Below are 143618 nucleotides of genomic sequence, written 5' to 3' on the forward strand. Positions count from 1 at the left end.
TCTGGCTGTGCCGGGTAGAGATTATAACAGAACATGACCAAGATGTTCAAATGTTCATAAATGACCAGCATGGTCAAATAATAATAAGGCAGAACAGTTGAAACTGGAGCAGCAGCACAGTCAGGTGGACTGGGGACAGCAAGGAGCCATCATGTCAGGTAGTCCTGGGGCACGGTCCTAGGGCTCAGGTCCTCCGAGAGAGAGAAAGAAAGAGAGAATTAGAGAGAGCATATGTGGGGTGGCCAGTCCTCTTCTGGCTGTGCCGGGTGGAGATTATAACAGAACGTGGCCAAGATGTTCAAATGTTCATAAATGACCAGCATGGTTGAATAATATATGTTTTGATAAGGTTTATATCACAACTAAAGTGGCCAAAAAAAGGTCTTTAAATGAAGCACATTCATTTGCTTTACAAGGGGGGTTAGAGCCTAACTGGCAGACATAAACAGTGTGTGACTTTCAAGTTTAGGGAAGATCATTTTCACCATAAAAATGCACCTTTATAATAATCGCATTTGTAGTCACTTTTGACAATGGTGTTTTCCCGCTAATGGAACATTCATGTTTATAATAGCCTACTGCCATGTGCTTATAATGTGAAGAAATGGCCTAATAGCTTATTAACATTTGAAGCTAAAATAACGATTTCTTTGTTAACCGCTCAACACAGAATAGCTGCATGTGCGCACTCCCTCAAATCGTTTGGAGAAAGGATTTATATTTTATTCAGCTTTGTTCAATTGTATTCTTCATACTATTAAATAATATAAAATAATGCCACAGAATTCTAAACACATCTTGTCTGCTAAATGAGGACAACTCAGATTATGCTAACATAAGGACAACTCAGAGTATGCTATTCTGTTCTTCTGAAATAGTCTACATTTGCTTTATATCATGCTTCTTTAGACCTGTCTAAAATAAATCATGGATTTAATGTGATGGTGTAGACGATATTACATGGATTTATTAGACTTTTTAAAATTGAAATGTTCCAAAGGTCTGTATCAGCAGCTTGTAGGATATGTGTGGAAGCCAGGAGATGCTAAATATGTTTATGTTAATTAACGGTCAATTACCGTGAGACCGACAGTTATTTGCTTGACAATCACCGGCTGATGAAATTCTGTGACCGCCACAGCCCTCTTTTTTTGTATTTTATTCATTATGCAGACACATACTCATATCGTAGTTAGTCTACATCCCTTCCAGCTTTTACATCCGCTTTTTCCTGAAGCTCGGATATGGAAAATCATTTTGGAGATTGGTATTGGCGTTTTTATTGCTTATATTTATGGTTTTCATGGCAACAGGGTCCGGTCCTCATAGCTGGGCTCCTCCAATCTGTCACCTCTTTGGTTGGAATAAACGGATGGAGAGCTTATAGTGTGTCTGACAACCTTCTGCCTGGTCAGCAGTGCACACTGACCTATATTACAGATTGTAGATTAAACCAAGAGAAGGTTCCACAGGCTTACGGCCCACAGAGCCCATTCCAAACCCAGCTAGGATATACCCGTTGTTGAATGAGGAAGAATGAAATACTCTCAAAAGTGTTTCTCTAGGGGATGTGTATCTGGTGGACCTCACAGAGTCTTTGTATTATCTGTATTCATCGCAACGCTGAGCATTAATTGAATTAAAGCCTTATGGAATGAACACAGTGAGTTCAACGGCAGTTCATGGTGTGTTGCTGAGGGCATGTTTTTGTTCAAACAACTTAAGTGCGACTTTGACTTAGTTTCTGAGGGAGAAAGCAGTAAAGAACATAACTCTTAACTGGCCGTTACAGTAGTAGCTGATTGGGTGTGGTACATATTTGAACCCTGCATACTCTGACTGCCATGGGCCTTAGTGGCCACGTGTGGGTAGGGGTGTCATGGCACCTGTCTACGTGCGTGTGTGTGCATGCCTCAGCATGTTTACGTTTAATATGTCTGTGTGTTTGCCCATATTTTTGTGCATTAGTGTGTGTGTGTGTGTGTGTGTGTGTGTGTGTGTGTGTGTGTGTGTGTGTGTGTGTGTGTGTGTGTGTGTGTGTGTGTGTGTGTGTGTGTGTGTGTGTGTGTGTGTGTGTGTGTGTGTGTGTGTGTGTGTGTGTGTGCGCGCACATGTGTGTCTGTATGTGTGTGATACTGGAACCCCTGCACCATGTGTGTGGAGACCTGAAGGGGTAACTGAGCCCAGTCCCACGTTGTGGGTAAACACTGGTGATACAGTATAAATAGCCCTAAAGCTCTGACTACCCTGCCACAGCCTACTGTTTGTGTTTGTGTGTGTGTGTGTGTGTGTGTGTGTGTGTGTGTGTGTGTGTGTGTGTGTGTGTGTGTGTGTGTGTGTGTGTGTGTGTGTGTGTGTGTGTGTGTGTGTGTGTGTGTGTGTGTCCGCACATGTGTGTCTGTATGTGTGTGATACTGGAACCCCTGCACCATGTGTGTGGAGACCTGAAGGGGTAACTGAGCCCAGTCCCATGTTGTGGGTAAACACTGGTGATACAGTATAAATAGCCCTAAAGCTCTGACTACCCTGCCACAGCCTACTGTTTGTGTTGTTTGTGTGTGTGTGTGTGTGTGTGTGTGTGTGTGTGTGTGTGTGTGTGTGTGCGTGCGTGCGTGCGTGCGTGCGTGCGTGCGTGCGTGCGTGCGTGCGTGCGTGCGTGCGTGCGTGCGTGCGTGCGTGCGTGCGTGCGTGCGTGCGTGCGTGTGTGTGTGTGCGCGCGTGCGTGCGCGTGCGCGCGAAAGCCACACTTCCCCAGCCAAACACTTCCAGCTATGCTGGCTAAAGTTCACATACTAACATTGCCCTTTCCTTACTACTAAGATTTATTACAGATTCATTACAGCATGGATACATCTGACATTAATACATATTCATTGTGATTATTTTGGAATTAGCATGTGGGAATTATTAAATGGTAATAGGTTGTTTATAAGGTGTCAGGTGATAAGCGAATGAACTGTAATGGAGTGAAGAGTGTCGTTTTCTTTACAGAATAAAGACGCATTTGATATTTTTTACTGACTTTGTCCTTTCAGACAGCTGAATATATTGAAGTGGTTGTACCATTACAGTGTGTTCTCAGGGGAACCCATATAATATATGCCATTTAGCAGACGCTTTTATCCAAAGCGACTTACAGTCATGTGTGCATACATTCTACGTATGGGTGGTCCCGGGAATCGAACCCACTACCCTGGCGTTACAAGCGCCATGCTCTACCAACTGAGCTACAGAAGCACATATACATATACACAACATTATAAGTCCTTATGGTTTGTCAATGGAAAATGGGGCCATTATCATGCATATCAAAAATATAGTACTGTAAATTGTACTGCACTGTTGTAGTTACCAGTTACACCTTGATTCATTTAAATTTGAAAGACACTTGGTGGACTGTCACAATGAGACATTGAGGTATATCAATGCTGGGGCGAATGTGACGTGTCTCACAACTCGTCACTGATTTAATCTGAGTTGAATCACTGCTGTCTCAAGGAAGCTTATTATATAGAGAAGGACTGTAGTGTCACCTCTGTTTCAACCTTGAAGCTATGTAAAATACATTAGTAATCAAATCAATGTTGACTTTCACATTACAAGAGCTTCTTATCATGGCTGTTGTCCTAGATATGTTTGGTGTCGGCAGTGAGAAAGTGTACTTCATTGCTATACAGGTTATTCTTGATTGATCCCAGATTAACACATATATGGAGCTCTTCCTCAGATTGACGGTGTGGTGGTTGGAAATATGATTATGTCTGCATTGCAGAAAGTATTCAGGGTACATATTATTATAGCATTTAATTTTCAATTTGTTAGATTTCAGTTGTATCTAGAAATGTGGCCATGTATTAGGGCATGTGTTGCAACTGTTGTCTTGTGTTGAATTATTATTTTTTGTCTCAGTCAAAATTCTTCCATCTTCTTTTGTGTGTATTTATTTGCTGTGTTGTAGGGTGAATCGTCATGACGACAGAACCAAATTCAGAGTCCAGCGCGGACCAGCAGGAGGCAAGTGCGGTTCCACTCCTGGAGGCGGACTCTTTCCCCCCGGCTGCCGCCCACAGCACGCCTGTCAGGAAGAAGCAGGTTAGCCACACCCACAAAAAATAGCACCGTCACAGAGTTTCTAAGCCAAGTAGACACGGCCAGGGTTTGGGAAGTTAATGGGAGAAGTGAAAAACGATTCCTTATATGTTCATTTTCTCTAAATCTAAAGGCACAACCTAGATTCAAGTCAATGACTTAAGTAGTCAAACATGTTATTACTCCAACCTCATGAAAGTGACAATCCAAATCTAAAACATTTGCATTTTCATCAAAAACACTTTATATCGAAGGAGTGCCTTTGATTTAACTGCCTGCACATGCGCAGTCCGGCACAAGACGGCCGTTAGACCTGATGACCAGTTTCTGAGCTTGAGCTTAGCTAGCCAGCGTTGCTATGACATCGCCTACAAGCATGATCGTGTATTTCTATTGGAGAAACCTATCATACTGTACTGTCTTTGGCACCGTCATCCTCATTTACCTATACAGTAAATGATGTGGGAATAGGCTTTAAATGGCTGAATTTGAAACATTTGATACAATATCAAACAGCCACAGTAGTACTATTCAGGTTTATAATAAACAAGTGTCCAAATAACTTCTCCTTAAAGAGATACTTCTGGATTTTGGCAAAAAAAAAACGTTATCTACAGCATCATGACTGGTTGTGTTCAAGCCCCATTAAAAAGTCATTTATTTTTCCTATTTAAATAATGTATTTATTATTAGGATCATCAAAAAAATTGCCCCCCCTCCCGAATGTCATGATGTAATTCACACTCTGACGCAAAGACATAAAAATGGAAAGTTAATCTGAGTAGATACAGGGCTTCATTGCCAAAATCCAGAAGTATCCCTTTAACATTTCCATCACATTCATCCGGCCCACCAACTATTTATTCCACTTGACCAATCGTGTCACACCCTGTTGAGTCCAAAACAACACATTATCATAATCAACACACTTTAACATTCTCATCACAGTGCTATGTTAAAACCTGTGCCCCCCTTGTCCAGAAGGGCGAGAGAGCGGAGGGAGGCGTGGTCCCACAGGAGAATCAGCTTGAGCCATCGCAGGTGGAGGAGGACAGGACCTCACACAGGTCGTCCACCAGTAAGCTGTCCAGGTCCCCCGGTGGAGGCCGGAGCGTCCGCAGCTACAAGACCATGCAGTGCAAGGTCACCCTGCTTGATGGCTCCGACTACACCTGTGTGGTGGAGGTGGGTGGAGGGGGTCACCACTTGGGGTTGAGGGGAGTTTTGCAGGTAGGTGGGTTTCCGTGTGTGTAGGGATGGGTTGGTGTGTGTGTGTGCGTTTGCGTGTGTTGCAGAGTTCACCAGGGATCAGAGGGGGCAGGACATGTATTTATCAAAGTTAGTCTCACTGACTTATAATTTCTTTCTCAAGTCATACTTTGTGGGGTTTGCTCAAAGTTGTCTTGAAAAATTTTTTTTATCACGCTGAATTGATGACGTCTCATTCTACAAAGTCACCTCTGTCTACATGAATTGAGTGGACATTAATGGTCTTGTTCTACTGAAATACTAACGCTGACAATATAGGTTAGCAAGCTTATCTATATGCATGGCTGTTCCTTTATTTCCTGTATTATCTGATCTTAACATAATTAAAGACTATGGAAGCTTGCCCCAATGGAATTCACTCTGCTTTTAACATTATTGTAATAAACTCCCCTTAGACCTAATACTTGGCTGTATACATTGAAAAACACCCCATCCCCCACTGGCGCATAATCAGACAGTTTTTTGGCCAACATTGGTGTTTTCCCTCTAAGAAGACATCCATCACTCTGTATAAATCTGTCCATTCCTACACATTTACTGCTTTGTCTCCACAAAAAAACAGAGGTTCTGTTCTTCAGCTTCTAGCCAGCTCTCCAGCTCTGTCGACCATCTACTGGAGAGAAACCAATCTATTAGTGCAGTTTGAGCCCCAGGCTGGATATGGCCAGATTAGTCGGTACATTCAATGGAAAAAGATAAAGCATTGTGGCCGGTTGGCTCGATCGTTTGTTGGTCGCTCTGTGTAGGTGGCCATGGGAAAGCGACACTGCGAAGAGAGGGGTGTGGCCCCGGGCTAAACATGTTGCAGTGAATATTGACTGGCTCTTTCCCTGGCAGAGAGGACAGAGGAGAGATAGGGGGGAGAAAGGTGGATAAGAGAGGGGAGGAGAGCGATGAGGGAGGAGAGGACAGAAAAGGAAGAGAGGGGATAAGGCAGGGGAGGAGAGATATGGTAATGTTTTGGGGGGATAGAGGTTAGGAGAGAGGGGAAAGGAGAGGTAGAGAGGAGAGTGGAAAGGCTTGAGGGGAGAAGGGAGATGGATACACTTGGTAGAAAAAAGGGTTCCAAAATGGTTCTTTGGTTGTCCTTTTTGGTTCCACATAGAACAAATGTCGGTTCCATGTAGACCCCTCTGGGAAAAGTGTCTACATGAAACCCAAAAGGCTTCTACCTGGAACCAAAAGGGTTCTGCCTGGAACCAAAAAGGGTTCTTCAAAGGGTTCTCCTATGGGGACAACCGAATAACCCTTAGATTGTAGATAGTACCTTTAGGGAGAGGTGAGAGAGGGACAAGAAGTTTACTGAGGGGATAAAAAGAATGAAGCGGGTGATAGCGTGACATCCCCTCCTCTCTCGCAGTGACATGCACAGTGTCACGTCTGTCACAGGCCACTCCGCTTCTGGGTCACATGGTCTGAATCATCAATGTCGCTCTAACCTCCCAAGTCACCTCTACAACATTCCACTTAACTACCCATCAGCCCCATCAATGTCACAACAACACTCCTATAGTGAATCCAAGTCCCCCCCTCGCCCCTACCGACGTGCTCGGAGGGCCCTCCATTGTCACGTGTTGCTGACAGAACTCTGAGAACGACTTCCAGTGTGAGTGGCGATGGGATCAATAAACCCATCAACTTCAGGACACACTCGTTAAATAGTTTAAGTAAACAAATCCCCCCTGTTGTTTTACAAGATATAAACTCAGAAACAGTTCAACATTTAATTTGGGAGGTATTTCATCTGTTAGCTAATACATGTGGCGTATAATTAGGCACGCCTCTCCATTCTTTAGTAGCAAATTGCGCCAACTCCATAGATATTGCGGTGCGTGTCGGGATAGTACTTTACTCTGAAGCCTTGCTGGCTTGGCCGAAGCGGCTATCTGAAGATCTAATTAGCCCCTAAACCCTCGATCATTTTCGGTCCCTCAGCTTTGGGACACGTGTGCAATTGGCGGAGGCGCATGGGAGCGAGCAAATCGAGGGCCAAGGAGAAGGGAGTGATTTGAGATTGAGCCCTAGTAATGGATGTAGTGCGGTAGAGGAGCTAGGGAAGTGGAAACACCTTTATCTCTCCATCTCTGTTTGTCCTCATTGTTCAGGAGCTACATTCTTTGTTTGGATGTTGTTTGGGTCACTCAGACAGTGAGTGACATTGCTGAAGTGCTCCTTCTGGTGATTGGAAGGGGAAATTAAGGCTGCAGAGATTATCCTCTTTAGCGTTAGCTGTTAGCTGCCCATGGCTAATGCACATAGTTTCTATTGTTCCTATATTACTGGGTGTTTAATAAGGTTGTGGTGGTGAAGTGGTACCCCAAGTAGAGGTCGACCGATTAACATTTACATTTACATTTAAGTCATTTAGCAGACGCTCTTATCCAGAGCGACTTACAAATCGGTGCATTCACCTTATGACATCCAGTGGAACAGTCACTTTACAATAGTGCATCTAAATCTTAAAGGGGGGGGGTGAGAGGGATTACTTAACCTATCCTAGGTATTCCTTAAAGAGATGGGGTTTCAGGTGTCTCCGGAAGGTGGTGATTGATTCCGCTGTCCTGGCGTCGTGAGGGAGTTTGTTCCACCATTGGGGGGCCAGAGCAGCGAACAGTTTTGACTGGGCTGAGCGGGAGCTGTACTTCCTCAGTGGTAGGGAGGCGAGCAGGCCAGAGGTGGATGAACGCAGTGCCCTTGTTTGGGTGTAGGGCATGATCAGAGCCTGGAGGTACTGAGGTGCCGTTCCCCTCACAGCTCCGTAGGCAAGCACCATGGTCTTGTAGCGGATGCGAGCTTCAACTGGAAGCCAGTGGAGAGAACGGAGGAGCGGGGTGACGTGAGAGAACTTGGGAAGGTTGAACACCAGACGGGCTGCGGCGTTCTGGATGAGTTGAAGGGGTTTAATGGCACAGGCAGGGAGCCCAGCCAACAGCGAGTTGCAGTAATCCAGGCGGGAGATGACAAGTGCCTGGATTAGGACCTGCGCCGCTTCCTGTGTGAGGCTGGGTCGTACTCTGCGGATGTTGTAGAGCATGAACCTACAGGAACGGGCCACCGCCTTGATGTTGGTTGAGAACGACAGGGTGTTGTCCAGGATCACGCCAAGGTTCTTAGCGCTCTGGGAGGAGGACACAATGGAGTTGTCAACCGTGATGGCGAGATCATGGAACGGGCAGTCCTTCCCCGGGAGGAAGAGCAGCTCCGTCTTGCCGAGGTTCAGCTTGAGGTGGTGATCCGTCATCCACACTGATATGTCTGCCAGACATGCAGGGATGCGATTCGCCACCTGGTCATCAGAAGGGGGAAAGGAGACAATTAATTGTGTGTCGTCTGCATAGCAATGATAGGAGAGACCATGTGAGGTTATGACAGAGCCAAGTGACTTGGTGTATAGCGAGAATAGGAGAGGGCCTAGAACAGAGCCCTGGGGGACACCACTGGTGAGAGCGCGTGGTGAGGAGACAGATTCTCGCCACGCCACCTGGTAGGAGCGACCTGTCAGGTAGGACGCAATCCAAGCGTGGGCCGCGCCGGAGATGCCCAACTCGGAGAGGGTGGAGAGGAGGATCTGATGGTTCACAGTATCGAAGGCAGCCGATAGATCTAGAAGGATGAGAGCAGAGGAGAGAGAGTTAGCTTTAGCAGTGCGGAGCGCCTCCGTGATACAGAGGAGAGCAGTCTCAGTTGAATGACTAGTCTTGAAACCTGACTGATTTGGATCAAGAAGGTCATTCAGAGAGAGATAGCGGGAGAGCTGGCCAAGGACGGCACGTTCAAGAGTTTTGGAGAGAAAAGAAAGAAGGGATACTGGTCTGTAATTGTTGACATCGGAGGGATCGAGTGTAGGTTTTTTCAGAAGGGGTGCAACTCTCGCTCTCTTGAAGACGGAAGGGACGTAGCCAGCGGTCAGGGATGAGTTGATGAGCGAGGTGAGGTAAGGGAGAAGGTCTCCGGAAATGGTCTGGAGAAGAGAGGAGGGGATAGGGTCAAGCGGGCAGGTTGTTGGGCGGCCGGCCGTCACAAGACGCGAGATTTCATCTGGAGAGAGAGGGGAGAAAGAGGTCAGAGCACAGGGTAGGGCAGTGTGAGCAGAACCAGCGGTGTCGTTTGACTTAGCAAACGAGGATCGGATGTCGTCGACATTCTTTTCAAAATGGTTGACGAAGTCATCTGCAGAGAGGGAGGAGGGGGGGGGGAGGAGGATTCAGGAGGGAGGAGAAGGTGGCAAAGAGCTTCCTAGGGTTAGAGGCAGATGCTTGGAATTTAGAGTGGTAGAAAGTGGCTTTAGCAGCAGAGACAGAGGAGGAAAATGTAGAGAGGAGGGAGTGAAAGGATGCCAGGTCCGCAGGGAGGCGAGTTTTCCTCCATTTCCGCTCGGCTGCCCGGAGCCCTGTTCTGTGAGCTCGCAATGAGTCATCGAGCCACGGAGCGGGAGGGGAAGACCGAGCCGGCCTGGAGGATAGTGGACATAGAGAGTCAAAGGATGCAGAGAGGGAGGAGAGGAGGGTTGAGGAGGCAGAATCAGGAGATAGGTTGGAGAAGGTTTGAGCAGAGGGAAGAGATGATAGGATGGAAGAGGAGAGAGTAGCGGGGGAGAGAGAGTGAAGGTTGGGACGGCGCGATACCATCCGAGTAGGGGCAGTGTGGGAGGTGTTGGATGAGAGCGAGAGGGAAAAGGATAAAAGGTAGTGGTCGGAGACTTGGAGGGGAGTTGCAATGAGGTTAGTGGAAGAACAGCATCTAGTAAAGATGAGGTCGAGCGTATTGCCTGCCTTGTGAGTAGGGGGCGAAGGTGAGAGGGTGAGGTCAAAAGAGGAGAGGAGTGGAAAGAAGGAGGCAGAGAGGAATGAGTCAAAGGTAGACGTGGGGAGGTTAAAGTCGCCCAGAACTGTGAGAGGTGAGCCGTCCTCAGGAAAGGAGCTTCTCAAGGCATCAAGCTCATTGATGAACTCTCCGAGGGAACCTGGAGGGCGATAAATGATAAGGATGTTAAGCTTGAAAGGGCTGGTAACTGTGACAGCATGGAATTCAAAGGAGGCGATAGACAGATGGGTAAGGGGAGAAAGAGAGAATGACCACTTGGGAGAGATGAGGATCCCGGTGCCACCACCCCGCTGACCAGAAGCTCTCGGGGTGTGCGAGAACACGTGGGCGGACGAAGAGAGAGCAGTAGGAGTAGCAGTGTTGTCTGTGGTGATCCATGTTTCCGTCAGTGCCAAGATTAAGATTTTTCAACGGCGATACCGATACCGATTATTGGAGGACAAAAAAAGCCAATACCGAATAATCGGATGATTTTTTAACATTTATTTGTAATAATGACAATTACAACAATACTGAATGAACACTTATTTTAACTTAATATAATACATCAATGAAATCAATTTAGCCTCAAATAAATAATGAAACATGTTAAATTTGGTTTAAATAATGCAAAAACAAAGTGTTGGAGAAGAAAGTAAAAGTGCAATATGTGCCATGTAAGAAAGCTAACGTTTAAGTTCCTTGCTCAGAACATGAGAACATATGAAAGCTGGTGGTTCCTTTTAACATGAGTCTTCAATATTCCCAGGTAAGAAGTTTTAGGTTGTAGGTATTATAGGAATTATAGGACTATTTCTCTCTAAACCATTTGTATTTCATATACCTTTGACTATTGGATGTATTGCCAGTGTAATACTATAGCTTCCGTACCTCTCCTCGCTCCTACCTGGGCTCGGACCAGGAACACAACGACAGCCACCCTTGAAGCAGCGTTACCCATGCAGAGCAAGGGGAACAACTACTCCAAGTCTCAGAGAGAGTGACGTTTGAAACGCTATTAGCGCACACCCCGCTAACTAGCTAGCCATTTCACATCACATCATTACACCAGCCTAATCTCGGGAGTTGATAGGCTTGAAGTCATAAACAGCAGAGCTGCTGGCAAAATGCACAAAAGTGCTGTTTGAATGAATGCTTATGAGCCTGCTGGTGCCTACCATCGCTCAGTCAGACTGCTCTATCAAATCATAGACTTAATTATAACATAATAACACACAGAAATGCGAGCCTTAGTTCATTAATATAGTCGAATCCAGAAACTATCATCTCGAAAAAACAAGACGTTTATTCTTTCAGTGAAATACGGAACCGTTCCGTATTTTATCTAACGGGTGGCATCCATCAGTCTAAATATTCCTGTTACATTGCACAACCTTCAATGTTATGTCATAATTACGTAAAATTCTGGCAAATTAGTTCACAATGAGCCAGGCGGCCCAAACTGTTGCATATACCCTGACTCTGCGTGCAATGCACGCAAGAGAAGTGACACAATTTCACCTGGTTAATATTGCCTGCTAACCTGGATTTCTTTTTGCTAAATATGCAGGTTTAAAATATATAGTTCTGTGTATTGATTTTAAGAAAGGCATTGGTGTTTATGGTTAGGTACACGTTGGAGCAACGACAGTCCTTTTTTGCGACTGTGCACTGCATCGATTATATGCAACGCAGGACACACTAGATAAACTAGTAATATCATCAACCATGTGTAGTTATAACTAGTGATTTTGATTGATTAAGTTCAATTCTAGCTAGCAACGTACCTTGGCTTCTTACTGCATTCGCGTAACAGGCGGGCTCCTCGTGAGGCAGGGGGTTAGAGCGTTGGACTAGTTAACCGCAAGATTGAATCCCTGAGCTGACAAGGTAAAAATCTGTCGTTCTGCCCCTGAACAAGACAGTTAACCCACCGTTCCTAGGCCGTCATTGAAAATAAGGATGTGTTCTTAAGTGACTTGCCTAGTTAAATTAAGATTAAATAAATGTGTAAATAAATTAAATAAATAAAAAAAACGGCCAAATCGGTGTCCAAAAATACCGATTTCCGATTGTTATGAAAACTTGAAATTGGCCCTAATTAATCGGCCATTCCGATTAATCGGTCGACCTTTAACCCCAAGAGGTCGTATGACCTGGGAAATCGCTTGACTGCATTTCACAGTAAATCAAGGAGATGAGCATTTTCCTCATTTATACAGTACAGTCGGAAAGTATTCACAACCCTTTGTCTTTTTCCACATTTTGTTACGTTACAGACTTATTCTAAAATGGATTACATTGTTTGTCTTTTTCTCATCAATCGACACACAATACCCCATACTGACAGAGCAAAAACAGGTTTTTAGAAATGTTTGCAAAACCGGAAATATCACATTTACATAAGTATTCAGACCCTTTACTCAGTACTTTGTTGAAGTACCTTTGGCAGCGATTACAGCCTCAAGCCTTCTTGGGTATGACGCTACAAGCTTGGCACACCTGTATTTGGGGAGTTTCTCACATTCTTTTCTACAGATCCTCTCAAGCTCTGTCAGGTTGGATGGGGAGCGTTTGCTGCGCTGCTATTTTCAGGTCTCTCCAGAGATGTTCAATTGGGTTCAAGTCCGGGCTCTGGCTGGGCCACTCAAAGACTTTCAGAGACTTATCCCGAAGCCACTCCTGTGTTGTCTTGGCTTTGTGCTTAGGGTCATTGTCCTGTTGGAAGGTGAACCTTTTCCCCAGTCTGAGGTTCTCCGGAGCAGGTTTTCATCAAGGATCTCTCGGTACTTTGCTCCGTTCATCTTTCCCTTGATCCTGACTAGTCTCCCGGTTCCTGCCACTGAAAAACATCCACACAGCATGATGCTTTCCTCCAGACATGACGCTTGGCATTCAGGCCAAGGAGTTCGATCTTGGTTTCGTCAGACCAGAGAATCTGTCTGACCAGAGAATCTGTCTGACCAGAGAATCTTGTTTCTCACGGTTAGAGTTCTTTAGCTGCTTTTTCACAAATTCATTACCGGCTGTCATGTGCCTTTTACTGAGGAGTGGCTTCCGTCTGGTCGCTCTTCCATAAAAGCCTGGTTTGTGGAGTGCTGCTGAAATGGTTGTCCTTCTGAAAGGTTATCACATCTCCACAGAGGGACTCTAGAGCTCTGTCAGAGTGATCATCTGGTTCTTGATCACCTCCCTGGTCAAGGTCCTTCTCCCCTGATTTCTCAGTTTGGCCAGGCGGCCAGCTCTAGCAAGAGTCTTTGTGGTTACAAACTTCTTCCATTTAAAGATGATGGAGGCCACTATGTTCTTGGGGACCTTCAATGACACAATCTTGTCTCTGAGCTCTACGGACCATTCTTTCAACCTCATGGCTTGGTTTTTGCTCTGACATGCACTGGTGTGTGCCTTTCCAAATCATGTCTCATCAATTGAATTAACAAAGAGAGAAAAAATTGTATTATTTTAAAAAAAAATCCATTTTAGAATAAGGCTGTAACATAACAAAATGTGGAAAAGGGAAAGGGGTCTGAATACACTGTGAAAATATGTGAAAATATGGGATTTTCTTGTCTCTTGTGTGTTTTTTGCTGCACACACACAAACACACACGCACATACGCACACACACACACACATTCACGCACATACAGTACACACACAGTTATTTTGTACTTTGTTTAGCTTGGATGGGATAACTTCAGTGTAGCCCATGTCAAGTATTCATTCTGACACTTGGTTTGTTTTAACACACCTCGCTACTACAGAAACACTACAAAATAACCCAGTTTTAACACACCTCGTCCTCTACAAAAAAACGTTACAAAATATAACCCTTCAAATCTTTGTCCGTTTCAAGGTGACATATTTGGAAGTCTACTGTGTCAGCCCCCTTTAACCCTGGCTTAATTGGGCTATTTTTACAAAGCGTTAAGGCATGTTGCTAATTTAGAGCTAGCAATAGGAGCCTCACAGGTTCACGTATCGTGGTTCTGAAAGCCTTGGATCTCGCCCTGCTAGGGCCAGGCAAGGTAACAGCCATTAGTACAGGGATCAGGATGTGACACAACATGGTATGATGCTGGGAGATGGGAGTGGAGCCCTTTTGACAGGCAGCCCCCTCCCCCTGTAGAGAGTGGAGTTATGGTAGGAAGACTGGCACCCACAGAGGCAGACGTGTGTGTGTCTGAATACTCTTTCCAGTGCCTATCTTTCATTAAATGGCTCCTGACCCCGTTGGAGGAATACATCACAATTTAGCACAATGACACACCATTATCATTCAGGAGGGGTTAGATAATAGAAAAATGGTCTGCCGCAGTAATCTGTCCAATGTATGCTTGTAGCATTTCTAGAATAAGAGTTTTTCATGTGCTTTTCTGTGCAGAAACGGGAGAGAGGCCATGTGTTATTCCACAAAGTTTGTGAGCAGCTTAACCTCCTGGAAAAGGACTACTTTGGCATCACATTCCGGGATATCGAAAACCAAAAGGTGGAATTTCTCTTTTTGATTTTTCTGTGTAATTAGGGGTATTTTGGTTATTTTGTAGAGGTGAATTGACACTGACCTCTTGAATTCTCCCAGAACTGGTTAGACCCATCTAAAGAGATGAAGAAACAGATCAGAGGTGCGTGGAATATGGGTATTTGGATATTATTCTCTGCATGGTTTGAATGTTAGCCAGCATGCTAGTTACTCAGGCTGAAAGGATCTATCCTACTGTTCAATGGTCATTTGAATGACGCGCTTGTTTTTGTACGCTCCAGGAGTCGCCTGGAATTTTTCATTCAACGTGAAGTTTTACCCTCCAGACCCTGCCCAGCTGTCTGAGGATATTACAAGGTAACACTTTCTCTAGTTTCACCTTCGGGAAGCTGTCCACTAGGTCCTTTTTCAAGAGGTTTGCTATTTTTGTACCTTTGGGATGTCTACATTCACCAAATAGCTGTCTGAGTCACCTGGGATGTTTTTATTCTTCTGTCCTCAGGGTTTCACATTAGCATAATGACACATTTTTTAAATCAATTCATTACTGTGCTTTGTGCATTTGGCTGCCAATTAACTCTCTTGTTCTCTTTGTTTTCCTTTCTCTCACACTTCTTTTTCTCCGACAATCTCCCTTCCTCACTCCCCTTTCTCTTCCCCACCCCTCTTTCTCTGTCCCTCACCCTTCCTCCCCCTCTCACTCTCAGATATTACCTGTGCCTCCAGTTGAGAGATGACGTGGTGTCCGGGCGTCTGCCCTGCTCCTTTGCCACCCACACGGTGCTGGGATCCTACACAGTCCAATCAGAGCTGGGGGACTACGATCCAGAGGAGTCTGGGACAGACTACGTCAGCGAGTTCCGCTTTGCCCCCAACCAAACCAAGGAGCTGGAGGAGAAGGTCATGGACCTGCACAAGAACTACAAGTCAGTCTGTCTGTCTGTCTAGAACAGCAAGTCAGTCTGTCTGTCTAGAACTACAAGTCAGTCTCTGTCTGTCTGTCTAGAACTCCAAGTCAGTCTCTGTGTTTAGAACTACAACTCAGTCTGTTTGTCTGTCTGTCTACATTTTTCTGTCTTTCTGTCTATATAACCTATTGGAAGAGACGGTCATGGACTGAACAGTTACTGTATAAAAAAACATACAAAACCCTCTGTGTGTGTTTGTCTCTCTCTCCAGAGGAATGATGCCAGCTGAGGCTGAGATGCACTTCCTCGAGAACGTGAAGAAGCTGTCCATGTACGGAGTGGACCTTCACCATGCCAAGGTAAAGGGGCCGTATTCAACTTATACAAACACCTGTTATTGACCCCAACCCTGTTGTCGTTGTTTTTTCAAAATGTCTGCTCTGCCATGAATTGAAAAAGCCCTGTTATGACCTGCATGATTCTGCCTGGTTCCCTGTCCTTTGACCGCCAGCAGCTTGAATAGCCATTTGGATCTTTGTTGTTTGAATCCTTAGATCCAAACCATGGTGTTATGTACTGCCCTAAGTGACACATCAAACCCCACAAGTGCAGGGAATGAAGGATATCACTGACATAGGCTTTGAAATGAACTAATTTAACCTTGCTACCAAATTCATTATTTTAGCCTGTCAAAGGTGCGTACACTTTTTATGGTCTGCGTATCACTAGCTAATGTCCTCTCTGTTTTGTGTTCAATTTTGTTCTAGTTGTTACTGTGTGCCTCGGTTGGTTGTTAATGTTGTTTGCAATGTCAGCTGGGAATGACATTTTAGGACTAGCTAATCACCTATCTACACAACACTGTTATATAACCAAGCAAATCAAAAACTGGCCCAATTCACTGGCATAGATTTGAATGGACATGGCACGGTTAGATAAAAGAACATTGTCAGATTGAATATACTCAAGAAGCAATAGGAGAGGAGAAAGAGCTTATTTTAGATTTTAGCTGAACCTTTTACAAATATGGTTTATTTTTTGTCTTTAACGAAGAAACATTGTTTGGAAAATTGTATTTCTGTTGCCAGCCATGTAAATATAGCCTGACCCAGCTATGTAATGTGGGTTATATCATCTGACCTCATGTAACCTCAACGCACCATGAGGAAAAATCGTTCACCAAAAACCGTTTCACAACACCTCCTAGCACCAATTGCATCAGAGAGTAAACAGTGTTTTGTCATGAAAAAAAAACATGAAATAATGACATGCACTTATGATTTTAATTCATAACCAAATAAGAAGGGAATACATAAAAATACTCAAAACAGACTCACTGATGGCATGGAAACCTTCCCTCCGTTTGGTCAGATCAGACTGTTTTTATCTTTTCTTGTCTTATTCTTACTGAATGGCCTAGTTGGTAGGAAGCCTGTTTGAGTGCTTGTCTCCAGCTAAGGGCGAGGTAAGGCTTGCATTTTGTTTGTGTGTATGTAAAGTTACATGTATGTTACATGTGTTCCTGTCTGAAAACCCCTGTCTTCGTGCATGACCATGGACTGTTAGAGTCCATCGTTTAGGGCTGTGGGTTTGTCTCACCACATTGTGGATGATTGTAATTGTAATTTCTTAGGTGGCTGTTGTGAGGTGTAGGATATCACCCCCCCCCCCCCCCCCCCCATGGTATACTGCATCCCCTCATAGCCCCAGTGCTCATATCCCACACACAGGGAGTTGTGGACCACCCTTTGTCCCCCCATCTGCTCTGTGGCAGCCTGACTGTGCTCATCTGCAGACTTCAAGACCTTTTGGGGAAGGCCTCATCATTGTGATGTCATGTGACTAGTATTCTCCATTTGAACCCCACATTTAGGCTACATCCAATATCCACATTAACATGCCTCTTGAATGAAGCAACTAGGCATGGCCATTGGAACATAGAATTAGACTTTAGATAGAGTAGATGAAAATACCTCAGCTTTGCTCATTACTACCATAGAACTACTTTTAAATAGCTATGACACGTACATCACTGTGCTCTGTAAATTGGCTCTCAATTGCTTCCTCCCCTCATCTCCTTAACTTCATCTGCACTGATTGGAACGTGACAGGTAAAAACATTATGGTGCAAGATCATGATTAGGCTGGCTTTCACCTGCTCAGTTCTTTCAGCTGAGTGCAATGAAGGAGAGGAGGCAAGGAGAGGACAGACTTCTTAGACAATTGAGAAAGAGCCCAATACTTGCTCCTGGCTAAGCCAGACAGATAACTAGTGAAAGTAGGAGCTGTGAAAAGAGGCGATTTAGGATAAATAATTGGTTTCCGGTAATGTAGGTCATTTTCTTGTCTCTTGCGTTCTTGGTTTGGCGACGGTTTGTGAAATATGTTCATCAACATTACGACAGCACTCATTATGTTTTCATTTCAATGATCCTTTTTTTAGAAAGCTCATTTGAATCCTTCATTGAATAATGCATTGTATTTGGCTTGCCGTATCGCCAGTCATCTCAGGCTGCCTCACTTCTTTGTAGGAGAAAGTGGTGGTGTCTGATAATGTCAACCATTTTTGTTTTAAACAATCAGAAACTTTTTTTAGCCTGGTTGTCAATCTGTTTTGGCATTAGTCAACTACTCTGCTGTTATCATGTTTGGTAGAGTCTAGAAAAGGTTAGGAATAAGTCTATGGGCATATTGTAGACCAGGGCTATTAGAACTCCAGGCCTGGAGGAACGAAACACTTCTGGACTCTCTGGGCCAATCAGTGACATTCAATCAATCAATTAATTACTAGTTAGTAAACAAAACCAGGAGCCCTTTGGCCCTTCAGGCATGAAGTTGAATATCCCTGCAGACAGTAAACAAAGGACAACAACCAATAGGGAGCTGACTAAGACCAAAACTGACTGACACCTAGGCTTCCTCAATGTGAGATTAGTAACAAAATTCCACAAACTTGACCAAAGTTCCCAGGTTTTTTCAGAAATCCCACTTTGTGGAAGTTTCAGGAATTTTGCAACCCGGACTCTCATTTGAGTAGTGTCAGGTTGTTAACCACGCTTCCTGACATTCCTTCCCAGGATTCCGAGGGTGTTGAGATCATGTTGGGCGTGTGCTCCAGTGGTCTTCTGATCTACCGCGATCGCTTGCGCATCAACAGGTTCGCCTGGCCCAAGGTCCTCAAGATCTCCTACAAAAGGAATAATTTCTACATCAAAATACGCCCTGGAGAGGTAAGCATATCAGTATAAGGCCCTGCTGACATGAAAGCAATGTCCCGATCCTGTTTCATGTATGAAGGTAGTATGCACATCACATAGAATGGCATCACATAGAATAGCATCACATAGAACAGGGTTCCCCAACTGGTGGCCCGTGTGCCCGAATTTGGCCCACGGGTGGTTTTATTTGGCTCTCCAAGTATTCAGAGCAAAAATAAATACAACATTTATTGTTGGAAATAAAATACTGTAAAGACACCAGGAAATTAGCTCCAAGTGATTTTAATTTAAGAAATCTGTTCCTATGTATTCCCACGCATAAGAGAGAGACACATGATCATATAGAAATGTATGCAAGGTTTGAAATGATTATCTTTTAATCTAACATTATATCTGTGACTTGTTGCAGTCAACAAATGATATGTTCCGGCACCCCGACCATCCGCTCAAGAAAGAAATTGTCCCGCGGCTGAATCTAGTTGATGATCCCTGTGTTTGTGTTTTTTCTGTATGTTTTGTCATCAGTTTGAGCAGTTTGAAAGCACAATTGGGTTCAAGCTCCCCAACCATAGGGCGGCCAAGAGATTATGGAAGGTTTGCGTGGAGCACCACACCTTTTTCAGGTGAGACCTGGGCCACCACCTCAATGTGTAGACATCTGCCATTTCAGTGAAGGGTTTTGATGTAAATCCATAGTCATTGAACATTGTCTTGGTTAACTTCATGCTTGGTTGGAACAATTGCCTGCACACACTGCTTCCCTCCAGGACCATTTGCCCATCCCTGCTGTAATTGTGTGTCTTTCTTGACCTCTAGGTAGATTAATGTCTCCTCTTTGTTCTCCTGCCCTCAACATTCCTCTCTGTCCTCTAGGTTGGTCTCTCCAGAAACTCCCCCCAAGAAGTTCCTAAACCTGGGTTCTAAGTTCCGCTACAGCGGGAGAACCCAGGCCCAGACTCGACGAGCGAGCTCCCAGATCGTCCGCCCAGCGCCCTGCTTTGAGCGCTCCACCAGCAAGCGCTACATCATGTCTCGCAGCCTGGACGGAGGTTTGTAGTCCCATCAACCTTTCTCTTTGAAGTGGTTAGGAATGAAGGAGGATTGTATCACATTTCTCCCCATAGAGTTTGAGTTGGGGAAGCATACTACAGGACAAAGCAAGCTACGAGACATTATTAAACAACAAAACCTAAATCATCACACTTATGAAAATCATATGTTGCCCTTGTCCTCCGTGTTCATGTCCACACTTTTCTGAAGTATTTGATTCTAAGCTGTCCAAGTCAGAGGGATTTACAGTATCCAGAGATGTTTTTACATGCATCTCAGGCACCATTCAATCAATGCACCCATTTGTCATAATGGCCATACCACTGCACACCTTGTGACATCTGTCAATCAATCACACTTGATTTGGTTTTCACATTGAAATTCACTCAAGTCCTCCCAGACCTGTCATTGGCTTACAAGTGTCACTGGTGTGAATAGGGAATACTTTCCCTTAAATATCCCTAGAACGATAGTTGATATTCTCCACAGAACCATTTTGGTCGCCGTTTGTCTTGAAAGTGGTCGCTTGCTTGACAGCTTCAACATTTTCTATTCTAGATGAACGCTTAAGAGAACCTCCGTAAGCAGCCGTGCTGTGAAGGCTCAAATGCCTCAGTCCGCCGCTCAGACTAATTACAGTTTTTAGCCATTGTTATCTTCGCCGCTCTGCACTCACAATGCCTTTTCATCCCCTGGAAGCACCCAGGGCCGTCCCTCACTCCCCTGTCTTTATCAACCAGTCCCAAACCACGGGTAAAGTCCTTTATTTTTCAAGCCTGTTCACAGAGGAAGCCGCAGATAAATTGCTCGTAGTGACGACGGCTATGTATGAAGAGAGAATCGAAAATATTGTTTATTTTATATCCCCTTCTGAGGGAACGGATACTCGCCACAGGGATTTACCAGGCACCCCATTGTGTTGTTTTGTCATATTCGCTTGACGATGCACCCTCTGCTTTTGTTCTCCCCCGTTCGCTGAATAATTGGAGAATTTAGTTTTTTATTGTATTTATGCTGCCACCCCTCCCATGTCATATCTGAGCTGTGACGAAAACCTGTCCGTTTGAATGCAAATGTTGCTGTTTCATTTAGGAATAAAGAGCTTTTTTGGCGGGATTTCACTAGCTAACTGACTTGAAAGAGAGACTCGGCCAATTGGCTGTGATATCAATTGAATATGAGCCGCCCCGGGGCCCATATTAGTTTCAGACTCCATCAGTATCATTGGACCTAAAAGGCAACATTGATTTTTCTGTCTCAACTCTTCATTGATGGGAGAAAGTTTAGTGTCTGACTGTCTGTTCTCATCCCATCAGAAAGTGTAACCATTAAGTGTCTTAGTCTTAAGAGGCTTTCCATAATACTGTGAACCAGACAACTTACACATCCTTTAACGTTCATGTATTCAAATCCATAGTCAATAACTCTACAAAATTATTATATAAACAAACAATATTCTCTCCCAAGTGCTCAGCTGACTACCTAATGCTCAGCTTTGAATAATATTATGTGTTATGTTAATGTTGAATCTTCCCCCGTGATATTTCTATGCAATCCTCCTCAGCTCCGCAGAGTACACCCAAAAGGAGTTCACCCAAAAGGAATTCACCCAATAGGAGTTCACCCAAAAGGAGTTCACCCCAAAAAACTGTATCACCGAGAATTAAACCACCTGCTAGTTTAAACGGCACTAAACCAACAGGTAGATATTATGCACTGTGTCTCTCTGTACGTGCTAACAGTAGATGTAGCCCCTGAGCTAACTATGCCTGCTAGTTAATGATCCCATCTTTGCTTCTTTCCTTTGACTTTTTCCAACGGTAGCCATTTGGTTTTGTATTTTGGGCCCTGGTTACAGACACCCCTCGGTGCTGATCAGGCTTGCGCTGCATGCTCCCATGCTAATTGGGGGGGGGGGCTCGCCGAGCATGTGAACGCACCATGGCCCTCCCTTCATAGCTGTTCACTTGTAGTTGTTTGTTTGAAAGAAAATGGAGAAAAAAATCCCAGCCTTGTTCTGTTAGCTTGGCCGCTAATGGCTTATGTGGCCTGGATCTATAAAGAGACTCAACAATCCCTCGCTCATTCTCCCAGCTCCTTACATTGATTCAGAGTGCTTTTTGTGCTGTCAGTGACGTAGGGAGATGATATAAGTTAACATAGTTACAGTAGTCATTTTTCCCTGAATGATCAACAAAGCTAATAAGCTGTGTTCTAAGTTCACAACAGGGATGCAGTGCATGTTTTGTCTGAGCTGACTCATAGCAATGATGGAATATTAAATGTTTCTAATTTATCAGCACACCCAATACCATATCATCTGCCAACTGCATATTTTTCCCCCTTTCTCGTTTAGGTTCTGACGCAGTAGTTTTTATGTTGGTATTTAAGTGCATGCAGTTTGAGCCTTTCATTATCAGTCAATGGGAGGAATTCAAAAGCTGCAGTCAATTAGAGAATGTTTGTAAGTACGGCACATAGAGGAGCTGAAAAATGACAGCTTATCAGCGATTGCTGTCTAATGTTAATTGAAAATTGATGATGAGGGTAGTCACCCTAGCATTTAAACCTCTGCATGGAAACTGATATAGCAATTTATATATATACATATATATATATATATATATATATACATATATATATAGCCTTTTCTCATAAATCTGGAGCGTGGTATTTTGTTAGGTGCGTACTGTTGTGACTGAAACCCTTGATGATATCGATTTTAATATATAATACTGCTTATGAGATGCTTTTCATTTCAAACCACACAATGATTATGGAGTATTGGCTTTAATTACAGATCAAGGCTAATATCTGAATGAAAAGCTCTGACGTTGATAATAATAGTGTTATTATCAATGGGAATGGGATTTAATGCGTGTTTTTAGGTTTATCTTCCATGAGTCTATGGTTGTGATGACTATGCTGATACAACCTGCAGCTTATTACATTCACGCTCCAACCTGCTAACATGCAATGTTGCCTCAGTTAGAGGAAAATGACAATTCCTTAATGCAAAATGCTGTGTGTGTGTGTGTGTGTATGTGTGTGTGGGTATGTGCGTGCCTGTGTGCGTGCGTGTGCATGCATGTGCGTCTATGTGCATGCTTCAGAGATGGGCTCGGATCTATACGGAAGGGCGAAGGGCATTGCCGTGAGTGACCTCATCACCACAGTGACACCGGAGAAAAAGGTGGAAGAGAGGAAGGCAGAGGAAGAGGTGGAAGTAGAGGTGCAGGTGGAGGTGGAGGAGGAAGACGAGACCACGAAAGCCACCGAGATGTCTCAGCCAAGTCCAACCTCTCCCATTCGACATGACACCAAGGTATAGTTCTCCACACCCAATCAATTATCTCTGTCCTCAGTCCACCCCTGAGCTCTCTCTATAATACATTAAAACAAATTTCTCTGAGTGCCCAGATTCCACTCTGAAAACGAAAGCTGTTTAATGCCGGAGCCCAGAGTGTAACCTAGCTATGCCAGCCAGAGCTATTCTGTCAGACAGACTAGAGCCAGGTGGCCATCATTTTTCCAAGGTAGTGAAGCATTACAAATCTCATTGTCTGGGAATGCCGTCCTGTGCTTTCACGCTCTGCCACGCTCTCTATCAGGTAGGCAGGGCCCTGATAACTCACTAATGGATAACTCAGAGTCCCCGAACCTGAACTGTCTCTACTCTGCCTGAAAGGCGACTTCAGATCAGTGCCAGAAGACTCGGAAAAAGGCAGGGACAGACTATTTCAAATGTAGAAATTAAAAGTGCTTGTTTAGACGTGATGTTCATTCATTGTGAAAGTTGATGACGAGGAGCTTAAACTTAATTAACTTTGGCAGATGTAATGTCTATAGTTGCTCGTTACCTAGGAGAAGAGTTCTTAGTAGAGTCCTAATGCTTATTGTGAAAGGGCAAACTGCTAACTGTAATTTAATTTGTGATGAAAATTGATAAGGCAGGAGAACAACCTCTAGCTGGTGGAGTCATCTGTAATGTATTATAATGGATTGATGTTGACATGGGTCTTCTGAATATGTTTTAATGCATTTCCTGTTGCTTTTTTTTACCCCGAAAATGGTTTACAATCACTACTTTGTTGAACCACTTTGCTAATGGCTAATGTTTTGGTAAAAACGAGTTCTGGGAAATTGGTTCTCTTTCTCCTCACGCTTGTCCATTGGATGTTCTACTGTGTTACTACTAAACAGACGGAACTGACTGACACTTGTGTCGATGGTGAACTGACAGCTACTGAGGTTTGTACCACGGGAAGACACTTCACCTCAACTCTCATCTGTTCTTGTAGAAGTCTTACGTTCTTTAGTTCCATATTTCTATTTCAACAATATCGGACTGTCTGATTATCCATTCAATGCATTATTTGATAGTTTCTCTTATATTGCGGTTTTGATATCAAATTCCCTCTCTGTGCTTCCCATGCTGACAGTCGGACCAAGACGACGAGTCTGAGTTAAAGACACAGGTATATTAACTATTGTATGGTGCCTTAACTCTCATTTCATCCACAGCTCGTCAAACAACCATTTCATCCGCAACCTGTGAACCTGGGATTCAAAATCACTGTAGGCTTCACAATCAAGATCTGCAATCTATGAGGAGACGTGGATTTTATATGCAACAACATCTAAATGACTGTCATTTTCCTTCCAGAACAGTTTCATAAGGCGAATTAAAGGAGAGAATGTGTTTGTCAGACATAGTGTGCTGATGTTAGAGGTTGGTACAGTATGGAACGCCAGGCTAGTGCATGGAGATTGGTGACATTTTGGTCAAGGACTAGGTTTGGCCAGTAACAGTGGATTTCCCATTTTGACCACAATAACATATTGTTTTGAACTGTCCAATGTTGATTCACTAGCTAACATACTTAGTAAGCATGGGGTGTTTTTGGGGTGATTTAGTTTTTGCTGTAATACATTCATGTGATATGCCATATTGGGAGTTATTGCTTATAAATAGAGAATAAGATGAATTAAGGTTCAATTGATGTCTATGAATACTTCTTTACAAAGAGGTGAATCTTAACTTTCACTTCAGTTAAATTGGTACCTATTCATGCATTGATGTCTATGTGAGACTAAGTGAAAAATTGACCTTATGAATTATCCACATTTTGTGGTGAATCCTAGGTATACAAGAGAGGCAAATGAATTGCAGTGTTCTTTTGAATGCATGTTCTGCCTGTTTTGGATAGATTATGCCGTATATACAGCTCATTACACTGCACTGCACCTGTGAACATAATATAAACATACATCAAAGTAATGGACATTATGTTTGTCAATCTGTCACCAAGACGATACTTAGCCACGCTACTTCAATAGCAGCACACAAGCTGCACTCACAAAGATTCAGAATTGTAATTTCGTCTCATAGTACACCGTTGATTTCCTATTGCGTTTGCAGTGCAGAACTCATTCACTACCTCATTTTGTTTTTAAAGGATTGATTTGTAGCTTGCTGACTAGCGTCCAGTAGCATATTTCTTTCAATAGAATGTTATTTTCAGTATTGTTCAAAACATGGACATAAATGTTAAACAGCCTGAAAGAACAGGACACAATACTCCGACATTAAATTGATGTCCATACACGTTTCAAATCTAGAATTAGCAGTAGCATCAGTCAAATGACTTCTCTTTCTGTTCCCCAGGACACAGTGGGCACGCCAGAGGAGCTGTTGAAACACGCAACCAACATCAGCGAGCTCAAGAGGTCGTTCCTGGAGACGGGCGCCGACACGGCCGGCCTCACCGAGTGGGAGAAGAGGTTGTCCTCGTCCCCCCTGCGCTCGCTGCGTCTCGACGAAGCCCCTATGATCGAACCACTGGAGCTCGATGAAGTACCGGTAAATTCACTGTCAAATCGGAAAGGGACTGAATAGAGAGGGGGGAGGCATCCATACATCGTTTAGAGACCCCTGTGTTTTAATTACACATTTAGTAGAACCTCAGTGGGTGAAAACACGTAGAATAAAAATCCGGTAACATGTAATCCATGGGTGGACATTATGCTGCTTTTTGTTCCATCCTGCTCTAACACACCTGGTTCTACTAATCAGCTGCTCATTAGCTCCTTGATAAGCTGAATCAAGTTTAAACCTGCTGGAAGTACACACACTACTATCCTGACTTAAAGAGAAATAGCATCCTTGCTTTTGATAGGACATGATTTGAAGGTTGAGATGTGCCTTCTGCATTGTGAGTAGGTTGACATGTGCCTGCTGCAGTGTGAGAAGGTTGACATGTGCCTTCTGCAATGTGAGAAGGTTGACATGTGCCTGCTGCAGTGTGAGAAGGTTGACATGTGCCTTCTGCAATATGAGAAGGTTGACATGTGCCTTCTGCAATGTGAGAAGGTTGACATGTGCCTGATGCAGTGTGAGAAAGTTGACAGGTGCCTGCTGCAGTGTGAGAAAGTTGACATGTGCCTGCTGCAGTGTGAGAAGGTTGACATGTGCCTGCTGCAGTGTGAGAAGGTTGACAGGTGCCTGCTGCAGTGTGAGAAGGTTGACAGGTGCCTGCTGCAGTGTGAGAAGGTTGACATGTGCCTGCTGCAATGTGAGAAGGTTGACATGTGCCTGCTGCAATGTGAGAAGGTTGACATGTGCCTGCTGCAGTGTGAGAAGGTTGACATGTGCCTGCTGCAATGTGAGAAGGTTGACATGTGCCTGCTGCAGTGTGAGAAGGTTGACATGTGCCTGCTGCAATGTGAGAAGGTTGACATGTGCCTGCTGCAGTGTGAGAAGGTTGACATGTGCCTGCTGCAATGTGAGAAGGTTGACATGTGCCTGATGCAGTGTGAGAAGGTTGACATGTGCCTGCTGCAATGTGAGAAGGTTGACATGTGCCTGCTGCAATGTGAGAAGGTTGACATGTGCCTGCTGCAATGTGAGAAGGTTGACAGGTGCCTGCTGCAGTGTGAGATAGTTGACATGTGCCTTCTGCAGTGTGAGAAGGTTGAGATGTGCCTTCTGCAGTGTGTGAAGGTTGAGATGTGCCTTCTGCAGTGTGAGAAGGTTGAGATGTGCCTTCTGCAGTGTGAGAAGGTTGAGATGTGCCTTCTGCAGTGTGAGAAGGTTGAGATGTGCCTTCTGCAGTGTGAGAAGGTTGAGATGTGCCTTCTGCAGTGTGTGAAGGTTGAGATGTGCCTTCTGCAGTGTGAGAAGGTTGAGATGTGCCTTCTGCAGTGTGTGAAGGTTGAGATGTGCCTTCTGCAGTGTGAGAAGGTTGAGATGTGCCTTCTGCAGTGTGAGAAGGTTGAGATGTGCCTTCTGCAGTGTGAGAAGGTTGAGATGTGCCTTCTGCAGTGTGAGAAGGTTGAGATGTGCCTTCTGCAGTGTGAGAAGGTTGAGATGTGCCTTCTGCAGTGTGAGAAGGTTGAGATGTACCTGCTGCAATGAATGAGATCCCTCCTCTCCATGTCGAATCTCAGGAGACTGGGGCCTCTACCGTGTCTCCTTGAAAAGCTACTCAATAATCTATACAGGTGGAGGGAGGTGCTTAACACCCCGCTACTGGAGATAGAGGGACAGATGTTAGGAAATAATCGCTGCCTCATTATGACATGTGACACCTATACCCTTCCTTCTCCAGTGACGTGTTCAAGTAGCTACCAAGCATCAACGTGTTTTTCAAGTGAAGTTAAGCCACTGTGAAAGGAAGTGATTCAGAGGCAGCTCCTTGATGCAGACAAAAAGTGTAGGCTACAAAATCCAACCGCTGAAGCCAAAAGTAGATACAAGGAGCACCAGTTGAAAGTACCAGGGGACAATTTACAGTGTGACATCAATATAGGGCTGGATTGATTTTTAGCAGCCTGGCCTGTGAATGAGTAATAAATCCTTGTGCTATAACCTTGCCAAATGGAGGTGGGAGGGAGAGACTCAAGGAAGCAAACATCCTCTATGGCTAAGCATTTTAGCAGGACTAAGATCAACCACAGCCCTGCTATGGAAAAGCATGCATGGACTTCAAAAGGGAGGAAGAAACCCCCCATCCCTCTGCATGCTGTGTGTGTGTGTGTGTGTGTGTGTGTGTGTGTGTGTGTGTGTGTGTGTGTGTGTGTGTGTGTGTGTGTGTGTGTGTGTGTGTGTGTGTGTGTGTGTGTGTGTGTGTGTGTGTGTGTGTGTGTGTGTGTGTAAACATCAAGCAGTTTGGAGAACGGCAATGATGATGTAACCAAGGAAAGGGGATTTATTTATTTATTCATGTAGCAGCGACGATAGCATATTTCTGCCAGTATTTCTTTTTATGACTGTTTGTATGTGATTAAAGTAGGTGTGGAAAGGAGCCAGTTTACCCCTCAGCCAAGTCTTGCAACCTTGACCCATTCTTTATTTGTGAGATACTGGAAGAAGAGGGATTGTGTCTGCAGAGAATGTTCTCATTAATCCACACCCTTATCTCTGTTATCAACCTCATAGTGTGAGTATGTTTGGAGAGATACTTAAGTCCCATCGTTACACACTGTTGTGCCGTGTTTTATGGAAATCTCATATCCCACACACTCTTATCAAACAGAATGAGTAATGATATCCGTAATAGGATACAGCCCACACGCATACGCCTCAACGCTACTTTCCATTCTACTTCATTCATGCCGGGCTGTTTGTTTGTCTTGTTTTTCTTTTCTATTCATGTAGAGCAAAGAGGATGAGAGAGAGGATGAGAGAGTCATCGATGCAGGCGGTAGCATTGAGGAGGAGATCAACCACAGCCCTGTGGATACTAAGACTACTGTGGTAGGTAGCCAGGATGTATGCTGGTCCAGCTATCTCTGTGTGATTGGAACACCTTCATCTCTGCTGCTTGGTTAGATTAGAGACAGCTAAGACTATGGATTATTAACATGTCTTACTGTACATATTTAATCAAAGATCCATTTGGGAGTGTAGGACTAGCATCCTATGTTATTCATTGTCAGCAGTGGATGACAACATGACAAGAATTTGCTATACATAGAGACCGGTTTTAAATAGCCACTGAACATGCCGATTGGCACGTGTGTTTTTCTGTTGCTCATTAGAAAAACGAGATTTCAGTCTTGAAGGTGTGTTTCCTGACCGATTCAGCGTTTGGTTAATGATGTTTGTCCCCGATGAGACACTAGCCGCGGAAGCCTATTTCACTTGCTCAAAGGTTCACTCAAGAAATCTGTAATATATTTTTCAGTTTTTGCAGAGGATGCTTTAGTTTTAGTTTAACACATAACTAAGGTGTTTTGTGCAATATTTTTCAAGTAAAAGAATGGGCGACATGTTGTCTTATGTAAACAAAATCGAGCTGCTGGGCAGGTCTGTCTCATTGTCTATGCTATTGGATAGAGAGCGATCACCGCAGCTGTTCACCCCATGTTAGTTCCCCAATGGACATTGTCAAATCAACACTGTTTTAGACGAGACTGACTTTATGACCAAAATTATTCCTAATTACACTTTGTAGTCAATTTTGACACTAGAACTCTTTCTGACTCCATGCCACAAAGGCCGTTTTCAACGGGATTTGTTGCTTTTTAAAGGCCGTCACTCTTTAACAATACACTAACAACTAAGAACTGTGATCTATGTTGCTGTCTATGTTAATAGTGTCTATGATCTATGTTGCTTGCAAGTCTAAAGTTGCTGCTTTAAGAATTGCTCTTCTTGGGACTGCCACTGGAAGTCCTTCTCCCCCCATTGAACTGCAAGTTGCCATTTATTGTTATGAATATTTCCCAGGAGGCAGCAGTGCAGAGTGGTCATTATATGGCACAGCCACAAAGTCATAAAATATTGTTTAAACCTAACCACACTGCTAACCCTAATGCCTAACAGGCTGACAACACGTGAGCGTTGTGAAATAAATTTAGACAAATATGTTCAATTATTGCACCCCCACAGCTCGCGAGCGTCTGCGTTGCCAAGGGCTAAAATAGAGGTCAGTTCTATTTTTGACGCAGATCGTGCTGCAAGTCCTGCTTCTCCCATCTCCTCCTTGGTTTATAGAAACAGGTACCCACGTGCCATCTCCTCATTGGTTATACCCACGTGGGTGAGTGAAAGACGAAATAGGTCGGTGGCGGTAATGCACGTAATTTATGAAAGTTGCCAATCACAATATAAAGTCAAGAGAAGAAAAAGCCTGGAAGGAGGAGAGGTGACTAGAAACGATTCGGTTGATAGTTTTATGTGTGGATTAATTGGCGGAGTAGAGAACCTTGTGCATTTCAGGTAAAATAACAACTAATTGTTTATATCCCAGGACAAATTAGCTAGCAACAGCAAGCTAGCTAAATAGGACAAATTAGCTAGCAAGTGCAAGCTAGCTAGCTAAATTGCCATAAATGTCTAATGCTTTTCGACTTGTCTCCAAATTAATATTATCGGTGCAGAGTTTGTTTTGATATTTTAACCTGCGTGTCGTGATCGCATTTGGTGTGGGGGGACAAAATAAATGTATGCACGATGGTGCACGAGCGCAGCCGGTTTGGGTTCCGTGTAACCCTAACCTTAAATTATGCCTAACCCAAATTTTTGTTTTCATGATTTTTTACGTATAGACAATTTTGACTTTGCAGCTGGTCCATCAAGCGGAATGGCCTCCAGGGCAAGATTCATTACAATTAACGTCAATCTGCCGTTGAACTGGCTAACCCCAGTCTTTGTATGTATCTTGTATGTAGGATTCTGACGGATGGGTAATAGTAAGTAAAGTCCCTCCTAAGGTAACCGAAAAGAAAATCATTGTCAACTATAAAGTTATGACCGTCACTGACACTGTGGCCGAAGGAGCGCTCGCCGGCACCAGTGGTGGCATAGTCGGCAAGGAGTTGAAAGCATATGAGAGCTTCCGCAGCGAACTCCCCTCCAAAACCGAGGAGATAAGAGAGAAGAACTATACCCTGGGCAAGTCCTATGACACAATGTCAGGCAAGATTGTCACAATGACAAAGCGGGCCAAAGATGGTGGGGAGGCGGTGGCGGCTGCTCCGGCAGTGTTTGCCAGGGAGCTGAAGAGGGCAGCAGACCAATCCACCACCACAGTGAAGATCATCCCGGTGTCGACTGAGTATGAGATGCCGGTGTCTGTCCACATGGGTCTCCCACCCCAGGAAGGAATCGGACCCCCCATGATTACCATCAAGGAGGCCAGGACGCCCTCTCCATCCGAGCCCAGCAGTGGTGCCCTGGGCCTGGGCACCTTGCGGACCATGGTGTCCATCTGCTCCAGCCAGGACATCAGTGATGCAGCGAGAGCGGACAGCAGGAAGCAGCTGAGGGAGACTTTTCTCCTGGGAGACAGGAGCACCACCCCTGTTGCACCTCACACACCTCTCTCACCACGCTCCCCCATGGCCAAGTCACCTATGGCGAAGTCTCCCATGACAAAGCCCAAGCCTCCAATGGAGGATCTGCGTCTGAGCCCCGGCCCCGTGTCCTATCTATCCAGAACCCCATCGCCCTCCAAAGTGGTAGGATGATATGACGCCCTTCCCCCCAAATGCCTGAAGCCCCCCCCCTCTCCCTCCCTACTGTAGCCCCCCAAAACATTTTCAAGCTAATCCCGCCCCTGTCTGCCTGGTCTTCGTATCTACTGCAACAAGCCTGGACCCGGCGCGGTTTTGCACTCGACTGAATGTTTATAGGAATCGCTTGGGTATCTCTTTCTTTCTATCCTTTGCTCTTTTTAGTTGGACACAAATCCCTTAACCACGGTATTTGGTGTAATTTGTTTACTGCTTTCCTAAGCCAAACTTGCTGCCTCATGGGCACTGGCATTTGTTTACCCCTTTCATTTCAATGTAAATTAAATTGTGTTTCGTTTTATGCTTATTCCCCATGCTGCTAGCCACACCAAATTAATGCTTTACACTTTGGCCTATGGTACGGTATACTATGGTTTATATGCCACTGACTGCTTCAGCCCTACCACATTTACTTTTGACTTTCCTTGGTATGCCCTCTATGAACTCTTGGCTGCTTGATCTGAGATTATGATATGGGCCCTATTCATAAGAAGAGACATCCCGACTCACCAGACATACTTGTCTGTCTCATCTATTGCCTTTGATTGACATTCTCAATAGATGAAAGCCAAGTACTGAGCTGCCATAAGGTCTCCCTAGTAAAGTTGAATTGCTGATGATGCTCCACTCTTTTGTAGAAGTGCTATAAATGTATAAAAGCTCTAGTAAAGTGATTGATATGTCACAGGGTGGTGTTTCTATCAATTCCTTAGATTTGCGTAATATAGCATACAAACATAGATTTAAAAAACACATTTGAAAACACTCTAGATTCTTAAGAGTTCTTAAAGTATTCCATCTTCTCAAACCCAATCTTCTAAAATGACCCTTCTTAGCGATCAATCTTTACCTCAATGCTCTTATGAATAATCCCCACAAACCCCCATCCCCTGAGCTTGTGTCTGGGCATTGTGTCAAAGGCCTGTCTGTCTGTGTCTCTCCTCCTTTGTATGTACAGTATCTAACTGTGTGTGTGCGTGTCTCTCTCTTCTACTCCTGTGTGTGTACTCTCCCCATCTCTCTGTCTGCTCAGCCTAAGCCGACCTTTGAGGAGATGTCCCCGGAGCTCACCGCTCTCTTACATTCGGCCCGATATCAGACCAGCACGGGGGGTTGGACTGCCTCGCCTGCCCATAGTCAGGCCCTGCTCAAGGTGGCCTCTTATGCCCTATGGACAATATACAACTTAACAAATGGGATGACAGCAGTTATAATTTATTTGTTTTCAACTTATAATAATAATAATAATAAATGCCATTTAGCAGACGCTTTTATCCAAAGCGACTTACAGTCATGTGTGCATACATTCTACGTATGGGTGGTCCCGGGGATCGAACCCACTACCCTGGCGTTACAAGCGCCATGCTCTACCAACTGAGCTACAGAAGGACCACACATATACAGGTTATTCACATTGAGATTACATCTCTTTTGTAAGAGAACTGTTCAGTATCTATACTGTTTGTCCTTGTTGGTGAGGAAATGTCGCTCTAGCCACTGCTGTCTGTCAGGCATTTCTGTCATCGCCACTTGCCTGTTCCCTGTCAGTCCGTCCGTCCTTCCTCCCGATCATTAAAACAGAGGACAGGTTGATGAGGACATATGTTTTAGGACAGATTTATGAGGACACATGGTTAAGGACAGCTTTATGAGGACACATGGTTTGTCTAGACAGATGTACCACATGGTCCTATGACTGTATTGAGGAGGAATGTGAGAGCTTTATTAGATTTTTCCACCCTACTCACCTTTTAGAACATTTCGATACCTCAAAGTGGAAAACAAAGCAATCATGCAATGAAACCAATGTTAAATGACAACATGCATTCAGAAGATCACGTCGGTACTAACATAAAGTAACCCTTTCCTGCTGTATGGAAACACAATCATGCTATTTGTCTTTGTTTTAGCGTTTGATTCCATACTAGGCCTACAGTAATTGAAGTGCCCACACAGGATCAAGGAGACTGACTGTGACGTCTTGTTTGTTTCCTTTGCTAGACAACAGAGAAGGTGGAGCGGATCGTGCTGCAGACAGAGGTGGTATCATCACAGCAAACAGAAGAGGTTGAGGATCAGCCGAAAGAACAGCCGGCAGAGGACCATGAGCAGCCGGTGGAGAAACAGCCTGACGACCGGCATGACGGCATGGAGAAACAAGCTGGTCAGCAGCCTGAGCAGGTAGAGACAGATTCATTGGGAGGGATAAAGGATGATGGGCCTCAGTCCGTGCTTGGGTTTACAGGGACGCTCATGCATGATGACTCGGACACGCCCAGCGAGGCGAGTGACACTAGCGGCGCCGCTAGCATAGCCTCCGCGGGGCGTGCCCTGATTGCCGCGGCGCAGGCCGCTGTGGACGAGGCTGTAGAGGCAGCGGTGAATCAGACAGAGACTGAGGAGGAAACTCCAAACGCAGGCTCAGGTGGAGGCCTGGGGCTGGACAGTCCATCAGAGGGAGAGGTGTCCACAGGGTCAGTCTCAGAGGAGGAGGAGAAAGAGAACAGCCTGGACTGGAGAGGGCACTTTGTGTCCCACTCTCCTACAGGAGCATCCTGGCAGAGTCTCAGTGGAGAGGTAGCTGCTGCTAGAGCTCACTCAGAGGTAACCCCCCAAAGAGCCCCAACCTTTTCCCTAGTTGTCCCGTAAGTACCTCCTTAAATCTCCTTCCCACTCGCCTACATTAGCACTGGAAAAGCTAGCTGAAACTACCCTGGTCTCACATTCCTTTTTGTCCATGCTACTTAGAAAGTGCTCAATCTAGCCGAGTCTTACACTCACAATCGCCTGTAATATCAATCGAGCCTCCCAAAATGATCCCAATATTGGCCTCCCATTTGCCTGTAATAAGCAGTATTACCACTGGATAAGCCATCCAACTCTCCCAGTCCTGCCCCTCCTCTTCACCAATAACAGCAGTCAGCCATTACAGCCTGTGGAGCTGTGTGTGTAGTGATGTGCAGGTGGGGATGACAACGACCTTGTTTCCTGTCCCTGTTTCTGCACACTGGGGTTTCTATTGGAAATCAATATCCTGGCCAGGCAGGTTGTAAATACTGCAAGCTGCAGATACACGCTACTGTATATGTATTACCCAGGAGCAGTATTGAAAACTGTCGTGGAAGATTGCATAGAGGGAGGTGTGTGTGTGCCTGTTAGTGTTTGTTCTTGGAGCGACAATATAAACGTTCAATTTGAATATTTCGACCTGCACATGTACACACAGTTTCACAGTGGAAATGGTGCATATCCCTTCCTGGTAGTACTGCCTCATTTCCCCAATGTTCCCAAAGATTACCTTTGTGGTAATCATGAGTGGCAATGATTTAAATGTTTTATGGACACGCGTCTATGAGAAGCACAGCTTAAATAGATAGCAGTCTGTTGCTATCGATTAAGTTCGAAGTCCACAGCCAATTTCAATGATATGGACCGTTTCAGTGAAAGCAACAGGAATTGTTTACAAATATGTACAATCCTGCCAGGTAGACCAATTTGGCCTTCCAAATTGAATGAATAGGCTCCCACACATCCAGACAAATAAGACTTACTCAGTGGTGAACACTGTTGAGTTCTGTCATGCATGACTCAGACTGGCTGAAGTGAAAATCTCTTTGCGTTTGTTCTTTGGTCAGGGTCCAAAGGGACCTGGGTGATACACAACTCTTTCATCAGGAAAACAAATGTTGTTATTGTAAACATTTGACATTTTCTTACATTCTTTGTAACACAAAATTCTCCCTTATTCTGTGCTTCGGGATTTGATCATTTATGTTGATTCATTTATAGAAGTTTTTGTTTGTTTGTTTGTTTGTTTTTAATCAGAGAGAGCATGCATCTCATGAATAATCATTTAACATTACATTTAAGTCATTTAGCAGACGCTCTTATCCAGAGCGACTTACAAATTGGAATCAACAATTATTCAGACTTTCCTAAAAGGAAAAATCCACCCAAAACCACTCATTACTATAATTTACAGTGTTAAATAACACTAATATGTGAGAACAATTTTTTTTGTGAACAAATATTTTATTGTTATAAAAAGGTTGGTAGCAACGTGAAAATCGTTATGGAAATCTATTGCAGCTTAAGTCGACTACAAAACCTACAATGCAATGCCCTCTCTTAGGGCTGGCTGTCTAGCTAGCTAGCCAACGTAGCTACACACAATAATAGCAAAGTCAATATCAGCATGTGAAGTAGCTAGTTAGCTGTAAAATCGCTGAAACAAACTGCCCTATTCATTTAGGAGTTTACAACCTCACCATGTTCAACCTGCAGATCGATGTGCCTCAGAGTGGAGTCTGACATTCGCAATGGCCATGCAATGACACCATGCAAAGCACCCTGGACTGAAGAGGCAGACAAATAGGAGAAATGTGCTAGATCCTCCATTAAATTACACATTTCTTGAGGTAGGAATATCAAAAATATGATCAATGGCTAATTCAAGAGGAGACAACCTCCTGCGTTTGACATCGGCCAGTATTGAAATCTGACATGTATGACAGACGTGTTCACAATCTAAAAGTTGTATTCCGATTAACTTCCAGGTTAGTGAGAGTGACTTCATCGCAGTGCTATGTCATACCGGCAGAATTTCTGCCTGCCTGAACGGCAATAGCAAAAATACACATGAAACGTCCCAGGGAAGTGATAGAACATTGCTCAGAGATGCACAAAAACAATCATATTCAAAATGGGTGAATCTTTTCTTTAAGCTTTTTTCCCCCATTTTCTTCTCCTGCATTTTCTATAACCTTCCAATAAACAAATTGCTTGTGTATGTCCTGTAGACAGGTGGTGAAATTGTAATTGTGTGTGTGTGTGTGTGTCTGTGGTCAAGAAAATGTTTGTGCGTAGATGTACGCTAGCGTGTGACCATAAGGTATAAAGATCTAACTTTCTGCACCAGTCTCATTTTGTCTCTCTCCATTTCACCCTTCTTCCTCTCTTTCAGACATCTGCGCTGGAGTCTCCAGAGGTCCTGACCTTCAACAGGGCAGACGTGATGGAGGAGACAGAGATGCTGGTGCCCCAGGACGTACCTGTAATACACACGGAAATGAAAACCATCACATACCGGTCACTAGAGGTAAAGGTCCTCACAAAATGTCAGGGTTGTTCAGGCTCATGCTCTGTACTTGTTCTTCTCATTTAGTCCAATGTTTTCAACCTCATTCATTAGGGCACACAATATAAAAGCTGTAAAAGTTTTGCAACAGAAAACAAAAAAAGAGCCCAGGGAATTCCTCTGTTTCAGTCAGTTTTCTTCCGTTTGGTGCCAGATGAACACGACACTGTTCTTCAAATCAAATGCTACTGGTCACAAACACATGGTTAGCAGATGTTAATGAGAGTGTAGCAAAATGCTTGTGCTTCTAGTTCCTACAGTGCAGTAATATCTAACAAGTAATCTAACAATTCCCAAACAACTACCTAATACATACAAATCTAAAGGGTTGAATGAGAATATGTACATATAAGTATATGGGCAATGGCCGAGCGGCATAGGCATGGTGCAGTAGATGGTATAAAATACAGTATATACATGTGATGAGTAATGTAAAATATGTAAACATTATTAAAGTGGCATTGTTTAAAGTGACTAGAGATCCATTTAATAAAGTAGCCAGTGATTGGGTCTCAGTGTAGGCAGCAGCCACTCTGAGTTAGTGATTGCTGTTTAGCAGTCTAATGGCCTTGAGATAGAGGCTGTTTTTCAATCTCGTAGTAAGAGGAAGGGAAGCGCTACTAAGGTACACAATAGTACATTTTGGTAGACAGAAGGTGCTCTTTGATAAAAGGGGTGAATTGGTCATCAAAAAGAAAGGAGGACCAAGGCACTTTTCATATAAAAGTGTACCGCATGTTCAATAGAATGTTCAATAGAAACAAAGTAGGTTTTTTTTTAAATGAAAAACTTTGTTTCTATTGAACATGCCATACAAATAAAGGCATTTTAATTAATTATATGAAGAGTGCCTTGGTCTTCCTTTCTTTTTGATGACCTGTTTTTCAGTCTCAGTCCCAGCTTTGAAGCACTCAATGGAGAGGATGTATTGTGTCTGTTTTGTGCCAGGGTGACGCTGACACTGATCCAGAGGCGGGGGTGTTGATGAGCGCCCAGACCATCACCTCAGAGACCACCAGCACCACAACAACCACACATATCACCAAGGTAGGTACTACCTGACCCGGCCTCAGTGGGGTGCCATTCTCATTCACCATCAGCATGAATGAATAGGGGCTTGCGTGAAGAGAGCAGGGATCATCAACTAAACGCAACATGCAATAATTGCAAAGATTTTACTGAGTTACAGTTCATATAAAGAAATCAGTCAATTGAACTACATTCATTAGGCCCTAATCTATGGATTTCACATGACTGGGAATACAGATATGCATATGTTGGTCACAGATACATTAAAAAAAAGGTAGGGGCGTGGATCAGAAAACCAACCATTATCTGGTGTGACCACCATTGCATTATGCAGTGTGACATCTCCTTCGCTTAGAGGTGATCAGACTGTTGATTGTGGCCTGTGGAATGTTGTGCCACTCCTCTTCAATGGCTGTGCGAAGTTTCTGGATGTTGTCGGGAACTCTTAACACTCTGTCGTACACGTCGATCCAGAGCATTCCACACATGCTCAATGGGTGACATGTGTGATGAGTATACAGGCCATGGAAGAACTGGGATATTCTCAGCTTCCAGGAATTGTGTACAGATCCTTGCGACATGGGGCAGTGCATTATCATGATGAAACATAAGGTGATGGTGGCGGATGAATGGCACAACAATGGGCCTCAGGATCTTGTGACGGTATCTCTGTGCATTCAAATTGCCATCGATAAAAATAATGTATTTTTGTCCATAGCTTACGCCTGCACATACCATAACCCCACCACCACGGGGCACTCCGCAAACCGCTCGCCCACACAACGCCATACACGCCGTCTGCCATCTGACCGTTACAGTTGAAACTGTGATTCATCTGTGAAAAGCACACTTCTCCAGCATGCCAGTGGCCATCGAAGGTGAGCATTTGCCCACTGGAGTCAGTTACGACATCAAACAGTCAGGTCAAGACCCTGGTGAGGATGACGAGCATGCAGATGAGCTTCCGTGAATAGGATTCTGAAAGTTTGTGCAGAAATTCTTTGGTTGTGCAAACCCTCAGTTTCATCAGCTATCCAGGTGGCTGGTCTCAGACAACCCCACAGATGAAGAAGCTGGATATGGAGGTCCTGGGCTGACGTGGCTACACATGGTCTGCGGTTATGAGGGCGGTTGGACGTACTGCCAAATTCTCTAAAACACTGGAGGTGGCTTATTGTAAATAAATTAACATTCAATTCTCTGGCAACAGCTCTGGTGGACATTCCTGCAGTCAGCATTCCAATTGCATCTGTGGCATTGTGTTGTATGACAAAACTGCACATTTTAGAGTGGCCATTTATTGGCCCCAGCACAAGGTGCACCTGTGTATTGATCATACGGTTTAATCCGCTTTTTTATATGCCACACCTGTCAGGTGAAAGGAGAAATGGTCACTAACAGGGATGTAAACAAATTTGTGCACAAAATCTGAGAGAAATAAAGTTTGTGCGTGTGGAACATTTCTGGGATCATTATTTCAGCTCATGAAACATAGGAACAACACTTTACATGATGCGATTATATTTGTGTTCAGTATAAAAAAAAATCTTGAGTGGATGGTCAGGGGGGCAGAACAGAATTACAAATATTTGTAGATTGCAAATTGACCACAAGAAGCCCAAACAGATTAGTTTCAAACCTTGCCTACATTTGTATACAAATCACATGTATATCTCTATTATGCATGGGAATACTTTGGAACAGATTTTCAAAATTAAAAATCACTTGAAGCTGATTTGCTGGCGTTTTTACCATTTTTATTAATGTCCAACAAAACAAAAAACAAAATAATTGCTCAGTAAACCTGGGAACCAGTTGGGGAATCCTGGAATAGAGGATATGAATATTACTAGTCTGTTAGTGGTGTAGCTATAGAATTTAACCAAGGTGGTTCTTATGGCTCATTTGGTTTGAGCTTGGCGTTTGCTTCCCACTTCCCACATGCTGTTTACCAAATATATCTAAATATAGTTTGACTTAGCGGTTCCTTGAATGAAATGACACCTTAAATTACATTTGATTTTTTTTTACCAGACTGTGAAAGGAGGAATCTCGGAAACGAGGATCGAGAAGAGAATCGTCATCTCGGGGGATGCAGACATAGACCATGACGAGGTATGAAGACTCTTACACTGTGTCCTTTAGCATGCAAGCAGCGTTACAGCTATTAAATAGGCAGAGCTATTTTAACAACACAGGTGGTACCTGGATACAATGCTGATAATATTGGGTTCCTTACTCAGCGGGAAATAACATCATTATAGTGTCTTTTATGACGTCATGGTCAGGCTGTATACTAGTTGTCTTTTTAACAACCAGAAAAATAAGTCTTCATCTGGTTGTAATCTGACTAGATAACAAATTGACATCTTTTCTTTCATGTGTTAATGTTGTCATGAACAATAAGTCTTTACCTGGTTGCTACAGAAACCAGTTGGTTGCAATCTGGTTATATGGCCGCTTCTCAACCTGAATAACAGTTTACCACCAGAAAATGACATCAATTTGAAATAATTTTCCATATTATGCCTGCTGGATACTGTGTTGAGAGATGCTTTTTCCTTTAAGTGACTTAAAGCCCTGTTGTTCAACGGCTGAGGTCTGTGACCGGGAGGTGTACACACACAGTGACAAACGTGTATAAACAGAGTGACGAACGTGTACAAACACAGTGACTAAGGTGTACACAAACACATACTGTGACTAGTCCAACCCTTACACTTGTGATTCTGATCATACCCATTCCACCTTCCTCTCTGTTTCCCTCCATGGGGTGTTTGGCGTACTGTTTTTAGGCCCTGGCTCAGGCCATAAAAGAGGCCAAAGAGCAGCACCCTGACATGTCAGTGACCAAAGTAGTGGTCCACAAAGAGACTGAGATCACGCCCGAGGAGGGCGAAGAGTGACCGCAGGTAAGGGGCAAAGTTGGTCGGTCAGTGACGGCTGTGGCTGGCTGACAGGACACTGACCTCCCTCCATTCCTTCCTCATCCCTCCTCTGGCTCCTTGGTTGTCTACAGTCACCGCCTTCTCGATAGGGCTGCTTGACTCTCAGCTAGCTCAACGAACCTGAGGCTGCTTGACACACAGCTAGCTCGACTAACCTGAGGCTGCTTGACTCTCAGCTAGCTCGACTAACCTGAGGCTGCTTAACATACAGCTAGCTCTACTAACCTGAGACTGCTTGACTCTCAGCTAGCTCAACGAACCTGAGGCTGCTTAATATACAGCTAGCTCGACTAACCTGAGGCTGCTTTACACTCAGCTAGCTCGACTAACCTGAGGCTGCTTAATATACAGCTAGCTCGACTAACCTGAGGCTGCTTTACACTCAGCTAGCTCGACTAACCAGAGGCTGCTTAACACACAGCTAGCTCGACTAACCCGAGGCTGCTTTACACTCAGCTAGCTCGACTAACCTGAGGCGGCTTGACACACAGCTAGCTCTACTAACCTGAGGCGGCTTGCCACACAGCTAGCTCTACTAACCTGAGGCTGCTTGCCACTCAGCTAGCTCTACTAACTTGAGGCTGCTTGACTCTCAGCTAGCTCTACTAACCTGAGGCTGCTTTTAGCTTTTATGCTTTCAGCTTTCACTCCACATTCATCTGTGCCCCGCTCAGTATCGTGATTCCTTCTGTGTGGATGGAGTCTCTATATCCAGTATAGTCTTCAATGGCTGGCTTCTGTCGCTGAAATGCTTGCTCTAGAAATGTTTTAGTGCTAATGTTTGCTTTTTCCTTTCAGCTTCTAATACCGTTATTGACCATAAGCAATTAAAACATTGTGCATTTGCTCATTGGTGTGTGCATTTTCTTTTTACTCTCTTTTGTCAAAATGTAGAGGTGGGTTTTGATTGATGTCTATAGTGCTGTCTGCTGGACGTCTCTGGTACTGTTTAGTGTACTGGAAATACCGACAATACGGTTTTAAAATTGCCAGTTTGTCTCATTCCTATTAAATAAAGGGTTATTTCGAGAGTGTATTGAGCAACATTACCTGATTTGGTCATTCTTTTCTGGTTATTGTTATGGCATGATGCTGAGGAAAGAGACACCATTTTACATTTCTTTATCAAGGTTTCTGTACACTGTAGCAGAGGCATGTTACTGGACGGAGCTTGTTTGCTTTGCAAGGGCTGTATAGTCTTGTGCATTAACCCTTTTCATTTATGTCATGTCTTAGCATGCAGCCTGTATGATACTGTGTTTGTACGTGTCTCATAAGTGTTAGTTTAGATGGAAAAAGTTTTTTTTCTGCCGATAACAGACAAAGCATTGACTGTCTTTTACAGGACCCCTCTCATGCTCTGCTTTTAATCTCCAGCCATAACAGCTTCTTCCACTTACAGGAAAATCACATGATTTCACATGCGAAATCATGTGAATACATGCGTTTTTGGAAACACTGCACATGCGATCACATTTTCAAATGTGCAGTTAAATTTTGCATTACATGTTGTCACGTTATCACATTAACTTCACATTAAGATCACATGTGATAACATAAAAACACATGTTTTTGGAACACTTCACGTGTGTTCACGTAAAATTCATGTGGTTTTTCTATAAGGGTTTTCAGTCATAGTAGCTGCAGAAACAGAAAATATTTATTTCATTTCCATCCTTCTGAAAAAGATGTAAGAGAATGTGAATGCTCGGCATTCTGTTTCATCTAAGCATGTGCTCTATAAGGATAACCTTTCTGTTTTTCAGGATTGAAGGATCACTGGGTTCACCAATGTTTCAGGGGCATTCTGTTAACGTTACTTCACGCTCTTCAGAGTATGAGATGCAAGCCGGATAGTGACGTTGCCAACAGACAACACACCACTGTAGAGGACACTACTATACTACTCCGTCTGACTACTACTGGACTAACCTAACCCACACTCACCAACACTACTGGCAAACACAGACCAAAGCTGGCCAGACCTTCATTGGAACATGTATACTGCATGAAAAGGGATCATTTCTGCATTTTGTAAAGGAGAAAACAAATACATTGGAGGAAATATCAAATTATATACATGTTTTACTTGACCTGTGCACTCAGGCTCGAAGGGAGAAGAATGTATGTCATGAGAGTTGAGTTATGATAGTATACTCGGTTTTATTTATTATCGAACTACAATAATAGTAGCTAGGCTGAACGTGTATGATGGCACAATATTTATCCATGCAATAGATGTGACATTCATCTTGCCATAAGTCCCCTTATTTATCCCAATGCTGATTTTATTCCATTTTACATACAGTATTGCCTGGAAAAGGGCAAACATGTATGGTACGTACATTTGCTTAGTAGACCATATACCTTCAAAGATGATTTTGTTGTTTTTACTTTAATTGTAAATAAGTTCATTTGGTTTTCCTTCAATTACAAAGTAAAGATGAGTATAATGAGGAAAGATCTCGTAGAATTGTGTTAGAAGGGAATGTTAAACAGACTCCATTACTGTGACTTCCGAGTTGATAAAAAAAAATTATAATATATGTATTCACATGGTGGTCGGTGGATTGAACATTCTTGTTGGGTTGTATCTGAAATGACACCCTATTACCTATATAGTGGGCTTTGGTCAAAAGCAGTGCACTATGTAGAGAATAGAGAGCATTTTAGACAGTCTTGCTCATTCTTAAATCATACCCAGAATGCACCTCTTATCCCTGCGTGGCACATCCAAGCCTTAAAACTGTGAAGAACGGACAGACAACATCCACTACAACCCTGCAATGTGTGTTTTATTTCTCCAAGGTCGATGTGTCAGCGGCCATCCAACACAGGGGCATCATGCTCATTGAACCTGAGGTGACATGAATCATTAGTAGTGTCTTATATAAAAAAAATAAGACATATGTTTGGTCATCGGTTCCCCTCAGATATTAGGAGCATGATGCCTCTCATCCCACTCCCCTCAATAGCTGCAAAATCATCCATGTTGAATGTGTTTCCCACAAGATAAATAAAATGCTAAATTCATTGGGTTGGATTTTTGTCAATCACTGAAATGCTATCTCTGTTATGCTTTCATAAACTCATGGCAGGAACTCTACAGTGAAGCCATTTACAGTAAGGTAATGACTTTTACAAGTTTAAGTGACACTAGACCATAAATTCCACTTTCACTCCTCTCTTTTCTTCTAAAGTTTAGCTAATTATTGATGAAAGGAACCCTGCTGAAAGGAAAGGTGTGACAAAATGGGTGGTCAAGTGTTGCATGTGGTGTAAATCACTTTGGTTCTGTGTGACAGACAAATAATAATTACCAAGCCGAATGACCATTAGCAAGACAGTTACTTTGAATGACTCGTATGAGAAGCAGTAGTTGGTCATGTGATAATTCAGTTCCACAAACATTGTCTAAAGAGGAACCTAACCAGTCAGAAACCAGGGCCTGTATTCAGGCTTCCAGTCAGACTACTTTGTGATTGCCCTGCTCAAAGGATGCTGGACGTCACAAATCCAATTAGGCTTCTGAACAGTATGTGTTAGGTACAGTAGATAGAACATATATCTACCTTTTGATATTAGTGCTTGCCTGAAGCTACTGAAATGGAAATGGTTCTCAACCCAGTTAAGTAAGAGTTAATACACTCTTGTTCCTGTGGAAGTTATGCAATATAGAGATGTTTCAAATGTCTCTCTGGCTCTGCAAAATAGTTTTTGGTGTATCAAAAATCTATTCAGTGCCAACAATGTACTTTCCATTGCAGTGTTAGCTTTTTATGGCATATTGGATTTGACTTTGCTCCAATTCAGATGCAACATGAAGTCAACTGTGAAGCTGACTCCAATGCTTCCCACAGTTGTGTCAAGTTGGCTGGATGTCCTTTGGGTGGTGGACCATTCTTGATACACACAGGAAACTGTTGAGTGTGAAAACCCCAGCAGCGTTGCAATTCTTGACACTCAAACCGGTGTGTCTGGCACCTACTGCCATGCCCCACTCAAAGGCACTTACATATTTTGTCTGAATGGCACACATGCATGTCTCAATTGTCTCCAGGCCTAAAACTCCTTTAACCGGTCTGCTCCCCTTCATCTACACTGATTAAAGTGGATTTAACAGGTGACATCAATAAGGGATCATAGACAAACTAGGTGAATCCAGGTGAAGGCTATGTCATGTTTTGTACACTCAGTGTATGTCAATAGTGCAATCCAATGGTTTAAGAGATGTGCATCACACTAAATACATGAAACAGGTGGCGCCAAAGAAAATGGCTGACATTTTACATTCAATTGTGAAATTGTTTTTCCGTAACTTAATTTTTTAAGTTATTGTGTATATAATGTTGCTGCTACTGTCTCTTATGACCGAAAATAACTTATGGAAATCAGAAAAGCGAATTCTCACCACTGACTGGAAGAAACTTTTTCCTTTAACGAGTCAACGAGAAGGATATCCTGCTTTCACTGAAACAGGCCTTTTGCGTGAAGAAAAGACGCCGGAAAATGGGACGCAGATCAGGGATCCTTCTGAGAATCCCGAGGCAAGTGAGTAAACTCCCAATGCCTTCCTTTCTCCTTGCTAATGTGCAATCGATAGAAAATAACATTGATGACCTACTATTAAGATTATCCTACAAACGGGACATTAAAAACTGTAACATCTTATGTTTCACCGAAACGTGGCTGAACGAAGAAACGGACAATATAGAGCTGGCGGGATGTTCCATGCACCGGCAGAACAGAGATTCTACCTCTGGTAAACGAGGAGTGGGGGTGTATGTTTTTTTGTCAATAACAGCTGGTGTGCAATGTCTAATATTAAAGAAGTTTCGACACATTGCTCGCCTGAGGTAGAGTACCTTATGTTAAGCTGTGCCAAGAGTTCTCATCTGTATTACTCGTAACAGTCTATCTACCACCACAAAGCGAAGCTGGCACTAAGACCGCTTTAAACCAACTCTATAAGGTCATAAGCTAAGAAGAAAATGCTCACCCAGAAGCGGTGCTCCTAGTGGCCGGGGACTTTAATGCAGGCTAACTTAAATCAGTTTTAGCAAATTATTACCAGCATGTCACATGTGCAACCAGGGGGAATCCTAGACAACCTTTACTCCACACACAGAGATGCATACAAAGCTCTCCCCCACCCTCCATTTGGCTAATCTGTTTTGCTAGCAGACTGGAATATGTTCTGGGATTCATCCAATGGCATTGAGGAATACAACACTTCTGTCATCGGCTTCATCAATAAGTGCATCGATGAAATAATCCCCACAGTGACTGTACATACATATCCCAACCAGAAGCCATGGATTACAGGTAACATCCGCACTGAGCTAAAGGCTAGAGCTGCAGTTTTAAAGGAGCGGGAGACTAATCCGGACGCTTATAAGAATTCACGATATCCCCTCAGACGAACCATCAAACAAGCAAATTGTCAATACAGGAGTAAGATTGAATCCTTCTACACCAGCTCTGACGCTTGTCAGAAAACTATTATGGACAACAAAGGGAAACCCAGACGGGAGCTGCCCAGTGACGCGAGCCTAGCAGATGAGCTAAATGCCTTTTATGCTTGCTTCGAGGCAAGCATCACTGAAGCATGCACAAGAGCACCAGCTTTTCTGGATGACTGTGTGATAACGCTCTCGGTAGCCGATGTGAATACCTTTAAACAGGGCAACATTCAAAGCCGCTTGGCCAGACGGATTACCAGGACGTGTACTCAAAGCATGCGCAGACCAACTGTCAAGTGTCTTCACTGACATTTTCAACCTCTCCCTGTTTGAGTCTGTAATAGCTACATCTTCCAAGCAGACCACCATAGTCCCTGTGCCCAAGGAAGTGAAGGTAACCTGCCTAAATGATTACCGCCCCGTGGCACGTACGTCAGTAGCCATGAAGTGCTTTGAAAGGCTGGTCATGGCTCACATCAACAGCATCATCCCAGACACCCTAGACCCACTCCAATTTGCATACCGCCCCAACAGATCTACAGATGACGCAATCTCAATTGCACTCCACACCACCCTTTCTCACCTGTACAAAAGGAACACCTATGTGAGAATGCTGTTCATCAACTACAGCTCAGCATTCAACACCATAGTGCCCACGAAGCTCATCACTAAGCTAAGGACTGACTCTGGGACTAAACACCTCCCTCTGCAACTGGATCCTAGACTTCCTGACGAGCCGCCCCCGGTGGTAAGAGTAGGCAACAACACGTCCGCCATGCTGATCCTTAACATTGGGGCCCCTCAAGGGTGTGTACTTAGTCCCCTCCTGTAATTCCCTGTTCACCCACGACTGCGTGGCCAAACGACTCCAACGCCATCATTAAGTTTGCTGACGACACAACATTGGTAGGCCTGATCACCGACAACGATGAGACGGTCTATAGGGAGGAGGTCAAAAAACTGGCAATGTGGTGCCAGGACAACAACCTCTCCCTCAATGTGAGCAAGACAAAGGAGCTGATCGTGGACTACAGGAAAAGGCGGACAGAACAGGCGCCCATTAACATCGACGGGGCTGTAGTGGAGCGGGTCCTGAGTTTCAAGTTCCTTGGTGTCCACGTGACCAACGAACTATCACGGTCCAAACATACCAATACAGTCATGAAGAGGGCACGACAAAACCTTTTCCCCCTCAGGATACTGAAAAGATTTGGCATGGGTCCTCAGATCCTCAAAAGGTTCTACAGCTGCACCATTGAGAGCATCCTGACCGGTTGCATCACTGCCTGGTATGGCAACTGCTCGACATCTGACCATAAGGCACTACAGATGGTAGTGCGAACAGCCCAGTAAATCACTGGGGCCAAGCTTCCTGCCATCCAGGACCTATATAATAGGCAGTGTCAGAGGAAAGCCCATTCAAAAATAGTCAGAGACTCCAGTCACCAAAGTTATAGCCTGTTCTCTGCTACCACGTGGCAAGTGGTACCGGAGCGCCACGTCTAGGACCAAAAGGCTCCTCAAACAGCTTCTACCCCCAAGCCATTAGACTGCTGAACAATTCATAAAAATCACCACCTGACAATTTACATTGACACCCTGGAATTAATCTCACTTCCCTGGCATATACTACATTAGGAATCATTGTGCAATGGGGCATCTCTAATTAGCATTAATTACTGCATTGCAGTGGAGACAAAGAATATTGTTTTAATGTAATTTATGCATTTACATTTAGAATACCAATAGAATGCCACTGAAGGGAACCATGCCATCCAATTATCAATGTCAATTTATTTCTCCATTACAATTGAGGACCATCAGAAATTATTTAGGGGTACATCCATTGTGAAAATAGTTTCTCGATATGGATTTTATTATTAAAACAGTATTGTAATGTGAAATATATAATTAGAATAACGATAGATGTGATGGTAGAGTATACTCATTTAATTTAACCTACCTCGTGTGTTTGTCTGAAGCGCTGCGCTGTTTCCTTGTTGATGTGCTGGTGTGATATATGCATGAGGCAAATTAGTCTACGTGTCATCAAGGAATATTTATAATATGACAAGAATAACCAAAGTTATTCATTATCGCTGGGGTGAATTACGTCATGAATGTATATTGTGACTAAAAGTATAAGTTATGGCACAAGTTATTGAAGTGTGTGTGTTTATGTAAAACCGTTGTTTATGATATGTCAATGGGAAATTACGCATATCATGATGGAACATTCCTAGTTGAAGGAGGGTGGGTATAATTTGTGGAACGTTCCAACAGGAATCTGTTCCAAAAACATCGTAAAGTACAAGGAGGCCAACAAACAACGTATACAAAGTAGCATGATCAATTCACCTAGTTAACTAAATGCCGAATAGGCATCAACTCACGTAGCTTATTCTTAATGTTTGTCCATAGGCTACCAGAGTGAGGACAGACATTTTTCGGAATAAATGTGGTAAGTGAAAAACGAAATTAAATTGCCAACTCCCTACCCGGTATCTTAATCTGCCTCTTTACAATTTTGTATGCGTTGTTTGTTGGCAACCTTGTTAATTACGACGTTTCTGGAACAGATTCCTGTTGGAACGTTCCACAAATTATGCCCATCCGCTGAAGGGTGTTCCTGGAAAGAGTATTTAGGTGCTCAGTTGGCCTTTGCCTTGGAGAGCAGGTTGTCTAGAGTAGAACTACACCAGAGTTTTGTTATAGGCAAGGGTTGTTGCCTTTAGTTTATACTGATATGTTTGATTTATTCAAATCTTTGTCAACGTCCTGATTGTTATTTTCTGTACAAAGTTGATTGGCCAATTAGTCCTACACCTGTTAATATTGTAAATAATATTGTAAATATAATATTGTAAATAAAGGTGAGGTGAGCACCAGACCATTCTGTCTGTCAATTTCTGTCCGATCCGCTCTTTCGGTTACTGCTTCACAAAAATCAACTTTTGATGTGGCATTTGGGCGGCAGGTAGCCTAGTGGTTAGAGCGTTGGGCAGTAACCGAACGGTTGCTCGATCGAATCCCCGAGTTTACAAGGTAAAAATGTCGTTCTGCCCCTATTCAATGCAGTTAACCCACAGCCATTGTAAATAAGAATTTGTTCTTAACTGACTTGCCTAGTTAAAAGGTTTTAAAAATGTGAACCTTTTTAATCTAAATATGAGTGGTGCCATGTAGAACACTAGTTTGACACTCCGTGCGTGCACACCTGTACAACTCGAATTATTATCCAATTACTAGAATCTCAGTAAAAAGCGCTTCGCGACCCAAGTTTGGTCCCGTTTTCCTCGCGCTCCAGAGATTTTAATTCTCGTCAGTAATTTGCGCAAGCATGTTCAGTCATCAGTGTGGTTTCTACGTCTTTTGTTGCATTTACGTTTTGAACGTAGCCGCATCCATTTACAATTTACGTACGTACCATAGAGATGAGGTAAGATCTTTATCTGTGCTAATATAGCGTCTGTGACACTGGCATACATATAGATTTGTCCTGTTTGAACATTTTCAGATGTTAAATTAATTACAACTTTTTTAAGGCCACGTTATTTATAGAAATCTGTTAGCGGTATTTTGCGGAGAGGGCACATTAACTGTACCCCCCTTATTCTCCTTAAGTGATTCATTCCAAGGTGCACCATGGAGCAAAGTAGATTGATACACACAGTTTTTTTATTTTAGCTGGGCAGGACTCGCAGAAGTTGTTTGGAAATACATTTGATCAAGCTATGCACATTGATTCCTTTTTTTTCTCTGTAATACTAGCCACCTAGCAATTTTATGAAGTTGGCATTAGCTAGCCAGTTTCTGTTGATACCCATTCTCATAACTAGCTACCAAGCCATTTCATGCTATCAGTCAAGGTTGAGTAGCTTGTCTAACTATCTTAACTGGCAAGGTTGCTAGACTTTAAAAAAGCAAGCAATTACTAAAAATGTACTGAATAAGACTAATCTTTTACCCAGATTCTTTTTGCAGAGAAGCATATTTAGTTTCATAAAAAATATATAATTTAAAAGCCAGGAGGATGCAGACTGCTCTAGAGGTCAGCTTAGATAGGCATCCCACAAACTGCATGTAATATCCTAGGCATGTTTGTGAAGTAGATTGAGATGTGTGATTTACAGCAGTCACAGAATGAAGCAATTATTAAAATGACAATTGAACAGGTAAAGAGGTATGCTCAGTGGTGGGAAAAGTACTAAACTGTCATAGGAGTAAAAGTAAAGATATCTTAATAGAAAATGACTCAAGTAAAATTGAAAGTCACATAGCAAAATACTACTGAAGTGATTAGGCCTGGCCCGCAGCCAGCGTTCCAATTCATCCCAAAGGTGTTTGATGGGGTTGAGGTCAGGGCTCTGTGCAGGCCAGTCAAATTCTTTCACAACGATCTCGACAAACCATTTATGTATGGACCTCGGGTTTGTGCATGGGGGCATTGTCATGTTGAAACAGGAAAGGGCCTTTCCTAAACTGTTAACACAAAGTTGAAAGCACAGAATCGTCTAAAATGTCCCTTCACTGGAACTAAGGGGCCTAGCCTGAACCATAAAACAGCCCCAGACCATTATTCCTCCTACACCAAACTTTATAGTTGGCACGACGCAATGGGGCATATAGCGTTCTCCTGGTATCCACCAAACCCAGATTAATCTGTCGGATTCCCAGATGGTGAAGCGTGATTCATCACTCTAGAGAACGCGTTTCCACTGCTCCAGAGTCCAATGGCGGTGAGCTTTACACCACTCCAGCTGACGCTTGGCATTGCGCATGGTGACCTTAGGCTTGTGTGAGCCTGCTCCGCCATGGAAACCCATTTTATGAAGCTTCCAGAGGCAGTCAAGTGTAATGCAGTGGAGCACTCAGCGGTCCAGTTCTGTGAGCTTATGTGGCCTACCACTTCCTAGAAGTCTCCAAAATAAAAGCACTTACAGTTGACAGGGGCAGCTCTAGCAGGGCAGAAATTTGACTAAATTACTTGTTGAAAAGGTGGTGTCCTTTTTTTATGACAGTGCCACGCTGAAAGTCACTGAGCTCTTCAGTAAGGCCATTCTACTGCCAATGTTTGTCTATGGAGATTGCATGGCAGTGTGCTCGATTATATACCTGTCAGTAACGGTGTAGCTGAAATAGCCAAATCCACAAATTTTGTATATACAGTGCCTTTGGAAATGATTCAGACCTGGACTTTTCACATTTTGTTAGGTTACAGCCTTATTCTAAAATGTATTAAAAATCCCCAATCTACCCACAATTCCATATAACGACAAAGCGAAAACTTTTTTTTAAAAGCTAATTTATTACAAATAAACTGAAATAACATTTACTCTGTACTTTGTTGAAGCACCTTTGGCAGCAAATACAGCCTCAAGTCTTCTTGGGTATGATACTACAAGCTCACCTGTATTTGGAGAGTTTCTCCCATTCTTTTCAGCAGATCCTCTCAAGCTCTGTCAGGTTGGATGGGGAGCGTTGCTGCACAGCTATTTTCAGGTCTCTCCAGAGATGTTTAATCGGGTTCAAGTCCGGCCTCTGGCTGGGATACTCAAGAACATTCAGAGACTTGTCCCAAAGCTACTCCTGTGTTGACTTAGCTGTGTGCTTAGGGTTGTTGTCCTGTTGGAAGGTGAAACTTCACCCCAGTCTGATGTCCGAAGCACTCTGGAGCAGGTTTTCATTCAGTATCTCTGTACTTTGCTCTATTCATCTTTGCCTCAATCCTGACTCGTTTTCCAGTCCCTGCCGCTGAAAAACATCCCCACAGCATGATTCTGCCACCATGCTTCACTGTTGGGATGGTGCCAGGTTTCCTCCAGATGTGACGGTTGGCATTCAGGCCAAGGAGTTCAATCTTGGTTTCATCAGACCAGAGAATTGTGTTTCTCGTGGTCTGGGAGTCTTTAGGTGCGTTTTGGCAAACTACAAGCGGGCTGTCATGTGTCTTTTACTGAGGAGTGGCAGCAGTCTGGCCACTCTACCATAAAAGCCTGATTGGTTGAGTTCTGCAGAGATGGTTGTTCTTCTGGAAGATTCTCCAATCTCCACAGAGGAACTCTGGAGCTCTGTCAGAGTGACTATCGGGTTCTTTGTCACCTCCCTGACCAAGGCCCTTCTCCCCCAATTGCTCAGTTAGGCCAGGTGGCCAACTCTAGGAAGAGTCTTGGTGGTTCCAAACTGCTTCCCTTTAAGAATGGATGGCACTGTGTTCTTAGGGACCGTCAATGCTGCAGAAATTTTGGTACGCTTCCCCCAGATCTGTGCCTTAGCACAATCCTATCTCGGCGCTCTACGGACAATTCCATCAACGTCATGGCTTGATTTTTGCTCTGACATGCGCTGTCAACTGTGGGACATTATATAGACAGGTATGTGCCTGTCCATTGCATGACCAATCAATTGAATTTACCACAGGTGGACTCCAATCAAGTTGTCGAAACATCTAAAGGATGATCAATGGAAACAGGATGCACCTGATCTCAATTTTGAGTCTCATAGCAAAAGGTCTGAATACATATGTAAATAAATTATCTTAAAAAAAAATATATGAATTTTTAAAAATAAATCTAAAATCCTATTTCGCTTTGTCATTATGTGGTGATTTCTGAGGATTTTTAAAAATCTATTTAAATCCCCCCCTTGCCCTACACTTCGTGCCCTCTAAAATAATGGGTGCACGACACCCTTGTGTGACAGCAATAGCCAGCTCCATTTTAAAGTCGTCAATTGTATTCTTCATCATTGGCTGATTGCTCCCAACTCAGAAATTCCCACCCAGTTGACTACTTTAAAATGGTGGAAGGCGTCAATGGCAAGCTCTGTGCTAAACTGGGTTATATCCATGATGAGTCTTCTATCTATCTCTATGGTTCTTACGCGCATAGTCACTCAAATTCTGCAGTTCCGTGCTGGCGCAGCGCGTACTTCCGCTTATGCTCGTCCTCAGGCAAACGACACACAAAGTGTATTATTCTTTTTGCACTGCTTGACATTCATCGGAGACTTTCTCAAGGGACAACATATTCTACCACAGGTAAGAAACATATTTTTAGAGAATCAGATCCGTTTCCGAAATATTGCATAACGTTTAACCAAGATGCCTGCGCGCTCACGGTTTTAGCAAAAGCTCGAGTTCGTCATTTCAGGAGTGTTCATGGTTGCTCGGGCTTTTTCCGTGCTAGTGTGACAGGCGCTTCCTCGCGTGATTGTGGTTAGTCGGATAGGCACCCGTCTCCCCCTCCGTTCATAATGAGACGGATAGTGTTATTGTCATTTACATCGCCATAAATTACGATTTTTACGACCGTACTAAAACTAAGATAAACATCATAGTCATGCTCTGTTGTATACAATACGAATGTAAGCCCAGATGGATGCAAACAGTAGCCAACTAAAGGTTATCATCGAGGCTAGCTACCCTCCCCAAATCTAAAGCTATTTTGCTAGCTTTCTAATCTGTTTAACGTTACTGTATGTATGTAAGCTAGTTAGCTAGCTCGCAAATGGGATGTATTGCTATTCAATAAACTTGCATAATGTGACCTGTTTATCATGTGCAACGTTATAGAATAGTTTTTTTTCTCCTGGGTTAAATGATCAGTCATACAATTGCCCATCAATTGAATCTGCCTAGATGAAATGTACCCAAACAACATTCATCTACCACCTTGATTGATTTTGTTTCGTTAAAAAAGCGAAAACCATTCAATGAAATGATTCAACAATGTGCCTCGTATATTTCCCTCTGGTCATGTGATGCATGTCAGGAGGGGATATTAACAGCTTGCTAAGTGATAGCATAAATAGGCTACGATCGCAGTAATGCCCTCTTATCCCAGACATATGTACACAGATTACTACATTTATTAGGTCGATATGATAATAAATGCTGAAAAAAAAAGTATGGCCTTTTCAGTCATTATTCTGCCCGCAAGAGCAATTATGGTGTCATCCAAAGGAACAACATATCGGGCCATGGCACACAGTGCCTGAGTATAGGCCTACAGCAGTATACTTATTTTCAATGGTTCAGAGTGAAGTGTGTAAACGACATCTAATAACATTCTTTCTAATTTGTTCCAGAATATCAGTCCACAATGTCAGAAACCGTGAAGTACATGGATGACGAACACAAGACCATCTTCCTGAAAATACTAAATGAGCAACGGTTGGAGGGTGAACACTGCGACATTGCAGTGGTCGTTGAAGACGTAAAGTTCAGGGCCCACCGCTGCGTGTTAGCGGCGTGCAGCAACTACTTCAAAAAGCTGTTCAAGAAACATGAAGTCGACAACTCCTCAGTCATAGAAATTGACTTCATCCGCTCAGACATCTTCGAGGAGGTGTTGAACTACATGTACACAGCCAAGATTACTGTGAAGAAAAAGGATGTGAATTTGCTGATGTCTTCGGGCCAGATACTCGGAATCCGATTTCTGGACAAACTCTGTTCACAGAAGCGTGATATGTCCACTGAAGAAAATAATGTCCATAATGCCAAACCATTTCCCTATGATATTGTCAAAATGGCTCTCCCTACTGATGACCCTACATTGGGCCAGGAGAACGACGTGCAGGTGCTAGGTGACCATGATGACACTCCCACTGACGACCTTGTGGAAGAGCCGACGGCCAATCACGACTTGGACAAATCGCCAAACACGGTGTTGAGAGTGCAGGAGGCCATTCTCAAAGAGCTGGCCAATGAGGACGTGCACAAGGTGAGCTGCTACGACCAGGACGTGGAGCCCATGGACACGGAGCCAAAAGACCTGGCGGGTCACGCCACCACCACACTGACGTTCGCTGACAGCATCGGCGAGGTGAAGGACGAGCAGCCCCCTGGGTGGTCCACATCCACGACGGACATGAAGTTCGAGTACCTCCTCTACGGCCACCGCGAACAGCTCGCCTGCCAGATCTGTGGAAAGACCTTCATCGACGAGAACCGTTTGAGGAAACACGAAAAGCTGCACTCGGCAGAACGTCCATTCATCTGTGAGATCTGCAGCAAAGCCTTCACTACACAGGCCCACCTAAAGGAGCACCTGAAGATCCACACAGGCTTCAAGCCCTACCGCTGCGATGTATGTGGCAAGTCCTTCATTCGAGCACCCGACCTTAAAAAGCACGAACGAGTCCACAGTAACGAGCGTCCCTTCGGCTGCCAGATGTGCGACAAGGCCTTCAAGCACAAGTCCCACCTGAAGGACCACGAGAGGCGCCACAGGGGCGAGAAGCCCTTTGTCTGCGGCTCGTGCACCAAGGCCTTTGCCAAAGCCTCGGATCTAAAGAGACATGAGAACAACATGCACAGCGAGAGGAAGCAGATGCCGCCCAGCTCCCTGCAAACTGAGACTGAACAGCTGCAGGCAGCAGCAATGGCCGCTGAGGCCGAGCAACAACTGGAGTCCATAGCGTGCTCATAGCACACAACATTTGTATCTCACTTGTCATGGACAATATGAGAAGAATCTGAGTTTTTCGATTATGTTTCATTTGGTATTTTCTTTTGGGAGGCCTAAATACTCCAATAATTACATAGATTTGATGTTGAGAATTTTCCTTGAGGATATAGTGGAGTAAGATCGGATTTGAATGCGTTCATATATTTTCAGACTTATTTCATGTAATTTAGGTTTTCTTGCACTGTTCTGTGGTATGACATATTTTTCTTGATTATATTGTAAATGTTTAAAATATTTTGTTTTGGTAGGAATGATCATACCAAATGTGTTTGTGTAAATTTTATGGCAGCCTTATGGACAAAAATGCTCTGACTACTGCCTCTACCTGGTTTTGGTTGTCAATATATTAGTGCTGTTATACAGTACTGGTTTTATAATGAAAACTGGAAATAAAATGTTTGATTTGTAAAATGTATGAAAAAGAATGGTTACAAACTACTACATGTTTGACGGTTAAATATTCCATTGTGTTACACACACACACACACACAAACTCTTAGTGTAATTGACATGTACATTTAGCACATCAAAATATGTGTTGCTTTAATAAAAATGCTACCCTCAACTGCCAACAAATCATATCTTTGCATTATTTTTGTAAATAAATTGTAGCTGTGATTTGTGCAGACTATGCTTGCACCGATTGACATGCAAGCATACAGTCTCAGTTGGTAGAGCGCTTGCACCACCAGGGTTGTGGGTTCGATTCCCAGGACCAGCCAATAAGTTTGCTGTAAGTTGCTTTGGATAAAAGCATCTGCTGAATGGTATTATTATTATTATTATTATCCACTAAGTGTACAAAACATTATGAACACCTGCAGGACAACTCTGCTTACAGGTAAAGCATGCAAATACTTTATATGTTGGATAATGTTTGTCTACCGAAACAACTATTCTGACAATCTAATTAAACAGTTTATTCAGCGAATGTCAATCACTCCATCAGTCAATCAAAGCGTGATTTAATTTGTTTGATTTTTATTGATCTACAAGAACCATCCGTACGTAATTCGACATTGTGTTGATAATGGTCTGAATTAAACATGTCCCGAACAAACCAATATTTGTAATTGACTAATTGTCAACACCACATCTACATTTGTACAGTCTAACTTGAGTAATGAAACTGGAAGACAATGAAGGACATGGTCGAGCCAGAACATACAGCAGGAAAAGAACAGCATCATCATCCAAGAGGGATGGGTGTCCTCAACTTGGCCCTGCTTTACCCCTGGTCCTGGGTTAGAAATGCTCCGGTTGTCATGCTGATTGGGGCAGGTTCACATGATCCTAGATCTAATGGGTGTAACTTTGGTGATGTGTCATGGTGCTTATCTTTCTCAATGACAAGTTAGTAGAGTGTTGCTTATCCATTAGGTAGGTTTATTATTGTGAAAAGTCACACTTCCCAATGGTCCAATGCAGGAAGAGGAGTACGAATGGGGGAAAAGAGGAAGGAAAAAGGATACTGAGAGGAAGCACAAGGTAACATGGACCAGTCACTTCACACACACACACACACACACACACACACACACACACACACACACACACACACACACACACATCTGATGGTTATTTGATTTCATAGGCGAAGCACTCCAGTTCTTAACACCCTTGTAAACTTCTGCAGGAGCCGGAAATCACAAGGTGAGCAGATCAGTCTCTTCAGATACATTTACATACAGGGTTTATGTGGAAGCACCTTTAATTACAATCTCCAATTTACATGTCTTCATTCACAATGAAGGGTGTAGTATAATTTTTCAATGTGCTCTGTTTCATTATGTAAGTCAGTGGTCACCTTTTATACTTTGTGAGCGTGTGACTTATTCTGTCTATCCTTTATCAATCGGGGAGTTTCAAATCTGTCTTGGGGAGTGGCCATGCAGATGTGGAGACCAACGGTGTAGACATGGTATGATCAAAGACTATAGCATGATATACACAGGCCCAATTATTGCATATCCCTGTATTAGCAGAAAATAGTAGGTGTTTATTAATGGGGTTTCTCTGTCTTTCTCTCGCAGGATGCATCACCACCTTCTGGAAGGAGTACATTTTTCTTCTAATGCTGAAATTATTCACACCAAAAGTAAAGTCTAACTTCAATGTAAACAGAGAGTAAGATACAGTATGTTGGTGATGAGGTGTTCTTTATTTGCAATGACATTGACTTAAACAACAATATTTCTGCCAAGGAAAATGAATCCGATGGGAGAAAAGTGATACAGGAAATGTTTTAGCTTGAATATTTTGTGATTGGTGATGTGCTGCTTACCTCATGTCATTTCTCACCTGTTGCTATGTCAATGTAGTGCAAATCTAAAAGTAGCAAAAAGTGACACCACGGGATGGAAAAGGATACTTTTTTAAAAAATGTAATAAGTTTGTAAACTAACAGGTGAACCACATTAATTTTCATGTTCCACAGTAAAAAATGATTCATACTCTGTGTATGGTTGTTGCTATTCTCAAGTGCAGTGGTTCCCAAACTGTGGGGCGTGCCCCCTAGAGGGTGCACATTTATTTTAAGGATCTCAGTCCAGCTTTCAAACTCACTCTTGAATGTTGTAATATTAGAATGCACAAAGAGCAATTTCGAAATTGGTTAGTGCATCATCAGTTTTTCTCTTATCATGTAAGTCATTGCATACCTTAGAGCTATTTTTGCTTGTCAGAAATGTCCAGATCCATTAGCCCATGTCAGCTAAAGCTTTTTAGCCCATAGATTTTATTGTAGTGTTTGAGCCATTCAAATCACATGAATACGCATTAGACATGGCAAAATTAATAGAATCCAGGAAATATGCTTTAAACCTGCAAGAATGTCTCTCTACTAACAAGAGGGGTGTGATCAGTTTGTGTCATGAACAGTGCTTGTGTCCATAGGTATAGACGTGGAACTCTTTTTGAAAACATCTGTTGCTGTCCACTAAATACACCGAACAAAAATATAAATGAAACATGTAAAGTTTTGATCCCATGTTTCGTGAGCTGAAATCAAAGATCCCAGAAATTTGACATATGCACAAAAAGCATATATATCACACATTTTGTGCACAATTGTTTTACATTCCTTTTAGGGAGCGTTAATCCTTTGCCAAGGTAATCCATCCACTTGACAGGTGTGGTTAATCAAGAGGCTGATTAAACAGCATGCTTATTACACAGGTGCACCTTGTGCTGGGGACAAAAGGCCACTCTAAAATGTGCTGTTTTATTACACAACACAATGCAACAGATGTTTTGAGGGTGTGTGCAATTGACATGCTGACTGCAGGAATGTCCACCAGAGCTGTTTCCAGAGAATGAAATGTTCTTAAACAAAGCTGAAAATGTCCCAGTTCTTTTATGGCCTGCATACTCACCAGACATGTCACCCATTGAGCATATTTGGGATGCTCTGGATCGACGTGTACGACAGCGTGTTCCAGTTCCTGCCAATATCCAGAAACTTCGTACAGCCATTAAAGAGGAGTGGGACAACATTCCACAGGCCACAATCAACTCTATGTGAAGGAGGTGTCACGCTGCATGAGGCAAATGGTGGTCACACCAGATACTGACTGGTTTTATGATCCACACCACCACCTTTTTTTAAAGATATCTCTGACCAACAGATGCATATCTGTATTCCCAGTCATGTGAAATCCATAGATTAGGGCCTAATGAATTTATTTCAATTGACTGATTTCCTTATATCAACTGTAGCTCAATAAAATCTTTGAAATTGTTCAGTATTGTTCAGTAAAGTCATTCCAAAAGTCTATTTTATTTAATTTTCTCTGTAGTTACAAAAGCAACTCTAATATGGTATAATACAGATAACAATAAAACAAGAAACTGATGTGAAAAAGGGAAATACCAAAAATGTGAATAATTTTCTTCTGGCTAGTTAGTTAACTAGAAGAAGGATTCTTGCCAGCTAACTAGCCACACATTGTCAATGAACAGGGGTAACATGAGCTAGATAGCTACATTAGCTAGATCTGGCCTGGCATCTAGAGATGTGTTGTATTTGTCTTTATTGTGTCTATCTCTTGAGTTGGATTTAAACCTGCATAAACATTTTGTGGCTTTCTGTGCTGTAACCAAATTGTGATGTGCTTATTGTCCGATGGGAAGCAGGTCATTTCAACAATGGGAAGAAATTAACAACGTTGAAGCACAAAGGCCCACTCTTCCCACCAGAATACGAACCATTACCTAATAATGTGGCGTAAGCCTAGTTTTACGCCAAGATGCTGGACCATGAGTACACAACAAAGAGTGCCTTCCAAGATAACTTATTTACAGACTAGAGAGAGGTTAGTATCACTGATTTAAATTGAAAAAACAGCCTGAGACTGATTAAACAGGAAATGACAGCAGAGGAGAGGGAGCAGATGAAGAAGCTGTCAGTTTGATTTCACGCACATCAAGAAATCATTTCTGGAGAAGTCGGAGGAGAAGAAAGCCATGACTAAAGAACAAACAGGTAACATAGTCCCCAAACTTTAAATATATTCTTAGGGGGAGCAATAACATTGCAACCCTTGTGGAAACCTTTGTTTATATATAGAATAATTAACGGAGGCGTGCGGCTTCTGTGTGCTGGACGGCCACAGGGAGAAGATTGGTCACTTCCGGGTGGAGCCCACAGGGAGAAGATTGGTAACTTCCGGGTGGAGCCCAAAGGGCTTTTCCACTGGAGGGGAGAACATCCCAAGATGGACAAGCTGAAAGTGAGCATCTAGCCGGAGGACTTCACCATCAACTGCAGCAAGTGAGCAGTAGAGCATACAGAACAAACAATATTCCTATAAGTTTATGCTGCTCCCAAAACTGAATTAGCGATCTAAAGGCAATAAGCTTGAAATAAAGTGTTTTGGTTGCTTTTCCATAGGCGCTAAGATACCAGTGGCCCCTATGGATGACAATGGGAGGAAGGTGCAGCGTGACGACACAGTGACCTGGCTGGCCTCCTGGGTGGAGAACGTCCAGGGAAAATTCAAGTACATCATGTTCAAACCCAGCTCCAGACTTAAGGTACAAAGCTTTTCTCCCCACTTTCCTGAATAATTAAACATATCAGTGGTGTTTTATTGTGTACAAAAATGAACAATATTTAAAGACATGTAAACTCAAACTTTTGTGAAAGAAAATAATTATATATGGATATTGATAAACCCAGATATTTATGAATTAAATTATATTTGAAGGCTTAGAAACCCAAACTTTTGAGAAGAGCCTGAAGACTGAACCCAGTAAAAATCATACATTTCAAATTCTATTATATTTCTAGTTTATTATTTTAAGCCATAAACTCAGAAGTCTTTCTCTCTGTGCTCAGGGAGAGAAGGACTGGCAGAAGTACGGGGTGGCTTGTAAACGCAAGCCGAAGGTGACAACCATCAGGAGGCTGTACCGAGGACTGGAATCACCAGGAGATGAAGACCAGACAGAGAGGAGTGGCACTCTACTTTATAGTCAAGGTACAGACCTCACAACTATCCTCAGTGTGGTGAAAAAAAAGCACAAGCCTGTTCAGTTAACCTTAAACACATAATGGAGAACAGTCATATCTCCCTCACTAACGTGTGTGTCTTTCTGTGCATGTAGCTGGCCCTGCGAGTGGGGAATGAGAAGGAGGAGAATGAGATGGCCAACGCTGTGCGCTGCTGCTCTCTGAGAGTGGGACACATCACCCTGCACCAGCAGGATTGAGGCCAGGAGTTCATGGTGGAGTTGGACTTCCTGGGCGAAGACTCCATCTGCTACTATAATGACTCCATGATGCTACTATGCCTGTGGAGTGCAGGGTGAGCAGCACTGTCTAGCAACTGTTCTGTATCCATTCCCCTGTATTGTTAAGCTGGGCTTAAACATCCATCTAATGTTCACATACATATTATTTGTACACATGATTTCAAGAACCTGAAACTGTTCACGGAAAACAAGGAGTCTGACGACGACGTGTTCGATAGAATAAACATACGTTGAAGACCCAGTGTACCTGGTTCTTTCATGTTTAGGTCATGTTTAGGTCATGTTTAGGTCATGTTTAGGTCATGTTTAGGTCATGTTTAGGTCATGTTTAGGTCATGTTTAGGTCATGTTTAGCAAATGCTGGGAAATGAGTGTAACCAAAGAACGACTAGCTATGTGGTTCATTCAGTATCCTTATCTACCTCAGCAGATATGGCTAAATGTGGTTGTTGTTTGTTCTTAGACCACCTACTTGAACAAGCTTGTACCAGTCCATGCCGGGGCTAACAGCCAAGAACCTTCAACGCCTCCACCACTCTGCAAGAGCGGCTCAACAAGCTCACCACTGGTTAGTCCACTTTCTATTCCAACATCAATACACTCAGTGCAGGTTTTTGAAGATCTAGTTTACAATAGTTGACAAGAATTCTCAGCTCTTCTCTGTGACATACCTGACCCTCGTTGGTCTTACTCAAATGTTCTCCGTGTCATGACTACATGAATCTCTGAAACATGCAGATGTATAGTAAAGAGAGTACACCAATGAAAGATGTGCCTGTTGTTTTCCTCCTCAGCTGATATGAGTCTGCTGTGCTATAACCGAGCCAACAGAGCTGTGACCATTCGCTGTAACCACCAGAGGGCAGCACCCAATACCTTTGAGAAATCCATGCAAAACATGCAGGGCAAGGTAACTGGAATATTTCCGTTCTCAGATTTATGTAGTAGCTAGTAGTGCCATTCTTTGCCATTTTAAAATACTCTATGCAGCTTTTACAATATTGTGATTTATTTTTTATTTTTGTTGAAATACTTATTATGCATGTAAGGTAAAACACAGTCTAACATTGTCCCTTTATTGTTCAAGATTGCACAGAAGCAACAGCAATTGGATGTGACCAAGAAGGAGCTGAAAGAGGCATAAAATGAACACAAGAAGGAAGGAACTGATAGGACTTGAACGTGAGTGCACTTGACCCCTACAGTTCCTCGTTTACAGGAAAACATTGTAGAATAACAGCTAGTGGACATGACCTTTCATAATCCAGCTTTATGGCAGTTTACCCACAATTGATGTGGAAGGGTTGATCCAAACTGCTACTGAGATGCTTGTTTAGGCCTCCATTGTTTTACCACCAGCAGTGGTGGTTTGTCTGTTTTTTATTTTAACCTTTATTTAACTAGGCAAGTCAGTTAATAACAAATTCTTATTTTCAATGACGGCCTAGGAACAGTGGGTTAACTGCCTGTTCAGGGGCAGACCGACAGATTTGTACCTTTGTCAGCTCAGGGGTTTGAACTTGAAACTTTCCGGTTACTAGTCCAACGCTCTAACCACTAGGTTACCCTGCTCTAACCACTAGGTTACCCCGCTCTAACCACTAGGTTACCCTGCTCTAACCACTAGGTTACCCCGCTCTAACCACTAGGTTACCCCGCTCTAACCACTAGGTTACCCCGCTCTAACCACTAGGTTACCCTGCTCTAACCACTAGGTTACCCCGCTCTAACCACTAGGTTACCCTGCTCTAACCACTAGGTTACCCTGCTCTAACCACTAGGTTACCCTGCTCTAACCACTAGGTTACCCTGCTCTAACCACTAGGTTACCCTGCTCTAACCACTAGGTTACCCTGCTCTAACCACTAGGTTACCCTGCTCTAACCACTAGGTTACCCTGCTCTAACCACTAGGTTACCCCGCTCTAACCACTAGGTTACCCCGCTCTAACCACTAGGTTACCCTGCTCTAACTACTAGGTTACCCTGCTCTAACCACTGGGTTACCCTGCTCTAACCACTAGGTTACCCTGCTCTAACCACTAGGTTACCCTGCTCTAACCACTAGGTTACCCCGCTCTAACCACTAGGTTACCCTGCTCTAACCACTAGGTTACCCTGCTCTAACCACTAGGTTACCCTGCTCTAACCACTAGGTTACCCTGCCCTCTAACCACTAGGTTACCCTGCTCTAACCACTAGGTTACCCCGCTCTAACCACTAGGTTACCCCGCTCTAACCACTAGGTTACCCCGCTCTAACCACTAGGTTACCCCGCTCTAACCACTAGGTTACCCTGCTCTAACCACTAGGTTACCCTGCTCTAACCACTAGGTTACCCTGCTCTAACTGCCCTCTAACCACTAGGTTACCCTGCCCTCTAACCACTAGGTTACCCTGCTCTAACCACTAGGTTACCCCCCCGCTCTAACCACTAGGTTACCCCGCTCTAACCACTAGGTTACCCCGCTCTAACCACTAGGTTACCCCGCTCTAACCACTAGGTTACCCCGCTCTAACCACTAGGTTACCCCGCTCTAACCACTAGGTTACCCCGCTCTAACCACTAGGTTACCCCGCTCTAACCACTAGGTTACCCCGCTCTAACCACTAGGTTACCCCGCTCTAACCACTAGGTTACCCCGCTCTAACCACTAGGTTACCCCGCTCTAACCACTAGGTTACCCCGCTCCTAACCACTAGGTTACCCCGCTCTAACCACTAGGTTACCCCGCTCTAACCACTAGGTTACCCCGCTCTAACCACTAGGTTACCCCGCTCTAACCACTAGGTTACCCCGCTCTAACCACTAGGTTACCCCGCTCTAACCACTAGGTTACCCCGCTCTAACCACTAGGTTACCCCGCTCTAACCACTAGGTTACCCCGCTCTAACCACTAGGTTACCCCACTAGCTCTAACCACTAGGTTACCCCGCTCTAACCACTAGGTTACCCCGCTCTAACCACTAGGTTACCCCGCTCTAACCACTAGGTTACCCCGCCACTCCCTAACCACTAGGTTACCCCGCTCTAACCACTAGGTTACCCCGCTCTAACCACTAGGTTACCCTCTAACCACTAGCTCTAACCACTAGGTTACCCCGCTCTAACCACTAGGTTACCCCGCTCTAACCACTAGGTTACCCCGCTCTAACCACTAGGTTACCCCGCTCTAACCACTAGGTTACCCCTCTAACCACTAGGTTACCCCGCTCTAACCACTAGGTTACCCCGCTCTAACCACTAGGTTACCCCGCTCTAACGCTCTAACCACTAGGTTACCCCGCTCTAACCACTAGGTTACCCCCACTAGCTCTAACCACTAGGTTACCCCGCTCTAACCACTAGGTTACCCCGCTCTAACCACTAGGTTACCCCGCTCTAACCACTAGGTTACCCCGCTCTAACCACTAGGTTACCCCGCTCTAACCACTAGGTTACCCCGCTCTAACCACTAGGTTACCCCGCTCTAACCACTAGGTTACCCCGCTCTAACCACTAGGTTACCCCGCTCTAACCACTAGGTTACCCCGCTCTAACCACTAGGTTACCCCGCTCTAACCACTAGGTTACCCCGCTCTAACCACTAGGTTACCCCGCTCTAACCACTAGGTTACCCCCACTAGGTTACTCTAACCACTAGGTTACCCCGCTCTAACCACTAGGTTACCCCGCTCTAACCACTAGGTTACCCCGCTCTAACCACTAGGTTACCCCGCTCTAACCACTAGGTTACCCCGCTCTAACCACTAGGTTACCCTGCTCTAACCACTAGTTTACCCTTACCCTGCTCTAACCACTAGGTTACCCTGCTCTAACCACTAGGTTACCCCGCTCTAACCACTAGGTTACCCCGCTCTAACCACTAGGTTACCCCGCTCTAACCACTAGGCTACCCCGCTCTAACCACTAGGTTACCCCGCTCTAACCACTAGGCTACCCCGCTCTAACCACTAGGCTACCCCGCTCTAACCACTAGGTTACCCCGCTCTAACCACTAGGTTACCCCGCTCTAACCACTAGGTTACCCTGCTCTAACCACTAGGTTACCCCACTAGCTCTAACCACTAGGTTACCCTGCTCTAACCACTAGGTTACCCCGCTCTAACCACTAGGTTACCCCGCTCTAACCACTAGGTTACCCTGCTCTAACCACTAGGTTACCCTGCTCTAACCACTAGGTTACCCCGCTCTAACCACTAGGTTACCCCGCTCTAACCACTAGGTTACCCCGCTCTAACCACTAGGTTACCCTGCTCTAACCACTAGGTTACCCCGCACTAACCACTAGGCTACCCCGCTCTAACCACTAGGTTACCCTGCTCTAACCACTAGGTTACCCCGCTCTAACCACTAGGTTACCCCGCTCTAACCACTAGGTTACCCCGCTCTAACCACTAGGTTACCCCGCTCTAACCACTAGGTTACCCTGCTCTAACCACTAGGTTACCCCGCTCTAACCACTAGGTTACCCTGCTCTAACCACTAGGTTACCCTGCTCTAACCACTAGGTTACCCCGCTCTAACCACTAGGTTACCCCGCTCTAACCACTAGGTTACCCCGCTCTAACCACTAGGCTACTCCGCTCTAACCACTAGGTTACCCCGCTCTAACCACTAGGCTACCCCGCTCTAACCACTAGGTTACCCCGCTCTAACCACTAGGCTACCCCGCTCTAACCACTAGGTTACCCCGCTCTAACCACTAGGTTACCCTGCTCTAACCACTAGGTTACCCCGCTCTAACCACTAGGTTACCCCGCTCTAACCACTAGGTTACCCTCTAACCACTAGGTTACCCCCACTAGGTTACCCTGCTCTAACCACTAGGTTACCCTGCTCTAACCACTAGGTTACCCCGCTCTAACCACTAGGTTACCCTGCTCTAACCACTAGGTTACCCTGCTCTAACCACTAGGTTACCCCGCTCTAACCACTAGGCTACCCTGCTCTAACCACTAGGTTACCCCGCTCTAACCACTAGGTTACCCCGCTCTAACCACTAGGCTACCCCGCTCTAACCACTAGGCTACCCCGCTCTAACCACTAGGTTACCCCGCTCTAACCACTAGGTTACCCCGCTCTAACCACTAGGTTACCCCGCTCTAACCACTAGGTTACCCCGCTCTAACCACTAGGTTACCCCGCTCTAACCACTAGGTTACCCCGCTCTAACCACTAGGTTACCCCCCTGCTCTAACCACTAGGTTACCCCGCTCTAACCACTAGGTTACCCCGCTCTAACCACTAGGTTACCCCCCCGCTCTAACCACTAGGTTACCCCGCTCTAACCACTAGGCTACCCCGCTCTAACCACTAGGTTACCCCGCTCTAACCACTAGGTTACCCCGCTCTAACCACTAGGCTACCCAGCTCTAACCACTAGGTAACCCCGCTCTAACCACTAGGTTACCCCGCTCTAACCACTAGGTTACCCCGCTCTAACCACTAGGTTACCCCGCTCTAACCACTAGGCTACCCTGCTCTAACCACTAGGTAACCCCGCTCTAACCACTAGGTTACCCCGCTCTAACCACTAGGTTACCCTGTTCTCACCACTAGGTTACCCTGCTCTAACCACTAGGCTACCCTGCTCTCACCACTAGGTTACCCCGCTCTAACCACTAGGTTACCCCGCTCTAACCACTAGGTTACCCCGCTCTAACCACTAGGTTACCCTGCCGCCCCGTTTTGAGGCCATTCTCTTGGTCAAATTTAGTCAAGCAAGCTCAGTCAAGCACATATCAATCATTTGAAATGATTTCAAATAATATTTAAACATAGGTGTGGTCTCCTCTGCTCTGCTCAGGCTGGTTGAGAAGGAGGCTGTGGTGAAGAGGCTGGAGGAACAGCTAAAGAAGCTCGAGCTACAGATGACTGACAGGGAAATTCAATTCCAATCGACAAGATCTACAACAAAACGCAAGGGGGCAAGATTTTCAGTTCTGAACTGTGACAACTCATTGATTTTGTATTATCGTTAAAAAAAACAATTATGTGGCATTTTCTAATATTCATTATTCTATTTGCAACTTCATATTTCCTTATTTGTTATTGGTTACCAGCAGTGTTTGTTTTCTGACTGTGAGATTTGAGCAGCAATAGTAGACAAGGTACATTTTGTGTTTGATAAGATTTGTTTCCTTTGTCAACAAAAATATATGTGTGAAATTAACTACCTTTCATTGATGTGTTTAGTTTTTGTTGCTGCCTTACTCCAGAGCGAATTCCTACAGCCCTTCAAAGTATAAAGGAAAATCTATATATACAATCATATTAATATACCAACATAAATATAAAAGATGCAGGAATGTACCAGATTTGATATTGTCTTATGCAGTTTGAAGCTGTGATATGTTGGGCTGTGTTTAGCCTGGCATGTTGAATTCTCCAATCCTCTCAGAATGTAATCCTCAAAACCTGCCTCTGGTCATACTGGCTGGATTGCAGTCCCTCGTGTTTTACCAGCCTTTTTAGCATAGGTAAATGTCACCAGGCTAAAGAACATGCGTGGACTTCCAAAGTCCGCCTGTAGTGTACGATAACATAATTTTTCTGTTGTGCGCCACTGGCATGGAGACGTAATGTACACTGTCTCAGGAGATGTTTTAGAGCTGGAAGCAAATGTAGTACAACAATTGTTTTGTGGAGACGTTTTTGTACCTTTTCTTGTGAAGCATACAAACCATAGTGTTTTTACATTAGTGAATAGTGCTGATGTGACTGTTATTTCCCTTTTCATATGGATGAGCTGCTATAGCCCCAAGTGACGCCAGACTCATGTGGTTTCCCACAGGACTGTGGTCAGTAGACTGCAACGCGCCACATCAAAACTCTGTGTGCAGCTCCTCTGAAAAAGAGAGCCAGAAAATGTGGGACAAATTCCTCTAGACTGCACCGCGTCTGCTGCCTGCTGCCTGACTGCCTACCGCCCTGCACAAGTGGATCGTGAGCAACTTCTGTCATTGAGCAACTTATGTGATGTCTCTGAACGCAATCTCCTCACTCACTTTGTTGCTGCAACAGAGTTTACATTTCTTTAACCACCATGCCAGACATAGATGGTAAACTATTCACTGTAGTACACATGCTGCAGGCCAGGGCCACCAATGAATCAGACAACAGTCTTTTTATTTAACATGGCTGCAGTGCGTTGTATGGCCTAATACGCTGAAAATGTGAAAAAGAAAGCTTCTCAGCTCTTCACCAGGAGGGCCCTTGCAGTCTACACTTTTCCTCTACCTTTCAATTGCAATCTTGAGATCTGGCTGTAGCCTATTGGGCTCTGTCTCAGTACTAAGCTTTTGATCCCTACTTTGTGTTGCTGCAGTCTGATTCGATTCGCCGGTGTTCTTCACTAATCTAATCCAGACGGAGGGAGTTCTTTGGGACATGGATTTGGGATTTCCCTCTCGGTTTGTTTAGGGATTAGCAGCCGAAGGTACACAGTGGTAATGAGTTTAAACACAAAATGGGGAAAATATGCCAACGTAAGATAATAGGCATTCACAGAACCCAGTATGCTTCTAACGCCATGGTTTTAAAGAGCTTGTGAATTTTGAAACTAGAACCTGGGAGAAATTGTAGGATTATATGTAGCCAAGGCCTGGGATTTCTATCCTAGAGATATTGTAAAATTTGTGAAATCAAATTGATGGTGGTGTTTTTACAAGAAACTTTGTTGCTCAGTGTTTGAACAATTTTTCTCTGCGAGGGAGAGAGACACAAATCACATTCTGACCCGGATGGGTGATTTCATCACTGAGGAGCTTTCATTCGCTGTTGGTGTTGTGAACTTCACAAGCCCCGGAGGAAACAGGAAGCCCAGTCAGAATTCTCATTGTTCCAGGCCAGCGTTTGAAGTTTGGGCTTGCAGGAAGACATTGTAGAATAACCACCAGTGTACTTGACCTGTTAATGTTCTTGTTAATGGCAGTTTGCCATCTATGGTTCAAACTGCTACTGAGATGCTTGTTACTGATCTGCCATTGCTTTGACTCATTTTTCTCCTTTTCTGGGCTACATTTTTTTATTCGAGTTACTAATGACTCAATCACAGCCTACTTTATGGCAGTTTACCATTTATGGATGTGGAAGGGTTGTTTCCTCACAACTGCTACTGAGACTTTTATTACTAATCCAACATTGATCATCTGTGGTTTCTCTTTTTTTCTTTATCTGGGATACATTTCTTAAATTAGGGTTATTATTAATGACTGATGATAATTGCTTTGCACAGTGGGGGGAGATGCTCCAATTGAACATTTTTCGGAACCCCAGAGCCAGAACGACATTCCTTCTTCCCTTATACCTGGGTGTGTTTGTCTTCTCTTGTTGGTCGTCAATGCACCATATGTCCACCACATTGAGATGTTCAAGCAACAACCCCAGCCAACATGTCCAGGTGGGCCCCACCTGGGTTTTAAATTAGTTTCCACTGGGCAAGGGCTCTAATTGGTTTTCTTAGCAGGTACCCAATTGGGTTAACATTGAGGCTAATATAGATGCTGAGGATAACTTTGTGGGTCACTGTTGAGTTTCCCTCATGTGATCCATGGAACAGCCCTTCATTGACCCATATGAGCCCCACATGGAAATGTTCCCTGGGAAAACACTGCATATGTTTTCTTCTTCAAATATTTAGAGACACTTATCATTTCAAACTGTTTGCTTGAGGATGAAACATCAACTTTTTCTGGTTTTGTCTGACCAGCCAACAGAGACGACCTGTCTAAAAAAGAATTACTTGAGGCTTGTGGATATTTTCCTCTAAAGCATTGTCTTATTTGTTAAGAATAAATGATTTGTTACTCATCTGTCTTTCTACTCTAGGTCATAGAAGCTACAATATCTGCATGTATTGTTTGCGTTGATGTTTCTGGTGCCTAATACACCCCACTGGGCTCACGCCGTCATTTCAATGTGGAAATGTGGGTTATAATCGGTTGAGACGTTGCTCAATGAGATTTCAACCATTATTCACCCACTCAGAAAGACAGCCAGAAGTTTGTTGAATTCCCAATGTGTAATCACTATGCTTTCAACCATCTAAAAGCACAACAAAGTTCAAATGGGAATACAATGTCAGATATTTTGTATTTATACAATGAGTTAATGTGTTATCACTGTTTCATCTAATTGCACAACCAAATGACCTGGATTGCAGTTAAGATTCCATTAAAAGTACATAGTGCAAGTGATTAATGCTGTTCAAGATTCTGAACAGATTATTATAGCAACTGAAAATCTCTCCACAGACCTGGGACCTTTGCATGATATCTTGAACATGCACACTTTCTATGATTAGGCTACATATGAATATTTTTATAGTTACAGTAACCTGTGGCCATGGATGTGTTACTCATTTTAAGGTTGAATAAATACTGTTACGTTTTAAGATAGCCTCAACTTTAGACTATTTACAATGTTACAAAAGTCGTATTGAATTGTGTTTTGTTCACAATGTAACCAAATATCAACATTTAAAGCAGTTGTATCGAATGCTTGGATAGTTAAATCTGTGCCACTAGCTTAATCCTATTCTTTAACTTTTGGTTTAGTTGGAGACGTGAATCAAACATATAATTTGTTAATAGGCTATTTACTGTATTGCAAAGGGGATGTTGAATTGTGTTTGGTTGTCAACCCATCCAAATATCAACCTTTGAAGGAGATGTATCTTTTGTGCTACTGACTTTTAGTCTGCTTTAATTCCAGTTTTTCTAAAATGATGAATTGATATGTTGGATTCACATCTCCATCTCAACCAAAAATCTAAGATAATGAATAGGACTGAATCCAATTTTAAATGCACTTTAAAGTTTGATTTGATTTAGTCCTATTCTTTAACTTAGGTTTTGGCTTGAGATGGAGACATGAATCACCATATAAATTATTAACTTGAATATTTCATTTGAAATCAACCCAAGCTTGAGACCCTAGGCCTATATCCAGGCTGCATCACATCTGGCCGTGATTGGGAGTCCCATAGGGCGGCGCACAATTGGCCCAGCGTCTTTCGGGTTTGGCCGGGGTAGGTAGCTGTAGGTAGACCAACTCTCCAGTAGGAGGTGCTGCATAGCCTGTAGTTTTTTTCTGATAGTGGATAAAGATTGATATTATTTATTTAAGTGTCATACACCTCCCGGTGCCCAGCCCACACAGGCTTACAAGACACTAGTAAACACAGTAACATTTTCCTTGTACTCAAAATAAAATAACTTTTAACAAATGATATACATACAATAACCATGGCAAGTACAGATACCATCTAGCCACACTACACAAACAATACATTTCTCCTCCAGGCATTGTGAACAAACTAAGCAATCTCAAACACGCCCTGTCTGAAACAAAATTCAAGCCTCTGCTCGTCCCGTAACCAGAATTCTTCAAAAGGCTTCTTAACAGCTTCTACCCCCAAGCCATAAGACTCCTGAACAGCTAGTCAAAGGGCTACCCAGACCCCTCGTTTACGCTGCTGCTACTCTGTTTATTATCTATGCATAGTCACTTTAACTCTACCTACATGTACATATTACCTCAATTACCTCGACTAACCGGTGCCCCCCCACATTGACTCTGTACCGGTACCCCCTGCACATTGACTCTGTACCGGTACCCCCTGCACATTGGCTCTGTACCGGTACCCCCTGTATATAGCCTCGCTTGTTATTTTACTGCTGCTGTTTAATTATTTGTCACCTTTCTATCCTATTTTTTACTTCTCCATTTTTTACTTAACACTTATCCTTCTTAAAACTTCTTAAAACATTGTTGGTTAAGGGCTTGTAAGTAAGCATTTCACTGTAAGGTCTACATTCGGAGCATGTGACACATACAATTTGATTTGATCTCTGTCCATGAAACCGCTTACAGTTTTTTCCCCAAATTGTATTTTGGAGCATTCACGCATAGGCCTACTGCCTATGAGCTACTGAGCTGAAAAGGTGAGAAATGACAGTTTATAAAAATGTTAAACTAAACATTGCGATCTGTTCCATCAGCCCTATTAATTGATAGAGCGTATAGCTGCACTACACTACTTTGATACATATCAGTGGGGATTAAGAAGTGAGTATATGGAATGCTCACTGAAAAATGACTGGGTATACGGTGTATACCTGCATATACTCACCGCTGGGCAGGACAAAATATTTAGGTGCCTTTGAAGGGGATATGGGGTTTTCACCCTCAACAGTATCTCATGTGTATCAAGAATGGTTCACCACCCAACGGACATCCAGCCAACTTGACACAACTGTGGGAAGCATGTCAGCATCGGCCAGCATCCCTGTGGAACGCTTTTGACGCCTTGTACAGTCCATGTGCCCTGATGAATTGAGTCTGTTCTGAGGGCAAAATGGGGTGCAATGCAATAGTAGGTAGGTGTTCCTAATGTTTTGTACACTCAGTGTACACTGCAAATCAGTTTCACAACATTTATAAAAATGCTCTAGCCCACTGATATCTATGCGTAAGGTCCCAGTCAAACACTTTTTTTGTGATTCTGTGTTCTGGCATATTTATCAATCTGTTCTATAGACGTACCATGTCATCTTTTTGTCTAACCACACATGGTTACCAGCCCATATCTCCACTGAGGACCAGGTTTGGAGTCAGTTTGTGCACACCAAGAAGCAGCAGATTGCTCTGTTTTGAACATTGTCACAACTCCAGCAGCATGGTCCATCACTGGACCAAGATCCTCACATATTTTCATTTGGTTTAAAACGGACCCCAAGGCTCTACCTACAGCATCTGCTAGTGATCTAATGGGATCTTCAAAGGTCATGTGTTTATCCAGAGTGAAACCAAGGTATTTGTAGAGCCCAGTGTAGAATGATGAGGTTGTACCAAAATAAAAGTTGTGTGCACTTCTCTACACGTCCTTCTTTCTGAAATGAACAATCTGGGTCTTCTCTTGATTTATCACTAGTCTCCAAGCATTTCGCTACACTCGCATTAACATCTGCTAACCATGTGTATGTGACAAATCAAATTGGATTTGATTTATTTAGTACACCATAAATGAACAATAGTCAACATTTTCTGGAGGTCATCTTCTGTCTCATCAAAGATAATTATTTCATCAGCACACAACAAGATCTCAGAAATATGTCTGCAACTTCAACACCAAGTTTAGCATGTTTAATTTGTAGGGTTAAATCATTAACATTTAGTAAATAAACGTTGAAGATCTGACGTTGTTTCAAAGATACAAATCCATCATATTTTATACAAATGTTGTCTACGTTGAAAATTGGTTACAATGATGACATACTCCCGGTTGTTGAAATTTCATCCTCAAAACAACAGTTTACATTGTTTTTTGCAAATCGAATGTGTTTTCTACATACATTCCACGTCACAATAGTATGACAGATTTTGGGGCGGCAGGTAGCCTACTGGTTAGAGCATTGGGCCAGTAACTGAAAGGTTGCTAGATCAAATCCCTGAGCTGACAAGGTAAAAATCTGTCATTCTTCCCCTGAACAAGGCAGTTAAACCCACTGTTCCTAGGCCATCATTGTGAATAAGAATTTGATCTTAACTGACTTGACTAGTTAAATAAAAACAAATTATGTTGATTTAACCAGTTTGTGCCCAGTGGGACCTCAAATCACTTCAGATTGGGTTGCAATGTTCAACACCAGTGTGGTATATCTATATATCTGCCATCCATCCACAATGTCCAACTTCTAGAAGAGGAGGTCAACTGACTCCCATCTGTGAGGGCTGACTGACCCTTGATCTCTGGGTCCTGTCACCCCCAACGACAAAGGCCACAAGGATTCCATCTCTAATCGGCCTCCAGATCCCCCTGAGTGGAGAGGAGTCCTGTGGGGAACCACAGGCACAGCTGCTCTTTTCATCTCCTCACAGACACTCACTCACACTCTCTCTTGTCCTTCAGCGGAGTAAGTCCATGATTATTTTGTGTCCAGCGTTCAAGGAACCAGCCCAAAGTGCACCTAACAGTCAACATTATGAAATGGGTAGTGGTAATTCACAAATCCTTGTTTCATTGAAACATGTTGAAACATTGGTGTAGTGGATGGTCTACGTCGTACTTTTGCAAACTCCATCTCATGTGCTACAAAAACAACGCTAATCAAACAACAGTACTAGGTGCCTGCACACTTGAATTAAAGGGTAGCTACTCTAAAAAAGAATTGGACAAAATTAGAGTATACACACTTCTCCAGTCACCACTACATCACTGTATTGGTAAAAATGTATCAACATGTGGAAGGAAGGGATGGAGGATGGAGAAGATGTGGCTGGATGTCAGTCAGTGATTGGTGTGGGTTTAAATACTGGGACTTTATAGCTGGTTGACTAATCTTAATAGCTCTTTGTCCATTGAGGAAACATTTTTAACGCCTCAATTACACCACAAACTGAGTTTCGATATCAGAACCTTTCAATGCCTTCATCAATGCCAATACTCAGTGCTCAGTGCTCATTCAAGACATTCCCAGTCATGGACATGAAAGGTTATTTTTCTACTTTCTCGTGTTGCATTTCACCCCATTGAGCATCAAAGTGGCGTCCAACGCAAGCATGTTTTCATTTAGCAACACAAATGCCCATAGTAAGTATATTTTGGTCTTGTTAAATATGCTTAGGTTCCCTTAAGGGTTTGGGCGAGCCAGTGCTAGGCTGTGCTAGCAGGCTGGCAGGCGCCCAGTGAGCACAAGGAGCAGTCTCTTCCCACTACACACACGCACACTTAGGTGAGACCTTCTGCGACTTAAATTCAATTTATGCTTGATCCGAAAATGTGGCCGGAGGCGCAATATGGATGGTGTGGCGCAATTGCGGAGCCTCATGAGGCACGCAGAGGCCAAATTGATCTCCGTACCACATTGCAGTGTTCCTCTCAAATTTTGAAACAATGCGGAGGGCTCCATTTAGCTCTGCATTGACATGATTGGTTGAAGGTAGGTGAGAGTGGGAGGTCCTGTATAAGCACAGACTCACTTCCTTGACAACTTCCTTCACAACAGCTCTGGCAGAAGGCATGTTTGCTCTGACGTCTGTGAAGGCCGCATCACAATAAATGCTTGTATGGCCAATGCAGACATCGGAATGACCAGGCAGCACCTTTTAGAACATGAATATCACATTATAAAGCCTGATCTCATAGACAATGTAAATCCGGTGACACTCAAATTAGTATGGTCTGTTACGTTTGGTATGGTTATATAAGACAGATGGTTACTTAAGGCAAAAATGAGAGCGTGTTTGGTCAGCATGGATGGGTGGGCGTATACGGCGAACATCTAGCAACCCAAAGGATACGAGTTCATATCTCATCATGGAATACTTTAGCATTTTAGCTACATTGCAAGTACTTAACATGTTAGCTAACCCTAATGCTTTTAGCTAACCCTTCCCATAACCCTAACCTTAACCATTTTAGCTAACCCTAACCTTAACCCTTTAACCTAACTCCCAAACTTAACCTTAACCCTAACCCCTAACCCCAAGCCTAGCTAACATTAGCCAGCTAGTTAAAATTTGTAACATATCATACAAAATGTGTGATATGCATCCACAAATTAAGACATACCTTGGCTGGGCTCCCTGCCTGTGCCATTAAACCCCTTCAACTCATCCAGAACGCCGCAGCCCGTCTGGTGTTCAACCTTCCCAAGTTCTCTCACGTCACCCCGCTCCTCCGTTCTCTCCACTGGCTTCCAGTTGAAGCTCGCATCCGCTACAAGACCATGGTGCTTGCCTACGGAGCTGTGAGGGGAACGGCACCTCAGTACCTCCAGGCTCTGATCAGGCCCTACACCCAAACAAGGGCACTGCGTTCATCCACCTCTGGCCTGCTCGCCTCCCTACCACTGAGGAAGTACAGCTCCCGCTCAGCCCAGTCAAAACTGTTCGCTGCCCTGGCCCCCCAATGGTGGAACAAACTCCCTCACGACGCCAGGACAGCGGAGTCAATCACCACCTTCCGGAGACACCTGAAACCCCACCTCTTTAAGGAATACCTAGGATAGATTAAGTAATCCCTCTCACCCCACCCCCCCCCCTAAGTTTTAGATGCACTATTGTTAAGTGACTGTCCCACTGGATGTCATAAGGTGAATGCACCAATTTGTAAGTCGCTCTGGATAAGAGCGTCTGCTAAATGACTTAAATGTAAATGTAACGTAACAAATCATACTAAATGGTGTGTCTCTGATTTGCGTACAGAATAATACGAAATGCTTTGAGACCAGATTGGCCATAATGATTGGTAGTGATATTGTAAATAGAATTATTTAGAACCCACTATGTATTATTTACATTGATACATTATAAATGTGTGTGGATACAATGAATCCAGATATATTTTATCTCAGTGCATGCATTGATTCTCTAACTGCAATAACATTATAATGGAGGAGAGGGCAAATGACAGAAACAAAGAAAGAGAGAGGAATTCATTTGCAGAATCTTACTATTGGACTTCACAATGTTAGGATAAAAAGCTTGGGTGGATCATCGACTTTACTGTTTACCTCAGGAGCAGGATTTCATACTGTAGGCTTCTTGTATGTTTTTACTCAACCAAACTGATAAATGATTTATGTAGCTGAAAAACCCATCAGGTCACTGAGGAAATACAGATGAGGAGAGATTGGAGTGAGAGGTATTTTTGACCACACACTGACAAATATCCCTCTCACTACTCAACTGCAAGGCATATTTATATTCCACCAAATTATTCATAACCCAGGAGATTTCAATACAAATAGTGAGTGCATTGGTTATTGCATTTGTATTGCAATAGCCTGATGTAAAATGTAGAACGTAGAATTATGTGTCCGCTGTATTACTGTACAGTGCATTCATGTATGGTGTGGCAATGTCTTGACCAGTTATTTATTTGAATGTGTAGTATTTAATATGAACAATCATTTATACCACTGGTCTGAAATGTGATACCAAAGTAGCAAGTGAAAAATTAAAGTGAAAAAATGAAAAAGCTGCTTATAAGATATGTTATAACTTTTGCTGAAATTGTCAGTGGCACAGTGCTGTGAGTGCAGACCTAGGTGTTCTACTACTACAGTTGTTTTTAAACTGCCCAAGCATATCACTGGTTATTTTTTTGCTTGCGGGAGTTTACTTTGCTCACGTTCACTTTAGGATTTGACTCATCCGTTTGTTGGTGGGCACTGAGTAAAAGCATGATAGTGCCCTCCTACGAAAATGTTACTCGTGTGTGTGTGTGTTCTTCAACTATGACACAGAGGACAGAGAGGAGTGCGCCTGTCCATTTAAAATACAAAAATCGGATAGAGGAAACATAACAAAATGAAGAACATTTATCTAAGAGCAACATTGAAGAACTGCTGAATTGGTAGCCTAAATTGTTGAAAGGAACTCGTTTTATTTCGAATCGGCGCAGCAAGCCACGTTTCTTAGAATGATTGACAACGGAATTTTCAATGATCTATTTGATTATTCTGGAATGAACGGTTGGTGACGAACGGCTCAAATGGGAAGGAAGACAATTCATTAACGATGAACAATACTCTATCATTGAAATTGGAGTGATTCTTACCTAATTCAAATATTTTTTAAAGTGTCGTCTCAGTCAAGACTAACAATGTTACTGATCAAATTGATTATCTCTACTGCTTTTCTTTTCAATGGTGAGTTTTTAACATTAAGGTGGAAGTATTTGCAAGTGAATATGTATCCTAAATAGTTGTATTATTATATCCAATATTGGGCGATATAGCCTATAATGTAAACGTATATGATCTGAAAATGCGATTTTAAACAAAGTAGTGGATTCTTGTTTTATTTTCTAGAATTTAGCAATAGATGTTTTGCAAAGCATGCTATTTTCATGTTATTTTGTGTAATATAGTTTTCATAAATGTATAATAGACTACTAAAACATGCATAATTGCGAGTTTTCTAACTATTTAAACGTGTTTTAATGACATCCCAGTTTATCCACTGTTCCTACAGGTGGTTGTGAGGGCTCTCTGCTTCACTCTGACATAAGAGCCAGTGTCAGGTCCTTGGGGGGGAAACATGGGCAGCAGCATGATCGGCATGCCGTTATTGTTGCGTCCCAGTGTCACTACATGCTCAAGCACCTCCATGGAGGACAGATCTCAGTGCATATGCCACCCAACATCGCAGGCCACTGGGTATCCACCAGGTAAACTACTGTGTAATGTGCGCCATTAAACGGTTTGTTATTTATCTTTATTAAAAATGTACATCATTTTAAGAATGTATAGTCAATATATTGTAGTGAAGTCAGGGGGTAGACCTGACTGGAGCGAGAACCCTGTACCTTGCAGCACTAGACACATGAGATCTAAACTTCTTGAGGAGGTTGCTCAGTGTTGGGTTAAGTTCACTGCAATATATAATAGTATGTAAACTTACTTGGCACAACACCAGGTTCAGCTTTAGACCTCTTAGGGTAAAAGACTAGGTGTTGAACTGGCTGGTAGGTTGGGTTTTGACTCTAGTTACCCACCTGACTCACTGCATAATACTGGAATAGTGAATAATTTGTCTAAGCTAATATCATTCATGTTTTGCTCTATTCCCCCTGTCAGCTGTGAGGTCAGGCCTGGGCCAGAGTTCATCACCAGATCCTATCTCTTCCACCACAACCACACCTTCCAGGTCCTCCTGTTCCACTACAGGGACAACCGCTGCTCCTCTCCCACCTACACCATTCTCGCCCGGGGCCAGCTGCACCTGCGCCAGGCCTCATGGGTGGTCCGCGGAGGCACCGAGGCCAACTACCAGCTCTACAGCGTCCAGGTTGTGTTCCACAGCCCTGAGGTAGCCAGGAACCTCAGCCAGTGGCTCAAGCCCAGCTGCGGAGCTTCATCCCTGGTTGGAGGGGAGTCGTGGGAGCCCCATATCAGCTATGACCTGTGGGGCGAAGAGAAGGAGCGGGGGAGGGATTGTGCCCGCAGGCTGGGTTTCACTATGAATGAGCTGCAGCTGGTGCGTGTGGAGCAGCGCCGCCATCATGGCGCTCAGGTCCCTGATGACCTCACTGAAGAGCTTTTCCTGGGGGATGTCCACACTGAGCGAGCCCAGAGGACCCACCACAAACCCTCCAGCTACCAGCCGCCCCTGCAGCACACCAAGGTCAGAGTCATAGAGATATATAATGTATGTTATTCTCTGTATTTTTATGTTCAGGGTCATCACTTACATACTGAGACCCACTGAGATAGAATCCCTTTTGGCAGATACTGTAGTTTCATTTTCAAGTACAATGATGCCACACATGTACAGTATGAGATACATCATATTCCAGTGCTGTGTACTTGTATTTTCTTTCAACAATCACAGTATTGTCTGCAGCTTCTTGTACACGAAAACTTTCTGTGTTTGATTTTGGGCGAAATGGGAGAGAATATGAATTGTGCAAACCCAGCGGCAGAGCGGACCCACGGAAGATAGTGATCATCCGTTGGTTGGTTTTCCACAGCCGCTCTTCAAAGAGAATAGCAAATAGTGGCGCAGTATGCTGTGCTCTGAATTCCTGCCCTTACTCTGTGGCAGTGTGTGTGTGCCTGAGGCTGTATCGAGGGCAGAGGGATAAAACTGGATCCTGACCAGAGAGATAGAACTAGGCCTTCAGTTCAGAAGCTCCCTCCTTTCCTCCCTCTCCTCCGTCATACAAAAGGATCCATCCCTTTTATGTCTCCCCGCAGCATTTACCCATATATCTACCAGCATGTCTTTTTTTTAACCAACACAAACAACTCCCAGCCTATAATGTGTCAGGGCAATGTAAATGAGCTCTAGTTAAAAGTTAAAAGCTGAGGCGAGTTATGTTGAAAGTGATTCATTCATTCTATGGTAGCTAAGGTGGTAGAGCTACAGCCAGCCTTGAATGAATACAGTACGCTCAGCTATAACGTTAATCTGATGCTCAACCACTAAGAGTACACTCTAAAATGTGCTCCCCACATAACAGGGGCTTGATGGGCTTTTTACTAGAATGTATGCACAGCCCAATGAGTGTAAACAGGGATCAAAAACCATAAAGGCAGTCATTGTGTATGAGGGTCATCTTTGATGGTATAGTCTACCAGACTGTTGAAAGGTTTGGAATAATCCAAAACAGAGTCTTTGGATGCGGAAATATCTTGTTTTATTTGTCTATTCAACTGTATCTCCATCTTCCCAGCTATTGTCATTTTCAAACTCACACACCTGTGGCTGATTCTGTTTAATGATGAAGGACTTGAGAGCAAGGCAGAGAAGGCACCCACTGCAAGTCCAACGAGCCCCGTCCAGAGAAGAGAGAGAGGAGTAGTAGCCCCATCACCAAGTGCAATTTCCAGGCCAGGGAGAAGCTTTTGTTTCTTTGCCATGGTGATTGTTTTCATCGCTGCCATCAATTTAGGATGTGTAGTGGCGCCAGGAACACTCCCAAGTAACACATGAGAAAACAGTCTGCCAAGCCAGCACTCTTCTCCTTTATTGGGTTGGCTGGGCAGGTCAGAGTCAGACAACAGACTCCAGTTTGAACTGCCTTGTTTGTGTTTTTCATCATCATGATTGGTTGTCTGTTGACATTTCAGTTTGCATCAGTGATGTTATTTATCACCATGGTGTAACTCATTAAACTGCTTTGACATATCTATTTCACCTTTTAGCACATTATGCTACTCTTATTGTATTATAGTAAGCAAGGTTCTTAAAAACACACATTTCATAAAACAACTGAATAATGTTGATGGTACAATGGATGTAACACATTGAAATGGGATGCGGTTCAACATCCACAGTCTTTTGCAGGTGTGTGTATTTCTCCTTCTTGATTCACAATATGTAACATTCAAAAACATTCTCCATTGCAGAGCCATGAGCGTACCTGCCTTATCTGCAGAGTCATGGCCAGGGCGGACCAGCATCATCCTCCCATCCTGCCCTGCGAAGAAAACCTATCCGTCAAACTACAGGGCCAATGGGTAAGCCAGCGGTGTGAGGTCCGCCCTGGGGTCCTCTTCCTCACCCGCCATTTTGTTTTCCACAACCACAACCGCACTTGGGAGGGCCATTACTGGCATTATTCTGACCCAGTGTGCAGACACCCCACATTCAGCCTGTACGCACGAGGTCACTACAGCCACGCAGTCCTTTCCACCAGGGTCCTGGGAGGGACAGAGTTTGTCTTCACAGGTAGGCGTTAGTCCAAGAAATATATATATGTATGATCACAGCTTATCATGCCATTATTAAAGTGTGCATAACAACCTCCCTTATCCCCTCTTGGTCTTCACAGTGGACCACATGAGTGTGACTCCCATGGACCAGGCCACCACCTCCCTGCTCAATATCTTCCGGGGTAATGAGTGTGGGGCCGAGGGCTCATGGCACCAGGGATTGGAGCAGGACGTCACCCCCACCCATGGCTGTGCCGCCCTGGGCATCCGGCTTCCGCACACCGAGTACGAACTCTTCCGCATGGATCGAGACTCGGCGGACCACCTCCTTCTCTTCAACGGCCAGAGGCCCACGGATGGCTCCAGCCCTAACCAGCCCCATAAGACGGCCACCTCCTACCAGGCTCCCCTAGTGCAGTGTACAGGGGCCGGCCAGGGGCCAACGGATTGGGGGAGGGAAGCCGACCAGCTCCATAGGCTGGGGAGTAGCTGCTGCAAACAGGGAGAAAGAGGTGGCATGCTGGATGTGGTCAAAGTACTGCTTATTGCAGCTATACCCGTTCTGTATCTCAGCTAGGGTTAGCAGTGGCTGAATGTTGTGGAGCAGCACTGACTGTGCATTGGACTTTTAGACTCTTAATACAGTGTATGTAATTAATGTTGAGTTACTACATTATAATTCAGTGTCGTGTTCAGTAGGCATGAAACACTATGACAGGTGAAATGATGATCTACTGTACTAAAAATGCTTGTTTTCGTACGGTGTGCGCTAAAGAACACGGCCCAACACAAGTTGTCTATGGCCGTGATTCAATCCAATCACACTTTGTCGACAATGCCATTTAAAAGTAATTTCGATTGAGCCGACATGGGACATCCTAATAACATGCCACTTCGATACAAGTGACTTTTCGGCTTCCTCACTCTCTCGCCTTGCCATATTAATGGTTTCTTCCTTTCTCTGTGTAGGTAGTCATGATAGTTGTCAATATTCAACCTTGTGGATTTGAAACTAAACTTAATTCTCCTAACATGCTACAAAAAAAGTTGGCTCTGTATCAAAGTGGCATGTTTTTAAGGAATGTCGAGCCGACATATGCAGCACTTACCGTGAACATTGCCTTTACAAGCCCCATGAGATGGAACCTCAGCCTATGCATCATGCTCCATGCAGCTTACTCCAATGACATTTGCATGTTAATTACATGGCGTTTGCAATTTGAGTTAAAAGGAATGGAGGACACCAAACACAAATGGAATCGAGCCTCACTCTTCCTCAAAGACAAAAGATGCACAAAGATGACAAACTGCCACAAAAATAATGTTAAACATTTTATTTCAATGTTAAATACAATGGGACAGGACTGCAAGAACATAGATCTTTTCAGTCAACGTTTGCCTCACGAGGGATATATAACTTGTGTAAAGAAAAAATCTAGAAAGAAATGTAATAATTCTCTGTGTGTCAGTAGGAAACAGGAAATGTCCATGGAAGGGGACACCTATATTCCCAGCATACTGTATTGTTTCACATTCCTCAAGAAAAATTAAGGATTTAAGAATTCAGTTACATTTCAATGTAAGAGGCCATCCAGCAACATTTAGCAGTCTTTTGCTTGGAAGGCCCCCCCCATCCCATTTTATTAAAATGATTAAAATAACATACAAGACAGTGAACATTCCAACTCTTATTAAAACCACAGAAAGAGAACTCATTAGAATTGTTCAACCAGTCTTGAACCCAGTACCCCGACTCGCCTGTTTTCGATGCTCTAACAAGTGTAAAATTTGAGTTAAGAAAACCTCCCTCTCCTGATGCCTCACCCCCCAAAAAAGAACAGAACGTCTGAACAGAACCCCCCCCCCCCCACCAAGAAAACCCCAGAGAAAGCTCATTCCTCTCCGTTTTTCCCCACGTGTACTAACTGTGTGAGATTGTAAAAGGCGAGGCCAGTTGATGATTCGGGTACACAGAACATATGTACGTACAGTGAGCTGACACTATCACTGATAATGGCAGGTCAACGATAACACACACTTTAACCTTGAGGGTCTTGGGAGACAAATGAGAGCTTCTGCCGGCCCGCTTTCCTTCTCTCTCGCCCACCCCCTCCCCACCCCTACAAGACGAACTTCCCTAGGAAGAATCCGATGAAGATAGCTGCTATGACGACCATTAGCGAGGGGAGGGAGCTGGAAGAGTGCTGTTTGCTCATCATGGCACCCGAGCCGGTGACCATGTCGTCTGACCGGTGGGACTTCCTCATCCTCAGGCCCTCGTCCTGAGAGGAAGATAAACACATCCTTCTTTACCACAGCCAAAGCCCCAGGCCAATATCATCTTACAAGAACATTAGTCTCTATGCCTTGAGGATATATGACCTTTTATCACCAATATATAATACTATCCTAATATCCCCCCAACCCTAGACATCACACAACCTATGACCATACCTTGAGTTGTCTGTTCTCGTCTGAGAGTTTGCCCACATCGTACTGCAGCCTCTTGCACTCAGCCATCAGTTTCTTCATCTCAGAGTCATCCATGGACGCGCTGCTGGGCCTTGGTGCCGACGTGCCATCTGCTTTGGAGTTGAGGACGGGGGCAGCTTTGGTTGCATCGACATCATTCTGGAGGCAGCCAAAGTGAAAAAATACAAAAGTGACCAGGAACATAGTTTCCCTCCCGACATTGCAGTACATGCCAACCAAATAAACTAAACACGCTTAGACCAAATGCCATAAAACCGTTACATTGATGGAAATATATTTTTGAAAACTTCAATTTGTTTGAAATTAGTATGAAGAGGTGATACATTTTCATTAGGGGCCTAATGGCAAAATGACAGTTATCCAACATTAAATTGTTACAAAGCTACAACCATACCTGTACAGCATACTTAGCACTGATCAGACAACTATTCTACTACAATCAGAATTTACACTAGAAGAGCGGTGACCACCTACAGTGAGTAAACTACACTTCCCAAACTAACCCTGAACAGCCACTTCCTGCTCTGCCACAAACCTTCCACTGCCTGCCTCTCACTGAGCTGGGTGCTGACATGAACTCTGGGAGATCGCTGGAGTCGTAGCGGGTTGCCAGGTGGTGCCAGCTGCACAGGGGAGTGCGGTACTCTCCGGGGGTGGGGGCTGCCCTGTCCCCCAGGTGCCTGGCGCTGAGCTTGGGGGTCTGCCCAGGAGTGGTGAATGCCATGATGCTACCACGGGTCTCCCTGGCACTACCGCTAGGCTATCGCACGAGGGGAAGCACATGCAGCATGCATGATCATAGATATATAGAGGTCATCTCTTTAACTTTGGGGTGTTCAGTGGTTCTCAATTGCTGCTTTGGTTGTAGGGTAAAACATTATACACTGCTATAAATGACTGTGTTGAACCAACAAAACTGACCTGTCACCACTAGGAACAAGTTGTAATTGTTACATGATGTGAGTGTTTCAGATGTGACAATAGAGAGCTGTGAGGTAGAAATGCTAGTTATTACAGTTTATCCACACAAAAATCCACAAGATCGCATATGGGCAACAATCATATGACTGTACCTATATAAAATGCAGAGAAAGGAACAAACAGCAGTAAGGAGAGAGCGAAAGCCATGTAGACTGAGAGAATGTGAAAAAGATGTATTGACAGATAACACTGAACTGTGGCCGTGACAAAAGTACAACATTGGACGTATAACACCAGAACCCTGGAAGGCCGCTGATAGAAGTTCTATTTTCTACTACTGTACACACTACTTACCATTTTATCGTTTTCAGAGGGCAGTTCGAACACACATCTCAGCTTGGAGTCCATCAGATCATCTGGCTTCGCATCTTTCCACTGTGGCAATTCAACAAGTACAAGATAAGGTAAACATAGATGGATTCATTGTTCACAGGGACCGCTGATGGAATAACAATAAACATGCAACACTCAGGGGCTGTGTAATATACTATTTGCTGCCCTCTGCTGGAGAAATCATATAAAAAGCTATTTAAATACAGTACTGAAATCTGTGGATCAACAAAAGCAGGTTTTCCATTGATGACATAGCCACTAGAATAAAGCACAAAATGTAATTAGTACTAATGTAGACAGGAAACTTACCACTGCGTCCATGTCTGTAGCAGTGGATGGTGCAAAGATTGTCTGTACCATGAATTTGTGTTTACTTTTTTCATTGGGGTCATATTCAAAGGGCTGGAGCATTACTGTGGAGGCAGAAGATATGGGGTCAAAATTGGGTCAACAACTATGCCTACATATACGCGTACTGGTAGATGCATTTGACATGTACATGCTTGATTCTTCTGCATTTACAAAGTCACACAATGAATTATAGTAGAAATAGTGACAGGATATAATTTGCTCTTGTTTAGTGTTGTTGACGAAAAGGGGTTGCTTGAGTGATACTCTGTCATATTTGGCAGCACACTGACAAAGGTCTGCAGATACAAAGCCTTACCAGAAACAGTGACAGTGGCTCCTGACTCAATCATGCCGCTGTTGGGCCGTACACAGTACCGGCGAGGTGCAGTCGTCTTCACTTTGAAGCATACTTTTCTGTCAGAGGGATTTTTGAGCTTGAGGTTTGTGGTCACCACTTCTGTGAAGGGACCTGCATGGGAGAGGAGATGGTGTTGAGGGTCAATGGATTCACGTGAAGATGGCACACAACAGGCACAAAATTGACAACCAACAGACTAGTTGCTACACATTATGGAAGATTGTTTACTGTTTAGTAAAATTACCCATTGAAAACAGAGTATCTAGGCTCAGATACACATGTAGCTATAACAATACATGCACTATCTGGGCATAGCGAAATGGGGTATGCAATGTGTCAATGTGTGGGATAACTAGCATATGAGCTGTCAGTCAATCAGCTTGCTCCCATTCACAACCGCAATTGCAGCCTTGCCACTGACCCTGGCAAATAAATGAATCAGTGAATGTCTGGTCGAATCAGAATGTGTTGCTTAGCTAGCATACCGATCTAGAGAGCATACGCCTTCCAAAACCAGTAGGTTGGTTAGAATATTAGAAAGTACAGTACTGTTAAAGTGATATCTCTGTAACTCGGTAGGCCCATATATCCTCGCTTCCATCTCAAAATGGCGGCGGTATACAAGCTGTGTCAGTGGGGTTGTTGTAGCTACACATCCCCGGTCCAGGGAGCTGTAGTGGTAACGATAGCTACCACTCCCGAAAGCGTCTACTACAGCCTGTAACGTTAGCAGTACAGGTGGTAACGTTAGCTAGCTACCGACAGTACTCTTATCTTACCTTTAAATTTGAGATCATACGGTGGTTCAAGATCAAGGACCTGCTCCAATTTAGACATTTCGTGTGAATTGTGTTGTTTGAAACCGTTCCAAGGAGCCAGGTCAGTGTAAAATCACCTATATGGGAAACGAGTCACTCTGAGCCAATAGACGTGAACACGAGTACAGTTGAGTTGTTAAGGAAGCGCGCAGCAGGGCAAAATGCACGTCACCGCGAAATAAGTGCTCTTACCTGTGTTCGCCTTCAAAATAAAATCCCCCCATTGAAACGTATACAAATAGTGCCATATTTGGACTAGATAATGCTAAACAAGGTTAGAATGTTATATAATTTATTATTTGACAAAATCCCACTGGGGATTTATAAGACTGGATAATTGCATTAGGGGCAAATACACTGTATGTATGTATGTATGTATGTATGTATGTATGTATGTATGTATGTATGTATGTATGTATGTATGTATGTATGTATGTATGTATGTATGTATGTATGTATGTATGTATGTGTGTGTGTGTGTGTGTGTGTGTGTGTGTGTGTGTGTGTGTGTGTGTGTGTGTGTGTGTGTGTGTGTGTGTGTGTGTGTGTGTGTGTGTGTGTGTGTGTGTGTGTGTGTGTGTGTGTGTGTGTGTGTCTGTATGTATGTATGTATGTATGTATGTATGTATGTATGTATGTATGTATGTATGTATGTATGTATGTACACACACACACACACACACACACACACACACACACACACACACACACACACACACACACACACACACACACACACACACACTGAACAAAAATATAAACGCAACATGTAACGTGTTGGTCCCATATTTCATGAGCAGAAATAAAAGATCCCAGAAATGTTCCATACACACAAACAACTTATTTATCTCACATTTTGTGCACAAATTTGTTTACATCCCTGTTAATGAGCATTTCTCTTTTGCCAATATAATCCATCCACCTGACAGGGGTGGCATATCAAGAAGCTGAATAAACAGCATGATCATTACACAGGTGCACCATATGCTAGGGACAATAAAAGTCCACTCTAATATGTGCAGTTTTGTCACACAACACAATGCCACAGATGTCTCAAGTTGAGGGAGTGTGCAATTGGCATGCTGACTGCAGGAATGTCCTCCAGAGATGTTGCCAGATAATTGAACCTTAATTTCTCTACCATAAGCCGCCATAAATGTCGAGACAACATTAAATCCCTGATGAAGCTTTAGCATTATTAGATGCACTGGAAAGACCATGTATTCCATTGACACTATTTCCGACATTACCGGGTGTGCTTGACAGGTCATTACAAACATTTCCTCGGTCGTAACGTTAATGGGAAACAACTATGTGTATTATAACATCTGTGGGAATTCTTCATCTTCTCCTTCAAGTTTTATTGCCGTATCGCAACCAACTGACAGGTACATACACCGCCACCTACTGTACTGGAGTGTGAAGCCAGTCAAATCAAATCAAATCAAATGTATTTGTCACATACACATGGTTAGCAGATGTTAATGCGAGTGTAGCGAAATGCTTGTGCTTCTAGTTCCGACAATGCAGTAATAACCAACGAGTAATCCAACCTAACAATTCCACAACTACCTTATACACACAAGTGTAAAGGTATAACGAATATGTACATAAAGATATGAATGAGTGATGGTACAGAACGGCATAGGCAAGATGCAGTAGATGGTATTGAGTACAGTATATATACATATGAGATGAGAAATGTAGGGGATGTAAACAAAGTGGCATAGTTTAAAGTGGCTAGTGATACATGTATTACATAAAGATGCAGTAGATTATATAGAGTACAGTATATACAGTACATATACATATGAGATGAGTAATGTAGGGTATGTAAACATTATATTAAGTAGCATTGTTTAAAGTGACTAGTGATATATTTTACATCAATTTCCATCAATTCCCATTATTAAAGTGGCTGGAGTTGAGTCAGTGTGTTGGCAGCAGCCACTCAATGTTAGTGGTGGCTGTTTAACAGTCTGATGGCCTTGAGATAGAAGCTGTTTTTCAGTCTCTCGGTCCCAGCTTTGATGTATCTGTACTGACCTTGCCTTCTGGATGATAGCGGGGTGAACAGGCAGTGGCTCGGGTGGTTGTTGTCTTTGATGATCTTTATGGCCTTCCTGTGACATCGGGTAGTGTAGGTGTCCTGGAGGGCAGGTAGTTTGCCCCCGGTGATGCGTTGTGCTGACCTCACTACCCTCTGGAGAGCCTTACGGTTGTGAGCGGAGCAGTTGCCGTACCAGACGGTGATACAGCCCAACAGGATGCTCTTGATTGTGCATCTGTAGAAGTTTGTCAGTGCTTTTGGTGACAAGACAAATTTCTTCAGCCTCCTGAGGTTGAAGAGGCGCTGCTGCACCTTCTTCATGACGCTGTCTGTGTGGGTGGACCAATTCAGTTTGTCCGTGATGTGAACGCCGAGGAAATTAAAACTTACTACCCTCTCCACTACTGTCCCGTCGATGTGGATAGGGGGGTGCTCCCTCTGCTGTTTCCTGAAGTCCACGATCATCTCCTTTGTTTTGTTGACGTTGAGTGTGAGGTTATTTTCCTAACACCACACTCCGAGGGCCCTCAACTCCTCCCTGTAGGCCGTCTCGTCGTTGTTGGTAATCAAGCCTACCACTGTAGTGTCGTCCGCAAACTTGATGATTGAGTTGGAGGCGTGCATGGCCACGCAGTCGTGGGTAAACAGGGAATACAGGAGAGGGCTCAGAACACACCCTTTTGGGGCCCCAGTGTTGAGGACCAGCGGGGTGGAGATGTTGTTACCTACCCTCACCACCTGGGGGCGGCCCGTCAGGAAGTCTAGTACCCAGTTGCACAGGGCGGGGTCGAGACCCAGTCTCGAGCTTGATGATGAGTTTGGAGGGTACTATGGTGTTAAATGCTGAGCTGTAGTCGATGAACAGCATTCTCACGTAGGTATTCCTCTTGTCCAGATGGGTTAGGGCAGTGTGCAGTGTGGTTGAGATAGACCCCGCACATAGACATCGGTACCGGTACCACCTGTATATAGCCTCATTATTGTTATGTACATTTCTTGTGTTACTTTTTCATTGATTCAATTTTTTTATTTCGTTTATTTAAATATTTTATTAACTCTATTTCTTGAACTGCATTGTTGGTAAAGGGCTTGTAAGTAAGCATTTCACGGTAAGGTCCACACCTGCTGTATTCGGGGCATGTGACAAATACAATTTGATTTGATTTTACTTAACTCAATAAGCTAATGACAAGTCGTAAGGCACATACAGATGTTGATATAAATGCATATCCTTAAAGCTAAATACTGGATTCTGTCCAGCCTCTGAAGCCAAGTCTTTGGCACTGTTCCATACACTATACACCCGTAATCAATTGTCTTCCTGATCAGAGCTCCATAAATATCCATCAACGGTTGTCTATCATCATCCCATTCATAACCAGAGACCGAGCGCATAACATTCATCGCCTTCTTACATCTTTCCATGTATATCGCTCATTGAACCATAGACCCAAATATTTATACTTAGAAACCCTCCCCACGGGCTGTTGTCCGTACAGAAACAACTGTATATTATCAGCAACTTTATTCTTCGAGAAGAACATACAAGACTTCGCCACTGACAATTTAAAACCCCAGTCAATTGACAATCTTTCAACATTCACTATAAATTTGATCACATGAGACATTCCTTCCCACCTTACAAATAGCTCCATCATCAGCATATAGGGAAGCACCAATACCCCTCCCTACATTCGAAAACACATCATTAATCATGTTGTACAAAAAAGGACTGATAGCCAGTGGCGATATAAATATAGGTGGGATGCATGCCAGCAAAGTCACTGCAGCACACAGCACTAAACAATACATTAATTGCACTATAACAGTGACAAACGGTGCCCACATCCGGCCTACGTAAAGCTGTCCCAAAATCTTACCACTGCTACACCTGGCTTTCAGCGGAGCCTTGCCTGGCAGTGAAACAGTTCATTCAGCCTCCTTTACTGCCTATTAAAAAAACATAGCTGAGATGTCTGACTTGCTTAAACCAGTGTGGATTCTATTAACAATTGAGATGTACAAACTATGGCATAAGGGAACAAAAAACAAGTAGACAAGAGGCAATCTGTAATTTCGAGTAAGACATTAATGAGCGAGCTAGGACGGGTATAGTCAATATAATTATGTGTTTAGCACTTTTAAAATATACTGTACATCGACAGAATTCAGAACACGGGCCATTCTTACAGTGTTCTCCCTGTACACCAAGTCAGACCCATGAGATAAATAAATAAAGGGGGCATATAAGCGGACAATGAAAGCTCTTACAATATTCAATGAATACATTTCTCTAAAACAGGTTATAGGCACCACCAAGTGCACCACCAAGTCAAAACAGTAGGCAAAATTAAAGGATAAACATACCAAATTATTAGGGTGAGGCACATGGGTTACTAACATCTTACTACACAACATACACTTAGTATTACTTTCTTAGCTACAGTATACATTGCTCCCTGACATAATACATAATTTATGCAGCAGCATAGAATACATTTTTGGACTCACCTTGTTGTGCTGTGCTCACTTGAACAGGAAGGTGGCGCGACGGTCCTTTTGGGCACATTTTGTCATCAATGTCTGCCATTCTCTGGATACATGGTGCTTTCAAAACAACTGGGAACTCAGAAAAAAACAAGGTTGAATCATGATGACGTCTTTAATCTTTGTATCGCTAGAAAGAGGCCAGATTTACAATTCCGAGTTGGATGACCATTCAAAGCGCATTTTCCCAGTCGGAGCTCGTTTATTCCTGACTTTCCAGTTGTCTTGAACTCACAGAAGTCAAGTTTTCGCAGTTTAGAGTTAACAGTTCATTGACTTGGGAAAGAGACCCTTAATCTCAGATTTGGGACCACAGAGCCACTCCACTGAATAGCAGGTTAATGATGGCAATGCAATGCTCACTGATTCCTTCCAAACCACTCATTGTTGAATTTGTGATTTCCAACTTGTTGTGTAATGTTTATGTTTTATCTATAATTTATCTTCATTATTTATCTTCATATGACAAGGATTAAAAAAGATTTGCCAGTAGATTGTCGACTTGATTCGTGATGATGACTGCTAGCTAAGATTGTTGAAAGTATGATGTTGACATGATCAGTCCAATCAAAGCTACTGTACATATAACGTGATTCGATGTTATTTTATCTGTGGTCAATGACCTTGAGCCTTCTTGGATGGATACTTCTAATGTAACTCTTTGTCAGCACCCAAGGGGCTCGAATTTTCTAGCCCTACCCTTAGTGTTATGCAGGTGAATGAGGACCCAAAAGCGACTTGGCGAAAACAGAGTCTTTATTCCAGTAAAGGAAATAGGCAATACTCCTAGACAAATCGGAGCAGAAAACAAAACATAAAAAACTAATTCCACTCGTAGTGACGAGGACAGACTGGAGACTCGACCATAAACTGTAGGTTGCCTCGGGAAGGCACCGACCGTAGCAGACTCAGACACCTGCTCACACGCAGCATCTGAGGGAAACAAGACACGACAGGGCGAGACAAAGACACAGCACGGTGAACAATATACAAGGATCCGACAGGACAGAAACGGAAGACAAGGGGAGAAATAGGGACTCTAATCAGAGGGCAAGATACGGAACAGGTGTGAAAAGATTAGATGATTGATTAGGGGAATAGGAACAGCTGGGAGCAGGAACGGAACGATAGAGAGAAGAGAGAGAGGGAGGGAGAGAGAAAAAAGGGAACGAACCTAATAAGACCAGCAGGGGGAAAACGAACAGAAGGGAAACAAAATGACAAGACAATATAAGACAAAACATGACACTTAGACTTGGCGCAATGCTCTGTATTTTCTGCTGGCTTGCCCCACCAACACAAAAATCACTGAGCTAGGCTGGAACACCTGCATTTTGGAGCTGCCTTACTCAAGAAAACAAAAAAAGACCATGTTTGTATGCGGCTTCATTAACCTAATGATATATATATATATTTTTTTTACATTGTTTGCAAACTGATATGTGACACGTATTAATGCCAAAATAACATGCAAAACAGGCAAGCCCAAGAAAAAGACAAATGTAGGGCTCAAAACAGGTGGGGCACCACTGCTGATAGCACTGCCTTGAGGAATACCATTGTCTTCTCCATAGGCATCAGATAAAATGGATTCTATTTTAACTCAAAATGAGTGATTAAATAAGAAGGCCAAAACCCAGTTATATAATCTCCCACCAATACCAAGTATTTCCATCTTAATCAATAGGCCTTCTCTCCACATAGTGGCATAAGCCTTTTCAATGTAAAAAAAGACAGTAGCCATTACTTCTTTCATGACCAAAGTTTTTTCATCTTCATTGCTCACCTTTACTAATGCATTCAAAGTGGATCTACCTTTACCACATTGACATTGACTCAATAAACCTCTATGTTCCAAGAAATATGACAATCTGTTGACTATCATCTTTTCCTTTATTTTACACAAGTTAGAGGTCAGTGCTATTGGTCTATAACTATCAGCACATGAAGGGTCAAATCAAACCAAATCAAATCAAATTTATTTATATCGCCCTTCGTACATCAGCTGATATCTCAAAGTGCTGTACAGAAACCCAGCCTAAAACCCCAAACAGCAAGCAATGCAGGTTTAGAAGCACGGTGGCTAGGAAAAACTCCCTAGAAAGGCCAAAACCTAGGAAGAAACCTAGAGAGGAACCAGGCTATGTGGGGTGGCCAGTCCTCTTCTGGCTGTGCCGGGTGGAGATTATAACAGAACATGGCCAAGATGTTCAAATGTTCATAAATGACCAGCATGGTCGAATAATAATAAGGCAGAACAGTTTAAACTGGAGCAGCAGCTCGGCCAGGTGGACTGGGGACAGCAAGGAGTCATCATGTCAGGTAGTCCTGGGGCATGGTCCTAGGGCTCAGGTCCTCCGAGAGAAAGAAAGAAAGAGAGAAGGAGAGAATTAGAGAACGCACACTTAGATTCACACAGGACACCGAATAGTACTCCAGATATAACAAACTGACCCTAGCCCCCGACACATAAACTACTGCAGCATAAATACTGGAGGCTGAGACAGGAGGGGTCAGGAGACACTATGGCCCCATCCGAGGACACCCCCGGACAGGGCCAAACAGGAAGGATATAACCCCACCCACTTTGCCTAAGCACAGCCCCCACACCACTAGAGGGATATCTTCAACCACCAACTTACCATCCTGAGACAAGGCTGAGTATAGCCCACAAAGATCTCCGCCATGGCACAACCCAAGGGGGGGGCGCCAACCCAGACAGGATGACCACATCAGTGAATCAACCCACTCAGGTGACGCACCCCTTCCAGGGACGGCATGAGAGAGCCCCAGTAAGCCAGCGACTCAGCCCCTGTAATAGGGTTACAGGCAGAGAATCCCAGTGGAAAGAGGGGAACCGGCCAGGCAGAGACAGCAAGGGCGGTTCGTTGCTCCAGAGCCTTTCCGTTCACCTTCCCACTCCTGGGCCAGACTACACTCAATCATATGACCCACTGAAGAGATGAGTCTTCAGTAAAGACTTAAAGGTTGAGACCGAGTTTGCGTCTCTGACATGGGTAGGCAGACCGTTCCATAAAAATGGAGCTCTATAGGAGAAAGTCCTGCCTCCAGCTGTTTGCTTAGAAATTCTAGGGACAATTAGGAGGCCTGCGTCTTGTGACCGTAGCGTACGTGTAGGTATGTACAGCAGGACCAAATCAGAGAGATAGGTAGGAGCAAGCCCATGTAATGCTTACCAGGCTTTACAAAAAGTAACATTACTGAACGTTTCCAACCAGAAGGTATAACTCCCTCACTCCAAATCATATTCAATAATCCCTGGAGAACATGTATAGCCTCATCAGGCAGATGCTTAAACATTACATAGCACAACTCATCATGACCTGGGGCTGTATATTCACAGCCTATTAATGCTGAACACATCTCATGTATGGTAAAAACTGCATCCAAAGAAGAGTCAACAGTATCCCTTTTCTTATACACATTAACATGAGCATTTAAAATCTCACATCTGCATTGCTTATATACTTCATCCAAAGTAACCCACTATGTACCCTAGCAAATGTCTTCCCCAACAAGTCAGCTTTTTCTTTATCAGTTACGGCCATTTTTATACCCCTAACCAAAACTGGAATTAGAGTGGACTTGCTTCTTCCAGTCATCTTCTTCAACATAGACCATACATCCCCCAGTTCAGTACCCCTGCCTATTGTAGAGCAGAACTGTTTCCATGCATTTCTCTTGACAGACTTAATGATCCTACGTACTAAAGCATTCTTCCTTTGGAAATCAAATAGATTCTTAGGAGTCATATTCCTCTGCAACACTCTAAGCCATATTTCTTTCTAGAATAGCCGCAGTGCACTCTTCAGTCCTCCATGGAACCACCTTCTTTTTCTCACCCACTTCACTTACTTGGTACATATAAATTCACAGCACTCAAAATCAGTGAGGTCACAGAGGCAGCACATACAGTACATCAACCGGCCTCTCTAAAGTCAACTCTCCAACAGACTTTAAGCAATGATCACCAAACTTTTCCCAGTCTACTTTGTGAAAGCCCCATCTTCTGAGTGGTACCCTGTCTGGAATAGTAACATCAACGTTCATGGTACACGAAATCGGGAAATGATCACTTCCAACAGTAGAATCATGCATTACATTACATTCACACATTGATGCTGGTAAATGGCTTGAGTGAATATTCTTAATTTATCCACCATATTTGGCTATATTTTATATATTTTCTATTTCACCTTTATTTAACCAGGTAGGCTTGTTGAGAACAAGTTCACACTACAACTGCGACCTGGCCAAGATAAAGCAAAGCAATTACAATATCACAAGATAGAACATTATTATTCAGTCACTGAACAGAATTTGAAGCAATTGATTAAACTATACTTTGGGCGTTGTACTTTAGTATTAACGCCTCTAGGTGGAGTGGTGATTTGTTCACGGATTTGATACTATCCGAACCGCTCGTTGTTCAGTTTTTAACGGCGGCTCCTATTTTCTCCCTCTCCAGTTGAAGCCTCGTCTGCCCATACCACTTTAAATGTAGGACCAGGACAAGATGGCGGGTACGTAGCCTTTATTTACATTAGCTTCTGGTAAATGCGCTATTAACACTTTTTTTCCGTCCCATATTTTAAAAGTTTCGAGTGAAAGTACAATTAAGCTATCAATTGAGTATCCTTTCATTCCGTTTTTGCAGATATATCTTTGCTCAAAGAGGATTCACAGGAGGAGTTGGACGGATGTAAGTTTTCCCCTCTGTTTTTAGTGTGGAACTCTTACTGCTAGGGGTACTAACTAGCTTGCTACATAATTGCCCTGTCGGCAATGGAGTTCATGGGTGGGTCGTCTGAGTGGGCCTTGGGTATACGTGTTGGACTGTCACCTTTCTTAACAACTTACAAATATGTTCTTCGATGTGTAAAGAGGTATATTCACATCGTACATTTAAATGCTTGCAAAAGTTGTTTTGGAACAGCTATTGTCACGCGCACGCTGAAGTTGGGTCATAAACTAACCAGCTAGCTAGCAAGCTAATTGGCTAGTTAGCATCTCTCAAACGGCTAGCCATCTAGCTCAGGTAAAGCAGATTACCAGTATTACACGTTTCGATTCACTGCTTTGTATTCAATTTTATTTTGAACATCTCGCACTCTATGTTCCAAACCTAATCCACCGGGCATCTGTGCACGATAGCTAGCTACCTCAGCGGAGGGAGGTTGTTGATTTATTTTCAAAGACTAGCGTATTTTTACGAAATTCGTTCAGGGCCATTTGACTCTAGTCACTCAACCTGAACCTCCCCGATGTGGGATGTTAATGATTTTGGATTATTTGGTTTGCTAGCCAAACTAAATTAGTATGAAAACATAACTAGCCATAACTAGCTATACCGAACAAAAATATAAATATAAATGAAACAAGTTACTATTTTACTGAGTTTACAGTTCATATAAAGAAATCAGTCAATTTTAAATAAATCACTAGGCCCTAATCTATGGATTTCACATGACTGGGCAGGGGTGCAATCATGGGAGCCAATCAGAATTAGTTTATCCCCACAAAAGGGCTTTATTGCGAACCGAAATACTCCTGTTTCATTAGCTGTCCAGGTGGCTGGTCTACGAGGATCCCGGAAAGAAAGAAGCCGTATGTGAAGATCCTGGGCTGGCTTGGTTACACGTGGTCTGTGATTGTGATGCCGGTTGAACATACTACAAAATTAACAAAAATTACGTTGAATGCGGTTTATATGGTAGATAAATGAACATGACATTTTTTGTCAAAAGTTCTGGTGGACATTCTTGCAGTTAGTGTGCCATTTGCACGCTCCCTCAATTTGAGACATCTGTTGTATGTATTGTTTTGTGACAACTGGCCTTTTATTGTCCCCAGCACTAGGTGCGCCTGTGTAATGAGCATGCTGTTTAATTAGCTTCTTGATAATGCCACACCCTACAGGTATTAGCTTATAAATAAGCGTTTTGTGCGTATGGAACATTTCCGTGATCTTTTATTTCACCTCATAAAACATGGGACCAACACTTGTTGCGTTGAATTATTTTTCAATATAGATTTGACGCACCCAGCCGGGCCATTGGTCTTGTCCCATTGCTGCTACTCCCGTACGAACTCGGGAGAGTCGAAGGTCGCGAGCCATGCGTGTTCCGAAACACAACCACACCAAGCTTTCTTCTTTACACACTGCTCGCTTAACCGGGTAGCCAGCCGCACCGATGTGTTGGAGGAAACACCGCACAGCTGGTGACCGAAGTCAGCGTGCATGCGCCCGCCAGCAGTGCCATATTGCAGTAACTAGACACGGTTACAGTACAAGCTAGTTGTTTATGTTGCAAGATGGTGGATTGCTTTGTTTTAATAGTGCAACATACCCATACCATTGTGAAAACAGTCCAAATGCAATAAGTCCACCTACATATAACTACCTTCCTCCCACAGATCCACACCTGCTTTTAAGCTATGTGCATTTTGTCATTTTTTTAGATGCATTCATTGTAGACCTATTTCATATGTGTTCTTCTCACCAAATCTGTCGTATTCACTGTGCCCTTTTTTCTGTTGGACCTTATTCTTTTAACTACTGCTGATATGGTACAAAGGTACAAAATTGTCGTTCTACCCCTGAACAGGCAGTTAACACACTGTTCCTAGGCCGTCATTGAAAATAAGAATCTGTTCTTAACTGACTTGCCTAGTTAAATAAAGGTAAAACAAATATATATGCTAATAGGTTTAGCATTGTTGCCAAGCTTCTGCCACTACTGCATGTCATGTCATTTTACTCGCTGTTCCTCATCACTGTCACTCACCGGCCTGTCTGGGTGGTGGTGGGTGCCTCTCATGCACAATATTTCCAATGTCTTTAATAGTTGGTGTGGATGACTACAGCTCAGAGTCTGACATCATTATTATACCTTCAGCCTTGGACTTTGTATCGCAAGATGAGATGCTGACTCCTCTTGGAAGATTGGATAAATACGTGGCTAGCGAAAACATTTTTAACAGGTAGCTATCCAATGGAACACTATTAGAGCACACACTTTTGAAGACTTTTTACATTTATTCTGGATAATAGTAAAATGGTTCCTTTTTATGCCTGCTTGTTATTGTGTGAATTCCAGACAAATGGTGGCACGAAGTTTGTTGGACACACTTAAAGCTGTAAATGAGGATGAGCAGGACTGTATCACTGTCTTGGAGAGAGTGGGCCGACTGGCCGATGACTCAGGTAAGACCTCTGTTTTATATTTAACGGCTCACTGAATTGAAAACGCCAAACCTGTGTCTGTCGTGTGTCTGCGTGCTCTAGACATGCCCCTATTTCTGTGTCATTAAGTAGCCAGCCTGTTCTCCTTAGCTGGTCACCAGTGCAGAGAGAGGCCTATAAATGTTTGATGGAGCGGTGTATTTAACTGACTGTTTACTGCACCTGGCTGCCATTTCAAACGGGTGAAATGCATTTGAGCCTTACTTTTACAGCCATGCCCTGTTCAACCCCCACCCCCCTTGGCCCTAACCCTTCAATGTTTGTAGATCTGTAAGGTGAAGGCATGCTAAGGAATATAGCAGAAGGTGCACCACTGCTTCTACCTATCCAAGTTTCAAACTTTGATGTCATGTGCACAAGTACAGTGAAATGCCATTTTTGCAAGCTCTAAATCCAACACTGTAATCAATGTAGTACTAAAAATAACATAGGGTAGAACAAAAATGAGAAAGTAAGCAACATACAGGATCAGTTCCAATACCATATTTATACTGAACAAAAATATGAACGCAACCATTTCAATGATTTTACTGAGTTACAGTTCATATGAGGAAACCAGTCAATTGAAATAATTAAATTCATTAGGTCCTAATCTATTAATTTCACATGACTGGGAATACAGATATGCATCTGCCTCACAATGGGCCTCAGGATCTGGTCACAGTATATCTGCATTCAAATCCAGAAAATGCAATTGTTTGTTGTCCGCAGTTTATGCCTGCCCATACCATAAACCCACCGCCACCATGTGGCACGCTGAACACAACATTAACATCATCTGTGGTTTTCAGTTGTGAGGCCAGTTGGACATACTGCCAAATTCTCTAAAATGACATTGGAGGCAGCTTATGGTAGATAAATGATGTTCCTGCAGTCAGCATGCCAATTTGTACGCTCCCTCAATACTTGAGATATCTGTGGCATTTTTGTGACATCTGTGGCATTTTTGTGACACAACTGCACATTTTTAGTGGCCTTTCATTGTCCCCAGCACAAGGTGCATCTGTGTAATGATCATGTAGTTGAATCAGCTTCTTGATATGTCACATCTGTCAGGGGGATGGATTATTTTGGCAAAGAAGAAATGCTCACTAACAGGGATGTAAACACATTTCTGCATAACATTTGAGAGAAGCTTTTTGTGCTGTGATCTTTTATTTCAGCTCATGAAACATGGGACAAATACTTTACGTAGTCTGTGTAGCCATTTTGTTAGCTATTTATCAGTCTTATGGCTTGGGGATAGAAGCTGTTCAGGAGCCTATTGGAGTCAGACATCAAAGTGTTAGGGCCATGGGGAAGTGGTAGGGTTTAGGAAATGGATTGGGTGTTATTAGCTGGGATAACTCAGTTTTTCTTGAATGTTCTCTGAATGTAGGATAGTGGACTAGCAGTGTCCTTGTAAGCGCAGGTCATGATAGCGTAATACAGTAGCCAGTCAATCAAATTTATTTATAAAACCCTTCTTACATCAGCTGATGTCACAAAGTGCTGTACAGAAACCCAGCCTAAAACCCCAAACAACAAGCAATGCAGGCGTAGAAGCACTGGCTAGGAAAAACTCCCTAGAAAGGCCAGAACCTAGGAAGAAACCAAGAGCGGAAACAGGCTATGAGGGGTGGCCGGTCCTCTTTTGGCTGTGTCGGGTGAAGATTATAACAGAACATAAGCCCTGCTCAATGGTGCATGCATACATTAGAGCAGCAACCAGGGCCCTCAACCCTGGAGTACACTGACCAGAGGGGACCTTAGTCAGTCAGTCAGTGGACATGTTTTAAAATAACTTCATCATGAACATCGTTAAATTAAATAAAAAGTGTTTCCCCTAGTGTTTCAAAGGTGGGTGTGCTTTTGGGCAAGCCTGGGAAATATTCTACTCAATTTATTAGTGGATTGATGTATTTCATTCAAATGTAGGCCTACCTAAATTCACATCAGAAGTTAAGAAAATCTAACTATTTCTGCAAACAATCTCTCTCTGTCAGGACAAATGATATCCTCCCTATGGACACAGGGGGATATCATTATATTTGTCCAGAGATTGTGTCCCCAAAGTCCTTTTTTAAATGACCAAAGGCTCTGGTTTCATCATCCAGCCAGTGTTCACTCATGGTTGAGCACTTGTGCTGCTGTCTGATGAAACCAGATCATTTTGTTTTTAAAGGGCCTTTGATCTTCAGACTTCATTGGGCCCTTTTCTACTGTTTTATATTTTATATATATATATATATATATTGGATGACCTCTCTCTTTCAGAGCCCACTGTAAGAGCAGAGCTAATGGAGCAAGTTCCTCACATCGCCATTTTCTGTCAAGAGAACAGACCTTCCATTCCGTTTGCCTTCTCTAAATACTTGCTACCGATCGTCGTGAGATACCTGGCTGACCAGAACAACCAGGTAAAGGAGGAGTGTGACAATTCATTACATTATCCCTCTGTGTTGTTTATCGTAAACTCAGCAAAAAAAAGAAACGTCCCTTTTTCAGGACCCTGTCTTTCAAAGATAATTTGTAAAGAATCTTCACAGATCTTCATTGTAAAGGGTTTAAACACGGTTTCCCATGCTTGTTCAATGAACCATAAACAATTAATGAACATGTACCTGTGGAACGGTCGTTAAGACACTAACATCTTACAGACGGTAGGCAATTAAGGTCACAGTTAGGAAAACTTAGGACACTAAAGAGGCCTTTCTACCATCTCTGAAAAACAGCAAAGGAAAGATGCCTAGGATCCCTGCTCATCTGCATGAACATGCATTAGGCATGCTGCAAGGAGGCATGAGGACTGCAGATGTAGCCAGGGCAATAAATTGCAATGTCTGTACTGTGAGACGCTTAAGACAGCACTACAGGGAGACAGGACGGACAGCTGATAACAACACCTGCACAGGATCGGTACATCCAAACATCACACCAGCAGGACAGGTACAGGATGGCGACAACAACTGTCCGAGTTACACCAGGAAAGCACAATCCCTCCATCAGTGCTCAGACTGTCCGCAATAGGCTGAGAGAGGCTGGACTAAGGGCTTGTAGGCCTGTTGTAAGGCAGGTCCTCACCAGACATCACTGGCAACAAGGCACAAACCCACCATCGCTGGACCAGACAGGACTGGCAAAAAGTGCTCTTCACTGACGAGTCGCGGTTTTGTCTCACCAGGGGTGCTGGTCGGTTTCGTGTTTATCGTCAAAGGAATGCTCTTTACACCGAGGCCTGTACTCTGGAGCGGGATCGATTTGGAGGTGGAGGGTCCATCATGGTCTGTGGCGGTGTGTCACAGCATCATCGGACTTAGCTTGTTGTCATTGCAGGCAATCTGAACGCTGTGCATTACAGGGAAGACATCCTCCTCCCTCATGTGGTACCTTTCCTGGCTCATCCTGACGTGACCCACCAGCCATACTGCTCGTTCTGTGCGTGATTTCCTACAAGACGGGGTTCTGGGTTCTGCCATGGCCAGCGAAGAGCCCGGATCTCTATCCCATTGAGCACCTCTGGGACCTGTTGGATCGGAGGGTGAGGGCTAGGGCTAGGGCCACCCCCCCCCCCCCAGAAATGTCCGGGAACTTGCAGGTTTCTTGGTGGAAGAGTGGGGTAACATCTCACAGCAAGAACTGGCACATCTGGTGCAGTCCATGAGGAGGAGATGCACTGCAGTACTTAAATCAGCTGGTGGCCACACCAGATACTGGCTGTTACTTTTGATTTTGACCCCCCCCCCCTTTTGCTCAGGGACACATTATTCCGTTTGTTAGTCTGATTTTTAATCTTATGTTCATACAAATATTTACACGTTAAGTTTTCTGAAAATAAACGCAGTTGACAGTGAGAGGACGTTTCTTTTTTTTGCTAAGTTTACCTGTTCAAATTTTCAGATGCCTGTATATGGCCTTTGAAATGTAGACCTATTTAACTTTTTTGAATGGTGAATTAAGCTGCGAAAATAAACATTTCATTGCAACTCTAATATTATTTTACTAATGTTATTAATAACTTCTATATAGTGATTGTGATGTCTCCCTAGGTCAGAAAGACCAGCCAGGCAGCCCTGCTGGTGCTGCTGGAGCAGGAGCTGATTGAGAGGGGGGACATTGAGACCCTGGTGTGCCCTGTCCTGGTGGACCTGACCGCCCCCGACAGCAACGACGACGTCAAGACTGAAGCCATGGCTGTGAGTCATGTGACCGAGGATATGTCTGAAATGGCATCCTATTCCCTATGTAGTGCACTACTTAAGTACATTTTTATGGGTTCTGGTCAAAAGTACTGCACTACATAGGGAATAGGGTTTTATTTCAGAAGCACGAGTGTGAGGAAATGTAGTATGGAGCAGTTTATTTGTAAAATGATGCTCACACCATGTTTTTATATTACCAAGCAATCAGTGTGCCACTTTAAGATATGCTACTTTAAAACATTAGCATTTTATGTCATGAGGTTGACCCCTTTGTTTTATCTGACTTGCTATTTACAATAGCTGTGCTATACAGGGGTAGGCTGCAGCCAGCATTCAAATTAATGTTTGCCCTCCTGCAGATAGTGCAAGGCAAGAGTATTTCAAGGCTGTCCATAGGACACATGTAGTCTTTTTGTGATGTGGCCAAACCTCCATGCGGTGTGAGGAGGATGCTGACAGACTTGATTTTTTTTGTCTGCACATGTGTCTGTAGATCATCTGTAAGATGGCCCCCATGGTGGGCAAGGACATCACCGAGCGCCTCTTCCTGCCCCGCTTCTGTGAGATGTGTTGCGACTGCAGGATGTTCCACGTACGCAAGGTCAGTAGAGTATAGGGTTGTGTTCATTCGCCACCAAATGGATGAAAACTAACTGAAACACGAGGGACTACCTGAAATTGTTATGTTACAATTTTTTATGCTTTCTGTTGTGTACCGTAATGAACACAACCCTGGATTAGACCACTCCCAGGCAGTGTCTATGGGGACTGAACACACTCAGACTTTTTCACATGTAGTATTGGTCTTTTCAGCTATTTTGTTTAATGTATTGTTACATCTGCGTGGGCTTTGAGTCAATGTTTTAGATGTTTGTTTTTTCTGTGTTTTATGGCAGGTTTGTGCCGCAAACTTTGGCGACATTTGCAGTGTTGTCGGAGGAGATGCGACAGAGGAACTCCTGGTACATGTTGACCTCTTTTGGTTTCATCCTCAGCCAACTGACTTGTTAGCCTTGTCACACCAGGGTTTACTTGCATGAGTAATCTGACAGTCAGAAGTTACTATTGCTCCTAATGTCGTTCCCAACTGCCACTGTATTGTCAGTATTTTTCTGCACTGTGTATTGTTCTCTGTTGCAACTGTATTGTGGCATTGAGATTGTAGTGGGTGACACATTGACTCTCTCTCTCTCTCTCTCTCTCTCTCTCTCTCACTGTGTGACTCCACTTGGCCCCGTGAGACAAGGAAAGGGCATTTCAAGCTCTGACTACCTGCATTTTTTTTCTTCTACCTTCCCTTTCTCTCCCACCTCTTTCCTGTCCAGCTGCCCCGCTTTTTCCAGCTTTGCTCGGACAACGTGTGGGGGGTGAGGAAGGCCTGTGCTGAGTGCTTCATGACCGTTTCCTCGTCCACCTCGCAGGAAGTGCGCAGGACCAAGCTCTCCTCGCTCTTCATCAGCCTCATCAGTGACCCCTCCCGTTGGGTGAGCACTCAACAGAAAGGAGGATTTCTGCCATTTGGCAACCCACAACCTGAGGGGTATCTTACGAAGCAATCTAGATCTACTCTGGGTTTTCAAAAGCTAACCAGCTTGTTAGCTTGACATTCCAGTTCAGGTTTCATCCGTACGACGACAGTGGATATTGCTCGTCCAGCCTGCCGTTTCACTCTAGCAGGCTTGTAACTGCATGTATGTTGCGCGTGGCTAGTCGAACACTGAACTCTTCATTGAGACAATGCTGAACATCGATCTATGGGCGAGTCAGTGCCACATTTAAATTTGTGCTGAAATGAAAGGAAAGTTTTATATTACAAATTAATCAGGCGATGGTGTGAAATAGGCTTGTTGAAGTGCCGACTTTGGTGTGCTTATTAATGCACAACCACCTTTCCCTTATTCCTACTGATACAATGATTTAATTCCTTAAAGGTCTTTCTGTGTGTGAAGATTAAAAGGCGTTCTGTCATCACTAAATCTGTAATGTGATGTATTTAACATACAAAAAAACCTTTTTGATTTAATGAAATATTTAATCAGTCTTCCTCAAATGAAGGGGATGATGATGCAATCTTTGCAAGAGGGAGGGAATCTGATTTCATTGATCCTCAACTCATGGCTCAGTCATTTTATTCAGGTTAAGTGGAGTTAGCCTTCCCCGGAGCACGTTAGTTCTGAAGAATTCGTTGCCATAGAAATTTACCTGACTAAAAAGTCAGCCACTTTCGTATGACCTGTTACCATGTGTTGAACACAGATTTGACCAAAGTTACCTCGCTAATGCTTCAAACCTGCTTCGTAGGATACCCCTCCATTAGTAAATACTGTTAGCATAGGCATTAAACATTGACCTGGGGCTAGAATGCCATTGTTCATGCTGCAGGTAAATAACTTTTTAGAGAAAATGTGTTTTACTGCGAGGCCTGGTGGTAGTAGTGATTATTTAACAATAGTTAGCCCAGTTTTCCCACCATTATTGAAAATTGACTGGGTGTTTTTTAATTCTATTTTTTTAAGCACTCAGCCTCCTTATTTGAACTCACAGCTTGGCCACTTCTCTACAAGGGGGTTTGCTAAATGAGTGTAAGTAAGTGTCGTACTCATTTGTTCCTGGACCTCTTGTCTCTTACTGTGTGTGTCTCTCAGGTGCGTCAGGCTGCCTTCCAGTCACTGGGCCAGTTCATCTCCACGTTCGCCAGCTCTAACAGTGTGGGCCAGTACTTCAGAGAGGGGGAGGTGGGCGAGTGTTACTGTGTCCACCCACAGAACAGGTGCAGCCATTGTTGGCCTTTTTGAGCAGGCATCTAAAAGGGAATTTACATGAATGGCTGGATCCTTTCATTCTGAAGAAAATCCACCAAGCTTGAGATTTGAACTGCTTTGTTTGTAACTAGCTTCCTTTCTCTCCCCCAGTACTGAGGAGAAACCACGGAACCCAGACACTACAGACCCCTCCCTAAGGGCTAACACAGAGAATTACTCTCAGGGGCAGGGGGAGGACTTGCCTGCATGTACAAATGGCAACCAAGAGGAGGGTTGTCCACAACAGGACTGCGTTTCGACAGGCCACCCGGGGAAGGGGGTGTTGTGCCGGACAGAGGAGGTAGGAGGAGTGGATGTGGCAGAGGAGGGGGGTGGGGAGCAGGTGGCGGACGGTGGACCGTGCTGCGAGGATGCCGACATAGTTCCAGAGTGTCTCTGTAGCGAGAAGAGCAAGAAGGAGCCTTCCTCGCTAACCCCCGACTCCTCCGACACAGTAGGGGCTCGGGAGGAGGAGGAAGCCCCTTCAGGGGATACTGAGAATGAGCCACAGCCACCTGAGGAGCACACAACCTCTATTGAGAAGGATGACCCACCAGCAGACATATCTGAGCCTTCATCTTTGTCTGAGCCAGTAGAGGAATCACCCTCTGTCAGTCCTCAGGACAGTATTCCTGAGCAGGAGCTCTACAACTCCTTCCACTTCTGGAGGATGCCCATCGCTGAGATGGACCTGGACATTGAGCTGCTCCAGAATGGGGAAAGTTGCCAGCAAGAGTCCCCCAGTTATGGCTCCTCCAATCACGGCAAGGCTAAGGCCTCGGCACCCGTCCTGGACCGGAAACAGCTGGAAGAGTTGATTGAAAACCTGGAGCCTCATATTGATGACCCTGACGTGAAAGGTGAGCTTTGTGTGTGTCTATGAAGCTTTACTTAACTATTAGAGGATTACACTACAGCTATAAGCTGCTTACTTAAACACCATATAATTTAACTCGAGGTGGTTATTTTGGTCACTGTTGAAATACGTGGGGTTGTGTCCATTCAGAGACAGTGGCTATTAGTGTGTTGTAGGCTGTATGTAATTCCGTTAGGAAGAAGTTGTCATGAAGTGTGAATTCCCTTGGGCAATAAAGCGACAACCTGTCTTTTCCAAGCTAACCCCAGCAATGTTTCACAGGTAGTTTTGGATGATCGAGCTCAGAGGCTCGCGCTATAGGCCAACGCTTTGAGAGGTTGGACCTCGAATCACACAATGAAACTAAGGGCCTTGTCAGGTTACCAAAAAGCACTGGAAAGAAGCTTCAAACTAAAGCTGCTGTTTTATGACAGAAATGGCTTTTCCTGCAATCCTCTTGTATTTGTGAGCCTACTTGTGCTGCCTGTAGATGCAATCCATCATACTGCATGGAAAGAGAACTCAACTCATAGGCCAGGCCTATACTACAGATCACCACTGTGTGGGAAATACCATTATAGCAGTTCAATTCCAGAGGAGTCTCCTGAGATTTGCCGTTTCTAAAATGGGGCACACATTACTTTAAATCTCCACATGATCTTGCAGTAGTGGCATGTAAAAAATGCATTGGTTTGACGAACAATGCATATTCAACTTGGTTGTGTTAGGGTTTGGCGGGATCCAGAGTTTCATACAGTTTCTGTACCATACGGGGTGTACGGTATTACCAAATGTGCACAGAAGGGGCGCTGTTTCAACAACAAATAGCTGGAGCACTGAGCTGGATATAATTTGACACATCTTAGATTTCTTATAGTTCTACTTAATTTATAGTTATAAGCAGTGGCATAGCAAGCACCTCCACAGCCCCTGCGAGGCGGGATTGCTCCCAACCCCAAAAAACATGCGCACGTACAGTACCAGTCAAAAGTTTGGACACAGCTACGCATTCAAGGGTTTTTATTTTTTACTATTTTCTACATTGTAGAATAGTAGTGAAGACATCAAAACTATCAAATAACACATGGAATCATGTAGTAACCAAAAAAGTGTTCAACAAAAATGTATTCTTCAAGGAGGCACATTGATGACAGCTTTGCACACTTGGCATTTCCTCATGAGGACCACCACAGGAAAGATCCAGAGTTACCTCTGCTGTGGAGGATAAGTTCATTAGTTACCTGCACCTTGGATTGCAGCCCAAATAAATGCTTCAGAGTTCAAGTAACAGACACACCTCAACATCAACTGTTCAGAGGAGACTGTGTGACTCAGGTTTCATGGTCGAATTGCTGCAAAGAAACCACTCCTAAAGGACACCGATAAGAAGAGACTTGCTTGGGCCAAGAAACATGACCAATGGACATCTGTTCTGAGTTCCAAATTTGAGATGTTTGGTTCCAACCACCGTGTCTTTGCGAGTAGGTAAACACGTGTGGTTCCCACCGTGAAGCATGGAGGTGGTGTGGTGGTGCTTTACTGGTGCCACTGTCTGTGATTTATTTACTTTGAAGAATCTCAAGTATATTGGGATTTTTGGTTACTACATAATTCCATGTGTGTTATTTCATAGTTTTGATGACTTCCCTATTATGCTACAATGTAGAAAATAGTATAAATACAGTACTGTTGAATGGGTAGGTGTACAAACTTTCGACTGGTACTGTATATATCTATACAGTGCCTTCGGAAAGTATTCGGACCCCTTTACTTTCCCCACATTTTGATTCTTTACAGCCTTATTCTAAAATTGATTAAAAACTATTTAATACATCTCGTAGAGTATGCAGTGATACGTTAAAATAATTTGCCCATAATAAAGCCTTTAGTTTAGATGCTCTTAAGGAAGTGGCTGCTGCGTGACACAAATATTAATTTTCAGTCTGCTGCCTCAGTTTGTATGATGGTAATTTGCATATACTCCAGAATGTTATGAAGAGTGACCAGATTAATTGCAAAGTCTTTCTTTGCCATGCAAATTAACGGAATCAACCAAAAACATTGCCACTGCATATCAGCCCTGCCATAAAAGGACCAGCTGACATGTCAGTGATTCTCTCGTTAACAAAGGTGTGAGTGTTGACAAGGCTGGCGATCACTCTTGTCATGCTGATTGATTTTAAATGACAGACTGGAAGCTTCAAAAGGAGGGTGGTGCTTGGAATCATTGTTCTTCCCCTGTCAACCATCGTTACCTGCAAGGAAACGTGTGCCGTCATCATTGCTTTTGTACAAAAAGGGCTTCACATGAAAGGATATTGCTGCCAGTAAGATTGCACCTAAATCAACCATTTATCGGATCATCAAGAACTTCAAGGAGAGCGGTTCAAGTGTTGTGATGAAGTCTTCAGGGTGCCCAAAAAAGCCCAGCAAGCGACAGGACCGTCTCCTAAAGTTGATTCAGCTGTGGGGTCGGGGCACCACCAGTACAGAGCTTGCTCAGGAATGGCAGCAGGCAGGTGTGAGTGCATCTGCACGCACAGTGAGGCAAAGACTTTTGGAGGATGGCCTGGTGTTAAGAAGGGCAGAAAAAAGCCACTTCTTTCCAGGAGAAACATCGGGGACAGACTGATATTCTGCAAAAGGTACAGGGATTGGACTGCTGAGGATGGAGGAAAAGTCATTTTTCTCTGATTGTTTGGGGCATCCAGAAAAAAGCTTGTCCAGAGAAGACAAGGTGAGAGCTACGATCAGTCCTGTGTCATGCCAACAGTAAAGCATCCTGAGACCATTTATGTGTGGGGTTGCTTCTCAGCCAAGGGAGTGGGCTCACTCACAATTTTGCCTAAGAACACAGCCATGAATTAAGAATGGTACCAACACATCCTCCGAGAGCAACTTCTCCCAACCATCCAGGAACAGTTTGGTGACGAACAATGCCTTTTCCAGCATGGAGCACGTTGCCATAAGGCAAAGATAAGTGGCTCGGGGAACAAAACATCAATATTTTGGGTCCATGGCCAGGAAATTCCCCGGACCTTAATCCCATTGACAACTTGTGGTCAATCCTCAAGAGGTGGGTGGACAAACAAAATCCCACAAATTCTGACAAACAAGCATTGATTATGCAAGAATGGGCTGCCATCGGTCAGGATGTGGCCCAGAAGTTAATTGACAGCATGCCAGGGTGGATTGCAGAGGTCTTGAAAAAAGGGGTCAACACTGCAAATATTGACTCTTTGCATCAACTTCATGTAATTGTCAATAAAAGCCTTTGACACTTATGAAATGCTTCTAATTATACTTCAGTATTCCATAGTAATATCTGACAAAAATATCTAAAGACACTGAAGCAGCAAATTGTGGCATTCTCAATTTTTGGCCACTACTGTAGATGTCACCATAGTCTAGCACGACGGTGACTGAATAATCTGCTTTCTACGATCTACTACAAACTTTGATCATTTGAATCAACTGTGTAGTGTTGGGGCAAAAACTAAAACGTGCACTGCTTGGGGTCCCGAGGACAGAGTTAGGAAACCCTGCTATAGTTAATAAGCTGAGAATCAAAATGGGCTTATTCTAACTCATCAATATGAGTCCAGATGCCCAAATATTTGTAAGCAGGCACACGATCAATACTGATACCCTCCAAAGTACGTATGCTTAAATCGGCAGTTATTTTTGTTTATGTGCTCTAGAGAACATGTATTTAGTTTACCTGCATTTACCTCACTTCAGGTCAGGGTTTCTAATACAATATAGGCATAATGTATTTCAGATAGAGCCGGGTCAACCGTGGGGGAAATGGCATACACAACAGCATCATCGGCATGATGGTTACAAGTTTGTACAGACAAGTCGATATTGTTAATGTAAGAAGTACAGGACCCAGAATCGACCCATTTGGTACACCTTTCATAATATCTAGGAATACTGGATACACAATACACCTGAGCTATCTGACGCCCAGATAAAGGCCTACTGTTGTCTAATGAATGATGTGTAAATACGGCACAGAACGTCTGTTTGACTCACACACACACAGGCCTCAAAGTTTATACACTCTCATCCATGTCTCCTTTCCTTCCCTCCCTGCAGCACAAGTGGAAGTTCTGACGGCTGCTCTGAGAGCCACCACCATGGACTCTCACCTAGAGGATGCCTTTCTGGAGCCCCGGGACAGCAAGGGGGGGACACCACCACGACAACCCCTTTGGAGTGCACCAAATGCCCCTCATAGGAGACCACTCGGACATGGAGGTGTGGTGGAAACCTACCTTTTGGGGGGGGGGGGGGGGTGGTGATGTCACGCCTTTTAGAGAAAAGGGTACAGGGTTGTCATGTTTGACCGTGGTTAATCTGGGTGTTTATCTGTGTAGAGCCGAACCTCGACCCTGCAAATGAGCCACGGTGATGACTCTGAGTTGAGCGACAGCAGCTTCAGTCCAGAGGATGAGAAGAAATCCAAGCATCAGGACGTGATCCCCCAGGCCTTGCTGGACCAGTACCTGTCCATGACAGACCCTTCCAGAGCCCAGACGGTGGACATGGAGATCGCCAAGCATTGTGCCTACAGCCTGCCCGGTGTGGCCATGACCCTGGGCAGACAGAACTGGCACTGCCTCCGGGATACCTACGAGACCCTGGCCTCCGACATGCAGGTAGGTCTCCCGTACACACGCCCTCTGTCAATTCCACTGTACACGTTTTAAAGTGGAAGTGTTTTTCTTGTCAAATGTTCGACCCAAGGCGGTGAACACATTCAGTAGAACGCAACATTATGGGACTTTTTACATAGAAATGTACATTGATTGTGTAGAACTTCGCTCACTTGTAGATTTGGTTCTATTCAGATCAGCTCTAAAGGCAACGTTTCTACAGTATCTGAACTAACCCCTGGTGTGGTTAGCATGTAGCGGTGTAATGCCCTGTGCTCTCTGTCACTGGTCTATTTCCAGTGACAGACGGGACCTAGACTGGAGCATGGGGCAGGTTTACTTCTTATTTCTGCTGCTCCTCCAGCACCTTTTTTACATTCGTGTTTCTCCAAAGCCCCATGTGTGGATCTTATTTTAGCTTGTTGAGTTCCCAACTGCAGTTCTCAAAAACAAGCTCCTGTCCCTTCAACATTCAGTCATCAACCCCAGATTTTGCATGCCTGCAAATGACCACCTTTTTCCTCAGGCGCTGCAGCCCAAAGGGCTTGACTTCCCCACCCATGTGAGGCCTGCGTATGTGTCTGTTGCTGTCTCCACCTGGCCGCCCCCTGTGTTCCACACACACTCCTACCAGGGTTTCCGTTAGGAAAATGTAGAGCTGGACATTTGACCTGCAGCATTTTAGTCTACTGGTCATTTTGAGAAATTTACCGGACCCATATGCATTGGGTGCGTAACCCGTTTAGGGCGTCCACCCACAGTGTTTAGACTGACAGAAATCAGATGTAGATTATGGTCATTCATATTAACAGAACATGTCAAGGATGCAACGATATCCAGTCCTTACCTAATTTTGATGCACACTTTGAAGACACTAGAATTACTGTCCACATTTATTTTTCCTCAGCCAACAAGATGAGTAATGAACAACAAAATCACTAGGCTATGTCAATCTACTATCCCCCAAAGTAGAAAAGTTGACTTATTCCATTGGTCGGCTTGTTGAGAACGAAATGGCCTATTCCTAACAGACTTTGGGACAGTTGTGGGATGATAGATCCCAAATTCATACAACCAGTAGCCTAGGCTACATTTTAAAAACAATTAGTCTGCAGTAGATCAGAACCTTTATCTTATTGTTGATAAACTGTTATTTATTCACATTATAAGCGCACAAGGCGGTAAGCTATGCTCAAATGTTCGTTCCGTAATGCAATTAGCGGGAAAACTCTTCAAAAGAGCTGCGGTTTCATGTGACAAATGAAAATATCTATTAGAAATGTAGAAAGAAAAGATGATCTAATATGCAACAACTACATGGGTTGCTAATACGACTAGGATTGTGCCGTTGGCTACAGGACAATGAACGTTTTTTAAATGAAATTTCCTACACAAATATGGTCTGATTTTGGCAAGGCTACTTTGAAGCAAGGTAAGACATGCCTCGTATGTAGTAAAACCGTTCAGGTTTAAAACGAGTATATGTTTTCAAAATGCATGCTGCCTTTCACTCATTGCAAAGTGGTGTGTGACACACTAATGAAGCCTGTTTTCCGTTGCCTTTGCATTTGCTGTTTGAGATGCTGTAGCAGCAGCTCTAGCGCTGACAGATTTTCTGCTTAAAGGGTCTCTGTATTCTGTACTTGTGTTTGATAAAATAAGATGCGTAACGAATATACTGTACATGCGCCAATTTAATCTCACTAAATTATGCAAATGAGCCTATAGGCAGATTTAAAAAAATTGCATGACCAGTCAATGTATTTCCATCGACGAATAGCCAAAAGCATTGTTTCGCAATGGAATTTTTTTTGTTCTTCTCCCGGACAATTGGCCTGGTCAATTTGATCAGCTTTTCGAAAAAAATAATTACCGGCTAACGGAATACCTGACTCATACACACCCTTTAACACATCTGGGCCTGCCTGGCCTCTAATATCTGTCCCTCTCCCTCCCCCAGTGGAAGGTGCGTCGGACGCTGGCCTTCTCCATCCATGAGCTGGCCCTGATCCTGGGGGACCAGCTGACAGCAGCTGACCTGGTGCCCATCTTCAACAGCTTCCTCAAGGACCTGGACGAGGTGCGGGTAGGGGTCCTCAAACACCTCTACGACTTCCTCAAGGTCAGTCAGCAGATCAGTGTAAAGAATTAATATTGCTCAAGAGTACCATCTCTTCTTAGATCTTTGTATTATTAGAATGGATAGCTAGCCTGTTATTGCCCAGTGGTTGTCCCATTCACATCCCTGCTTTCTGTTGATTTATCAATTGGTTGACTGCAGCAGAAATGTTTCTACTGTTCCAAATGGCTCATATTTCCAATAGTGCTGCTTTTTGTGATGATGGTATCTAGGGACACCTGCAGTGTCTTCTGTTATGCAGTGTAGAGTTCACTGTTCTGCTGTGTGGTCAAAGAGCCTCTTTCACCCCCCCCCCCCCCTTTCATCCTCTATCTCTCATTCCTTCCCTTGTTCTCTGTCAGCACTCACCCTGTCCTTCTCCCTCTAGCTGCTGCACCAGGAGACGCGGCGTAAATACCTGTACCAGCTCCAGGAGTTCCTGGTCACAGACAACAGCCGAAACTGGCGCTTCCGATCAGAGCTGGCTGAGTAGGTTATCCGTCTGTTACCACACTTTATTAATCCACTGATTTTTCCCTGTGAACTTAGTTGTCACACATACCTTTTACCACCCAGACAAATGGTGGTAGCCCTAGGTATTGTTTGCGCTCTCAGACCTACAGTAAATATGAGGCGCGTCAGTTGTGCCAATGCCTTCCTTTACTGTGTGTAGGTGAGAGAGTTAAACATAGATATAGCCTTTTAAAAGATTGACTCTTGGTGACATTTGGTTCTCTGGGTAATCTCTCTTTTTGAAAGCTGACCAGTGAATGACTTTCCCCTCTGTGTTCTCAGACAGCTGGTGCTGCTACTGGAGTTGTACAGTGGTCAGGATGTGTATGACTACCTTCGTCCCCTGTCCTTCAGCCTGTGTACGGACCGAGTGTCCTCTGTACGCTGGACCTCCTACAAACTGGTACGTCACCCAGACAGCTCCCTCCAAAATGGGCTCCGCCCTGTTTTTCTGACTTTCTGTTAAAAAAAATCTGGTCTCACTTTTTTTGTCTTGTATCATATAATTGAAATGGACTTGTAGCTTTTCATGTTGGGCCATTTATATTTCAAATAAAAAATTTCCCCTTACCACTTCCACACATGAACATCTCATGTTTTGGTCAATTTTTATACACTGAACAAAAATCAAATGCAACGAAGTGTTGGTCCCATGTTTCATAAGATTCCAGAATACTATATATGTACAAAAAAATCTCAGTTTGTGTACAAATAAGTTTACTTTCTTGTTTGTGAGCATTTCTCCTTTGCCAAGATAAACCTTACAGGTGTGGCATATCAAGAAGCTGATTTAACAGCATGATCATTACACAGGTGCACCATATGCTGTGGACAGTAAAAGGCCTCTCTAAAATGTGCAGTTTTGTCACAAAACCGATTGTCACAGATGTCTCAAGTTTTGAGGAAGTTTGCAATTGGCATGTTGGCTGCAGAAATGTCAACCAGAGCTGTTGCCAGAGAATTGATGTTCATTTAAGTTGAGATGAATCCCTTGTGGGGGATAAACTCATTCTGATTGGCTGGGCCTGGCTCCCCAGTGGGTGGGGCTATGCACTTACAGGCCCACCGATGGCTGCGCCCCATAGCTTAGGACCGAATTAATTTCATTTGACTGATTTCCTTAGTTTATGTAACTCAGCAAAATCTCTTAAATTGTTGCGTTTTTATATTTTTGGTCTTTCTTTTTTATATTACCTAATACTAGTCAAAGTTTGGACACCTGGTTTGGGTTTTTCTTCATTTTTACTGTTTTCTACATTGTAGTATAATAGTGAAGACATCAACTATCAAATAACACATGGAGTCATGTCGTAACCAAAACTTAAACAAATCAAAATATATTTTTATATTTGAGATTCATCAAAGTTGCCACCCTTTGCCTTAATGATAGCTTGGAACAATTTTGGCATTCTCTCAACCAGTTTCACCTGGAATGCTTTTCCAACAGTCTTGAAGGAGTTCTCACATATGCTGAGCACACAGGCTTCTTTTCCTTCACTCTGCAGTCCAAATCATCTCAAACCATCTGTTGGGTTGAGGTCCGGTAATTATGGAGGCCAGGTCATCTGATGCAGCACTCCATCACTCTCCTTGGTCAAATAGCCCTTACACATTCAGGAGATGATCATTGTCCTGTTGAAAAACAATGATAGTAGCACTAAGTGCAAACCAGATAGGATGGCGTATCGCTGTGGTAGCCATACTGGTTAAATGGGCCTTAAATTCTAAATAGATCAGTGTCACCAGCAAAGCACCTCTACCATCACACCTACTCATCAGACCAAAGGACAGATTCCCACCAGTCTGATGTCCATTGCTCGTGTTTCTTGGCCCAAGCAAGTCCTGTTCTTATTGGTGTCCTTTAGTAGTGGTTTCTTTGTCGCAATTTGTCCATGAAGGTGTGATAGTCTCCTCTGAACAGTTGATGTTGAGATCTGCATTTTACTTGAACTCTAGAATTGATTTCTGCTGCTATGAGGTTGGTAACTAATGAACGTATCCTCTGCAGCATATGTAACTCTGGGTCTTCCTTTCCTGTGGCGGTCCTCACGAGGGCCAGTTTCATCATAGTGCTTGATGCTTTTTGTGACTGCACTTGAAGAATCTTTCAAAGTTCTTAATGTTCCAGATGTTCCAGATTGACTGACCTTCATGTAATGGACTGTTGTTTCTCTTTGCTTATTTGAGCTGTTCTTGCCATAGTATGGACTTGGTCTTTTACCAAATAGGGCTGTTTTCTGTATACCGTCACAATACAATTGATTGACTCAAACGCATTAAGAAGGAAAGAAATTCCACAAATTTGCTTTTAACAAGGCACACCTGTTAATTTAAATGCATTCCATATGACTACCTCATAAAGCTGGTTGAGAGAATGCAATGAGTGTGCTAGGCTGTCATCAAGGCAAATGGTGGCTACTTTGAAGAATCTGAAATATATTTTGATTTAACACTTATTTAGGGAGGGGGGGGTTACTACATGATTCCATGTGTTATTTGATAGTTTTGATTTATTCACTATTCTGCAATGTAGAAAATAGTGAAAATAAAAACACTTGAACAAGTGTCAACTTTTGACTGGTAGTGTGTGTGTGCGCATGCATCACACATTTTAGTAATTCTGCAGACGCTCCTATCCAGAGAGACTTAGTGCACTCATCTTAAGATGGCTAGGTGGGACAACTACATGTCGTAGTAAATTTAGTTTTTTCTCAAGTAGCTATCAACAATGTCTGTATTCCTTTTGTGTATTGTCAGGTGAGTGAGATCATTAGGAAGGTGGCGTCGTGCCAGGTGCTGCTGGCAGACTTCCTGAGTGAGCTGGTGGAGAAGTTCTGCCACTCCCATAGGTGGTCGGGACGACAGGCCTTTACCTTCGTCTGTCAGGTGAGGACATCTTCTCTTCATGTTCGTTATTATTCTCGTCTTCTCCTGACCTATCAAACACAATCATCCAGTAACCACAAAACATGACTTTCTACCTTTGCTCAACCCTAGGGTGATTTAAGGTGAAAAAAATACAATCAAATACGTTCGCCTGTATTTATTTCTCATAAAGTAAGATCATGACACTCAGGTAAAACATTGCTGACATCTGGTCGTTGCTGGGATATCTGCCAAGATTTAATGACGTTTTTTTATTAAGGTCAGTTTTATTGAAGAGCCTTTTAGTTTCCATTCTACAATATTATACCGTGAGTGGCACTGGTAGCGAAGAGGACACTGTTTTTCAATGGCCCACTTGACAGTGTACCAAGCACTTTATTTGATTATATGAATGGCCCTATTCTCCGTCCCACAATGTCTCTTGTGTGGGAGGACAAAGAGATCATGATGCCTCTGAGTGTGTGCGACTGAGAGGTCAAGTGTGTGTGTGTGCACACTTCCTTTTGTTCGGTCTCATTCATGCTCACACATGGTCACATGCTCCCTGTATGTCTCAAACACTCTGACCGTCCTCCTCTTTTTGCCTGTCAGCTGGTAATTGAGGATGACTGTGTGTCGTTGGAGCAGTTCTCGGAGCACTTGCTGGCCCCTCTGTTACAGCTGGCCTCTGACCCTGTGGCCAACGTCAGGGTGCTGCTGGCCAAGACCATCCGCCAGAGCCTGATGGAGAGAGGTACATGCATACACACACACTGGCATGTTGAGCTTACCAATTCCATAGTTAGTACAAGGACAACAAGCAATTATGACTTAATTTGTTGTGTATTAAACACAAATATATATATTTTACACGTCACTCAGTAAGGCCATTTTACTGTCAATGTTTGTCTATGGAGGTTGCATTGCTGTTTGCTTGATTTTATACACCTGTCAGCAACCGGTGTGTCTGAACTAGCCGAATCCACTAATTTGAAGGGGTGTCCACATACCTTTGTGTATATAGTGGGATAAAATAGACTGACTAAAACCATCCTATGTAATAGCACAGCTAAAAAGGTGTCAGCAGGTCTGTCTTATAAACGTCTACATTTTGAGGCCCTCAAAGCATAGTATTAGCTAAAGCTAAAATAAACATACGATAAAGCTGATGAAATGCTATTTAGCAGACACTTTTATCCAAACCACTTTATTAATTCCCAATGAGGAAACACGGCAAAGACTGCATCTGTAGTGTTACAACATATGTTAATGTTCTCCCAGATTTCGGCAGCTGAATCATTATCACACCTGTCCTCCATGTTTCTTTGTCCTCCCATGCAGAGTACTTCCTGCATTCTGCCAACTCCCACCAGGAGGCGCTGGAGCAGACCCTGGTGGCTCTGCAGATGGACCTGGACAAGGACGTCAAGTACTTTGCCAGCGTTCATCCTGGGAGTACACGCATCAGCGAGGACGCCATGAGCACCACCTCCTCGACCTACTGAGCCCAGAGCACTCCCACCCATCTCTAAACACACACACTCCATCTGCTCTACTGAACTCAAGCCAGGTAGGGGCCGAGGGCTTGATGTAAGCCCTCTTCTACGGGCACTTAGACTTCCATACTTACAAACACAAGCGAAGGACCTGCGCAACAACACAAGTTGCCCAATGCAGTGCAGCACAACTCGACTCACTACAACTTTTTTTTTTTTGTGGTTTGATTATATATTTTTTTGCCACAGAAGCCTTAAGTGTCTTCCTTAAATGTGAAAATACTTGAATGTCCAGATGGATTTGGTGAAAAACAACGCGTGGAAAGAAACGCGCAGGAAACGGAGCTATAAGGACCATTTCTCCCCCTCGGCTCCTCTCGTTCTCCCACCATAGAATCCTCGCGACTTAGTGGAAAAGCCAGTATCTCACAAGCTTTATGGAAGCACATAGCAGGATGACTCTATCCAACTCAAAATGTTTAAACAATGTTTCTGTAATTGCTTTCCTCCTTTTTGATACTGTATCCTGCATATCAACAAAAAACATCTGTACTATCACAGCCTGGCAGTGGGGGAGCTGTCGGTGGGAAATGCACAGTTTGGAATACAGGGCTCCTGCCTCCATTGTTTTAACTCTAGTGCAGCACATTGTTGTACCCATAGACAGAGGTCCACCCCCTGGCATGCAGGGGGGGTCCTGTTGTCAAGGAAAAATAACTATTGTATTTTTTATTAATTATGGCTGTCTGTTTTGCAGTGTTTAAGCAAGCAGAGATCCAATTGTAAAAGGTCAGCACACACTCACTTGAAACGGGGTATTTTAACCTGAGAATAAAATACTGCGACCCCCCCCCCCCCCCAATTCTCCTTTTTGCTTTGTCCCTCTCCCTTATACCCTACCTGTACATATCTCTAGTAACCTTTTTCCATTTTGATCATGAATAGAATTGTGATACAATTTTGTTCTGTTTTACCTTTCTCAACATGAAATTAAATAAAAAGCAGGCACTAAAACTTGTAGATGTATTTGGTTTGTGTGTAGAGGGATGGGGACTGAGGCTCTGGAACAGATTTCTCATGCCTTAAAGGGGAATTTCACTCAAACTATCTTTTAGTATGTGTTTCATTAGTCCACTGTTGATACAGTCCCAAAATGATTGCTGACATGCAAAACAAGATATTGGGACATTTTAAGAAGAAATCATCATGGTGATGTGGCTGGAGACACTTCTTAAAAGAACCAATATCTTGACTGCTGACATGCAAAACATTTGAGTAATATTCATTTTTAAGGCTAAAGAGGATTTTTGTGCACAACCGGTGCCATGCCTTGGCTGGGATTCAATCAGATCGTGGATTATAGGCATTGCGTTTTTTTTTTAAAGGCAATGTTCGTGGAGATCCCATTTACGGTAAATGCTGCATATGTCGGCTCAATCGGAAATAGCCTTAAAGCTACAATGCCTATAACCCGCAATTGGATTGAATCCCGACACTTGTCAAACTATGGTTACAGAAATAGGGTCTCAATTCCAATCTGTATGCTGGAGTTGCATGTTATAAAGTAGTACATTTTGAAATTAAGGGCATTTCAGATTGAGCTGACCATATGCAGTCGCTGCGGGAACGTTGCCTTTTAAATTTATATTGTGCTCCAGCGTGGATCTTCAGCACTACAGATTGAATTGAGCCCTAGCTCTTTATTTTAAAGCATCAATCATCTACACCTGTTTAAAAATGTGGGCACATTCTGAATGTGGAGAAGATCAGGACAAAGGACTCATGTTAGAAACAGGCCTTAACACAACCCACCACTGTCATGTCCATCAACCAGTTTCCTTTGGCTATCAGAGATTTGCCTAAACCAAACCCTAATTCCTCATGTCTATCATAAAATGCCGCTCTGTTTTTACAACCGTCACAATGGCACCGTTGTTCAATGCTGCAACAAGGATTTCTGCCTGCCCTGCACGCATCCCTGATCATCGACTATAGGTTTGGCAGGCCCTCCATGCCAGGAGAACAGATGTGTCACATGACCAGAGCCATCCTCCTGAGAAATTGGAGAAAGGCTTCTTTGTGAGGCCTGGGATTTTCCAGACTACCCGGCAACACTTGTTTCCCGCCAGCTGGGCACTGCTCATCGGCTATGTGAGCCGGCAACATGCCCTTCTCGCGCCTCCCCTTTCTTTCCTCTTCTCACTTTGGGAGAAGTGGACCATCTGATTGGGACACCTGGGGTTATGTGGTGAACGGGTTTAGAACACCCAGGATGACAAGGAACTGTTAGGGAAGATTGCTCCTTGTAGGAATCGAATGCTCCTGTGAGAACTTATGTAGAAATGTAAATGTTTATCATTCACTATATTGCACATAAAATATATATTTTACTTTTGCAGTTAGTGAAAATGGGATGTGTATATACACCTTTTGCATTTACAGTAACTATTCAAAGCCAGTGCTGCTTATAGAAAGCTATTTGTCCTTATGCACCTCCCAATGTTAAAGTACCTCACTGCTGACAAAACACATTCACTCCTATAACCCACTATTTCTGCATTGCTCTACTTCTGTACCATAACCGACATTGTCTATTTCAAGACCTACTGGCTGCATGAATACTTGAAAGTTTAAGCAAATATGAGGCGGAGTGAGATTCAGCATAAGAACAAATGCTAAGTTAAACAAGTGGATTGAATGTTGGATATGACCTCATAGACGAATACGGTTGGAGACGTTGCAGTAAAGTTTTTTTGCTCGTTTCTGGGCTCCCTGACAGCCTGGTGGCCTTTAGGCTACATTTACACATGCAGCCCAGTTCTGATCTTTTTTTAAACTAATTGGTATTTTTGGACAATCCGATCAGCTCTGAAAAAGATCTGAGGTGATTGGTCTAATGACCAGAATTGGGCTGCCTGTATAAACGCAGGCCTTTTAATAAGCATTGCTAAGACATAAGCTCAGAGGACTTGGGGCAGTAACGACCAGATTCCTCTGTGGCATGACTTGCACCTCACAGGTTGCCTGTCTAAACACAGCCTATGTATGCTCCCAAACCTTAAACCAATAAAATCAGCTCTTTTCACATCAGAACCTTTTCAGAGCTGATCTGACTGGTTAGCGAAAAGAATATCAGAATTGGGCTGCCTATGTTAACGCCGCCAGTGGAACACAGTCCTGACCAAAACCAGATCATGCCAAACAACCTTTGCTACCATGGTGGTACATTTACTTTTTAGGCCACCACCGGCAGTGGCTGGCAGATGCCCTAATTTTACCAGCCATTCAAATATTTTACGAGCCATCATTCCCCCCCCCCCTCCCACAAAAAAAAGAATTAGGATAAACCACAAACATTGTACCCCACTTTCAACACTAATGTTGAGATTAACTCTTCCAGAGCTGGCATTCACACCAGTTTTTGGGATTGAGAAAAAAAGAAACCTCCCAAATGCTCAGTATGTCCACCTGCAAATGAGACTATTAAGAATAGACATTTCACCAGCAAATGCCAAAATCTACCAGCTGGTGGCCAGTATTAATTTCCAAACCTGTTTACTACCATCAACTGTTCCATTCTGTAGTGTGCATAGCAACCTTTAGGTCCTAGATATTTAGCTGTATCCTTATTGAATAGTCTGTGAAGCCATTCCCAGTTTTCAGAAATATGAATTAAAGCGTACATAGGCCTACTTCAGCAGAGGGACTAAAGATCCACTTTCTACCATTTAGTCTGAATACCCATAATGTTGGAGACCATATAGAATCAGTGGTCAATAGCCTAGGTATAAACGCAATGTGCAACAATGATTTTACTGAGTTACAGTTCATATAAGGAAATCAGTCAATTTAAATACATTCATTTAGCTCCAATCTATGGTTGGGATTGGGAAGGCATAGGCCCACCTACTGGGGATCAAGGCCCAGCCAATCAGGAGTTTTTCCCCACAAAAGGCCTTTGTTAGACAAATACTCCTCAGTTTCATCAGCTGTCCAGGTGGCTGGTCTCTAATGATTCCGCAGGGGAAGAAGCCGGATGTGGAGGTCCTGGCCTGACCTGGTTACATGTGGTCTGTGGACGTCAGATGCCAAATTCTCTAAAACGATGAAGGCTTTATGGTAGAGAAATTAACAAATTAACCTTTCCGGTGGACATTCCTGCAGTCAGCATGACTTGAGGCATCTGTGGCAATGTGTTGTGTGACAAAACTTGTTGTTTGATTGTCCCCAGCACAAGGTGGACTTGTAAGGATCATGCAGTTTAATCAGCTTCTTAATATGCCCTTATTTGCAAAGGAGAAATGCTTACGAACAGGGATGTAAACACATTTGTTCACAAAATTTGAGAAATACGCTCTTCAACATTTCTGGGATTTTTTATTTCAGCTCATGAAACACGGAAAACAACACGTTACATGTTGTGGTTAGTATAGATGGGTTTGCATAACTGGCCACTGAGTGTATAGTTACCACTAGGAAATATGGCTTCACAGCATTGAAATACACACCAATTAAATATCCCTTGCACTAAAGTAAGGCATAAACAAAAACAACCAATGTACAGTTTAATTATATTTTAAATGGAAGACATCAACTCTGTTTCAATAAAAACTCAAGTTCCTGTCTGAAAAACGAACAAAACACAATCCTCGATCAACCCAGACCGGCCTTAGGCTAGTAACACACAGACATACATCTCTGTATGTTCCTTGGTCTGATGGTAGCTAATTATACGAGCAGGGTCTATCTGCAGACCGCGTTTACCACATGCTGTGCCCACTACGCTTCACGTACTACATGCCACGCCCCTTGCGATGCGGTTGAGGCTGCTACACCTGCACACACTGTCGTTCACCCCCGCCTGCTAGCATGTACCAGGTAGTATCACGCAGGAATAGGGTTGGCTGCGCTAGCTACATGCCATAACGTTAACAGAAATGCGGGAAAGCAGTGCCTTGGCAGGCGGGGGCGAAAGGACACTGTACCAGTTTCCCCTAGCCTAGCTTGCAGCCTCCTCCTTCGTTGGGGGTGATTGGCATACAACGTTGTTGCATTAACACCAGCTACTGTGCTTGAGTGTGGGCCGGAGACGGCGCTAGCAGCACTGCCACAGATAAAAGCTTTAATGCATACATACATCTTGAACAACTTTGATAGGTGAGGAAGAGGGCGGGAACTGAGTTTTTTGGTGTTGTCAAAAGAATTTGCTCGGCGAAGGGAAGTCAGGAGGGGAAATGGCGGCGAGTAGTGCAGATCAAATTAGGATTGGAAATTGGTGACGCAACAGCTGTGCTGGAATGTGAACAATATGGATGATACTTCGAGAACACAAACTCTCGCATCGTTCACAGTAAAGGGCGAGGGAGTCCGGGGGATGACTGGAAGTGCAATGGCGGAAGTATTTTGCGATTCTCTTGGCCTAAATATAGTTGGTGAGAATGAGTGGACGTTGGTGAAAGGGCTAAAGTTGGAAATACACTGCAGTTTATGGTTTCAGTGCGATTCACAATAAATTGTTTTTTTGGGGTGACTTGTTTGTGGTCTCAAAGGTGGTGAAGTGGAATCGGTTCCAGTGACCAGGAGCGGTATGGTGCTGATGTTCATTTGTGTCAACAGCGCTGTGGCTCAACAAGATGTGAAAAGTTGTGATTTTCAGAGTAGGGCACCGGTTAAAAGGTGTCATCTCAGGTGTTTCGTTGTATATAGAGGCTTTGTGGTTGTCGAATGAAAAAAATGTGTAGTAGTTGAAGAGTCAGATGAATCATGTTGTTATTGTGATGGGACTCACGTTCCCGGATTGCCCTGTTGAGGATGAAGGAGGTCGCAGTTGCTAGGATTGGTGCCATCCAGCAGATCTCCTATGTGGAGAAGTGCGTAGAGAGATGGTAGTGGATGGCCCACAGTCTGCAGTGAATGCCATTCAGGAGAAGGATCCCGGCATACTAACAATGTGGACTTTGTTGCGTTTTATAGCCCAAGTGATAAATTGCACTAGTCAAACTAATGAAACATCTAAGGTAGACATCATTGTGAAAGCAGCAAATAGATTTCTGGATCTCCAGGGCTTTACAGCCGAAATGATATGGGGAGTACCGAATGAGTTTACACGCCCCCATTCACATTGACGAGGCTGTAGTGGAGTGGGTCGAGAGTTTCAAGTTCGTTGGTGTCCACATCACCAACAAACTATCATGGTCCAAACACACCAAGAAAGTTGTGATGAGGGCACGACCACTCCTCTTCCCCCTCAGGAGACTGAAAATATTTGTCACGGGTCCCCAGATCCTCAAAAAGTTCTACATCTGCACCATCGAGAGCATCCTGACCGGTTACACCACCGTCTGTTATGGCAACTGCTCGGCATCCGATCGCAAGGCGCCACAGAGGGTAGTGCGTACAGCCCAGTACATCACTGGGGCCAAGCTTCCTGCCATCCAGGACCTATATACTAGGTGGTGTCAGGATCAGACTCCAGTCACCCAAGTCATAGACTGTTCTATCTGCTACCGCACGGCAAGCGGTACTAGAGCGCACAAAAAGTGTTTTTATCATTCAACCATTTTGAGTAGCTTTAGGTAGGGAAGTGGGTAATGAGAGAGATGGTTTGGGATGAGTTGGACAGCAGAGTGAAGGAAAATGTGTGATATGAGGGGAAATCCTTCTAAACTGTTGAAAGAAATCCAGGTGAAGCTAGTTGAGATAATTCCAAGAGTGTGCGAAGTTGTCAAGGCAAAGGGTGGCTGCTTTGACGAATCTCAAATATACAATATATTTTGATTTGTTTAATCTTTTTGGTTACTACATGATTCCATATGTGTTATTTCATAGTTTTGATGTCTTCACTATTATTCTACAATGTAGACAAATAGTAAAAATAAAGAAAAACCCTGGAGTGACTAGGTGGCCTAACCTTTGACTGGTACTGTATGTAAACTGTTCATTATGTTAAATATGTATATTATTAGGGTTATGGGAAAAGATGGTGTCAGTAACTCATTAGGACAGCAGATTGCACCAGAGGAGAAAGATGCCTAGTAAAGCTACAGTTGACTTTTTCTTTTGGATTAAATTATATATATATTTTTTAACCAGGTAGGCCAGTTGAGAACAAGTTCTCATTTACAACTGCGACCTGGCCCAGATAAAGCAAAGCAGTGTGACAAAAAACAGCAGTTACACATGGGATAAACACAAAAAAATCTATATACAGTGTGTGCAAATGGCGTAAGGAGGTAAGGCAATAAATAGGCCATAGTAGCGAAGTAATTGCAATTTGTCAAATTAACACATTAACAGTGATAGAGGTGCAAGTAGAAATACTGGTGTGCAAAACATTTTTCAAAAGTAAATAAAAACAATATGGGGATGAGGTAGGTAATTTGGCTCTTTCTACTGCTTCTTTTGGATTTAATTTGCATATTGCTACTTCTCATTTTGTACTTAAAGATTTGACCTTTTTGCCATTCATATCACTTGGAACCTATTTAACCTAATCTGGATTAGAATGCTTTCTTTTACCATTTACCAACCTGGAATCTGTGACAAACAATGGACAATTCACTTGTGAGTAATAAATACATTTGAAAGGGGAAGTATGTAAATGTATGCAGACGATCTGGATAAGTGTCTACAAAATGACAAATGTAAACCCTGAACTAGGATCTGTCCATATAATCCGATTCACTAGGATCTAAAATAGCACGTCCACTCTGAGATGCTTTGTGGATACGGGCCCAGAAGTTGCTGTGCAAGACAGGTGAGTTTGGAGAAGTCTGGCTAACTTTCAAACTCCTGCAGTAGGCTCTCATCCCCCACTGGACATAGGGGAGGATCGTAGACGCAGGAGTTAGACATTTACAGAGTTTGTCTCTGAGGGCTGTGAGATGGTGTGCTAAAAGTCCCCAGCAGGGAATTAACACAAATGTTGGGCTCAGCGTTATCTTTTAGTATACAGTTTTTATATTACAGTACTGTAGTCTAGTAAAAATGTGTCAACTGTAATGATGTGTATCTTATAGCACTATTTAGGGCTCCCAAGTGGTGCAGCCGTCTAAGGCACTGTATCTCAGTGCTAGAGGCATCACTACAGACACCCTGGTTTGAATCCAGGCTGTATCACAACCGGCCGTGATTGGGAGTCCCATAGGGCGGCACACAATTGGCCCAGCTTCATCCGGGTTTGGCTGGTGTAGGCCATCTGTGGCAGACCAGGGGGTTTGGTCAAGACGTTTACACAGGTCAGACACTGACAGAGTATGATTAGCTCGGTTTCAAGGGAGTTTATTAAATAATAAATCAAATTAAAAGGATAGGTCTCCCCCATGAGACCCTCTCCAGGATACCATCTTCTGGGCTCCAGGTCTGGCCGTATCCTGTCGGGCACACAAAACTCAACTCCCTCGTCTTAGCTCGGGCCCCATCTCCAACTACACGGAAGTCACCTTACTTCCCCCAGTCCTCTCCTGTGTGTTGCCCTTCTGGCAGCATTATGGGGCTTGTACAGCTGTAGACCACACTATTTACCAAGAGAGTTTATCTATATACTTCGTAGCTGTCTATTAGGGTAGCTGTCAGATCGGGTCTGGCTGGCTAGGATAAGTTCTAGATAGCATAAGTTGAGATCAGTGTGGAAGAACTTGACTGGCTTGCACAAAGCCCTGACCTCAACCCCATTGAACACCTTTGGGAGGAATTGGAACGCAGACTGCGAGCCCAACATCAGTGCCCAACCTCACTAATGCTCGTGGCTGAAGAAGCAAGTCCCTGCAGCAATGTTCCAACGTCTAGTTGGATATGTTCGGCCGTTCCGGTCAGCCAGACAGACAGGACAAATTCGACTGGCTGAACAGGTAAGTAAAGTTCGGCCTGCCGGTCAGGACAAATTTGGTGTTCGGTCCAATAAGATAAGTTTGGCCGGCTTGCCAGATAAAACCAGTTCGGCCAGATACCCTGTACTGAGAAAGCGAAAAGTTTTTGAAAATTTTGCTAATGTTTTTTTTTTTTTTTTAAACATTAAAAACATACCTTATTTACATAAGCATTCAGACCCTTTGCATTGAGACTCGAAATTGACCTCAGGTGTGTCCTTTTTCATATGATCATCCTTGAGATGTTTCTACAACTTGGAGTCCACCTGTGGTAAATCCAATTGATTGGATATGATTCGGAAAGGCACACACCGGTTTATATAAGGTCCCACAGCTGACAGTGCATGTCAGATCAAAGACCAGGCCATGAGTCGAAGGAATAGTACGTAGAGCTCCGAGACAGGATTGTGTCGAGCCACAGATCTGGGGAAGGGTACCAAAATATTTTTGCAGCTTTGAATGTTCCCAAGAACACAGTGGCCATTCTTAAATGGAAGAAGTTTGGCACCACCAAGACTCTTCCTAATGCTGGCTGCCCGCCCAAACTGAGCGGTCGTGGGAGAAGGGCCTTGGTCAGGGAGGTGACCAAGAACTTGAGACATCTGTGGCATTGGGTTATGTGATCATGCTGTTTAATCAGTTTCTTGATATGCCACAGCTGTCAGGTGATGGATTTTCTTGGCAAAGGAGAAATGCTCACTAATGGATGTTAGCAAATTTGTGCATAACATTTGAAAGAAATAAGCTTTTGTTGCATATGGAACATTTGTGATCTTTTATTTCAGATCATGAAACATGGGATATATTTTTGATCAATCAAAAAGTGTCCCATACAATAAGGGGATCCACTGTGTCTATGCTATATAGGGGAAAAGTTGTAAATTATTCTCTTGGTTAAAAACAATTTGTCTTCCAGTAGGCTTTGATTTAAAGTTCCAATATTCTCGCCCTCGTGTACATTCTGTAAGTGTAATGTGTATACCAATTATTTGATGGCCTGACAGCATTCTGTCCCTTATCAACACTTAACTTTTGGTGCCAGCGACAATGACATAAGATAGTAATTAAGACGACTAGCTTGATTGATTCTTCGCCATGTTTCTCTCACTAGTCCGCCATATATCCACATTAGTTCAGATATATGCATAATATTCATAATTTCTTTAAGAGCATGAGGGTGATGGAAGTCACACTACAAACTTTTACGGTCCATTGAGGTACTTAAACCCGCATTATAATCTTCCACAATAATAATTGAGTTGAAAGGCATCATTATTTGGTCCTTCTGTAGCTCAGTTGGTAGAGCCGCGGGTATTATAATCTTCCACAAATAATACACATGACTGTCATGTATTGCCTGTAAATGTTATTATTATATCATTATTTGGACCATATATGGTTAATGAGACCAATCTGTTTTAGGTCCAATAGCATATTTAAAAGGATCCACCTTCCTTGCAGATCTGTTTGCACAGTTTGCGTATTCAGATCAAACTTGTTAATATCATCACTCCTTTTGAGTTTCTCTGTCCATGGGAGAAATACATTTTACAACCCCCCCCCAGTCATTTTGTCTATACAACTTTGCCTAAGTGTAGAATGAGTTTCCTGCAAAGAATAGATATTATATTCCTTCTCTTTTAGCCAGATAAAGACGGATCGTCTTGTTATTATCTGCAACACCATTACATACAAGTTTAACAAGCTATACTTATTTCACCACTTACCATGTTTGTAAACTTACCATTAAGAAGTACCATGGTAATTGAGTGTCCATATAAAACTGTACCATAATATTTGCACTGTTAAGCATATCGTAGCTGCGACTAAGGAAACCTCTAATTGTCCTTCAATATTCCACCCCCATCCCATGTAGGGTTGTCATTCCAGTGAATGTCTGACCAACCCTTTACAGATGGATCCTAGGGCCTTTCAAGAGATATGGGCTCATCCTTTAAAAAGAACAGATGGATCCTAGGGCCTTTCAAGAGATATGGGCTCATCCTTTAAAAAGAGCACATGGTGCCACCTACAGTACAGCACCAGATCCGCAGCGAACATCATTTCGAACCCCTTTCCCTCAGTTGTACAGCAGATGTCAAAAAACACGCATATCCTAATTTATTCCCACAATTGACAAATAATATGCATAATAATAAGCACTTCTAATGATTGCTACCCATAATGGCTGGTAGTAGGAATTCTACATTTTGGTCAACTGATGTGGGATGCATGCCCCTCTCTCCCTTTCCACCCATAGTTCGACCTACCCCCACACCCAACTCAAATGTTCAACAGTTGTTCCATCCCTGAGCCCAACTCAAGAGAAGACTTGATGTGTGAATGCGTATAAAGTTTGGCTGTTTAAGAAGGCATGCCAAATTAAGCCAGAATGGGAAGATTTGATTAACCAATATCTAGTGTTGGCTGATGAAGCTCGGATACCCCCAACACCCCCACATGCTGGTCCCCGGTTGTGAACTTATCAGTCTGACCAGCCTACCAAACTTATCTGGCTGCACTTGTCTCATCTGTCCAGCGAGCTAACCTTAACAAGTTTGGACAATTTGCCAGATAGGGTAAGTTCTGCCAGATGGGTTATCTGTCCAGCCAGCTGAACATATATCTCATCTGTCTTGATGACTTGTCCTATCGGGCCAGCCAGCTGAACATATATCTCATCTGTCTTGATGACTTGTCCTATCGGGCCAGCCAGCTGAACTAGGTTAATCTGGCCAAACTTATCCTTTCTAGCCGGCCAAACTTATTTCTGAAATGATCACACCTGGCCAAACTTGTCCTAACTTTTCCAGGCCTGGAAAACACAAAATTCCATCACCGTACAAACTGTGCTTATCCTATCTGTCTGGCCAGCTGAACTTAACCCATCTGTACCAAACATGTCCTATATGTCTGGCCGAACTTAAATTATGAGTTAAAATAGTGTTGACAGTATGAAACAAATCATTTTAACTGCACATATAAAATCCAACATGTGAACGGCTGGCTATTAGTTTGGATATGGACGTTGTTTCCTAAAATAACACGTGATAAAACAATTATACAAATAGCATTTACTCTGATTTTCCATGACATCAAAAATAAAATGCCATTGCATTACACATTTTAAAACATGGACCTCTCCTCTTAACTAGAAAAAATTCAAAACGATATATTTCTAATTTGCTAAAGAACCTATAAAATATAAAAATGAGCAAAAATAATTCATAAAAATACTGAAGCATTATGAAAGTCATATTCCTCAGTTAACCATCTGCTACTCCAGATAGTGCCCCCTTGTGGCAGTTTGAACACAGTACCCTAATGTCGCCAGTCCTATTAGCTTCAATCAGAACAGGCAGTTCATACACTTGACAGTTTTGCTGCCGTAGTCGAGGCACTCTGGGCCGATACACTCACAGCAGGCATTGTGGAACCAGCGGTATTTGGAGCCCCCCATGGACTCGCAGTATTGCTTGCACTGGCGGATGGACACGCAGTCGTCAAAGTACACCACAGTGCACATGTTATCTGTGGAGGGGAAGACATGGAGAAATAAGCCTTTGAATGCCAAGGAATACAACAGGGAAATATTACCACTATCCATTTGAAAAGTTTCCGGAAAACATGCTTAGTCTTCACTTTAAGAAGGTACTCTAAAGCAGGGTTTCCCAAACTCTGTCTCGGCCCCCCGGGAAAAAGGGAATCCGGAAACACTGGACATATTTAAAAATGTAGGCATAGCCGCATGACTCGTTCGGAATTCCCTGCTCAGAAATATGATCAGAATACTAAACCTACATGAACTGTCAAGTGGCCTCACACACACACACACACACCATATCACTAGGACCGGTTGCTGAGTAGAAGACAAATTGAGTGGATGCACATGAAAGTCCACAAGGCCAGCAGCAATCTACTCAATTTGCAGGGCTAGCAGCCCACTAAACCCATCAAAAAATAGCCCGAGATTGCATATGTTTTAATGGAGGGGTCTAGCCACCGAGCTCGGATCAAAGCAACTTTAGCGATGACTTCATTATAGCTCTCCCTCTCCTAAAACAATAGACTGTCTGGGATTTGAGCTATTGATTGGCTCTTGGGGTTCCCCTAAAATAGTGGGATGGACCAAAGTTCATATCTTTAGCACTTACGGGGGTGCCCAATCTGACGGAATATTTTATTTAACTCGGCAGCAAACCGACTTTGGCGACTAGTAAGTATTTTATTTAAACCTCCCTCTTTGGGCTGGATGTTTCAATGTGTAGTTCATACAGTCATAACCTGTGAGCATCATGTTACCTATGTGACCTTGCTGAGCTTCACAATAGAAATGTATAGACACGATGTGTGAAAAATGACAAGATCGGTCCCATGACTTGAATGATATTTTTGCTACAAATGCTAAACTATCGTAGAATCTTCAGAGTCTTCTGATGAACTAAAATTTGGATAAACTTGGTATCTTTGTAAGACTATGATGTGCCCTGCTCTGTTTATTCTCTTATTATGGAATACCCAGCAGCTATGATTGTCCCCAAAATTCAACCCGCTCATCCCTCCCTACCTTCAGTACTTTGGGTGTTATCGTAGCTGGTGTGGATACTGTTCCCGGTCAGGGAGACATTTTGGTGCTGGTCCTCCAGAGTTTCCAGGAAAGACACCAGGTTCTCATGGTAAGATAGTTCCTCAGCCACGGGGAAGGATACTACCATCATGTTGATAGGTGCTTCGCCCTCTGTGAGGGCACGGAACAGTGAGGGGATGGGTCGGTAGAGTTCCTCCACCGTGCTCTTGGAGGTAGCCGGAGTATCGCTGTAGTTCCTGGGGTTACACATCCCTGTGTGATGGGATGCAGGGAACAAGTTGATAATTGGTAAATAAATCAAATACTTTTACAATAAATTACTGATCATCAATAAACCACTATTTGTTCATATGATACTCACCATTCACTGCACTACACTTGTAAAATAGGATGGGTGCACTACATTGAACAATCAGTGAATAATGGAAGGAAGGATTTGGAGGAGCTCAATATGATGCAAAAAACAAATATCCATCCTCATTAATCCATTCTGACCCTGGTTGTAGTTTGCCCTTTTCAAATGTGCACCTAGTACGTGGGACCAAGTCACCAGCAAGTCTCAAGCAAAATGGTCAAAGTTTCAAGTCCTAAGTAGAACTGGCAGAGTCTAGAGTCAATTCCAAGTCGTGCATTTTAAGAGCAAGTTGAGCTGAGCCAAGTTATTTCAAGTCAAAAAAAAAATAAAACAAGACATGCAATGACATCAATCAACTACAAATCTTTGTCTATTTATTGAGGCTAGCAGACAGCCCTTTTCATTATTTTGTCTACAACACATTTTGATTATGTAATAATACATTTTAACTCATTCCAAATGCAAGCTTCATAAGATCAATATCAAGCTATTTTGACTTAACAAAAGACCTATGCTAGTAATTGTAGCTTGATGCCCCATTGCTGGTGCGATGGCAAAGCAAACAGTTTATATGCTTGATCCCCAAACAATTTTGGGAGCTGTATATTTTGGGAGCTGTATATGGCATTCCTTTCTAACTTTTGTTTTGAAAGTGTGATGCCTGCGGCTACTCTGGCTGCGTGGAGTGTAATCCACGGAGTCTCTCTGCCACAAAATGAGTGACAAAACCTGGCCAGACAAAGTCATGAGTCAAGTCAAAGATCCAAGTTAAGTCTCAAGTTTTTATTTTCCATCATCTCGAGTCTCAAATTTGTGAAGAGCCAGACTCGAGTCCAAATCCTGTGACTCAATTCTACAGTCGTGGCCAAAAGTTAAGAATAAAAAATATTAATTTCCAAAGTTTGCTGCTTCAGTGTCTTTAGATATTTTTGTCAGATGTTACTACGGAATACTGAAGTATAATGACAAGCATTTCATAAATGTCAAAGGCTTTTATTGACAATTACATGAAGTTGATGCAAAGAGTCAATATTTGCAGTGTTTGACCCTTTTTCCCCCTCAAGATCTCTGCAATCCGCCCTGGCATGCTGTCAATTAACTTCTGAGCCACATCCTGACTGATGGCAGCCCATTCTTGCATAATCAATGCTTGGAGTTTGTCAGAATGTGTGGGTTTTTGTCTGTCCACACACCTCTGAGGATTTGACCACAAGTTCTCAATGGGATTAAGGTCTGGGGAGGTTCCTGGCCATGGACCCAAAATATTTATGTTTTGTTCCACGAGGCACTTGTTATCTTTTTTGCCTTATGGCAAGGTGCTGGAAAAGGCATTTTACGGCACCAAACTGTTCCTGGATGGTTGGGAGAAGTTGCACTCGGAGGATGTGTTGGTACCATTCTTTATTCATGGCTGTGTTCTTAGGCAATATTGTGAGTGAGCCCACTCCCTTGGCTGTGAAGCAACCCCACACATGAATGGTCTCAGGATGCTTTACTGTTGGTATGACAAAGGGCTTATGGTAGCGCTCACATTGTCTTCTCCGGACAAGCTTTTTTCCAGATGCCCAAAACAATCGGAAAAGGGGATTCAGATAAAATGACTTTACCCCAGTCCTCAGCATTCCAATCCCTGTACTTTTGGCAGAATATCAGTCTGTCCCTGATGTTTTTCCTGAAGAGAAGTGGCTTCTTTGCTGCCCTTCTTGACACCAGGCCATCCTCCAAAAGACTTTGCCTCATTGTGCGTGCAGATGCACTCACACCTGCCTGCTGCCATTCCTGAGCAAGCTCTGTACTGGTGGTGCCCCGATCCCGTAGCTCACATATGTCAGAGTCAAGGCCCGCGGGCCACATCCGGCCCGCGAGAAGGTTTTTTACGGCCCCTGGGATGATCTTGATTTGTTATTAGAACCGGCCCGCAGACCGCAGCAAGCCGGCAGCCCGCAGATCTTTTACACGCACCAATACTACATTTCCCACAATGCAACGGTGACGCACCGAGCAGTAGGCTGCTTCATTTCAATATTTATTGGCACAGCAGTTGTCAGCATCACAGTAAAATTAACTTTCAGATACCCATCAAAAATGGCAAAACGGAAGGTGGACACTGAGAACCGGGGGTTTCAAACAAGGTGGGAGTCGGAGTATTTGTTCACGGAGGTAGCTGGAAAACCTGTGTGTCTTCTGTGTGGAGAAAGTGTGGCGGTACTGAAAGAGTATAATCTGAGACGACATTATGAAACGAAACACGCGGACAACAACAAGAATATGGACATGGAACAAAGGCTACAAAAGGCAGAGGAATTAAAACGAGGCCTCAAATCTCGACAGGCTCTGTTCAAAAAAGCCAAATCACAAGGCCAGGCTGCTGTCAAGGCCAGTTTTATTTTGGCAGAAGAGATCGCTAAATCAGCCCGGCCATTTACGGAGGGGGATTTTCCGACGGAGCACCTGCGATGTGTGGACACAGGAGCGGACTGGTGGAGAAGATACGGGAAAAGATGCAAGAGGAAAACGCGACAGGTGAGCTGACAGCTTATCATTGTATCATACACCAGGAAGCGTTGTGCGGTAAAGCCTTGAAAATGGAGCATGTAATGAGCATCATCACGCGCACAGTTAACTTTATCAGAGCCAAAGGTTTGAATCACCGCCAGTTCAAGGCATTTCTGACGGAGTTAGAAACGGAGCATGGTGATTTGCCTTATCACACAGAGGTGCGATGGCTAAGCCAGGGAAAGGTGCTTCAAAGATGTTTCGAGCTTCGTGAGGAGATTTGTCTGTTCTTGGACAGCAAAGGGAAAGACACAACACAACTCCGAGACGAAATGTTTCTGTGTGAAATGGCTTTTCTGTGTGACATTACGAGTCATCTGAATGCAATGAACTTGCAGCTGCAGGGTCGGGATCGTGTCATCTCTGATATGTACAGTACAGTGAAGGCATTTAAAACCAAACTGTGTGGCAGTGGGTGCTGCGGAGTTCGCCCGTTTCCTCCCGACACAATGCCCCAGCTGCGCATCCAGGCTGCTCAAACGTTGTCTATGTTTGGCAGCACATACCTGTGTGAACAACTGTTTTCTTTGATGAACTTGAACAAAACATCACACAGAAGTCGACTTACTGCTGAACACCTCCACTCAATTCTGAGGATTTCCTCAGCTCAGAGCCTTACCCCGAACATTGATGAACTTGTGGAAAAGATGGGACACCACCAAGTATCACCCTCAACCTCAAACAAGTGAACATTACTGTGCAATCACATATTTAGAGTTTTTACTCAGTTCAAGTTTAAAAGTTAAAGTTTAATATTTGTTTTCACTGCATGTTACTTCTCCTTAAACAAAGTGTTGTTTTTGATTAATAGATTTTTGCACTTTATTTTATTGTATTTCAATCCAATTATATTTTAAAAATATTTCAGTTGAGTGGATGATAGAAAATTGCTATTATTGTTTTTTTCTTTGAAGTAAATTTAGCCCACTTTTGCTAAAATAGAAAATATAGGCTACTGATGGTGCCTTGAATACCGGTTTCTTTCATTTAATGTTCATGTTATGGGGATTTTTATATAAAGGAAATTTGTCTTTTGTGTCTGTTGAAAATTAAAGATTACTGACAGAGCCATAAGAAAATATTGCTTTATTTATCTGATCATATTGGAATATATTTGTTAGGTTTTCAGTAGGTTCAATTAGGTTCACTAGACTATATGCGTCATTTAAAAAAATTTCAATGAACATTCGAACAGTCCGGCCCTCGGCTTGTAGCTAAATTTTTTATTTGGCCCTCCGTCCATTTGACTTTGACACCCCTGCCGTAGCTGAATCAACTTTACAAGACGGTCCTGGCACTTGCTGGACTTCCTTGGGCGCCCTGAAGCCTTCATCACAACAATTGAACCGCTCTCCGTGAAGTTCTTGATGATCCGATAAATGGTTGATTTAGTTGTAGTCTTATAGGTAGCAATATCCTTGCCTGTGAAGACCTTTCTGTGCAAAGCAATGATGACGGCACATGTTTCCTTGCAGGTAACCATGGTTGACAGAGGAAGAACAATGATTCCAAGCACCTCCCTTTGAAGTTTCCAGTCTGCCATTTGAACTCAATCAGCATGACAGAGTGATCTCCAGCCTTGTCCTCATCAACACTCACACCTGTGTTAACGAGAGAATCACTGACATGATGTCAGCTGGTCCTTTTATGGCAGGGCTGAAATGCAGTGGAAATGTTTTTTGGGGATGAAGTTCATTTGTATGACAAAGAGGGACTTTGCAATTCATCTGATCACTCTTCATAACATTCTGGAGTATATGGAAATTGCCATCATACAAACTGAGGCAGCAGACTTTGAAAATTAATATTTGTGTCATTCTCAACTTTTGGCCACAACTGCACAACTCTGGCACCTACCCACACAGTCGCAGCACTCCTCCCACAGTGTGCCCAGACAGAGCATACACTCCTTACAGCATGAGCAGTTCCCATCAGAGGGCCTGCACTGACACAGCTCCTGTACATCACAAAACACACAATGTATATTATAACATAGTCACATTTTATGCATGTGGCAGGACTGATGTACATAAGTGCATAACTCACAAGTAAGAGAGGAATTCAGCAATAGACAGTGAAGGTGGCACTCATTTGCATAACTCTTGTATGCATTTAAGCCTTCTATCATGTTGTGCAAACATTCTTTCAATAAAGTAGTCTCAGTCTGGCTTTAGTTGTTACATGAGCGCCAAAACAATATAACATTATTTTTGTGTATTGAGCACGTCATGGTTGACTCAAACAAGAAAATAAGCCATACATATCCTGTTAGAAATCACTACGGGTGGGTGTGTGTAACTGCGTATGTTTGAGGAGTGGGCCGACCTTAAGCTGCCTGTTCTGTGACTCCTCCAGTGCGGCTGGGAGGGCAGTTCAAAGGGAGAGCAGAGGTCAAATTCCAGATGTGCACAGGGATGGAGCTAACTAAGCACACAGTGAAGTGTGGTTGTGGCTGCAACAGCAACCATGGAAGGTATACGGATATCAATCTCCATTGGCCATCGCATGTACAGCCAAGGTAGACTAGGCTGCATCCTTTGAAGACACTGTGTGGCTGGAAATGTACAACATGCGCCTGATTGTAAGCCAAGCCAATATCGAGTACATTTTTAGTATCTCCGCTTTGTTCGTTGAGTGTTCTCAGAAGGGTTCATTTAGTGTACAGGTACTGTTATGGTTGTATGCATGTTTCCAGTATAGAGAGAATGTAGAGATTTTAGGTTCATGTAAAATGACATGCACACTGTGGAAATGCATATTGGGAGGTGCATCAAGTCCTACAATATACCATTTTGGCATAACACTATGGCAGTGGCAATTTACTCTGAAAAGACATAAGAGATTCCTTATAGAAATTCCATAGAGTTCTCTCAAAGTGATTTAGTAACAGAAAAATGGTATTAGTGAGAAAGGTTTACCTAAACCGAATGCCTTTTAAAAAACGCACTAAGAATCTTAGCCTTCTTACCTGAATGAGGCACTTGCTGACATCACTGGCACAGAGAGCCTTGTTGCAAGCGGTAATCATGGAAAGTCCAGATAGAAGGAAAAGAAGTGCAGTGGATAGTAAAAATTGAGTGGACTTCATTTCCGACACGCACGAAACAACGGTATCCTGCACCGACAAAAACAAAGAGTCAGACAAGAATTTGGAATGTACCCCTTATTCAACATCAACAAACATACTAATAAAACGCAGGAAAAATCGTGTCAAGGAACCATCCCTTTGATTAAATTGTTATGGTAAATTGCCCGTTTGCTTTAAAGGTGCATTATTCCCTTTCTACACAAATCCCCAAGTCGTCAGACCCACTGCAATGCAAACATTGGTTTCCCGCTTGCTGGCAACTAAATTACAAAGGTTGCTGCGCATTTAATCTTAAACTCCGAATACATTTAAACGTTGTATAGCTATTACGGTAATCTAATTCAACAATAGCATGTTGATCATGCAAGTAGTGCAACCCTCTTAAAGACCTCAGGGTTACATAAGAAGGAAAGTTACATTTTATCCTAAAATTAAACACTTAGTTTGGATAAATTGTATGAAAAGTCTGACACTTTTCAGGCGCCGTTTATGAACAAACCTCGTGTTTTGGAGAGGCATATCCACAGCTATAAACACCTTTTCTCAACATCAACCAACTCAGAAGAAAAGGATGCCGTTTTTGTCTTGGTCAAAAACGCACACCGATAAACAGTATAATACAAGTAGTAATCAAACTCACCTTGCCCAACTAGTCGATTGTTGCTCCAGAGGTGAACGTTTCTTAACCCCTTTTCCACCTCTACTTTTCAGAATTAAAGCATGTTCTGATGGCGTGACTCTCCACACTCGCTACACAAAGCAGACAGGGGTAGGCAAGCGCCTTAAAGATACAGCTACCATTTCAGACACAGGAGTCCTGCTCAGGTGAACCCGAGCCAAGAACACTGTCAATTGGTATCATGTGATAGGCCATGTCTATAGGTTTGGCAGTGATATATTCGACTGGGCTATACGATTTTTTTTTAGCTTATCACATAGAAAATAGTAGCAACAATTTTTTCACTGATAATAATAGCCAGATGAGGCCTAGACACCACTCTGAGCCTAGTTGCTTTCTAGATTTCTTCCTAGGTTCCTTCTCGGGAGTTTTTCCTGGCCACTGCTTCTTCCTCTGCGTGGCTTGTTCTGGGCTGGGTATCTGTAAAGCACTTTGCAACTGCTAGTGTAACAAGGCTTTATAAAATACATGTAATAATAGAGGAATTCTATTATATATTTTGTAGGCTATATAAATGAATAACTTGAGATTTCATAATGCATTGCAAATAGAGATTCATTTTATTGTTTATTTCACTTTTGTATATTATCTACCTCACTTGCTTTGGCGATGTTAACATATGTATCCCATGCCAATAAAGCCCCTTAAATTGAATTGAATTGATGAAAGAAGACTAGTTTTCTGAATTAGGAAGGGCGTTAAATTGAGGAAAAAAACGGACTATTACATTATTGCCCAGTAGGTGCAACATTCTAACGTTGTCGCAGTATATGAGTAGAAAAATAAAATGCAACTCACGAGCTTCCGTAGTCAACACACTGAAGAAGGACAGGTCTCCTGAAACCAGTAACGGCAACATCTCACTACAGTTTAGCCAGTGAGAACTTAAATATTAATAATTGTTTCATTACATTATTAGTAGACTACACAGCAGAGCCGCCACTGGACCAGATGGCTGCGAAAATCAACGAGGCGCACGACCACATTGCCAAGGCTGAAAAATAGTAAGGAAATCTCGCTAACTAGATGACGTTAGCTAGCTAGATTGCGTTTGAGCTATTACAGTAGGTAGTCAGCCACTATCATAGTATTGGTAATCGTGTATTGTAAAGTACCTATGTATAAAACAAAAGCATATGAATGGTATTTTCAATTTAACAAGCTAGCTTGCCATTCTAGATAGGAAGCCAGCTGAGCTGCACTGCAGTTAAGCCTGTCGGTATCACTTCATCATCAATACTAGGGCGTCCATACCTGTATTACATCCTATGGCAAATCCATATAATTGTAACTTTTTTTCAGAGGCAATGCTTCTGTAATGTTTGGCACTGAATACGATTCATTTTTCCCACAGTTTAAAGACTAGCTTCATGAAATGGAAGCCTGACTATGACAGTGCTGCATCAGAGTACTCAAAAGCAGGTATTGTATCCCAAAGGTTCATACATTCTGTAGCAACAATTTGGACCTGAATGTATGTCCCCTACTACAACAACAACATTTGATAGTCTAGTTGGGCAATGGCACACTGTCAGTAATATTAGGCTATATTGCAGAAGTGTTGCTCAAGTTGTCTTATGATTTGTCCTATTATAAATGCATAATGAAGCATTCCCTTCTCGCCCAGCTGTTGCCTTTAAAAATGCCAAGATGCTTGAAGAAGCGAAGGAGGCTTACCTGCAAGAGGCAGAGGCACATACCAACAACAAAACGTATCCTTTCACTGCCAATGGGGAGGGAGGCTTATAAATGGTTTTGCAGGTTAGTTTTGAACAAGGTCATTGTTTTCTTTAACTCAACTCAATGTACAGACTTTTCCATGCAGCCAAGTGAGTATAAAAGATCTAGGCCTATCTTATGTGATGATATTAATAGAACCAGAATGACACTGATTTGTCTACGTCTGGTTGTATTTAATGTTGCTAAGGAGATCTTTCTGTTACAGAGCACTTGAGGCAGCTGGTATGATGCTCAAGGTTAGTTTTAATGTGCTAACCATTATTGTCAATCATATATACTTGTTATCAGAGGTCGGGTGAAATTTACTGTTGCGTTTATGCCATAGTTTTTACGTTTTTTTGCCCCCTTCTGGATTAAAGGCTTTGTTTTTAGCCAGATGCTTTTGACATGATTTGACATGACTACGGTTTTAATATTAACTAGCTACTAACGCTAATCATTGACAGACATGTTTTTTTCTCTCCAGGACATGCAGAGGATACCAGAGGCTATCCAGTATATTGAGAGAGCAAGCATGATGTATGTAGAGAATGGCACACCAGACACTGCAGCCTTGGCCCTCGACAGAGCTGGAAAGTACGTACCGGTTGCCAATATTGATCGTCTTAGACGGTCTCTCAAAATGAATTCCCTGTCAACATTGGCATGTCACTGTAAACATATGATGATGCTCGTTGTTATTCCTCGTTTTGATGCTTAGGCTACTTCAGTTAAAGTTGCACTTTTCTTTTTTCCAGGCTAATTGAATCACAGGATCTAGCAAAAGCAGTGGATCTGTACCAGAAAGCTGCATCAGTGTTTGAGGTACGACTTGAATTTTTGATTCTAGAGAACACCAATCATTGAGTTGCTTCCCAGCCACAGCCTCAGTTCAGGGTCACATCTGCAGGAATCTGTCTTATTTCATTGATATTGGCTATATATTAATGTGATGAAAAGTGATCAAATCAATCAAAATATTCTTGATATGATGAATGTATATTTCTGCAGAATGAAGACCGTCTACGTCAAGCTGTAGAGATGCTGGGGAAAGCATCAAGACTTCTCGTCAGGCAGCACAAGTAAATTCTCACCTGCTTTACAGATTGTTCTACCTTTCCTACTCATTCCCTTCCAGCTAACTGTTGTTTTTGGCCCGTCAGGCTTGATGAAGCAGCAGTGTCGATTCAGAAGGAAAAGAACATGTATAAAGAAATAGAGAATTACCCAACGTGTTTTAAGGTGTGTTTAAGGATCTTTCACTTATTTAGCCTGATAAAGACAATTGACCGTGTTCAAAACTGAGCAGACTCTTGTTATTATTACCCCTGTTGTGAAGATTAAAACCAAATGGTTGCCTGTGTATTTTCTTCTTCAGAAAACCATTGCCCAAGTGCTAGTCCACCTTCACAGAAATGACTTCGTAGCAGCAGATAAATGTGTTCGAGAGAGTTACAGGTACTGACTTTACATTTGTCTAACTAAAAGGTAAATATGAAGGTTATGAATTTTGTTATGTTTGACTAGGGATTCATAATTCTGGTAACTTAACCCAAATTCCAGAAATCCCGGGTTGAAATATTCCTGGAGTCAGGAGGTAATAAGCACGGAATCTGTGAATACTCCACCCGGGATTTCTAGAAAGATTTCTGGAAAACCTGGGAATTTTGGGAAAGTTACTGGAATTTTGCAACCCTATGCTTGACCATTCTAACCTTTGACCCTAGTCTGCCAGGCTTCAGTGGGAGTGAGGACTGTATTGCCTTGGAGCAGCTCCTGCAGGGCTATGACGAGCAGGATGAGGACCAAGTGCACTGCGTCTGTAACTCGCCCTTATTCAAGTACATGGACAATGATGTGAGTGTTCTGCCTTGTGGTTTATACTGTATGTAACCATCATTCACTTCAAAGCATGTCATCACATCATTTGAGTATCTACTTCTCTCAATTGTGTTCTGTTGTCTCCTTTGATCACATTTAAGGTCTTTAAAAGGTATGGAATCATGAGCTGTCCTTTCCTTATGAAACCTTTCTCCTAGCCACCCCATAGATGCATTTCCAGGCTAGCCTGAATAATGCAAAGTAATATATTAATAGAAACAATAGCAGTCCAACTGCTTGCTTACCTGCGTCACCCACCTAGACCCTGCTTTCTTGTTGTTTTGTACGATTTATTATATTTTACATTTCTTTAGAGCTATTTCTTAAACCTCTCCTGATCAATTCCAGAAAGACACACCTGACTCAAACTAACCAAGGACTTTCTGATTAGTTCATTAGTTGAATCTGCTGTGCTAGTTTAGGAAGAGATCAAAAACATGGAACTGGCTTTGGGTACTCAATGAGAGGTTTAGGAAACACTTCTGAGAAACAAATACTGTAGAGACAACTTGCCATAACCTGACCACAGTGCCAATTCTCTTGCAGTATGCAAAGTTGTCCATCAGCCTGAGGGTTCCAGGGGGGGGTAAGAAGAAGGCTCCTGCTTCAGCTGCCGATGCTGGGGAAGGAGCGGAGGCAGGGGAGGCTGATGAGGATGAGTACGCTGGTGGGCTATGTTAGCCACAGAACCTGGACTTCCTGTCTGGACCAGAGCACTTCCAGTTACCTGTTAAGGATGGGTGTCGGAATCTTCCACACCCCTCCCATTCTCAGCATGCCAGGGGGTCGTGAACTTTGCCTTGCCTCCCATCGCCAGATGTACAACTGTAGGCACTCTAACCATCAATCATAACAACGAGTTATGCTCATAACAATAACATAAGCATGGTAATATAATATCACTGTGGAAAATAATCAAACACTACTTAAAGATGTATTATTTGTCCCTTTTGGGGTTTACTGCGATTGTAAAATAATGTATATTTTGCTACATTTGAAGTGATATAAAACATTTGATTTTGAATGTTGATCTAGGTTTGGTAATGTATTTGTTGTATTTGCCTCAATGGATCATCAAGGTGTTTTCTCATTCTATCTACAACAGTATGCAACAAGATACTCAGTGTGAAAATAATGATTTGCACGTTCACCTTACAATATCAAACTCTGTGCTTCAATGATTGATGCGTAAAGGGGTGGATGAAATGATTTCTGAATTTGTACAGTATGAAGTGTTGAAAGCAGCCATTTCAGTTACTATTGTCTGTGAAGGCACTTATAATGAATCAAATTTATGTTTAGAAAATAAAATATTTGGGTAATTGGTATATTATTGTACTTTAGTTTCTTCTAGATTTCAGAATGCCTTTCCATTTGTATTATATGTTATGCCTGTACTCTGGAACTGACTGAAAGCTAGATGATGATTTATGTTTACAACTAATCTTAAAATGTGTGTCAAGTCTTGTGGAGTATGCAGGCTTGATGTTTGTGGCATGCCCTCAGTGTTTTTACTGAATCAAGTCATGGACTGGAATAAAATGGCAGCAGGTCAGCTTTCAAACATTTGTTACATTCAAGTCACTGAACCTCGATAACGTCACAAACTAGATTCCTTATACATGAAAACAATCTATTCACTTACACATGGTGCTGCATTTTCCAATGCATAGATTTGATGGCCTTGATCACATTTTGGTTGAACATATGAACTTGTACATTTAAAATAACACTAACTTGTAATGTCAAAAACAAGGGGTTTTCAAGCAATCAAATATAACCGACACAGGTTACACACGTCAACGACAGTATCTGTATTTAGGCCCTCAATTCTTAGGTCTTTATAGGGGCGCCATCAAGATGGACATGCTCCATATTATAG

At 43.3% G+C, this 143618-nt stretch overlaps 8 protein-coding genes and 1 pseudogene across 21 annotated transcripts in view; 6 read left to right on the top strand and 3 right to left on the bottom strand.

Moving 5' to 3' along the window:
* Window positions 1-43488, top strand: part of LOC124039622 (band 4.1-like protein 3) — a 102729-nt gene extending 59241 nt beyond the window's left edge. For 2 of the 11 annotated variants that reach the window (XM_046355790.1, XM_046355789.1), the window contains exons 2-25: window positions 3959-4092; window positions 5071-5274; window positions 14545-14649; window positions 14743-14800; window positions 14925-15000; window positions 15351-15569; window positions 15823-15910; window positions 18629-18781; window positions 19295-19392; window positions 19643-19818; window positions 21384-21521; window positions 22933-23144; window positions 24023-24070; window positions 24262-24297; window positions 25488-25682; window positions 28479-28577; window positions 30497-31285; window positions 32373-32492; window positions 33341-33520; window positions 36303-36437; window positions 37425-37523; window positions 39540-39620; window positions 40301-40417; window positions 42220-43488. In XM_046355790.1, the coding sequence (XP_046211746.1) occupies window positions 3970-4092; window positions 5071-5274; window positions 14545-14649; window positions 14743-14800; window positions 14925-15000; window positions 15351-15569; window positions 15823-15910; window positions 18629-18781; window positions 19295-19392; window positions 19643-19818; window positions 21384-21521; window positions 22933-23144; window positions 24023-24070; window positions 24262-24297; window positions 25488-25682; window positions 28479-28577; window positions 30497-31285; window positions 32373-32492; window positions 33341-33520; window positions 36303-36437; window positions 37425-37523; window positions 39540-39620; window positions 40301-40411 (3543 nt within the window). In that variant the 5' untranslated portion in view covers window positions 3959-3969 and the 3' untranslated portion in view covers window positions 40412-40417; window positions 42220-43488. Of the gene's footprint in view, window positions 1-3958; window positions 4093-5070; window positions 5275-14544; window positions 14650-14742; window positions 14801-14924; window positions 15001-15350; window positions 15570-15822; window positions 15911-18628; window positions 18782-19294; window positions 19393-19642; window positions 19819-21383; window positions 21522-22932; window positions 23145-24022; window positions 24071-24261; window positions 24298-24485; window positions 24552-25487; window positions 25683-28478; window positions 28578-30496; window positions 31286-32372; window positions 32493-33340; window positions 33521-36302; window positions 36438-37424; window positions 37524-39539; window positions 39621-40300; window positions 40418-42219 lie in introns of all 11 variants that reach the window. The other 9 variants (XM_046355784.1, XM_046355785.1, XM_046355791.1 and 6 more) reach the window with 9 other exon arrangements.
* A 4724-nt stretch (window positions 43489-48212) lies between these two features.
* On the top strand, window positions 48213-56370 carry zbtb14 (zinc finger and BTB domain containing 14). Of its 3 annotated transcripts, none has more exons than XM_046355039.1 (2): window positions 48213-48376; window positions 54004-56370. In XM_046355039.1, exon 2 carries the CDS (start codon window positions 54018-54020, stop codon window positions 55347-55349), a length of 1332 nt encoding a protein of 443 aa, XP_046210995.1. In that variant the 5' UTR covers window positions 48213-48376; window positions 54004-54017; the 3' UTR covers window positions 55350-56370. The 3 variants fall into 3 exon arrangements, with proteins under 3 accessions (XP_046210995.1, XP_046210994.1, XP_046210999.1); XM_046355038.1 differs by lacking the exon at window positions 48213-48376 and adding an exon at window positions 52699-52954; XM_046355043.1 differs by lacking the exon at window positions 48213-48376 and adding an exon at window positions 53078-53280.
* Window positions 56371-56810: 440 nt separating this feature from the next.
* On the top strand, window positions 56811-62322 carry LOC124038968 (annotated as a pseudogene).
* A 15017-nt stretch (window positions 62323-77339) lies between these two features.
* Window positions 77340-82639, top strand: LOC124039623 (protein APCDD1-like). Its single transcript, XM_046355796.1, has 5 exons — window positions 77340-77803; window positions 78129-78324; window positions 78734-79280; window positions 81008-81329; window positions 81433-82639. The coding sequence occupies exons 1-5, from the start codon at window positions 77758-77760 to the stop codon at window positions 81888-81890; spliced, it is 1569 nt and encodes a 522-aa protein (XP_046211752.1). The 5' UTR covers window positions 77340-77757; the 3' UTR covers window positions 81891-82639.
* LOC124039624 (vesicle-associated membrane protein-associated protein A-like) lies at window positions 82633-86807 on the bottom strand. Of its 2 annotated transcripts, XM_046355797.1 has the most exons (7): window positions 86609-86807; window positions 85788-85940; window positions 85430-85533; window positions 85082-85162; window positions 84342-84566; window positions 83768-83944; window positions 82633-83595 (listed from the first exon to the last, which is right to left on the bottom strand). In XM_046355797.1, exons 1-7 carry the CDS (start codon window positions 86664-86666, stop codon window positions 83434-83436), a joined length of 960 nt encoding a protein of 319 aa, XP_046211753.1. In that variant the 5' UTR covers window positions 86667-86807; the 3' UTR covers window positions 82633-83433. The 2 variants fall into 2 exon arrangements, with proteins under 2 accessions (XP_046211753.1, XP_046211754.1); XM_046355798.1 differs by lacking the exon at window positions 84342-84566 and having other exon boundaries at window positions 86609-86802.
* An 8842-nt stretch (window positions 86808-95649) lies between these two features.
* On the top strand, window positions 95650-120398 carry LOC124038969 (serine/threonine-protein phosphatase 4 regulatory subunit 1-like). Its single transcript, XM_046354878.1, has 19 exons — window positions 95650-95788; window positions 95923-95967; window positions 98114-98249; window positions 98366-98472; window positions 100768-100910; window positions 102540-102686; window positions 103186-103293; window positions 103589-103654; window positions 104018-104176; window positions 105338-105462; window positions 105605-106353; window positions 110451-110617; window positions 110732-111013; window positions 112971-113132; window positions 113518-113618; window positions 113925-114045; window positions 116400-116528; window positions 117120-117261; window positions 117849-120398. Exons 1-19 carry the CDS (start codon window positions 95782-95784, stop codon window positions 118010-118012), a joined length of 3060 nt encoding a protein of 1019 aa, XP_046210834.1. The 5' UTR covers window positions 95650-95781; the 3' UTR covers window positions 118013-120398.
* Window positions 120399-129929: 9531 nt separating this feature from the next.
* Window positions 129930-138554, bottom strand: LOC124039151 (twisted gastrulation protein homolog 1-A-like). Its single transcript, XM_046355044.1, has 5 exons — window positions 138098-138554; window positions 137338-137484; window positions 136227-136326; window positions 131438-131710; window positions 129930-130401 (listed from the first exon to the last, which is right to left on the bottom strand). The coding sequence occupies exons 2-5, from the start codon at window positions 137455-137457 to the stop codon at window positions 130220-130222; spliced, it is 675 nt and encodes a 224-aa protein (XP_046211000.1). The 5' UTR covers window positions 137458-137484; window positions 138098-138554; the 3' UTR covers window positions 129930-130219.
* A 359-nt stretch (window positions 138555-138913) lies between these two features.
* Window positions 138914-143064, top strand: LOC124039625 (gamma-soluble NSF attachment protein-like). Its single transcript, XM_046355799.1, has 12 exons — window positions 138914-139140; window positions 139491-139558; window positions 139764-139848; window positions 139948-139965; window positions 140082-140112; window positions 140343-140452; window positions 140614-140680; window positions 140867-140937; window positions 141019-141097; window positions 141234-141313; window positions 141583-141712; window positions 142283-143064. The coding sequence occupies exons 1-12, from the start codon at window positions 139088-139090 to the stop codon at window positions 142415-142417; spliced, it is 927 nt and encodes a 308-aa protein (XP_046211755.1). The 5' UTR covers window positions 138914-139087; the 3' UTR covers window positions 142418-143064.
* A 226-nt stretch (window positions 143065-143290) lies between these two features.
* LOC124039626 (piezo-type mechanosensitive ion channel component 2-like) overlaps window positions 143291-143618 on the bottom strand; it is a 167699-nt gene continuing 167371 nt past the window's right edge. The window contains exon 53 of the mRNA XM_046355800.1: window positions 143291-143618. This exon is cut by the window's right edge and continues 1257 nt beyond it. The gene's annotated coding sequence lies outside the window, so the exon portion shown is untranslated.

The sequence above is a fragment of the Oncorhynchus gorbuscha genome, linkage group LG07, assembly GCF_021184085.1.
Source record: "Oncorhynchus gorbuscha isolate QuinsamMale2020 ecotype Even-year linkage group LG07, OgorEven_v1.0, whole genome shotgun sequence".
In the NCBI taxonomy this organism is placed as follows: domain Eukaryota; kingdom Metazoa; phylum Chordata; class Actinopteri; order Salmoniformes; family Salmonidae; genus Oncorhynchus; species Oncorhynchus gorbuscha.

What these genes read in the sequence shown, in the direction of transcription:
- LOC124039624 (XM_046355797.1), bottom strand. Translation starts at nt 86,666, where the DNA reads ATGTCTAAATTGGAGCAGGTCCTTGATCTTGAACCACCGTATGATCTC. An exon ending in CCTCTGAAAACGATAAAATG is followed by an intron (nt 84,567 to 85,081) that starts GTAAGTAGTGTG and finishes CTCGTGCGATAG; the next exon opens with CCTAGCGGTAGTGCCAGGGA. An exon ending in TGAGAGGCAGGCAGTGGAAG is followed by an intron (nt 83,945 to 84,341) that starts GTTTGTGGCAGA and finishes GGCTGCCTCCAG; the next exon opens with AATGATGTCGATGCAACCAA.
- LOC124039623 (XM_046355796.1), top strand. Translation starts at nt 77,758, where the DNA reads ATGTTACTGATCAAATTGATTATCTCTACTGCTTTTCTTTTCAATG. An exon ending in TACTGCTTTTCTTTTCAATG is followed by an intron (nt 77,804 to 78,128) that starts GTGAGTTTTTAA and finishes CTGTTCCTACAG; the next exon opens with GTGGTTGTGAGGGCTCTCTG. An exon ending in GGCCACTGGGTATCCACCAG is followed by an intron (nt 78,325 to 78,733) that starts GTAAACTACTGT and finishes TCCCCCTGTCAG; the next exon opens with CTGTGAGGTCAGGCCTGGGC.
- zbtb14 (XM_046355038.1), top strand. Translation starts at nt 52,714, where the DNA reads ATGGTGGAAGGCGTCAATGGCAAGCTCTGTGCTAAACTGGGTTATATC. An exon ending in GACAACATATTCTACCACAG is followed by an intron (nt 52,955 to 54,003) that starts GTAAGAAACATA and finishes AATTTGTTCCAG; the next exon opens with AATATCAGTCCACAATGTCA.
- LOC124039625 (XM_046355799.1), top strand. Translation starts at nt 139,088, where the DNA reads ATGGCTGCGAAAATCAACGAGGCGCACGACCACATTGCCAAGGCTGAA. An exon ending in CTTCTCGTCAGGCAGCACAA is followed by an intron (nt 140,938 to 141,018) that starts GTAAATTCTCAC and finishes TTGGCCCGTCAG; the next exon opens with GCTTGATGAAGCAGCAGTGT. An exon ending in TCAAGTACATGGACAATGAT is followed by an intron (nt 141,713 to 142,282) that starts GTGAGTGTTCTG and finishes ATTCTCTTGCAG; the next exon opens with TATGCAAAGTTGTCCATCAG.
- LOC124039151 (XM_046355044.1), bottom strand. Translation starts at nt 137,457, where the DNA reads ATGAAGTCCACTCAATTTTTACTATCCACTGCACTTCTTTTCCTTCTA. An exon ending in TCAGCAAGTGCCTCATTCAG is followed by an intron (nt 136,327 to 137,337) that starts GTAAGAAGGCTA and finishes TGTGATGTACAG; the next exon opens with GAGCTGTGTCAGTGCAGGCC. An exon ending in TAACACCCAAAGTACTGAAG is followed by an intron (nt 130,402 to 131,437) that starts GTAGGGAGGGAT and finishes TCCCCTCCACAG; the next exon opens with ATAACATGTGCACTGTGGTG.
- LOC124038969 (XM_046354878.1), top strand. An exon ending in CCCTGGCCTCCGACATGCAG is followed by an intron (nt 111,014 to 112,970) that starts GTAGGTCTCCCG and finishes TCCCTCCCCCAG; the next exon opens with TGGAAGGTGCGTCGGACGCT. An exon ending in GCTGGACCTCCTACAAACTG is followed by an intron (nt 114,046 to 116,399) that starts GTACGTCACCCA and finishes GTGTATTGTCAG; the next exon opens with GTGAGTGAGATCATTAGGAA.